The 133,646-nt window shown below is 45.5% G+C and overlaps 4 protein-coding genes and 2 long non-coding RNA genes across 8 annotated transcripts; 4 read left to right on the top strand and 2 right to left on the bottom strand.

The window, feature by feature from the left end:
• Positions 1–1,162: 1,162 nt before the first annotated feature.
• LOC131404252 (uncharacterized) lies at positions 1,163–7,869 on the top strand. The gene is made up of 2 exons (XR_009219760.1): positions 1,163–1,538; positions 7,246–7,869. It is a non-coding gene; the product is annotated as an uncharacterized LOC131404252 (long non-coding RNA).
• Positions 7,870–7,926: 57 nt separating this feature from the next.
• GPR61 (G protein-coupled receptor 61) lies at positions 7,927–18,399 on the top strand. Its single transcript, XM_058536001.1, is given in 4 exon segments — positions 7,927–7,998; positions 16,493–16,789; positions 16,791–16,883; positions 16,885–18,399. Coding segments are annotated over 4 exon segments (1,851 nt in total). The 3' UTR covers positions 18,274–18,399.
• A 4,274-nt stretch (positions 18,400–22,673) lies between these two features.
• Positions 22,674–61,802, top strand: GNAI3 (G protein subunit alpha i3). The gene is made up of 9 exons (XM_058538716.1): positions 22,674–22,893; positions 44,955–44,997; positions 45,113–45,254; positions 49,287–49,444; positions 51,596–51,724; positions 54,931–55,060; positions 55,477–55,630; positions 60,328–60,540; positions 60,631–61,802. Exons 1-8 carry the CDS (start codon positions 22,776–22,778, stop codon positions 60,516–60,518), a joined length of 1,065 nt encoding a protein of 354 aa, XP_058394699.1. The 5' UTR covers positions 22,674–22,775; the 3' UTR covers positions 60,519–60,540; positions 60,631–61,802.
• An 8,935-nt stretch (positions 61,803–70,737) lies between these two features.
• GNAT2 (G protein subunit alpha transducin 2) lies at positions 70,738–78,981 on the bottom strand. Its single transcript, XM_058538717.1, has 8 exons — positions 78,864–78,981; positions 77,051–77,093; positions 76,624–76,765; positions 75,746–75,903; positions 73,679–73,807; positions 73,331–73,460; positions 71,505–71,658; positions 70,738–70,960 (listed from the first exon to the last, which is right to left on the bottom strand). Exons 1-8 carry the CDS (start codon positions 78,979–78,981, stop codon positions 70,770–70,772), a joined length of 1,065 nt encoding a protein of 354 aa, XP_058394700.1. The 3' UTR covers positions 70,738–70,769.
• A 6,716-nt stretch (positions 78,982–85,697) lies between these two features.
• On the top strand, positions 85,698–98,489 carry AMPD2 (adenosine monophosphate deaminase 2). Of its 3 annotated transcripts, none has more exons than XM_058538712.1 (18): positions 85,698–86,099; positions 91,877–92,007; positions 92,244–92,374; positions 93,018–93,086; positions 93,176–93,287; positions 93,546–93,732; positions 93,998–94,139; positions 94,251–94,340; positions 94,427–94,556; positions 94,724–94,918; positions 95,004–95,135; positions 95,327–95,490; positions 95,779–95,905; positions 95,997–96,160; positions 96,432–96,552; positions 96,785–96,958; positions 97,151–97,261; positions 97,417–98,489. In XM_058538712.1, exons 1-18 carry the CDS (start codon positions 86,090–86,092, stop codon positions 97,624–97,626), a joined length of 2,400 nt encoding a protein of 799 aa, XP_058394695.1. In that variant the 5' UTR covers positions 85,698–86,089; the 3' UTR covers positions 97,627–98,489. The 3 variants fall into 3 exon arrangements, with proteins under 3 accessions (XP_058394695.1, XP_058394696.1, XP_058394697.1); XM_058538713.1 differs by lacking the exon at positions 85,698–86,099 and adding an exon at positions 86,719–87,082; XM_058538714.1 differs by lacking the exons at positions 85,698–86,099; positions 91,877–92,007 and adding an exon at positions 86,927–87,082.
• A 17,493-nt stretch (positions 98,490–115,982) lies between these two features.
• Positions 115,983–122,662, bottom strand: LOC131404256 (uncharacterized). Its single transcript, XR_009219761.1, has 2 exons — positions 121,798–122,662; positions 115,983–117,804 (listed from the first exon to the last, which is right to left on the bottom strand). It is a non-coding gene; the product is annotated as an uncharacterized LOC131404256 (long non-coding RNA).
• Between the last annotated feature and the right edge of the window lie 10,984 nt (positions 122,663–133,646).

Below are 133,646 nucleotides of genomic sequence, written 5' to 3' on the forward strand. Positions count from 1 at the left end.
AACCCGTTGAATAAAACAGGAATGGATGAGTTAATATACAAATAAATAAATAAATGGAGAGAAGGGAAGGCGCTACCCTACATTAGAATGGCAGTTGATAAACACAGAAAAAAAGATGAAATTCAAAAATTACCATTTGGCAACCATCATAGTAATAAATTATTTAGGCAAGAATCATCAATGGGTGCTAAAACTTGTGGGGGAAAGTTTGATGAGGAACATGATAGTTACACAATTTCAAAGGATCTCCCCACAAATACTTATTTATTGATGAGTACACAATATTTATTAATTGACTTTACAGTGGAGAAACTTGGCTGACATCATCTTAACCGAATGTTAAAGTTAACATCCCTGAAACAGGACAGATGAACCCGGTGTGCCTCTCATGGAGATGAACTGAGAACATGGCCCCACTTCTGTAGCATTCCAGACAAAAATGCATAACCTGAATCCACTCGTAAGGAAACATCAGCCAAACCCAAGTTGAGGGATATCCTACAAAGTACCTGGACTGTATTCTTCAAAAATATCAAAATCATGAAAGACAAGGAAAGACTGAGGGATTGTTCCAGATTGAAGGAGACTAAAAAGACCAAACAATTAAATGCAGCACATGATCCTGAATTGGATTCTGGGCCTATAAACAATGTTATTATGACAATTTTTAATTAGAATGGGGTCTCTGGATTAGATGGTAGTTTTGTATAACTATTAGTTTCCTGATTGTGATGTTATACTGTGGTTATGTAAGAGAATGTCCTTGTTTTTAGGAAATACACCCTGAAGTGTTCAGAGCCAATGGGGCATCATTTTCAAATGGACCAGAAATTACACATATATGACTATACGAGAATGAGGTGAAGGAGAGAGGGAGGGAGGAACTTGCGCAATGAGGCAAGTGTGGTAAAACTGAAACATAATACAAATTGAGGAACTTGGTGAAAGGTGTACAGAGTTCATTGTACCCTTATTGCAACTTTTCTGTAAATTTGAAATTATTTCAAAGTAAAAAGTTAAAAAAGATCATAGACTGTATAGCATACAGAACATCTGTGCCTTTGGACTCCGGCAGGATTGCTGCTTGCTGAGAGTTGGAAATTAACAAGAGGTGAGAAGCAGTAAAGAGTCATAGAAAGCGAACAGGATTTGGGATAAATTACCTCAATTGGGTTCTGATCTTGGCACCTACCAGTTGGGTGATCTGGAAAAAGGCACTTTACCTCTCCGAGTCTTAGATAATAGTATGTGTCTCAGAAGAGTGCCATGTGGCTTAAAAAATAATGTATGTGACAGTCCTTTGTAGTTATAAAACATGATACCAAATATAAATCATTAGTAGTATCTTCTTTCTGCCAGAAAACTACAACTAATGAATGCAACTCCTTCAGCCCTGACATCTCTTTCAGTTCTTCATCCAGTTACCATCACAACGTTGTTATTCTCAGAGAGATTACTCCCTTAAAGGACTGAGAACTGAAGAGGCCTGGCACCTTGGAAGGGGGACAGTTGACAGCAAAGCCACCAGGGACTGCTAGGTGCGTGTGTCTGTGCACATGTGTGTGCATGCATGCATGTCCTGGAAGCATCGATTGTAGGCACCTTATCTGTGAGCAGAGAGACCCTGTGGGGACTGCTGAATGCTGTTAAATAGATTCATAAACCTCTGCTAGTGGGGCCTGGGTAGTCCCTTCTAGAAGGAAAGCCCCTTTGCTTCTGTCACTCCTGACAAAAATACTTGTGTACATAATGTTGTGATACAAAACATTCTCTGACAACTTAGGAGTCAGGTTCTTAATACCACACGCCACAGATGAGCTGATACACAGCATTGCAGGGTAATAAAAATCATCATTCCTGTTTGTACACTTGCCAGAGCCTCTCACCCACATTCCCTCATGTGAGCCCTAGAGCTACAGCAACCTGTGAGGCAAATCTTGCTCTCTGCATCTTTTCATAGATCAGGAAAGTCTAATGGTCAGAGAGGCCAGGACTCGCCCCAGTTCTAGAGCTAATAAACAGCACCAATGGGACGTCAAGCCGGGACTTTAACTGTGACCCTCCACCCACCACAGACGCTCTGTCATAGGCACCTCCCTCACTCCCTTTCCTGCCTCGGGGGCACTGCTTCCTGTGCCCTTGGCTTCTCAGAGCTCTTCTGCCACAGCGATCCCCACCTGGAAGCACCCCATGCCAGCGTTCCTTCTCCATGCCACCCCCTTCCCCCACACGTGCTGGCTAGAACCACAGGGGTTCAGCATCTCAGCCCCTGCTGCTTAAGTCTGTCACTCCCTGTTCTGGAGCCAAGAGAGAAGAAAATGAGGAGGAAGCTATCCTGCTAATGGCCTTGGGAAGCTGGCCTCAGCAATTCATTTATGTGCCCTCTCTGATTCCCAGGCCAGTCGCTGTGTCATCTTCTAGTCCATGTAGACATTTCTTTCCTCACAACGCCAGGAGAAAATGCAATACTTAATTTCTTCTGATTCACTCTATCCTTGTGAATCAGGCTGGAGGAAGTTCCAGAGATGCCAGGTTATCAGTAGTCTCTCTCTGCCCTAAGCACCTCTTGGACCCAGACAGACAGATGGCTCAACATCAGACACAGTAGAACACAGCCGATCTCTGCTCGATCCCGTGGGTAGAAGCTGCCCTGGACCTGACGGAGGCTCGTGGGAGAAAGGGCTACTTCTGTTAACAGTGATGTGACCAGTGTGCATTCTGATTGGCCCCACGTCCCCTCTCCGTTCTGAGACCCCTGAGAAAGAGGATGCACTCTGGTTTGTTGGAGATCAGTTTTTCAGGCTTGCTGGGACATGCTGATGGGTCAGGGGTGATCCACTAGAGCTTGATTTTGGAATCACTAGAGCTGGCTTTTGGAACTTAGAGCCAAGGCCCTGTAGCAGAGTGAAACCAACGCTGACCACCTGGGAGCTGGCAAACCTGGTCTCCATGTACCTCTAACCAGCTGGGTATCCTTGAGCAAATCAATTCTCCTCACTGGGACAGTTTCCTCATCTGTAACGTGAGGAATCAATTTTAAGAGCCCTACTGCCTTGCGTGTCCCTCTAGTTATATCAGTTTGCCAGCTCTTCAGGCCTGGAGGTGGGTGGGGAAGGAACTCAGGTCTGGAATTCAGGCCTTCTGACTCTTGTGCTTTATTCACTGCTGATTCTGGAAACGGAGGCTACAGGGGGTCTTTTGGGGAGCAGAGGGCACTGTGCACAGCCTGGCCTCTGTTCAGTAGGGTAGGGAAAGGGGCCCAGGAACCCACCAGCTGGACCCAACAGGACTTCCAGCAACTGGTGCTGTTTCCCATGGTGGTGCTGGGGGGTGATGCGGCTGTGGGCAGGATGAAGGGAAGCCCAGCAGTCCCCACAGTTCTACCAGTGAGTGAAGCTTCCACCAGCAGCCTGAGGACGTGTGCCCGGGAGACCTCGGGGCTATACTAGAACTCGCTATAGACCAAACAGGAGAGGAACAAAGAAAACTAAAGGAAGCACCTGACAGCACTAACCAGGCAGGTTAGAGCTTAAGGCACACAGAGCTTGTTTTCTCCTGCTGTAAAACAAGAGCGTGGCTCCGCATGTTTTGAAGGTCTTCTCCAGCCTCGACACATCATAACTCCGTGGTAAAAAGCCAGTTCGTGAAATGACGCTGAGCTCCCAGCTGACTGGGCCACCTGGGGTCAGGCCGAGGGGACAGTTTTCCTCTTGCCTCCAGTGCCGCCCAGCTGACCTGCTTCCTGGGCCAGGGAGAGGGCGAAAGAGAGTGAGATCATCTCTTCTCTCCCTGCTTCCACCACCATTCCCCAAGGGTCAGAGCAACCCCTACCATCTCCCCACCCCACAGGAAACCAAACCCAGCTGGGCCCAGGGGCACAGAGAGGTGGGCCCAGGGCCAGCAGAAACAGCTGCCTTAGGTGTCATCTTGCTGTGGGCGTGGGGAGGAGCTGGACTTTTAAGGTCTCCTCTGAGACCAACGTGGGTAACCTGAACCTCTTCCCTGCCCTTCTAATCCCCTGAAAGAGAAGACTCAGAGGGTCCCGGCGGGCCAGGTCAGGGTCAGCCCAGAAGCCACGAGTCCGAGTCCACCTCTCCGGGCTCCAGGCTGAAAGGAGCCAAGCTTTTGTGTGTGAACTCCAAGGAGCTCAGCCTGCACGGCAGCCCTGGAGGGAAGCACGGCCCAGAGTGCCAAAGGAGGCCGCCACGAGGCTGGTTCCCTCACAGACAGACGGGGTATTGATCCTGCTCCCACCTCCCCTCCCTCTCTCCACTTCATGGCACAGCTAATGGCCTGGAAAAAACTGGCCAGCTGTTCCCCAGCTGTGACATAATGAGCTCAGGGACGATCAATGCCTGTTCTGGTCTCTAATTAGGCCGGGGAGCTGGCTGGGGTGAGAGTGCAGCCTGTTTCCTGAGGGCACCACTTCCACTCCAGTCCCCAGCTGCTGTCTGCTGGCAGCCACCTGGGCCCATGCATCTGCGCCCTGGGGGAGGGGGCAGGGCCGTCAAGTGGCCCTGGGGAATCTTGTGACCCAGAGCTCCTTCTCTAGCAGCAGGACTAGGGAATCCATAACCATGTTAGGTGGGGGTGGATGGGCTGGCTGGTGGGGAGAACCTGGTTTGCATGTGAAGCTCTGCACCCCCAGTTTGCAGTCACACTCTCTCTCTGTCTGGGTCTGTCACTCTGTACAGTGACCTTCAATCCCAATCCTCCAACTCCTTGCTCCTGAGACTCTGCCCAGGACCCTCCCCACCACTGTCCTGGATGACCAAGCCAGGGGCTGCAAGGAAGAGGCTGGTAGCAAGTTTGGCTCCTAGCCCAGCCTCCCTCTGCTATTTATACCCTCAGTCCAGGGAGGGATGGATCAGATTCTCACTGCAGAGGAGGAAGTGAGGGTGGAGAGAGAGATGGAAAGGGAAATGTGTACACTGAGGCAAAGAAACAGAGAGGCAGGGGAGCAGAGGCCTGTGGCAAAGAGGCTCTGAGACTTGGAGAGTTCTGAGAACAGGAAACCGAGAGCAGATGAGAGAGATCAAAGGAGGGGAACCAAATAAGAGACAAAACGTGAGAAATGGGGCTATGAAAGAAGAAAGAGGAGATGGGATACAAGAAGCAGGACACACCCTCTGCTGGGCAGGGTCAGGCCCCAGGTGCCGGATCAGATGCCCCATCAGGGAAGCTGAGGTGCTGAGCAGAGTGTGCCCAGGGGCCTGGTGTGAAATTACAGGAGTCGGGAGAGAATGCCTGGGGTCAAAGAGGCACAGGGAACAGAGCTGGTCTGGAGGGACGAGGAGTCCAGAGATGGGAAGGCCAGGCAGGGGCTGGAATCAAGGTTGTGGGCTCTGCTTTTGGGGGTGAAGGTGTGGGCAGGGAGCTGGAAGCGGGAGTCAGAGCAACGCGGGGAGAAGCGAAGGTGACTGTTAGGGGGCCTGGACTGGAAAGGACAGGGGGAGGGGGTCTAGGCTTTCTGCAGCCTCGACTTCAGGGCAGCCTGATCTGGCCCTGAGGCCTTTTGGGCAGCCTGGGCCTGGGAGGGCACAATCTTCAGCCAGCCTCCAGCCCTCCTACCATTCACACAGTCACACACAAACCAATCAGATGGAGCCTCTTAGAGGGGTCTTTCTGGGGCCCAGCTGACCCTGGTCATCCCTTCCCGGGCCCCTTCCCAGACCTAGAACTGACTTTCTTCCTGACTGTGATTCCCAGAGGAATGACCCGGTTCGTGGCCAGCAGAGTGCCCACCACTATTTCCTGCACCCACCCCCTGCCGCCAGCCCTGAATCTCTCAAGCTGTCAGGGCCCTGGAGAGGGAAGGCACTCAAGGACAGCAGCTGCTGACTCAGACTCAAAATCAAGAGCTGCAAAGGACCTTCGAGAGCGTCTACAAGCCTAACCCAACCCCTCCTTTGAAGCTGGGGCTGGAGAAGCTAGCGGAGTAGCCCCAAGTGCACTGCTCAGTTATGCGGTTGCAGCTCTGAACTCCGAGTTTTGTGCTCCTTCCAGGATGCCAACCGGCCCATCTCTGCCTAATCACCTCCTAGGAGTAGGAGGGATTTTCTCATGGGAGCCTTGGCCCTCTTGCCTGGCCCTCCTAACCAAGATTGTGGGAGGTCAAAAAGGGGAGAAGTCGGAGCCCACAGGACAGCAAATCCCCCGGGGAGGGACAAAGCCGGTGGGGGTTTGGAAGGGAGAAGCATCTCCGTGGGACTGCAGGTGACTCTTTGCAGCTCTGTGGCCGACACTGCCCCCTTGTGGCTGCTGGCTGTCAGGGCAGCCTAGGGGCCCTGAAATGGAGCAGTTGGTTCCTCTTTCCTGCTCCGGTCCTCACCATCCAGGGACCCCTGCCCCAGTGCAGGGCTGATTTAGACCCTCCAGGGCTACTCTTCCAAGCTAGGCCATCCGAGAGACCGAGGTTTCACACAGCATTCTCCAATAGGGTCCTCAGGTAGATGGGCGAGGGCTGACCATTGCCCCCTCTGAGGGGCCACTCACAAGCCATCTCTCCATCCCTAAGGAGCCCTGGGTCTGGGAGTCTGGCCCTTTCTTGGACACAGGGGCATGAGAGTTGAATGGGGGTGTGTGTGTCCTGTTTTTAGGTGGGTCAGGGATGCAAGGAGAGGACTTTGGAGGAAAGGAGGATGTCTGGAGAAGAGGCTACAGGGCCCGTATCCCTGTGCCCAGCGGTGCCCAGCTTGGAGAAGGAAGGGTCAGGCTGCCCTAGTGCTCAGTGGAGCTGGCGGGGCTGAGGACTGGTTGCTTAGGGAGGACTGCCCAGGGACATAGAGCAGGGCCGCCCCCCAGAGTCAGAGACCAGGCACTGCTGGGAGTGCTCTGTGGACCCTAAGCTGGGAAACCCAGTCGAGCTCTTTGTGCTTAGGCCAGAGCTCAGGACCAGGCCATGAGCTGGGCGGCCCAGGCTGCAATGAGCAGCTGTGTGGTCCAGGGTGCTGTGTCCCTGCAGATCAGGCTGGGCAGCCTCTTAGGACACCACGAATCTAGAGGGGAGAATTTCCAGGCACTCAACTTACCACTCCACACTTCGCCTCCTCCCCACAGAATGGAGATGCAGGTCACTCACGGGGACCTGGGCCGATGCTCTTAGAGCCCACCTGGGAAGCATGAGTATCATCTGCTTTCTCATCACTTCACCTCTGACCTCCCCTCTCCTCTGAGTTCCCTCTGCCATCTGTTCACAGGTACTATCTCTTGGATGACTGATATGTTTTCTTCTCCTCCCCCTAGGCCTGAACGACAAAGAAAATTCCCAGCCTCGAGTTCAACCCCTCGCTCTGGAACTTGTGGGTTCAGTAAATACTTATCGACTGACTCACTAAAGGACAGGAGATGGGCGCATCTGTGGCCCTACCTTTCCCTGCTCAAAACATTTTGCTGTGCTGACTTTTCAGTCTGGCTTACCAGGCCTTCCACAGTCCGGCCAATCTACCTCGCTTCTTCTCTATGCAGGGATTATTTTTCAGTCAAACTGGACAGCCTGCAGTGCCCAGATGTTCCATAAGCTCGCCTGTCTCCATGTTTTTGGCAGGCCTGCTCCTTCCACCCAGACTACTCTCCTCCTCTCCTCCTTCAATTACTCCCAGTTAAAATCCTACCCCTCCTTTAAGACCCATGCCACTTCCTTCATGAAGCCTTCCAAGATTTGCTGAGGGAGTGGGTTCACTTTTTCCTTTGAATCTCCACAGCACTTTGACTCCCCTTTGAAGCTTATAAACTGCTTCGTCTCCATCCTAGATTGTAAGCACCAAGAGTGCAAGGTTTGTGTTTGTTTCATCTTTGTATCCCTCTCTCTCACTCCCTAACAGAGCTTTGCATACATAGTAGGTGCTCAATAAACATTTCTTGAATTGAGTGAAACGGAGCCTGCAGTTTGGGCTGCTGGGAGCTGAAGGAGGTGGGAATGGGGTAATGGGATCTCCGAGGCTTCAGGACACTAAAGGAGTGTGCTCAGAACGGGGAGGCGAGGACCTCGACAGGGAGGTGAGTGGGGAGTCTGGGCCTCCTCAGGACCCCGCCTGGGGAGAGGAGCACTTTGCTGAGGAGAACAGGCAGCTGGGAAAGCCTTGGAGATGTGGTAGGTTGAGGAAGGGCACCGGGTGTTGAGAGAATTACAGGTTGGCCCCAGCGCCAGGTATGATGGACTGCAACTGTCTGCATCCTTAGTGGCAGGCAAAAAAAAAGGATAGGAATCTGGAGGCTTTGGTCACATCTGGTCACATCTCCTTCACCCTCCAGCTGTGTAGTCTTGGGCAAGTTACTTCCCCTCTCTGGGCCTATTCATCTGTAAAATAGTACCTGACCTCCCATGACCTGTTCAGCTCTGCTATTCTGACTTCATGTTGAGGTTCTGAAGCAGAGCGGTGATGATCAGTGGGGATTTGTACATGACCCCCATCAGACCTGGACACCAGGAATGACCCCACCTATGTCCTGGATCAGAGAAGGTGACAGAGTCCAAAGCCATGAAGAAGGAGGCGTGTGACGTGGGTAAGCTGTGGCTCGGCTTGGAGGATGTGGAGGTGGCTGGCAGCGGGAGACAACACCCCCAATTCGGAGCAAGGAGAGTGCCCAGTTATCAGGCCCCAGGGAAGGGTTTTCGGGGACCCCCCTTTCCTCACTGTGCTTCCCTGTCCTCATCCTTGCCCCATCCCCAGACTTAGTAAATATAGATCTGGAATTTGAATCCCAGCTGTTCAACTGTGTGGCTCTGAGAAAGTCACTGAACCTCTCTGAGCCTCAGTTTCCACATCTGTAAATGGAGTTATTGATATTAACTCAGAAGATTGTTGTGAAAGTACTCATGTGAAAGTGCCCAGTACTGTGCCCACTGCTCCACCTCCCTTCCTGAGTCTGGAAAAGGACAATTGGTACAGATTGCCCTTCAGGCCACAGGGCAAATTGTTAACAGTGCTTTGTAGGTGCACGGGGGTGGGGCGGGGCATTGGGAGGGGAAGGCTGATGGTGGGGAGGTTGGATGGGAAGAATAGGTAGCCCCTGACCACTAGTGAGGAAGGCCCACTCCGCCTGCAGACCTGTTTATTGTGTGGTTATCAAGGACCCAGGAGCTCCCTGGGAATTTTTCTTTGGGGTCAAGCATTGAGCCCCAGCTGAGGGACGGGGGTGGGCAGCAGAGGAAGGTTCCCTGGTCTTCTAGCAGGCCTGGCCTGCACATGCACTGTGGGTGTTCCTGCCACTCTTTTGAGCCTGGTTCATCCAAGGCCCCCACTTTCTAATCTGGTTGGGAAGGATTTATTTTTGGGTGCCTGTAACCTAGCAATGGGCTCACATGACCAGTGGCAGCTGCAGGCTGAATATACCGTTGGATCTTGGCTCCTGGCAGGGGGTGTAGGCCAGACTGTGGGGGAATAAAGGGAGCGGAAAGGCTCTCACCTCTGCTTTTCTCCATCTCCCTCCTCAGTCCTTCGGCCTGGCCCCCAGATGGTGGGCAGGGGGCGTGGGTGCCTGGGGAGCAGGCATGGCTGGTGCTGGCACAGGGTGCTCTGGATAGCTGGGAGCTGAGCTAAGGTGGGGAGGTCCTAGCCGTGAGCCTGCTCTGTGTGTCGGGAGGGTTGAGCGTTTATTTGGATGGAGGTGGGTGCAGGGAGGATGCAACATTGGCATCCTGGGAGACGAGGCCAGGCTGGGGAGTAGGCAGTTGAGCAGACAGTCTACGTTGTAGGATCTTGGGGACACCCCTGGTCGATGCTGGAATCCCAACATTCAGCTTCTTCCCTTTGTTCCCTGTTAAATTGTTAATATTCCTGGGAGAGAGAACGCATTAAGCTACTATCAGTGGGAATGGATTTATCAGCCTCTTTCCTGAGAGCAGGTTTTGACAGAGGCAGAGAGGGCAGAGGAGGGCAGTGGGTGCCACTAAGCAGTTGAGGGGCTACAGGGAGGGGACTGTGGGTACATAAAAAGCATTTGATAGATATTTACTGAAGAAATGGATGGATGGATGGATGAAAGATAAACTTGGTCTGCTTCAAGGTCTCATCTTGAGGGGGCAAGAAAGGGTGGGTGGGGGTGGACGTAACCCTGTTAAGACGTGCTGGTGGGTAAGGGCAGGGCTGCACTGAGGAGCAAGTCTGGGATGGAGAAATCAGCCCTCAGCACCAAGGGCCCCACCATGATACTGAGGAGAGGGGTGCCACTGCCCGACCTGTGACAGGAGCCCCCTCCTGGGTATGCGTGCAGCATGGTGGGCCATGAATCTCTGATGTGGTTTTTCGGACCACCTCCAGTCTCTCCACCTTGGTCTTCCCACTTCCTCCATTGTGTTAAGCTCTAAACGGAGGGATTGGCACGGTTGGGTGAGGGGATGTAATGTCAGTAGCTACTCCAAACCCTGATGGAGATCGTTTAATGAGATACAGCATACAAAGTGCCTCCCAGATTGGGCCCTCAAGAACTAGTATCATCAGCAGCATCAGCATCAGCAGCATCAGCAGCATTATTATCAGCTGCCTCCAGGCCAGGCTAGGCAGTTTTTCCTCTCCCCTCCTCCTCTCCTGAGCCAAGATGGCTTCCAGCAACTGAGAGGATGCTCTAGGGTCCGTGCCTCCTTGGAACTGCCTTTCCCAAGGGCTCTCTGAGAGGGGCCTCAGGACCTGGAGACTTTGCCGGCTGGCTACTACACCAGTTGTTTGGCCCGTCAGGGTAACTGCACTAGCTCCCCCAAGCCTGAGAAGCAGGCTATATTTGTACTGTAGGCTCCCTATCCCTATTAGATAAGCTGGGGAGTGAAGACTTTTGCCCATTTTATAGATAGAAAAACTGGGGCACAGATGGCTGACTCACAGGCCAAGGTCTTACCACTAACCAGTAGAGTAGAGCCCAACTAGAACCAAGGTTTTCTGACCAATCCAGTGCTCTTTCTATGATCCTGTTCTGATGAGCCTGGATCCACTCTGGTTCTTTCTGAACCCTTCGAAGGGGGCCACGTCAGCCTGGGTAGGCCCCTGCAGGAGGGACGTCGGTGTGACTAGGGACAGGCTTTACCAGATCCCAGAGGGTTTGATTGATGCCAGGATGATCTTGCCACCACGACAGCACAGGGTTTGCTAAAAATCTCTTCGCTGTCCACAGATTTTTAATTTGGTATTTTAATTTGATTTCCCTGTACTCAGGTATATCTAGTTTTGTTTTAGGCTGTTTCCTGGAAGGCAGTGGCCACTTCTATGGAATCGGCTTGAGGGCTTCAGCCCCGAGTCTTATGTCAAGCCTCCAGAGAGGCCATGGGGGTGTGGGGGAAGGAGTAAATGCTTTGGCTTCAAACAGACCTGGGTTCAAATATTGCCTCTGGCACTTACTAGCTATGTGATCTGGGGAAAGTCACTTAACCTCCGGCACCCGTTGCCTCCTCTGTAAAATAAGATGAGTAATGGCTGCCTCCTAGGACTGGCGTGAGGACTGAGGGTATTGTAAGTAAAGGGCCTGACCCTCCTAACAGCTCAAGGAAGGGTGGCCAGGGAGAGTGGAGATCACCACGTCGGGTCTGGGCTGGTCAGCGGCCTCTTTGTTGTTGACCTGGGGCAGGGCAGCCACCTTGCCCGCTCTGAGTTCCCTGGGTGCTTCACTGTTCTATGGCTCTTTGGGTTGGGTCTGGTAAACAATTCCAGAATTCCCTTTCTTCCCTTTTAGAGACAGAAGGAGTTTCTGCATAGGTAGGTCTAAGGGCAGAGGGCTCTGGAGTGGGTCTCATGCTCGAATTCCTTGTGTAGGCTCGTGGTTCTGCCATGTGTGGCTTTGGGCAATCTCATCACCTCTCTGGGCCTCAGAAACATGGATGCCTTGGCCTGTAGGATATCTTACAGCTCTACCATGGTAGGATCCTATCCTTGGGTGTAAGGTACACACACGTGGGGGAACTATTATCTCCATAGCTGGTGGGAAGCCATGCCCCTTCATGTCACCTCCAAGGCTCGTCACACGGCCTTGAACCCTCAGTGGATGATGTGTCCCAGCTCTGTTCACTCCCATGGATCCAGACCAATCGGAGCCTTCCCGAGTACCTGGCGCCCTCTCTGCTTCAGGGATCAGTGTTGTATGTACCATAGGGTGGCTCATGAGGGTGTCCCATTCTCCCATCTCCATCAGGTCTCACAGCCCCACACCAAATAAACATACAATCTAACAAGACAATAATAATATGCCTTTTGAGGGGCAGGGGTGGGGTTAAGACAAGGCCTTTAGCTCCCCCTCAAACCTGACTGCCACTCCTAAACCTGTCCTTTATACACAGTTGACAGCTTCCAAAAGAGCCAAACCTTGGGCCATGCCCCAGAGCCTTGGCCCCCTGCCAGGACTAACTCTGGGGCCCTGTGTCTGCGCTGGCCAACGTGCTACCAAAGCACCTTGTTTCTGAACGTCACACAGAACCATGCAGTGGCAGGGCTGTCAGGAACCTCAGGGATCATCCAGCCTATAGTCTCTTTGAGCAGAGAAGAAACCAAGGCCAGAAACGGGAAGTGACTTGCCCAAAGTCACACAGCTAGTAAGTGCCAGAGCCAGGCCTTAAACCTGGATTTCCTGACTCTGACTGCTCTTTTTACTTCATCAGGCTGGCCAGGAGGGTCTCTGCTGCCTACCATCTCCTGGCCCACGAGACTTTGAGATACCACTGCAGCAACCTGAGAGAAGTGGGAGGGGTTGGGCCCACTCCTGGGCACCTGGCCTGGGGGCAGTGGTGCCTGCCTCCTGGCTCCAGAAGTGGCTCCAAGGGGCTGGGTGGGAAGAAGGAGGCCATTAGGACCCAGAAGCTCTCAGAGCATCTTGCTCTGCCGGCTGCCTCTCACCATCACTGCAGTGGTTCAGGCTTCAGCAGCCTTGGAGGAGCATCAGCTGAGAGGAGCTATCACATGGGAGCCGGGAGCTGCTCAGCAAAGGTAGGAGTTGCCGACTAGGCCAGGAATGGGGCCGGACCCAGGGCCTGGTGGTGAGTGCTGAGGTACCCTACAGAAGGGTAGCCCTGCATCCCAAGGACTAGCCCACCCTACCTTATGGTGGGCAGTTTTGTCAGGGAAGGGGCTCCCAGGTATCCCGAAGGCAGTGCTGGGGTGCGGGCATCTCTGAAGCCTAGTGATGAGGTGTCGATCTCCTGCCAGCAGGAGTACCCACAACCCCGCAGGCAAGGTTCCCCATCTGTCTTGCTCCATGTCATAGAGATGGGTCCCTCACATCTTAGGAATGAGTCCTTTGGCATCCAGGCTTATGGGCAACTCTGTGTTCTGGGTGTGGGCAACTCTGCTGGGGAGAGGTGTTGTGGCCCCCTGGAAATCTCCCCTGGCTTAGGAGGGCCATGCTCTTGTCTGAGGGAAGGCCAGGCTCAGGTCCTTGGGATGGAAGCTTTGTATCTGGGAAACAGGTGCACGTGAATCCCAACGACACCTCTGCGGCCTTGGGCTGGGCACTTATGTCCATCTTGCATCCTGAAACAAGGATATCTATAACTTGACCATGCCCTTGCTAGAGGCCCAGACCTCGGCTCCTGTGGGGGTGAAGCCTTCAGGTACTGAGAGGTCCTGGAGGTGAGGGAGGGGGTGCTGGAAGAAAGCAGGGGGAGGATGAGAGCATCTGAGAAGGCATGATGATTTGAGCTAGGAGTGGAGTGAGGCTCCCTGGACTTCCTCTATGAAACTGTTACACCACAGCCCTCCCCACATTTACCCTAGTCCATCAGTGAGGGAGCGCTGGGGGGCAGGTATTCTGGTCCGTCTGTTAGGAGGTAAATTGGAATCCTGGAATTTAGGAGTCAGTGCGGCGATACTGGCAAGGCTGGGGGCACTGTGGAAAAGAGAAATGTCCAATGCCTTCTTGTTTAGGGCTCCATCTTGGCTGCACATCGCCCGCTCCATCTCCACGTGGGACCCTGGGCGGGCCCCGCTGGCAGACCCTTGATGTCCGTGCAGACATTGTATGCTTTTGCTCCTTTAGCTCCCAGGGCCTCAGAGCCACGTCTTGTGGGCCCACTCCCAGGTGGAAGGGATGGGGAAGCCATGGCATGGATTGGAGGGGCGAGGATGCCTCTCCCAGTATTTTTTTTCCAGTAGACGGTCTTATGAGAAGCTGATGTCTCCACTTTCAGGCCCTCTCCTCACTTTCTCTGCAGACCCTGGGTCCACGTGGCCATTTTAACTGTGAAATGAGCTTTCTGTTATCCCTGGGGAGAGGTGCATCTTTAGGAAGTTGTCCAAAGTTAGGGCTGCCTCGAGTCCAAGAGCCCAGGATACCCTTTCCAGATGAGAGGCCCCTGGCTGGCACACAGCTGACTGAGTGTTCTTGGAGTATGTACTATGGGCAGGGATTCAACTCATCAATTTGAATTTGATTCAATTCACAAAATTGTATTGAGCACCTATGGCATACATGGCATGCTAGAAGCTAAATTAGTGCAAAGTTGATGGTCATGCCAAAACCCAAGGGTGATTGTAATGTTGTAACTATGGAGCAGGAATGGGGTCCATCTGCCCCACGTGGTCCTCTTTACTGAAGTCAGAGAAATGATGGGTTTTTAAATTGAGCAACCCGCAGACCCTCCATAGCCCAGGAACTCACGGAGTCATCAAATGCTATCATATATGGGAACCTAGGAGGTCATTCACTCCAACCCACCCATTTTACAGATGAGGAAACTGTGACCCAGGCAACTTGTGACTTGTCTATACAAAGCCCACCAGACTTGGAAGGTCCACAGCTTGCCTCTAATGTGCACACCTTAGCACACTAAACTGAGGGAATCTGGACTGCAAGAATAGTATATGGAAAGTGAAAAAAATTTAAAATTACATTGGGCAATTTATTTCAATTATGTTCAAATTCAGCATGGATAATGAGACACATAAAACAGATCTGATCTGCCATTTGATCAGGAGAAGCGAGAGACACTGAAACCCCAGACTTTTTCCTCTCCCAATTTCTTCCAGTTTTCTTCTCTGCTTTATGCTCACCCACTCCCATGATCACAGTCATCTACCCACTCTCACACCTACCCCCCGTCTTACCCAGACGCCGCCTCCTCTCCTCGTTCTGTGACTGTGGTAATAGTCCAGGACCGAGAGTACTCTGGGCCAGGGATTCTCTGATGGTTAGATCCAGTGAGCAGAGATCTGGGGACCCGGGGAGTGAGAGGTTAGGAGCAGCTCCTCTCCCACCTGCAGGGGCACAGTGGCCTTGAGAAGCTAAGGAGTGGGTGAAGATGGGCAGCTTTCAAGTGACTTATGCCCTTCTGGCTTTGGGAGCAGCGGAGGCTGAATGAACTGACCTCCCAGTTTCCTTCCAGCTGGGATGTTTTGTTCTTCTTGTTCCCTCTCAACTCCCAAAGTGACAGCTCTTTGTCTTGGGGGTGGTGATGTCAGAGGAGACTAAAGCACAGGCCTTCCTCTTTTCAGGTGATCTCTTCCCAGTGGTAGCTGCACAGCACTGAGAGACATTTTTAGAGGGGTTCAAACTCAGCAACTATTTCCTGAATGCCTGTTATGTTTCAGCTGCTGTGGAAGGTGCTGTCAAGTGCAGCATGGCACGGTGGGCTAGAGTGCTGGCCCTGGAGCCAGACTGCCTGGGAGTGTACCTGGACCTTACCACTTGCTAGCTGTGTGAACTTCGGTAAGTTACGTAACCTTTCTAAGCCTCAGATATTTTTTTTTTTTGGTCTTACTGTAATTTAATTAATCAATATCAACAGCATTATTGAGATATAATTCACATTCTATACAACTCACTCGTTTAAAGTGCAATTCAATAGTTTTTACTATATTCAAAGAGTTGTGCATCCATCATCACCACCATTTTCATCACCCCAAATCGAAACTCTACACCCATGAACAGTCACTCCCCATTCCCTCCAACCCCCTCAGATATTTTTTTTTTTTGCTGAAGAAGACTCACCCCGAGCTCACATCCGCTGCCGATCTTCCTCTTTTCGTATGTGAGCCACCACCACAGCATGGCCACTGACAGACGAGTGGTGTAGGTCCGTGCCCAGGAACTAAAACTGGGCTGCAGAAGCAGAGTGTGCCAAACTTAACCATTGGGCTACGGGGGCTGGCCCTAGGCCTCAGTTTTATCAACTGCAAAATGGGGATAGAAATAATTTCTACCTCATAGAGTTGTGTGAGGATTAAAATGAGTTAATATACGTAGAGCGCTTAGAACAGTGCTTGGCATGTGGAAAGCACCATATAAATGTTACTGCTTATTAATATTTTTCTTAATAAATTGCACAAGATCCCCCAAATACAGTTGTGAAGTAAGTATTATTCTCTTCGTTTTACAGATGCCTTTGTGAGGAAACTGAAGTTCAGAAGAGTCACTGAGTTACTTAATTCCCAGACCTGGGACTGGAAACCTCTACTCCCCAACAGCTCCTGCCATTCTCAGGAGACAGGAAGTCAGGAAATTTACATAAGCAACCTTAAAACCGAGGCACTATCCTGGAGCTCAGCAGAACCCTGGGAAAGGGAGATAGAGGATTTAGAATCTCTGGATGACAGTCCTTGAAAGGGGAGAAGTGTATGGAGAACAGAGGAAACAAAGTGGAACAGAAGGAGCCGGAGACCACGCGGAGGGTGGAGTGTTGAGTGGATGAGGCTCCTGCATCTCTCACGTCTCCTGCTTCTTCGCAGTCACCAAGGCAGACCCAGAGCTACCTCCTGCCAGAAAGGAGACATGTGCTCCTGGGCCCTCAGTTGTTGGCCTGGCACTCTGTAAGCGCAGCCCAGCCTCGAAGGCTGGCAATAAGAGCCTGCCCAAGAGGCTCCAGCAGGAGGCGCCCTCTCCCCCCACCTAACTCCCCCAGAAAATTGGGAAGCCTGGGCCTGGGCTTGCCATCCCAGGGTCACTGGACTAGGATGGGGGATGGGCCTGTGACAAGAGGTGCCCTGGGTGTCCTCTTTCGGCCCCATGGAGTCCTCACCCATCCCGCAGTCATCAGGGAACTCTTCCACTCTGGGGAGGGTCCCTCAAACTCCAGGTCCCTCTACTGCCAGTGGGGTCCCGGAGGTGGGGCTGCGGGACGTGGCTTCGGAATCTGTGGCCCTCTTCTTCATGCTCCTTCTGGACTTGACCGCTGTGGCTGGCAATGCTGCTGTGATGGCTGTTATCGCCAAGACACCTGCCCTCCGAAAGTTTGTCTTTGTCTTCCACCTCTGCTTGGTGGACTTGCTGGCCGCCCTGACCCTCATGCCCCTGGCCATGCTCTCCAGCTCCGCCCTCTTTGACCATGACCTCTTTGGGGAGGTCGCCTGCCGCCTCTACTTGTTCCTGAGCATATGCTTTGTCAGCCTGGCCATTCTCTCAGTATCAGCCATCAATGTGGAGCGCTACTATTACGTGGTCCACCCCATGCGCTATGAGGTGCGCATGACGCTGGGGCTGGTGGCCTCTGTGCTGGTGGGTGTGTGGGTAAAGGCCTTGGCCATGGCTGCTGTGCCAGTGCTGGGAAGGGTCTCCAGGGAGGAGGGAGCTCCCAGCATTCCCCCAGGCTGCTCACTCCAGTGGAGCCACAGTGCCTACTGCCAGCTCTTTGTGGTAGTCTTTGCTGTCCTTTACTTCTTGCTGCCCCTGGTCCTCATCCTTGTGGTCTACTGCAGCATGTTCCGAGTAGCCCGCGTGGCTGCCATGCAGCACGGACCGCTGCCCACGTGGATGGAGACACCCCGGCAACGCTCGGAGTCTCTCAGCAGCCGCTCCACCATGGTCACCAGCTCAGGGGCCCCCCAGACCACGCCGCACCGGACGTTTGGGGGTGGGAAGGCGGCAGTGGTGCTTCTGGCCGTCGGAGGGCAGTTCCTGCTCTGTTGGTTGCCCTACTTTTCTTTTCACCTCTACGTTGCCCTGAGCGCTCAGCCTGTTTCAACTGGGCAGGTGGAGAACGTGGTGACCTGGATCGGCTACTTCTGCTTCACTTCCAACCCTTTCTTCTATGGATGTCTCAATCGCCAGATCCGGGGGGAGCTCAGCAAGCAGTTTGTCTGCTTCTTCAAGCCGGCCCCAGAGGAGGAGCTGAGGCTACCTAGCCGGGAGGGCTCCATTGAGGAGAACTTCCTGCAGTTCCTTCAGGGGACTGGCTGTCCCACAGAGTCCTGGGGTCCCCGAACCCTACCCAGCCCCAAGCAGGAGCCACCTGCTGTTGACTTTCGAATTCCAGGCCAGATAGCTGAGGAGACCTCTGAGTTCCTGGAGCAACAACTCACCAGCGACATCATCATGTCGGACAGCTACCTCCGTCCTGCTCCCTCACCTCGACCGGAATCATGATGGGCTGCTGGACACTTGGAGGGAGATGGGGCTGAGGGCCAGTTATGGAACACCATGTGGGATCACCTATTCCCAGCTAGCTGGGGCTGGGGCTGGGGTCTCTGCACACAGCTTTTGCTTAGTGTTTTTTGGGTCAGGAACAGAGCCAACAAGATGGACATGTGGCAAAAGCCTTGGACATGGCTGTGATGCTTGACTACTGGGGGAGGGAACCTGGTGAGATGGTGACGAGAGTAACGGGTCACGAAGGTGAGATGATGCCTTTCAACCAGTGAACTTTCCACGCCTCAGGAAGCAGGGAAACTCTCTAAGGGTAGGAGCTGGAGGATACAGGGCAGCAGGCCAGGTTTGGAGTTATTCCGGGGCCCTTTAGGATATTTCCTTTTTCAGTATAATTGTCCAGGGAAATCATTGCACCCAAGCAAGGTAAGAAAATGACCCATGTCTTCTCATTTCCTTGCTAGGTTTAACAAGAACTAAATTATAGCCAAGTGTTTCCATTTGAGTTAATAGATCTTTTTTTTAGTTTTAGACCTGAGGTTTCCTTAAAGTGAGAGGACTAGGTATATTCCTCTCCTGAGTTTGACCAGAAGCAGGAGGAAATAGCAATCAGTGTGCATCGAGTAGAAGACAGGAAAGTTGACTACAGCTCTCTGTCTTCCGCCCTCAAGCTTGATCTCAGCAGAAGCAAGACTAAGACTGGATGGCTCTTTCTCCTTGTCTTTTAGGATGAAGAAGTGGAAAGATTGGGGGCTGAAGATAACTTTTTTTATTATAAAAAGTTATACTGATATCATTTAAATTGCTAAGGTGGTTGGATACAGACAGGCCAGGCAATCACCCTGACCAGTAATACTATAAATCTTTTTTTTTTTCTCCCTAGGACTGGCCTTCCTGATCTCTCTCCTCATGGCAGTGACCCACCTCCAGCCCCCTGGACAATCGGGTACAAGAGACTAAGGTTGGGAATGGGAAAGGTGGGGTTTCCATGGTTCATTAAATGCCTCCCTACTCCCATTCATCGCTCTCAAAATTAGCTTCAGTGACAAAGACTTAATCTCTCTCCTATCTGCAGCCCTGGGTTGGAGACAGGGCACAGGAGTTGGGCTCAGCTGTTCACTGATTGAGACTGTAGGAACTGTGTTGGTTGGTATCGGTGGTGGTATTTTCAAGGGAAGGGGAATAATTGCAAACTAGACAGGACATCCATCTGGGACTACCTGTCCATCCCACTTCCCTCAATTGAATCAGGTGACATTAAAGGGTTAAGGTAGGACCAGAGGGTGGTGTGGTCTGTATTTAAACAAATTCCTGGCTCATCGAGCATCTAAGGGGAAGATGTGCTGGTGGGAGTGGGATAGATTCCCTTTGAACAGCCAATAAATAATTTTTATTATAAAAAGTTATACTGATATCAACATTGACTCCTTCAGTTCAATTCAGTGCATAATAGTTGAATACCCAATATTCTCTGGCACTCACACAGAGGATGTAGAGTCACTGCCTTCAAGGAGTTCATAGTCTAATTTGATCAGGTACCTTGTATTTTTACATCTGGTAAAGCAGTACAGAATGTATTTGAGAAATATATTGGAGAATATGCTCTTGGTTCTCACTTCTGAGAGTTCAGTCCATTGCAGCAAGATACGTACATGGAGGCTTCCTGCAGATTGTGAAAAGTATGAGGGTTGTAAATGAAACTCTAGTTGAAGAAAAACAATTTATTAAATGAAACTTGGGCAAATAGCTTTCCCCCTTCAGATCTAGGAAAATTTCCAGGTGTCTGTCTTCCTACTCCTAGACTTACTCTAGTCTAAGGCCTATTACATTGAGGAAATCCCTTGGATAGTATACACTGAGGAGAGTCTCTTGTGATTGAAAAACATACTCTCTCCTCCCTTTTAAGATACACTCATAAGAGAGGAATCTCATTCCTGAACAGGGGGAGAACTCTTCTTCCAAACATCATTGATCAGCTAGTACGGCCTAAGCATTGCCAGCAGGTGGCAGTGTGAGTCCAGCGGAAACAGAAAAGGTGCGGTTCGTGGGGTGGGGGCTCTAAACATTGCCTGGCAGCCATTTTGTTAATTTATTTTGCCTTTTCCTTTGACTTTGCCCTCCAACCCTTCCTTCACATACATCAAAGAAGAAAATTTTAAGTGCAAGGATATCTCTAATTCAGGCTGAAATTTCCTGACACTGTGATCTCACTGGAGTTTATTACAGAATTTGACATACGCTGGTTCATTTGCCCTTTCTTTTTCCCTGAGTGGATCATGAAGGAAATAAAAATTTCTTTTTTATTATGCTGAGAACTTTCCCAACAATTTCTGTCATGACCACCTTCCAGGAGTTTTCTAGTTACCAGGATTGCTTGGTAAAGTTCAAGATGTAATCCTTAGCTGTGAAAGCTGTTCCTGGACAAATTTTGACCTCTCTCATCCACTGAAGAATCAACAGGTTGAGACAACCGTTCCATCACTTTTTGCTGCACCCTAGTGGTGCTGGGGTAACTTTCAATCCTAGATGAAAACCTTCTGTTGTCAGGTCTCCCCAGGTAACATCTTAAAGTGGAATGGTAGAAAAGGGGTGAATTTGGAGTCAGATCCACTTACTCACTGTGTGAACTTGGGAAAGATGCTTAATTTCTCTGAGCCTATTTCCTCATCTGTAAAAATGGGGATAACATTACCTACCTCACAGGGTTGTTGTGAGGATTAAGAGATGACACGTGGAAGCATCTAGCCATACCTGGCAAATAGGAACTCAATAAATATTGGTTTTTCTTCCCTTTCCTCTTGCCCTTTTTCCCCCACAAGTATTGATTATGGGAAAGAAGTCCCTTCTATTCTAACAGGTTTGGGAATGAGTAGACTTTTCAAACTTTGAAGAAAGGGCATTGATAAATTATGGTGGATGAGGCTGTTTAAGGTGGCTCTCAAGAAATCTAATTAATGAATCATCACCTTACACACCTTTCTGTTGCGACTTTACATTCTAAGGTTTAGATTCTATTAGGGAAATAATTTTTTTGTGTGTGTGAGGAAGATCAGCCCTGAGCTAACACCCATGCCAATCCTCCTCTTTTTGCTGAGGAAGACTGGCCCTGGGCTAACATCTGTGCCTATCTTCCTCCACTTTATATGGGATGCTGCCACAACATGGCCTGACAAGCAGTGCATTGGTGCACACCAGGGATGCAAACCTGGGCGGCCAGCAGCTGAGCGTGCGCACTTAACCGCTACGCCATGGGGCCAGCCTGGGGAAACAACTTTTAATCACAGGGAAAGGTTTTGGGGGCTACAAGAGGTACCCTCCCTAGAACGTATAGTGAGAGTATTTGTGGGGCTATGTGGCAGTCAAGGTAATTTAGGGCCACCTTCATGGTAGTACCCAGGATTATAAGTGAAAAAGGTTATCAGTCTGGGGCTTTTATGGGGGATTTATTAATTTTCAGGTGATGCTACAGCTGAGAGGCAAATTCTACTAGAACTTCCCTTTTTGGCTATCACAAAAGGAAATTTTATTAGGAGATTCACAGGATGCACTGGTTTGTTTTGAGGTGTGGGTCAGGGGTTGACTAACCTTGGTACGAATCCTAAGACCCTAACGCAGTACAATCTGTAAGCGCCCAAACTGCCTTATATCGGAGAAAGGCAGCATGGAAACTTTATGGAGGAACTACACGCTTCCCTTTCAGATAATCGAGTACGCTAGCGATTTCAAGTGGCCCTTTGCCAACACAGTAGCTAGGCACCTCTAAAGCCCACAGAAATTCGTATGAAACGGCCCGAGGACCAGGGTCCATTTTGAGAGCAGGAGGCAGTGGGCTAGAGAAGGCAGAAAGGGATCTGAAGTCCTAGGCATGGTCTTACAGATCTCAGATGCGAAGCGTGGCCGGGGCCCAGGCTTTGGAGTTTGTTCCCATCCCAGAGATCTGCCTGAAATGGCCCCGGCAGAGGAACTGTCCTACACTTGGGCAGGGGCCACGGGTCTCTAACGTTAGAGATCAAAGGGGCTTTCTCGCCAGTGAGAAATTCCCAGCAGAAATTCCCGCGCGGGCTGTGGGCTATTATTTGGGAATTCCTCCCACTCACGACCTCGCCACTCACGACCTCGGGAGGGGGTCATGAACTGGAGAAGGCAGTCCCTGGTTTTTCTACAGTTATTCAAATACAGCAGCCGAAAAGGTGAAAGGGGACTAAGGTCGAGCTCGACATGACCTGGCTACCCACGGCACTGCGGCTGAACCTCACCGTCCCTCTCCCCGTACTTCCGCTTCCTCTCGCGCCTCCTCTACCCCACCTAGAGAGGTTCAAGCAGTAACGGCCGAGGGGCGTTTCCGGAAGTGTCGTAAACACCGGATATCCGGTTCCTCCGGGAGCTCCGAAAGCTGACGGAGAGGGCCGCCGCCCAGTAGTAGGCTCTGTGTTAGCCAGCCGAGCTGCGGTTTCTGCGGGGTGTGAGTGAGTCCGGGCCCGGTCCCCTCTCCCGCCGCCGCCATGGGCTGCACGTTGAGCGCCGAAGACAAGGCGGCGGTGGAGCGGAGCAAGATGATCGACCGCAACTTGCGGGAGGACGGGGAGAAAGCGGCCAAAGAAGTGAAGCTCCTGCTACTCGGTGAGGGGCTGGGGGCGGGGCTGGCGGGGTCATCGCGAGGGCCTAGGCACTTGGGAGCCCAGAGCGGGGTCAGGCCGGGCTGGCGGAAAGGACCCCGCAGGGATCTGGAGGGCGTGACGGGCATGGGGCGGGGTGTTGGGTAGGTGGCTGAGGCCCCGGAGGGCGTCATGAGGAGGTGGGGTTTTGGGGTTGTAGGAATTAGGCTGGAGAGAGGGTGTGACTCTGTGCTGAAATTGTGTTTACCGAAGAGAGCTTGGCAGCGTGGGGCAGTAGGACGTTGAGACTGTGTTAGGAATATGGGAAAAGCTCATAAAGGAAAAGCCGATATTAGGGACGGTTTTGCAAGGGGTTGGAGTGCGTTGGTAGCAAGCAGGACGGGGTAGTGTGTTGGGCTTGTATAATGGCTTTTGAGTTTGGAGCGTAGTGCTACTTTATGACAGGATAGAGCTGGGAGGCTTGGATGATTAATGTAAATAGAGAGAGGGGCTGAGACAGAGTGGTCACATAAGGACCCTGTCATTTATTAGAGAGTGGGCATTTTGAACTCTGGGTGAGCTGGAGGAACCCTGGATTTTCCAGGAACATGCAAGTGTGTGGTTGAGATAATGACACGTTCTCATGTATAAAGGAAAAGAGCTTGGGTGCAGAGGCTGTCTGTACTTTTCCAGCTGTTTCTGTAATTTTTGTTCTCTTAAAGTTTTGTAATGCCTTCCCTTGTTTTTATAAAGGAGGAGATGGTGTGAGTTGAGGAAATTTGAGAACTGGCTTGTTTGAGGTTTGTGGCAAAAGGCGTAGTGGACAATAGATTACATATTGGGAGTTGCTGAATAGTTGCTAGGGATGATGTGCTGTGGAAATGGAGTTATCTTAGGATAAATTATGGAATTGGACATATTTACTTTAAAAGCTGTGACAGACTTCTGGTGAACTGTTTTATCTTTTTTGGTCTCTTCAAACTAAAAACATTGGCTTTAGGAATTACTATTTTTTTTACCTGACATTTGTTTTAAGTAGCTTTTACGTACAGTCAGATGCATTTTACTCAGCATGATTAGTTTTAAAATTTTTGTGAGACTGGCTTCTGGAGGCTCAGTTAATCATGTAAAGTACCTAGGCATCCACTTACCAATAAATAAATCAAGCCACATTTCTTTACTATGAGTATTTTCTAGGGATCTTTAGAGGAGAATAAGTAGGAGTAAATGGTTTCTGCAAGCAATAGAACTTTACTTTTTAGAACAATTGACTTTTGAGAAAAAGAAGTCACTTTAGGAGAAGTGCTAGATTTTCATGGTGTAAAACTCCAGAGGACAGAATGTGCCACCATAACCCAAGACTTATCTTGTACTCCAGGATGTGTGGGGTGCCTGTGCTAGTCTCTTCATGATAACATGTTTGGTGGTTTGTAGATTGCAGAAACCCTGGTAACAGCTTTTTGGATATAGGGGGAAGGTTATGTATTGGAGCTTGGGCTCCAGTTTGAATACATGATCTTTCAGAATGCATGAATTTAAATTGTAGTTCTAGATTGCCACTCTCTATGTAGCAGGTATCATTTGTGGATGAGCATGGTCCCTGGCACGTAGTAGATGCTCCTTAAATATTGACTGTCAACCAGCATGAGCCGGCTAATGTTGGATGTTGCTCTTTGGGGGCTTTCAGATGTTTGATGTAAACCATAATATGTACTCAAGGCATTAGCATTGTCTATATTGAGATTGGTTATGAAATTGAAGGTATGTTTTCATCCTTTGTGAGTGTTTTGATTTACATTGACTGTCAGAGATCCCCTCAGGACATTAGCCTATTGTAATATAGTTGTAAACTGTGAGGCTTTCTTCCAAATGGCGGGATTTGGCTGGCAGAACCTATACAAGCAGAACTTGTCCAAATGTCTAGAAAAATCTTTGTTCAGGACTTTTTAAGTAGTGCATTTAATTAAAAACAAAATTAAACACATGATGACCTGGGGAACTTCAAAAGCAGTAAGTAAAAATCCAAGTACTAAAGCATTTGCTTTTAATTGTTATCAATTTCGTTGTTTTAAGAAAGATTTTTTTATGTTCTTGAGCAAGTTAAATCAACAGCTTCAAATAGGTTGCAGAGACAGATGCTCTTGCTTGAACCATATCATAATGCACATATGAAATTAAAATTATCTTCCTTTTTCTATAAGCAAAATGCATACATCACAGTATGTAAGTAATTTTTTTTTTGCTGTAGAATACCCCTTTTGATGTATATGTAAGTCATTTTTACTTCATCACTGAAACTATCAAACTTAGTCTAAGTTGAGAACTGTTTACTTACCCTTGTCTCTCCTGGCACGTAATAGGTGTTCATTAAATCTTACTGTATTTTCTTCCTTGCAGGGATGTAGTATGGCATAATGATTAACCATATGGGTTCTGAAGTCAGACTGTTTTACATTCTAATTCTCATTTATCAGCTATAACCTTGGGAAAGTTATTTACTCAGTTTTTCTCTGCCTCGGTTTCCTCATCTTCAAAATGGAGAAAATAAAGGTACTTTCATAGGATTGCTGTGAGGATTAAATATGATAATAAAGTAGAACACAGCCTGGCACGTAGTATTAGCTCAATGAATATTAACTATTATTGTTATTATTAAATCAAAATGAACGTTACAGATTCTGGGGCCAGCCCGGTGGCGTAGTGGTTAAGTGCGGGCACACAGCTTCTGGGGCCTGGGGTTCACAGGTTCGGATCCCAGGCGTGGACCAACCTACCACGTGTCAAGCCATGCTGTGGTGGCGTCCCATATAAAGTAGAGGAAGATGGGCACCGGTATTAGCCCAGGGCCAATCTTCCTCAGCAAAAGGAGGAAGATTGGCAACAGACATTAGCTCAGGGCCAATCTTCCTCACCAAAAAAAAAAAAAAAAAGAATGTTACAGATTCTGGATACTGTAGAAATTCAAATTAAGAAACTAGTGTTGGCTGAATTAGTTAAGGAAGACTTCAGTTTATAATTCTTTGATTATCTTTGATTTGAATTGCCTTTAGATGTGTTGTTGGGAAGATCTTGATATACCAAATTAGTGTTTAATCATAATATGCTATACAAAGACAAAACTATATTATGCAAAGCTTCCCAACCAGAGTGCAGTGCATAGATGGCATACAAGTGTGCTGTTTGTAAATTTTTTATAGTTTTGAAATTTTAAATCGTTTTTATAACTTTTCAAAATTTTACAACAGTTGAAATGATATTTGAACATATTTGAACGTTATGTGAATCCCTCTGTAAACTTTCTGAATCTGGCAATTGAAAACATTTCGTCTGGAAGGTTTACACCAATTAGTAGTTAATATCATTTGTAATACTTTGTATTTTATTTTTCATGTCATATATGTATATTTTTTTTGATGAGGAATCTTGGCCCTGAGCTAACATCATGCCCATCCTCCTCTATTTTGTATGTGGGACGCCGCCACAGTATGGCTTGATGAGTGGTGCGTAGGTCCACACCTGGGATCCAAACCTGCGAACCCCGGGCCGCCGAAGCAGAGCGTGCAAACTTAACCACTACGCCACTGGGCCAGCCCCTCATGTCATAATTCTGTAATATAAGGAAAATAAATATTATTTTAATCAAGCCCTACCAGCTTACCTCAATAAGCCTTACAAATATTATCATTTTCAGTGTGTGCCATGATGTGACAAAAGTTGGGAAGCACTGATACAATGGTAAGAGCACTGCTTTTGGAGTCACATGAAACTGAATTCAATTCCCACCTCCCACCCCACCTTCAATTTACTGTGGGACCCAGAGCATGCAGCTTAACCATATGAATCTTAATTTTCACATGTATAAAGTGGGGATGATGATGCTTATTTCATAATATGAAATGAGGTAATGTAGGTAAATGCTTAGCAAATAAGTATTCAGTACTGAGGACTTCTGTTATTATGATAATGTTTATGAGGCTTATCATTTCAGCTACTTTTTCAAGGGTATTTCAGAGAGATGTTTTGATTATTTTTCAAATATTAATGTACCCTTTTCAGAGATCTTCAAGGAATTTGAATAAATATTACTGTTTTGTGGTAAAAGGAATTAAATATTATCATTTAGTTTTGTCAGTTATTGAATGATCTACTCCTGTGCTATCAAGATTTCCATTTCTTCATAGTTCCCCTTAGCAGATCTTGAGAAAACATTATTATACAAAATGAGAGTAATGCTTTGTTCTTTAGGATTTTGCTGGTGGTATGGCAAAAAATTAAGTTGCATGATGAGAATTTGAATCATCTAATTCACTTAAACCCTATATTATATAATTGATTATTCACATTTAAATAGTTGCATATTACTGGCCAAATATGCTTACTATTAAAAATCAGACTGTCTTTTGATGAATATGCTATACATTATATCCTCATAGGATGATAGTTTTTATAATGTTTGCCATTTATTTGGCATAAGAGTCACAGAAAGTTGTTAAATTTCTTGTGAGGATGCATCTTGTGTCTGGGCAAAAAAAAAAAAAACTGACAAAAAATAGAACTTCACCTTGCAAAAATTGGTTTGTTTCTTATAAGCACTTATTATTCTTTGTCTTATTTAAATGTATTCATCACTTCTGCAGTCTGAAAATATGGTCCTTTTCAGGAGTTATGATATTGTAGTCTTCTCTGAGTATGCTAATTGTGTAGTGAGTACAGTGATGACCATCGAGTAGGGTGCTTAGTACGTATTAGATTTGACTGGGTATGCAACCTTTTAATCAGGGCTGCAACTATGTTTCCTTAAAAATAATTTTTAGCCTATTAAACGTACTTGCACCATTACAAAACAGTCTTAGTTTTGGGGCAGTTGTCTCTGAGAAAAGTGGTTCCTCTGTTAGAGAAGGTTGGTGAAACCTGAAGCACTGTACTCTTCTCTCTGTCCCTCCCTCATGGTGCTGGGCTCTTTTATCTTCTAGTTTCTTGGAAAGGAAGAGAGTAGATGGGTCTCTGCAGATATTTCCTTTTTTTCCCCAACCTTGTCTCTTCCTTAGCAAGAAGGTTTCTTCCACAGCATGCTTTTTTTTTTAAACCTGGGGTGTCTACCCCTTATGGCTTCAGAAGATCCATGAACTTTATAAAATTGTGAGCAAAATTTGTGGTTATATGCATTTTTCTGGGGAGAGGAATCATATTTTTCATCAGGTTCTTCTTCCACAATGCTACCTGACCTCCATTCCTTTAAAGTCATGGGGCTGGCCCTGTGGCATAGTGGTTAAGTGCCTGCGCTCCACTGCTGGCAGCCTGGGCTCGGATCCCGGTGCGCGGTGTCCCATATAACGTAGAGGAAGATGGGCACGGATGTTAGCCCAGGGCCAGTCTTCCTCAGCAAAAAGAGGAGGATTGGCATGGTTGTTAGCTCAGAGCTGATCTTCCTGAGGGGGACAAAAAAAAAAGTCCTCATCTTTGACCAGGAAAATCAGTAGTTGGGCAAAATTGGAATGTTCAAAATGCAAAAGAAGAATCCTAGACATTGTGAGAGTCTTTTTATTTCCTCTTTTAGAGGACAGTTGTTTACTTGGAGTTTGTGAGGAATCTGTTTTCTTGTACTTGAGATGGCTTCTCTTTATTCCATTCCTCCAGTGAATTAATGAACTACTCGCTGCCATTTACCTCAAGTCAGTATATCTGAAAAAACTTGCCTCACCTCTTCGCTTCTCTCCCCAAGATCCACCTGTTGGGAACTTTTCTTTTCCAGCATCATCATTCTCAAAATCATCTAGGCTGAAAACTGTACTCATTTTTTTAACTTCTCTCTTGCTCTCATTCTTCTAAGCAGTCAGTTGCCAAGTCCCATGACTCAGTTGTTACCAGATTTTTGGATTTGCTGGACCTGTAAAATTAGTTTTTTTTGTTATTGTTGACTGACTTAGGATTCCAACATTTTATTTTTCTTAGTAAATACAGTTTAAAAATATCCCAGACTACCATTTACTATTTAGTTCCCTTTCTTCCATGAAACCTTTTTGATGCTGTGAATTGGGTATGATTTGTTACTCTCTTTGAAACCTCATAGTACTTTTTATCCCTTTTAGAGTCTGCTTTATATTATGGTTATTTGTATACTTAGTTGCTCCTAACTATATGGCCCTTGAGGCCAGAGAGAACTAGGTATTTCTCAGCTTTATATCTGTGGCAGGACCTAATATAATCCTAAGGTGTTGGCTTGTAAGGAATAGAAACTCACTCATACTTGTTCCAGTCAAGGAGGGGTTTATTGAAAGGACACAGTAGGCAACTTCATAGGCATCAGACATCCAAGGAGAGAGAAGAAATGAAATACAGCCAGGTCGCCTGCTGTACATGGACTGTGATACGGGCGCCCTCTCCCCGTTTCTCCTGGAGCAGAATGGTCACTTGCTCTGCTTTGTTGGTAAGTCACCTCTTCAGATCAGCTTTCACCGCTCACTTGTGACTTCTTTGCCCCTGTCCCCCCTCCCCTCCAATCTTCAGCTTTGGCTCACCTCTGGCACATGCTGCCTGACCTAGTAATTCAAGTGCTTCATGTCATCTGACTCAGATTCCCAGGATCCCCATTCCAGGTTCCTGGGAAAGAATATCAGATTGGTCCAGCCTTGTCAGGTGCCCAGCACAATTTAGTCAGCTGTGGTGGGAATATGGCAGGGTTGATGGGGTATCATGAGTTTCATAAGGCTGACCCTTTCAAGGATTGGATGGGTCAAATTCTCTATTAAAAAGGCATGGCTAGAGGGGCCTGGCCCCCTGGTGTAGCGGTTGGGTGCGCACACTCCGCTGCTGGCAGCCTGGGTTCGGATCCCGGTGCGCACCAACGCACCACTTGTCAGGCCATGCTGTGGCGGCATCCCACATAAAGTGGAGGAAGATGGGCACGGATGTTAGCTCAGGGCCAGTCTTCCTCAGCAGAAAGAGGAGGATTGGCATGGATGTGATGTTAGCTCAGGGCTGATCTTCCTCACAAAAAAAAACAACAACAAAAAAACAAAAACAAAAAAATAAAAAATGTTTGAAAAAATAAAAGGCACAGCTAGAGAGTTAATGATTAATAGATGACAATGCGTACCACCTAGTAGACACTTATTAAATATAAGTTGAACTTAATGGAATGAGATGGAAATATTGAGGAACTAAACATATTACTGCTTTAGGTTTTCATTAATTCACAAGAACATACTTGCTGATTCTCAATATTAAGTTGTCATTTTGTGTGGTTATGTGATGTAATTAAATTCAACTTGTGGTAGGATGCAGGATTTTAAACTCGCATTAGCAACATATTCAACTCAGAATAGTTAGTGTCACCTGAATTTAATTACCTTCGATTTTAATTCATAAATTAATTTTTTAATGCATATAATCAGTTCAAGGTCTATGCTTCATCATACCTGCTTTTTCCTGCCTAGTTTTTTCCCCCGCTGTTTTTATGAGCACCAGAAAATTGTCCAAAGCTCAGGGAAGAGGTAAAACAAATTGGTTTGCTCATTGTTAATAACCTTGCTTAGAGGTTTTTATTAGGGAGCAGGTAAAAAACATTTGGCAAAGCAGATTGCTCATAGATTTTAGCTATCCATGCTCGGTCTTCTCCTTATGTTTAGTTAGTTTAGTTATGTTTTATTGAGGAGCGGGGCTTGTTGAGGGGAGTGGGGAGGAAGAGATGCTTTAAGTGCTCAGGAGCTAGAATATTAGGAATAAAGACGAAAAAATAAAAATATGGATCTCACAAGAAATGTCTAGTGCAGTGACACTAAATTTGTTCAGATTACTGAAGTTTGTTTTAAAATTTGTTTTCTAGTCAGCAGTTAGCACTAATAAAATACGTCTCTTTGGACTGGTAACTCAAGTCAGAAATAGGAGATACCATGTAATAATATAGGGCAAAGAGACTGAAAATTGGGTGATTAGTCCTAATCTCTGAGCTTTCTTTTCCTTTCTCTGTACAGTGAGGTCCAATCTCAGGGTCCTTTTTCTGTGAAGTTAATATTATCAACCGGATGGAATATTTTAGCAAGTTATAAAGAGGGCTTTTTTGGTGCTTCTATTTCTCCTATTCTTGAGTTTGATTGAAATTAGTTTGACATAGTAATGCTGTTTAGGAAGATAGTTAAAAAGTGAAGTTAAAAACTTGAAAGACATAAATTCGTAAAATACCCAGATTGTAAATGTTCAAGAGAATATAAAGAAAAGAAATTCTTCTAGTATTTGATTTCCCCTCCACTTTTAACTGTCTTCATCTTGGTATAATTCTTTTTCAGTGTTTAGCAAGTTAGAGTTATCTTTAAGCCTTTATCTATCCAGGCTATCCGGTTACCTGCTTAGCAATCATCTGTATCATTTCTGTAATTCAAGCTGCTTGAACTGAATAACATTGTATTAGGATCACTATTTAATTGTTCTGGTTTTGATACAGTGCTCTATGTAAATGAAGTATCTTATTTTCCGTGTCTTGCAATTAAGCTGTAACAGACATAAATATATCTGATATGACCCAAGCAAAGAAGGATACCAAAAAGACCAAATTTGTTTGACTTGTTCTGAATAATGGCTTAGTGATCTTAGAAAGAAGTTTCGGGAGGATATAGTCTTTAGACATGAATTTCCTCTGATTTCCAAGTTAAATTTGGAAGATACTTAGAAGTTTAAGAGAGATTGTTAAGGATTAGCTGAGATGTTGTTGTACTCATTGACCCATTACCATTTTGCTGCTGTGGGTCTCTTTTTGTAACCGACTCTAATTCTCAAATGGGTCGATGTTTTGAATATTCATACAAAAGTCTTTTAGTTTTTTGAAGGTTAGTATTTTACATCTCAAAAAATTCTTATTGCTTAACTTAAAACTAGACAGTATTCTAAGTTTTTTCTAGCTGTCCATGAAATTTTCTAGCTGTAGTGTCAGGCATGTCTCACCATGATCAAAACATACTCTAATTGTATATTTAAATTGTGCTTGTATCTCCTACTTTTATTTATGTGGCCTGCTGTTAATACTTATTACACTGGTGCTATAGGGACTATTTATATCAGACTTCTTTAAAATTACCTTCTTTTTAAATTAATTATTTAATTAATTAAATTACCTACTTCTTTAAAATAAAAAGGTAGCTTGATTCTTGTCATCTTGTAATTAACCTTCCTGTAATGGTTGAATTTTAAAATTAAAATAATATTCCATTGAATTCTAAGAACTTACTATGGAAATGTTACACTGTATTTGGATTTCTGTTTTAGTCATGTACTGATATCCCTAGTTTTTATTTTTTTTATTAAATGGATAGTGTTGTATGGAAATGGATTTTGCCCAGGTCCTTGGAAATTGCATTTTACAAATTACTGTAAATTACGGAAGTATTGTTTTAGAGTGACATACCTTTAATAGAACATTTCCCCCTCTATTTCTTAAAGTTAGAATGTGGGAATCATTAACGTCAAAACAGGGCTCTGTTTGATGTAGTGAGATAATTACTACCATGGTTTACATAGATAATGTAGTTCTGACGTATGTGATATGATAGTGCAGTCTTAAACTTTCTGTGGAAGTTATTTCAATGTTGAGTTATGTGTTTCTGAAAATAAAGATTGAACTACTTCAGTTTAATGATGTAAATCTGTTTCACCATTTTGCAGCATTAATAAATCCTCCCAGGTGTTGGTTCATTTCAGTTTGTTAAAAAATAACTTCCTTCCTTCTTTCTTCTACTTCCAAGAAGAGAGATATATTTCTTATTCTTTTATTTTTGTTACTATGGTTATAATTAAAATCCACATTCATGTTCTCATTAATATTTGTAGTTCTTTCAACTTTTTCTAGACTACTTAAAAGTTTTTTTCATAAACTTCTTATTTTGGAATAATTTTAGATTTATAGGAAAGTTGCAAAGATAGTGCACAGAGGTCCTGTATCCTCTTCACCTGGTTTCCCTTAGTGTTGATGTCTTACATAGCTGTGGTACATTTGTCAACACCAGGAGATTAATCTTGGTGCGTTAATGTTAACTAAACTTCACACTTTATTTGGATTTCAGCAGTTTTTCCACTGATGTTCTTTTTCTGTTCCAGAATCCTATCCAGGACACTGCATTGCAGTTTAGTCAAGGCTACTTTTTACTGAGCTTTTTGGTTTTCAGTGTTGCACTGTTCAGAAGGAGGCTCATTTATTAACTTATTTACGATTAGTTTTCTCTCTCTGCTAGTCTTATATGTGCACAGGTACTTTCCTAGCCTGGAGATATAAATGAGAAATAGACAAAACTCTTAAGCACTTCAAGTTTTGGAGATATGCAAGTAAACAATGGTAATATATGTAGAATGTGGTTACAGAAAGAGTAGCCAATTTTGGAAGGAAAAGGAGGGAGACATATCAGGGAAGTCTTCCCAGAGGAAGCGATGTTTGAGATGGACCTTGAAGATGTAAATAGAAACTCTTAAGGCGGAGACTGGAGAGAAGTGCATCCAGAGGGAATAGTATGTACAAAGGCTCAGAAACATAAGTGAGCAAATAGTTAAATTTGCCTGGAATGAAGGGTTGGTATAGGAGAACTGTAGAGATAAGGCTGGAAAGGTAAGCAGGGGATTTAGAGAGTGTTGATTTGAATTTTTTGTAGCTATATTTTAAGCTGTATTTTATTTTGTATATATAAATAGGTAAGTAGTGATAAATATAGATATAACTTGAGGGAAATCGGCTAGAGACTTTGCATTCTCCTCCCTCTTATTACTTGCCTTTTTTGCCATTCCAGTACTAATTCATGCTGTAACAAAAGGTTAGTAGAACTAAATACATATATGAAAGCCAAATTTTGGGGGGTTTTGACTTAGCAGCATTGGTGAGCATTCATATGGTAAAGAAAATTGAAATTGTAGGCATTTTTCTGGTCTGGCAACTCAATCTATAATATTTTGCTATTGCTGAATTTTTAAAGTGTGGTATTAGTTTACATTCGATTAAATAGGCAGGTAGAAAAGTGCTGTATGCTGCCATCATTGTTTGAGAGAGTTAGGTGGGGGTATGATTCTAACATTTTTAAATGTAGAATTTTGGGATATATGGGTTTTGGTGAATGGATTTAATGTTACAGGTAACTTTGGAGGACATCTCCATTACATATGAACACTTATTTGTATGGGTTAAAATGAATATTTTACATTTCTATGTCACAAGAAAATTTTGAGGCAGAGCTAGTAGGAAATGTACCTTTGCAAAAATAGTTTTCAGTCATGTTGTATGTACATACCATATAATTTAGCGTTAGCACCAAAATGGCTTTTTGTTGCCCTGCTTTCAAAGAAGTAAAAGGAAACTTACTCACCAGAGGCCATAATTAGAACATTTGAGGCGGCCAGAGGATAATCCCCCTCTTTGCTCACAAATGACTGCTGTCTAAAGCATTCTTTTTATATTCCACGAAAGTGAGGAAGAAATCCCACTTTTCCTTCTTTTTTTTTTTGTGAGGAGGACCAGCCCTGAGCTAACATCCAATGCCAATCCTCCTCTTTTTTGCCGAGAAAGACTGGCCATGGGCTAACGTCCATGCCCATCTTCCTCCACTTTATATGGGATGCCACCATAGCATGGCTTGCCAAGCAGTGTGTCAATGCGTGCCCGGGATCCAAACCGGCGAACCCCGGGCCGCCACAGTGGAGCACGCGCGCTTAACCGCTTCCGCCTTCGGGCCGGTCTCCCGACTTTTCCTTCTTAACTGGCCAGTTGCCCAAAGAGAACATATGATCTTTAGCAACGTTCAAGTTACCTTGTTCGTATTCTCAAGTGATAACATTTTGAGGAGAGCTACTTGGCTAAGTGAGCTGCCTCTTTTTTTTTTTAAACCTTAATGAAACCAGCATCTACCTTAGGTGATTTATGAATGTTAAAATGGCTATTAGCTTTTGGCTTTATGGTTTATACGGCTTGTAAAATGATAGGATCATGTCCATGTAATTGATGAAGATGTGAAACTGAACAAACCATACACTACTATGTAAGCAGAACATATTTTGGTTGTTAGTGGTTTTTTAAATATCTCCTCCTCCCTTGTTGCATATTTCCCTTCTAGAACTATTTAGTGAAAAAGTAACTGATATTGGAAAGGGACACATAGGTGGCTTCAAACATAACTGATAATATTTAATGTTTTATGCTGGGTGATAGGTACACAGATGTTTGTTACACATATGCCATAAATATTCTCTTTTATGTATTCAACATTTAATAAAAACAACTTAAGGGGCCAGCCCGGTGGCGTAGTGTTTAAGTTCACATGCTCTGCTTCAGTCGCCCGGGGTTTTCACGTTCACATCCTGGGTGCAGACTGACACACTGCTTGTCAAGCCATGCTATGGTGGCATCCCACATACAAAATAGAGGAAGAAGGGCACAGATATTAGCTCAGAGCCAATCTTCCTCAGCAAAAAAAAAAAAAAACCCACAAAATTTTTTAGAGGCCAAAAAAACGGTAATTGATTCTAGTTAACTTAAAGCCAGTTCCATTCAGGATTTTTTTTTTTTTTTTTGGTCACAAGGAATAGAAAACTCATTCAGAGAGTTGGGCGAGGGCTGATTGTTAGAATGTAGAGAGGTTTAGTGGGAACACAGGGAGAGTTGAAGAACCAGGCTGCAGGAACTGAGGCAGCTCTGGCGTTGGCCAGGCAGTTATCTCTGCCTTTCTTGTGTTTCTGTCTCTTTCTCCTTGTCTTCACCGTTTCTGCCTCTTTTTGTTTTCTTGTCTTCACTTGTTCTCCTTTGTCTCTTCCTCTCTTTTTTGTCTCCTGGGTCACGTTCATTCTCTTTCCTCACTCACTTTCTCTCTTTTCTTTTGTGTGTGCTCTTTCTCCTCTCAAATGGCACTCTGAGTCTCTTTGCACATTTGTCTATTCTCTTTTCTCTTCAGACCAACTTCCTGTGAATCCTTCCTTTATGACATTGGTGTGCATGAAGCCCTATAATTGTAGACTAGGTTTTCACACATTGTAACCTCGCAGCTAGGATGACTTTTTCTGTATCTCTGTGCAGATTCTTCAGATAATCTGATTGGTTCTACTCATCTTTTGGAGCTAGGTTGCACAGGGTGTAGACCCTTCATGCGCCTGTGACTGGGTGACTCCTGTGTCAGGTATTTACTCCTTATCCAATCACAGAGGGGCATGGCCCAGATCAGGTAGGCCATTGCCTACTGAGGAAGTGAAGTGTAGGAATTTCTCTAGAAGAGGTTGTTGGCAGGCCAGTGTTCTGAAATTCTAATATATCAATTAAGTTTTGTCAAAAATTTCTTATACCATCTGTGCTTTAAGCCTTTTTGGTGATTGGTATATGATTGCTTCTCAGGAAAATCTTTTTCAGAGAAGAGATCCATTATCTCTGTCCCAGTCACAACTCACTGCTATCTTTTATCGTTAAGATACTTGTTCATTCATTCATTCACTGAACAAATCTTTAATGAGTACTCACTGTGTTTCATGCACTCTTTTAGGTGTTGGGATACGGGGTGGAAAGGACAGATTTATAGCAGTTTATTTCACTGAAGTGGGTGGTGGGTATAAGGGAGCTGAAAGTAAGGTTTAGAGGGGAATAGGGAGAATAGGAGGCTTGTGAGTGAGTTCAAGTTTATTGTCAGGCATAGTTGTGGGTTGAGAGTTGAAGACATTGCCAGGAATGGATGTGAGGCTGAGTAAAGATAGCAGAGGAGTAGAAATCTTCTGTTTCTGTTAACTGCCCACATTGAAAATTCCATCCATTGCAACTGGCATTTGCAAAATGTGGTTAGGCAACTACTGAATCTCACTCAAGCTATTCATCTCACAGTTATTATGTGCCTACTCCATCCTAGGTTGTGCTCTAAATTGAGGGGTGGGGGTGTACAGACGCAAAAAGAAGGCACTATTTTGTGCTTTCGAGGAGTGTGCTTTTGAGTTTAGGACTAGTAGAGTCCTAAACAGGCACAAACCCAAATACTTACAATAGGGGCCAGCCCCTATTGGCGGTTGGGTGCGCATGCTCCGCTACTGGCGGCCCGGGTTCGGATTCCGGGCGCACACCAATGCACCGCTTGTCCGGCCGTGCTGAGGTGGCGTCCCACATACAGCAACTAGAAGAATGTGCAACTATGACGTACAACTGTCTACTGGGGCCTTGGGGAGAAAAAGGGAAAAAAAGGAGGAGGATTGGCAGTAGATGTTAGCTCAGGGCCAGTCTTCCTCAGCGAAAAGAGGAGGATTGGCATGGATGTTGGCTCAGGGCTAATTCTTCCTCAGGGGGAAAAAAAAAAAATTACAATAATCTGACCAAGTATTAGTGTTATGGTGTTTGACACTGACCTGTAGGGTCAGGTTGAGCCTGGTCAGGGTGCCCTTGAGGGAGAAGTACACAGGCCTGGAAGAGTTTTCAGGTCGTGTCAAAAGAGTTTCATTACCTTTTAATCAAAATCAAGAAAACCAATTAGCAGCTTATGAAAAGCAAGGAGATTAGGAGCTGGAAAGGTAGTCAAATAATTTTTAGAGTAGGTAGAGCTGGCTAGAAAAATGAGATGAGGTAGCTGGGAAGGACAATTTGGGACTTAATTTTGCAAATTAACCTCTGGGACTGATGCTGAAAGGAAGTAATCTATGCCAGCCATCAGCGTGGGAGTAACAACTCTGTTAAAAGGAAATGGGGAAGGCTTCAGCAACAGTTGAAGTTTAAGCTGAACAGGGTTTTCAAGGATGTTCATATGCAGAGGCTTGGCATGTTTACAGGGACAGGGGGCTGAATGAAGAAATTGTTCTGATATTTTAGGCTATGGAAACTTGCTATTTCACAAGAAAAGTAGATCTCACTTCTCCTATGAGACCATAAATTCCTAAATTTATTTGTATTTGAAGTCTCAGTGTCCAGCAGTTCCAGGCACATACGAGACATGTTTGTTAAAAAAAAGAATGAATAACAATTTTTATTTGCTCCATGACATTTTTCCCATCTGTAATTCTGCTAGCCTTTTCTTTTACTGAATTAGGAAGCAACTGGTTTTTGTATTAAATACGATACCTTGAAAAGCATTTTGAATGAAATGTCATTTTTAACCTTAATCTGAATTTTTATTCTGTAAACTGCTTATGCCTGTCAATAAAAAGGAATCAGTGGGAGCAATAGATAATCTTATTATTGGAAGTAGCATGGACTGTGCTCCTGTGATCTTTAGTTATAGGTATTCACATTTTTTTTTTAAAAGAATAGCAATCTTAACTCGAGTGTTCTGTCAGTTTGAGAGTATGTAATTATAGAATACCCTTGAGCATGAATATAGGAGGTTGGTTGCCAGACAACTCTTCCTTCCTTCCTGTTGCTGTGCTCTTTCATTCTTTCTACTCTTTGTCCCTTCTTGATCAGGAGTGCATGTTGGAGAACATGCTGCTGACTGTATTGTGGAAGCTATTTTGAATGGTTAGGTAATAGGAAGATATGGATCCATGGTTTGATTTGAAGCTTCGGTGTGTCAGAATTAGAGATTCAGTCTGCTTTTAGCATTATAATTATAATCATAGAATATTAGAGTGCAACAATCGAGGGCATGTAGGCCAAAGCCCTTCACATTTTATATATAAGGAGACAGGCATTGTGAAATTAGGTGACTTGCCCAGGATCATCACACAGTTGGTCATGGCAGAGCTTGGACTGAAATCTACTCTTCCATAGAGTTTATTACTACATGGTATCATTAACTAAAAAAGTCTTTGTAAATGAAGTTAGAAAGAAAAATCAAATTTATTTGCTGACCAGGCTTTTAACTTTCTTTGAGACAGAGGCTGTCTGTGCCTATTCTAGTCCTGTGTTCCCATATATCTGATAATGGGGGCCTGTAGAGAGACCAAGAGAGTGTCTTGGTCTAGCATTGGCTAGAGGGTTATCCAAAAATAGTGCCATATTGGGACTTAGCTGGGCAGACCTCCAGAAAAGGGGCTGTGCTCTAGTTATAATCCTGGGCTTTTAGAAGTTTCAAGATTTCTCCACAGAAGCAAACATTTGAAAGGAAAAAGAGATGTTACAGGTGTCACTGTAATAACCACTGGTACACGTGGTAGTGGTGCAAAGGCCTGTGAGGAAACTTCAAGGAAAGCTGTAGAGGTATGGATGGATGAGAGGTGTGGGAGAGGAGGTAGTAGACAGGAGTATCTAGGGCTGAAAATAGATTTAAGGAAGAGAGTGTTTTTGTTGCTCAGGGTCGGGTGGAGAAAACGACTGACGCTTTGATACAGTTTGCTGTAGCTTTTAGGTTACAAGTTGCTGTGTAAGTGTGTGACTCCAGACTCCATCTAGGGACTTTTTATTGTGAAACTGCTGCTAAGTTTCACAATAACTACTGGAATTTTGAACCAACATCAGTATCCAAGGTGTTTTTATTAAATTAGACTCTTTGGGCCTTAACATTACTTGGTGGTATTCCAAACAGTGAAAACAGCATTCACAACTAATAGCTGGTTAGCATTTATTGAATACCTACTCTGTGCCAGGCACTGTTCTAAGCGTCTTCTGTTGACCCCTGTTTTACAGATGAGGAAATTCATTGTGCCTGAAGGCACAGAATTCTAAAAGAGTGTAATATACTCATGTACCTTCTTTGGACTGGCTTTAAGTTTTCTTTTAGTCAAAATGAAAGAGAGAAAAGAGAGAAGGCATCAGGTGGCAGAGTGTTTTTGAGTATCAGCCATCTTTCAGGGTTAATTTTTAAAATCACTCTGTATGCAAGCTGAATGTGTTTACTCATATATGATAAGGATTTATTTATATTAGCAGTTCACTGACCTTTTAAAAAAATCTTGCAAAGAAATCATTGCCCTCTCTCATTTTTCATACCCATAATGTAGTATATGTTGTGGGAAGAAATAGGTGAGCATGTGATATGGTGCCTGCTCTCAAGGAGCACCTTAAAAATTTAATTTAGGTTGTGTTTAGGTAAATATAATGATTCTGCATTAGAATATGTACTGGGGGGCCGGCCCCGTGGCTTAGCGGTTGAGCGCGCGCGCTCCGCTGCTGGCGGCCCGGGTTCGGATCCCGGGCGAGCACCGACGCACCGCTTCTCCGGCCATGCTGGGGCCGCGTCCCACATACAGCAACCAGAATGGATGTGCAACTACGACATACGACTGTCTACCAGGGCTTTGGGGGAAAAATAAATAAATAAAATCTTTAAAAAAAAAAAAAAGAATATGTACTGGTGAATTATTTTTCATCTAACACTGTGGGTGATACATATGCTAACCTGTACACATACTTCTTACTTGTTATATTGATTGTTTATGACTTTCTAAATTAATTCTACCCCTCTATTCTCTGCTGACTGCCTTGGTGCTTTTATTGAGAACAAGACATCTAACTTAGCTACTTCTTTCCTTTTTCTCTCAAAAATCTTTATAACTGCACCCCTCATCCTTTCTTCCTATTTATATAGGATGTCCTTTAGGTATATATTTTTTTGAGGATAAATCTTCAAAGTCGAACTGATCCCATTCTCTCCTATCTCTGGGACCTTTTAGACTTTTCTCAGCTATATATCCTCTCCCCTGCCTAGTTCCAGCCCTTCTGCCTACAGAGTCATCTTCACTTCCTCTCTCTCCAAGCCATAGATTCTGTCTTTGTGATTCCTTTGCCTCTGTCACATTCTTCATATCCTTACTAGTGCTACCCTGGTAGATTGAAAATGGGCAAATGAATCTTCCCTCAAACTTGTGATAAATTGTGAAGGAAGATAGGTAAAAAGATGTGGATAAAATTAGGAAGTTCCAGACACCACATGTGTATTGGGGGAGGGAGGTGAGACATGGGAAGCAGTTTGGGGAAAACCTAAGAGTGGGATGTTTATTAGAGAGGGAACTTACTACTCAAGCAGTGGAGCACAGAAGATTGAGGTAAAAATGAAGAGTTCAGACCTAATAAGAAAGAGTTACAGAAAATGTTAGAAGAATTTGGAGAGTTATTAGATAAACTGATGCTTCCTTAGTATTGCAGTTTGGAAATGATGAGAAGGAAGAGGAGCTTTAAGCTGAAAGTTTGAGAAAATTACAGCAGTAACATACAGTCGGTGCAACGCCAGGCCCAGATATGTGAGGAGGAGAAAGGATTAATTTGAGACATAAGAAGAGAGAAGATTTTGTTACAGCTTGATGTAAGGAGAGAAGAGTGAGTGGGTTCCAAATGGCTCTTAGATTTCATACTTAGAAGGAAGGTAAGATGCTGGCACTTTTCATGGTGATCTAGAAGCTGAATGGGTCAAAGACTTGGTATAAAGTGATTCATTCTTTCTTTGTTTAAGATGCCCTGGAACACTCACTGAAACAAATCCTGTATTTAGGTCTGTGGTCAGTAAGAGGTGCCTTCTTTTAAGAGATGGAACTGGATGCCTAATAAAAGCTTGGGTGGATATATATAATGTGATAATAAAGAGAAGGACAAACTAACATTTTATCAAAGAGCCTTTGAAAAACATGAGAGGTAGGGCAGCATATTTTTTTTTAATCAGCACCTTCATAGGGTGGAACTTAATGAGATGGGTAGAAATTGATTCTAAGATTAATAGACATTGATTATTTCACTCAAAATAATCCAACATAAATAGTAGGACTGCTGTTTCCAATATATAAAAGAATGGTGCACATTACTTCATTAATCTCTACTTTTCCTAGATAATCTAGTAGCTGTTGCTGACATGGGGTAATCTGGGAATTCTGTGTTTTAAACAATTTAAATTATAACCAGTATGCTTTTGTATTCTCTTCCCCAACATTGAATCATTAGGTTTTTTTAGAGATGAGTGGGAGAAATCACTTCTTTGTAACAGTGTTATTAGAAAGTTTTTGTGTGTTACCTGAATATTAACTATTTTAGTGCTACCTGGATTATCATTTAGGTGATAAGAACAGAAATGAAGTCAAATATAAATGTCCCTTTTGATTCTGTAAAAATGTAGATGTCTGGAATTTTTTAATTATTTGAATTTTATTTTATTTATTTAATTTTTTTTGGTGAGGAAGATTGTCCCTGAGCTAACATCTGTGCCAATCTTCCTCTATTTTGTATGTGGGATGCTGCCACAGCATGGCTTGATGAGCGATATGTAGGTCTGTGCCTGGGATCCGAACCTGTGAACCCTGGGCCGCTGAAGCGGAGCATGCGAACTTAATCACTATGCCGCCGGGCCGGCCCCTGAATTTTATCTTAACATTTTTGGTTGATTTAGTAAAGGTTCATGCTTATTAAACATTATTCATTCTTCTGTGCAACAATATTTATTTGCATAACCAATTTATGTCAGGCCCAGTTTTAGGCCCTGGAACACAGGGATGAATAAACCTTCATGGAGCTTATATTTTAGTGAAGAAGACAGGAAATGAACAAATCTGTAATGTGAAGAAGTGTAAGTGCTTTGAAGAAATAGAACACAGAGTAAGGGGAGAGAGTGTGATCGGGAGGGGGCTATTTAGATAGATTAGTCATGGGAGGCTGTTCTGAGGGAAACAGAAACCTGAGTGAAGAAGAAAATCTTGCAAAAACCTTTTCCAGGCAGAGGAGATAGTAAATGCAAAGACCATACATAAGTCAGGATCTAGCTCATTGAGAACCAGTTTGGTATGTTGGAGGAAAAGGAAGGAAACTGGTCTGACAAGAGCAAAGAGAACAAAGTGGAGAATAATAGGAGTTGGGAGTGAAGAGGTAGGCCGGGGCCAGAGCATGTTGGGTCTATTGCCCGTAGATTTTATTTTGAGTATAATTGGAGGCCATAGGAGAGTTTTGGGGCAGAGTTGTGACATGATCTCATTTATATTTTACAAAGTACATTCCAGCTACCGAGTGGAAAACTGACCATAGGAAGGGTAAGATCTGAAGCACTGGACCATTTAGGAAGCTTTTGCAGTGATTGAGACCTGTGGTTTCCAATGTGCTTATGATGATTCATTGTGGTGCAAGAAGAAACTGTTAGAACTATATATTTATTTTAAAAAATTAAGCTTTACTAATACTTAATATGCATATTGGTACTAGCACCGTATTCCATCTATGTATGTTAGTTACATATCACTTACCATTTTTGGCCTGAGCAATTGGGTGAATGCTGGTACCATTTACTGAGATGAGTAAACAGGGTGGAGCAGGGTTGGTTTGGGGGTAAGGGTGGGGAAGCAGTAACTCAGTTTTGGTCATTTTAAGTTTGAGATGCCTACTAGAAATCTAATGAGATGTATCAGATAGGTGATTTAGGTATATGAGTCTGGATCCAAGGTTAGAAGCCAATATTAGAGATCTAAATTTGGAAATTGTTAGCATGGAGACAGTATATATACGACAACTTTGGAGCCAAACTGTGTGAATGCAGATTTCACCTCTGCCACTTACTGACTATGTAATTGTGGACAAGTTAACTTGACATCTCTCTGCTTCATTTACCTCATCTATAAAAGGGAGGTAATAATAATAGCTATCTCACCAGGTTATTGTGAGGATTAAATAAGGTAATACAAGCAAAGTGCTTAGAATAGTGTCTGGCACACAATACTCACTAGATGGTAACTGTTATTATCAGTTTATGAGTGATGTTTAAAACCATGAGATTAGATGAGATGACCTAGAGAATGAATGTAGATAGAGAAACGGGCCAAAGGAGGAGGCCTGAAGCAGTACAACCTTTCGAATTCAGAGGCAGGAGGGAGGAGACTGAGAAGGAGTGGGGTAGGAGTCAAACCAGGAGGATGTGGGATCTAGAAGCCTGCCCAGTGAAGAAAATATCTCAAGGGGAGAAGTCATTAACTTGGACAAATTCTGCTTGCGAGGTTGCGTAAGATGAGGACTGAGAATTGACCACTGATTTTGTTAAGATGGAAGTTGTTGGAGACCTTGAGAACTGGTTTCAGTAGAGTGGTGGGTATGAATGCCTGAGTGGAGTGGCTTAAGGAGAGAATTGGAGGTACAGAATTGGAGAACATTAGTATAGACAACTCAGAGGGGTTTTGCTATAAAGAGGAATAGAGAAAATGAAGTGGTAGCTAGAGGAAAATGTGTGGAGTCAAGAAGAGGTAGGAGTGGGTGTGTATGTTGGTTTTAAGATGGAAGATAGTACAGCAGGTTTGTATACTGATGAGAGTGACCCGGTGGGAAGAGAAAACTCGATAATATTTAAGTGACATGGGATAATTGCAGCAGCCAAGACCTTGAGTAGGTAAATTGAGGTGGATAAGTGCACAATTGGAGGGTTAGTCTCACACATTGGCAGAGACAGTTCATCCATTGATGAAGATAGAGAATATTAATGGAGGTGCAGAGAGATTGGTGGATTTGCTTATGGGAAAAGGAGATAATTTTTTCAGAGTGCTTTCATTTTTCCAATAAAAGGCAGCATTATCAGCCGAGTGTCAGAAGTAGGAAGGGGTTTGTAAGGTTTGAGAGAGAAGAAGTGGTGTAAAATAGGCATCTTGGAAGGTGGGAAAATGAATTGACTACGGAAATGCAGGTGGAATGTCAAGGAGTTCAGAGGCCCCACCTGATGTTTGTGGTTATTCAAGTGATCCTAGCTTGCCGAGAAGGGAAATGTGGTCTTGAGGGGATATGCAGTGAAAAAGTGGTGGGGGACAATGCCTCCTCTACTTCTGTTTTGAACTCTGTAGTCCCATGGCTGAGAGAATTGCTCTTGGAACATTCCTTAGGTCCGTGGGTGTTGACAGAGGAATTAATAAAAGTGAATAGACCAAAAAAATAATCATTTCATTTTTACCTATGTTCAGTGTTTATATCGTGATGTTTGATGTAGAGGATGAGTTCCTAGAGGTGTTTATGTTGCCATATCTCCTTGAGAATGCCTGCTTTACACAAATAATATCAAGTAGGCCCTGGGACACTTTCAGTGAATTACATTTGGTTGCTGAGTTATGTAAAGAAAGTAAAAAACTCTAATGGAGAAGTTTTTTCTGATAGGTAGAAAGCCTCATCAAAGTTTTCCCTTAGACCTGTGGTTTCCATTAATCTAGAATTATCACATGTTGATTTCATACTTTTGTGTTTGATTATAGATGAATTCAAAGTCTGGCTTTCTCTTCTTTCAGGTGCTGGAGAATCTGGTAAAAGCACCATCGTGAAACAGATGAAGTAAGTTGGAACATGGCCTTCAGGAAGGCTACATTTCCTCATAACGCATAGAAATTCATAGTATCTTTTCATTTTAGGTCCATGGTAATGATTTGTGGTTTTCTTCTTTTTAAAGAATCATTCATGAGGACGGCTATTCAGAGGAAGAATGTAAACAATATAAAGTAGTTGTCTACAGCAATACTATACAGTCCATCATTGCAATCATAAGAGCCATGGGACGGCTAAAGATTGACTTTGGAGAAGCTGCCAGAGCAGTAAGTACTTCTCATTTTCTCTTCATTTGGTCTTTTTCAGTATATGCAGTTAAGCAAAATTTGCGTCATGTTTTAGGGAAATGAATTTAAGGAACAAGATAAGATTTAGCAAAGTACTGTGTGCTCATTTGAGGAGTGTTAGCAGTGTGCTTTAGGAGATATTAGATTGCCACCACAAAGAAGAGTCTAAGAAATGGGATTCTGGGGATATACTGTAGGTTTCTGTAATAGCTGTTTATTTACTTGCTTCGTTTACAGCACTGTTGACTTATATATTATAGTAGTAAATGATAGTAAATTGAAATGATCTAAAAGAATTTGCCATGATACTTAGCTCTGCTTTCTGAGGTGTAGAGATTAAAGGCAGATATCAGTCTACCGGAGTAAACTTCGTAAGGACATGAACATTAAGTCTAAATTTTAGAGGCAATTTTCAAGTATTCAAGAATACTATATCCCTACATTGAACTATAGACTGTAGAATTCGATTATACCATATTCTAGTATAATTCTTGCGCATGTCAGATATTCAAAAGTTGTATTGATTAATTATAATACTTAGTGGGCCCTGAAGGTCTAGTTTGTAAATTAGGATGTTTGATGCAGTGGAGAGAGGGCCAAAAGGAAGGCAGGGGACCTTTTATATCATCAGCTAAATTCCAAGAAAAGGCTGGGAATGTATAGAATGATTTCCTAGAACTAAGGGAGTCATCAGCTGTGTTCAGTATCATACTTAGGTGCTATGGGCAATAAAAGGATGTGACTTGGGGAGGCTGCCTGGAAAGGCAAAGCCTATATGTCTGTGAAGTAGCTTGGGAACTCTTCTAAGCAACTCTCAACTTACCAAATCCGAATTAATATTCAATAAATAAGTGGAGAAATTATTGAAGGGAAAAATTATGAAAAGATGGTTATAATTGGATGGTATTAGACTAGGAAGTCTTAGAAGTGGTGTAAGGGAAGAGGAGCTCGAGTAAGTGTTGTAAAATGATTGGGGAGCAGAGCAGCACAAGAACAACAGAAGAGGAAGTGTGTGAGGCATGACTTGTATGTTTTTGTAAAAAGGTACCATATCACAAAAATTAGAGACTTTATTTTTCTAAGTCTCTGATCAGGGAAAACGTGATAGCTAAGGCAAGAATAAAGCAGTTTCTTTTGTCTTACTCTATCACCTCCTGCTTTTCTTTCCTTCTTTTTCTTCTTTTCCTCTTCCTACCAACCTCTCCTGTGTTCTTATTTTCTGCCTCTCTTTTCTCATTCCTTCCCATCACCTAACTGCTTCTCTGTTGATGTACTGTATCTGATAACTGGTCAGTAATACTGTATTTTATTCTCTTCCCTCTTTTTGTTGGCTTTTTCTCTATCTTAGTTATTTACTTCTTCCCTTAGTTTCTTCCTTTTTATTTTTCACCCTCTCTGTGTCCTCCTTTATGTCTCTTGAACATCCCTCCTCCTTTCCTTTCTTTCTATTATCAAATTAGTTGTTATTAATCTTTGGGTCCTAACACTCCTTTGTCACCAGATGCAATGGACATTTTCTGTCATAGTCCATTTGGGCTGCTATAACAAAACACTATGCACTTCGTAGCTTATAAACAACAGAAATTTATTTCTCATACTCCTGGAGGCTGGAAGTCCGAGAATGCTCCGGGGAGGGTCCTCATCCAGATTGCAGACTTCCCACTGTGTGCTCACTTGGCAGAAGGGGAGGGGATCTCTGTGGGGTCTCTTTTATAAAGGCACTCATCCCATTCATGAGGGCTCCACCTTCAGGACCTAAGTACCTTCCAAATGTCCTACCTCCTAATACCATCACATTGGGCATTAGGATTTCAATATATGAATTCTTGGGGGACACGAGAATTCAAACCATAGCGTCCCTCCTTTCATTTCTTTCCTTATCAAAGTAGTGTCATTAATCTTTGGGACCTAACACTCATATGTCACCAGATGCAGTTGACATCATTAATTCCTCTCAGGCCTCCTGAATCACCTACCTTTCCAGCATCTACCCATCCTAATCTACAATCCTATATATTTTTTGAAGTTTCTCTTTTTTTCTTTCATATGTAAGGATTTATATTTATAGCTCCTATCTTATCCTTCTGTAGTTTTTTATGGTTGGTTAGAGAGTGAATGGGAAAGAATAGAGCTGGGTGTGGGATATGTTGTTTTTTCATATCTGCTTAAGGGTAGAGGTACGAAGTTCATTGTAAAGAGGGGGCTCTTTATAGACCTATAAAGAGGATTTATTGTGGGGAAGCAAGAGTAAGTCAGTGAAAGAGATTAAGTGGTAAGGGAAAAGTATTTCCTCCTAAAACGGTGTTTACAAAGTCAGGACAGCAAAAATATGTAGCAATTACTCTTTCTCTATTTTAAAGTTCCTAAAATTAGAATCATGGTGTGTATATATATGTATAAAAAAAGTAGTGCTTATTGAGGTTTTTTAATATCTGCCTGAGTATAGGTTAAATCTCAGAACCAAGGAACTATAAAGTCCTCAAACGTTAAAGGACTAAACCATATATGCAGAAGGACATGCTCACTGTTGAGTATGTTTGCCAATTTGTGTCATTTTTCAGCTTTTCTCAATCATTCGTTTCTTTCTTTAAATTTTTTATCTCTGAAAAGAGGAAGGGAGTGTAGATGTTAGATGAAATGTCTTAGAGAGAGTTGAGCCTAAAGTATTACTAGAAAGAATACAGGAAGAGATCTTAGAGGAATATTAAACGGCAAAAGCCATGAGGGCTGAAGACCCTGCGTTGGCAACATGAATGGGAGTGCTCTATGGTTAGTTTTGCTTTGTCTTGCTTAGGTGGATGCGCAGTTTTGGGCATACACAAGTCCTTGAGTTTTTGGTTGTGATTTCACCTATGGTCTGAAATGCTTTTTGCCTGCTGGTTTACTGTCCTAATGACTTGTTGTGATACAATTGATTGCTCCCTCTCCCTCTCTACTTTTTCTTTACCCAGTATATGCTTTTGTTGATAGTTATTTGGAAATCTCCTGAGGCAGATAAATATTTGATTTGAGGTGGGGAAATCATCTCGTGAGACCAGTGTTTATTTTTAAACTAGCTGACAAGTAGGGCTGCGTAGAATAAAGCAAAACAATCACAATTCTCGTAGCCCTTTTCTGTCCTCTCTCCCTTGCACATATTTTAGGTTTAAAAACTGTAACCACTTACAAAGCTGTCTGTGACTCATGAAGTTTTGATCATATCTCTCTTTGTAACTTACTTTTCCTCCTGCTGCCTTTTTTCCCCCTCTCTTATTTAGAGGATTATTATTTCTTTAGGAAAATGCAGAGACTGTTTGAATCCCCTGGAGGGATTTATTTCCCACTAGGCTTCGAGACTTCTTAAAAACCTCAGTCTCTTCTTCTTCCTGTTTCTCTGTCTGAGCCGAAGGGGGAAGAAGAGAACACTTTTTCCCTAAACTTGAATAATGTTTTATTTCCTTTGACATGTTTCGACTTTACCTCTTATGTGCTAGTCCTTTCATTTCTATTTTTATCGTAGGGAATGGGAATGTATTACATGTGCCTGTCTCATAGGCCAGTTTTTTTTCTATCAAAAATCATGAGTAACCAGTATGGAGATATGTAGGCCAGTCAGAAGACATCTTTTCAGGGCATGGTGACGTGTGAAGTGGTGAGGGGAGTGAAATCATTCCTCAGCTCAGCTCTGCACTTCTACCTGTGGTGGTAGAAGGGAGAAAGACTTCATTGTAAATTCTCTCAGATTGTCCTGCCAGGAAAGATCTCTTTAAGACGTCTTCTAAAATAATATAACACATAGTGTGTGTGTGTGTGTGTGTGTGTGTGTGTGTGTGTGTGTGTGTGTGTGTGTGTGTGGTGTGTGTGGGGTGTGTGTGTGGTGTGTGTGTGTGTGGTGTGTGTGTGGGGGGGGTGTGTGTGTGTGTGTGTGGTGTGTGTGTGTGTGTGTGTGTGTGTGTTTTACAGAGACTCTTGTCAGGTCTTTGAGAAATGGAGAATCATCTGTCTGTCTCTTTTCTTAACTGCTTTCTTCAGGATGATGCCCGGCAGTTATTTGTTTTAGCTGGCAGTGCTGAAGAAGGAGTCATGACTCCAGAACTAGCAGGAGTGATTAAACGGTTATGGCGAGACGGTGGGGTGCAAGCTTGCTTCAGCAGATCTAGGGAATATCAGCTCAATGATTCTGCTTCATAGTAAGTAATTTTTCTCTGTGAAATTATAACAGGATATAACTTGGTGGCCCTAGAGAAAGTTCGGTGCCCCCTTTAAGGAAATGTTTAAGTAACAGACATTCTTAGAAGTCTATAGGATCCCTTATAGGGATTGTTTCAGGGGGCCGGCCCCGTGGCTTAGCAGTTAAGTGCATGCGCTCCGCTGCTGGTGGCCCGGGTTTGGAACCCCGGGCGCGCACCGACGTGCTGCTTGTCTGGCCATGCTGAGGCGGCGTCCCACATACAGCAACTAGAAGGATGTGCAACTGTGACATACAACTATCTACTGGGGTTTTGGGGAGAAAAAGGGAAAAAAAAAAGGAGGAGGATTGGCATAGATATAGCTCAGGGCCGGTCTTCCTCAGTAAAAAGTGGAGGATTGGCATGGATGTTAGCTCAGGGCTGATCTTCCTCACACACACACAAAAAATATTATTTCAGTTTGTGGTTATGGAGCCCTTGGTCATTTCGTATGACTTGGAAAACAATGCTTCCTCTTGGAATGTAAATGGGAGACTTGGCACCATGAAAGTAGCTCCATGGTAATTTGTAATAAGTAAGAGAAGGAGGAGAAAAATCTCTTGCAGCTGAGTCCTGGATCTCTTCCAACTCAGTAAGTTCCCTCTACATGAGGGCTTTGCATTGATTGCCAGCTAGCAAGGGAAATTAGAATCGTGATATCCCTTTTTATGCACCCAACTTTCTGGCTGGGCTCCACTATGGATTTCTCTGATACTAGTCACCACTTATAAATCTTTTGCCAGATCACAATAGTAGACTTTGTATAGAAAGAGAATGTTGAGTCTTGGAACAAAGTTGAAACATCTGTTTGTCAAGAAAATTCTCTTGAGTGTTACATAGTTTTAGAAACTTTGCGATTAATACTTCTGTTAAGCGATTACATGCTATCCTATTTTGCTTCTTTTACAACGTATTTATTTATAAGACCTATATTCAGAATGTATTTTTTTAAATGTGCTTTTTGGAGGCTTGGTGAGTTCTTGTCACCTTTATCTGTCTCTGTACTAAATGAAAGCACTTTTAAGCATTAAGGTATTTTTTGCAATATTATATTTTCCTACTTTTCCTATCCTCATTCTAGCTTAAATTGTTATAAGAAGAAATGAAATGACATTTGAAAAACTTATTTATTCTTTAACTGGAAACTTAACTTTAGAAACATTTCAAGAGTCTTGCCCATCTTTTAATATTTTTTAGTTGTAGATATTGATAGTTTAAATAATTCTCCCAGTATTCATCAAAGCTGGATCTTAATTGCTTTTTTCCATCATGTATTCAGTAAGCTCTGAATCCTCTAACCACACACACCTGAAGCCATATGATTTATAGGTTTTTTTTTCATAATTGTTGATCTAAGCTTGACTGATTCCTTAACATTAATAATACCACTTTACCACTTACTTTTATAGATCATTAATGATTCACTTATAATGGTGCCACCTGTTCTTCAGTTTTCTAGCCAAAAAACCTTCAGGAACCCTGAAATGGTGAAGAATTTACTTTAGCTTTGAAGCAGTCTTTTGATTATTTCACTGAACAAATTAAATTCTTTGGAGGTATTTGCAATTTGTTTTTGGCTTAAATTAAAAAAAAAAAAACCCACAACTTTCTGTGTCATGAATGAAAATAGAAAACACTCATTCTTATTGAGTATAGCTCTCTGTAATTTTAGTAATTCAAACACCATTCTCTAGCATCCTATCAGATGTTTAAACATACAAGCGATCCATTAACTGTAAACATCTGAGGGCTTTTGGTTTGGTTTTTGTACTGTGCAGTGTACAGTTGATTTAGTATTAAATTTCAGGGATCATTCTTTAATAAGAATAACACTTCCATGTTTGTTTTTGTTTAATTGGCCTTCATAGTTTAATTTTGGTAGAATTAAAACCACTGTTGTGTAGTGTATATAGAACCTACACTAATTGTCCTATGCTAGGTTCACATTTTTTCTCATTATCATTTCTGTGATAGTAAAGATCTGATTTTGTTCTGCCACTTTAGTGACAGGTTCAGTGATATCTACATTTGGCAGGCAACTAGTTTAGTCTATTGACTTGCTGTGCACATGGTTGGCTTCACCAGGTAAAAACAAATGTGTATTTTATTTAGTTACCTAAATGATTTGGATAGAATATCCCAAAGCAACTACATTCCAACCCAGCAAGATGTCCTGCGGACGAGAGTGAAGACCACAGGCATTGTGGAAACACATTTCACCTTCAAAGACCTATACTTCAAGTAAGTCATTAGCCTTTTTGCTAGATGTGCTGAACACAGATATCTTTCCTTTAATTGTTATCTCTTAATTTCTTAATTTTAAGGGTAAAATTTCTCTAAACAACATTCCTTGGTTTGGAAACTTAGCGTCATATTCATCAGCTAATATTTGAATGTTTTAACTGAATGGGGGCCCAAACATTTCTTTTTTCTCCAAATAGCATCAAATATTTTTGTCCATTTGGAGGAATTTAAATTAAAAATTAAAAAGTAACTTAGGTATCAATAAAAGTAATCATATGGTTACCAATTTATTTTATTTTTAATTTTATTCTTTTCAGCCGCTTTTTTGTTGGAATCGCGAAAACAGGTATTGAATGTTTGTTGTTTAGAAGGGTAACGACAATACTAACAGGACATAAAACCAGTTTTTTGGTTTAATTATGTGGCTTTGTTCTGCCATTTTGATATTAAAATAGCAATGCTTTTCTCACAGTGTCAGTCTTTCTTATTGGATTGCATTTCCCTTTACATTAGATGGAATGGAGCTAATACTGTCACGGCTCTTGGACTGATTTGTGCACAGTAGCATGCACAAACAACTAAGCTTTTAATTCAGTGCTGAATGGTAAATTGATCTGGGGATATAGGTATTTTGGGGAGGTATGATGATATATAAACAGTGATTGTTTCAGAGAGAAAATTCTAGTGTTCTATTACAAAGGGTTTTCTCATCAGCATTAGTAATTCTAAAATAGGCTTCAGCTTGTCTCTGTGATAGTGGTCTTTTGTAAATATTAGAACTGTCTTTTTGGTTCCTGTTTTCTGCTTTTGTGATGCTTGAAATTAGGAGCAAACTTTTCCCCTTCAGTATATGATGTCCTTTTTAGGTACCCCATTATGCTTGTGTGTAGAATGTGATAGCATTGTTGCACGCAAATGTAACCTCTAGCTCAGAGCTCTCAGTTTTCTTTTCTCTGAAACAGTTGCTCCACAGGATTTGTGAAATCCACACAAAATTTAGTTATTACTAGATACCAGTTCAGGTCTTGAAATCTTAATACACCAAAACGGATTTAAAACCTGGTGCAGGAAAATAGCAGTTCAGCTGAATGTTTTTAGAATAGAAGAGCTGCTTACCTTTAGTACTGATGAATTTATTTAACAAGAGTAGCAAAGGCCACGCGGATTATCACCTGTGAAACTGTAAGAATGAGATGTCTCTTTGTGTACTATAAGATTAGTAATTCATTTATAATTAAATGTTGTGACCTTTATTTATTTAGTGTGGGAAACTTTCTTGTTGATGTCGTCATAGATTGATGCTTAGTTAGGTAAATCCTACTGGTCTTCCTTCTTACGTCGGGATCAATAGCCAGATCTCATTAAGGTGCTGCACCCACTTTACTGCTAGCATGTAGATATCTTGCTATGAAGTATATCACTTCTTCCTTTTCCTCTTCTCTCTAGGCAAAACTACTATCCATTTATTCAAACATTTATTGAGCATCTACTATATGCAAGGCATTGTGTAATTGCTTACTTGCCTCTCAGTTGTGAGGTAATGTTTATAAAATGTTGATCTGTTAGTGAACGATATTGTAAATGTTACTATGTGCTAAAAGCCCACCTTGGGAACTGCACGGTGTTCTACAAGTTTTATGGACTATATAGAAGAAAATGGAGGAGTAAACTGAAATTATTGGTGTACCAGTGTGTATCTCCCCTTGAAAGACTTCCATGGTGAAATACATGATGTTAGCTTTCCTAAAACCTATAATATGACTGGGTATTAAAGCCAGCTGTGATTGCATCATTCCAGCTGTTGTGACCAAAGGTTGAAAAAGACTGTGTAAGATCAACCAAAAGAAAAAGTTGGGTCATGAAGAGATAAGATGACTATTCTCTTTCAAACATACATTGAGAAATTACTCAACTATGTCTTATTTCTCTCAGTCTCTGGGGAAAAAATTCTCTGGAAATAGACCCCTAGTCACTGTAGATATGAGACACTAAACCAGCTGGCAGTTTACCTTTAAAAATTTTATCATTGTCATCAAGCATATGTCTTAAGAGTATCTAAGCATTTGTGTGCTTAGACCTCCTTGGACCCTAGTACCAGCTAAAAGCGCAGTGCAGGTCTTCCTTTTACTATAGCAGGTAGATGAAGACACTGTTGACAGAAGTTCAGCAGTTGACTCAGGATATCAAGTAAGCCAGAAGGGAGAAGTACACTAAAACTAATCTGGAGTGGAACATAAAGTATGTGAATAATTGAGGCTTTGTTATTATTAATTAGGTTCAAATAACGCTTGAAGTTGGGAAATATTAGTTAAGTTTTGTTTTTAGAATTGGGTTCTTAGAGTCCTACCATAAAATATAATTTACTTTTTTCCATAATTAACCTCTAAAATATGTTTTCCTTAAAGTAAGTAAAACGTATCTCAATTATACCTCAATTAAAAAAAAAAGAAAGTAAGGAAAACAAACTTTTGAATCAGTAGGGAGAGGTTATGGAAGCAGAACGCAAGTTGAGGAATTATATTTTTTCATTGTTCTCTTTTAACTAAAGAGGTAAACCATTTTGAGAGGTAGAGTGGTGTTGTGGATAAGAGCTCTGGTGCTGGGTTAGAGTGCCTGGGTTCAGATCCTCAGTCCCCATTTGTTAGTAGTGTGTCCTTGGGCAAATTATGTAACATATTTGTGCCTCAATTTCTTCGTCTGTAAAATGGGGATAAAAATAGTACTTGTAGGAGTGTGATGAGGGTTAAATGAGTTAATATGCTTAAGGTGTTTAGGGTAGTGTCTGGTACTATAGTAAACACTCAGTAAATATTAGTTATTTTTACTGTTATTATCTTAAGTTGTATTATTCAGCTCTTCATTTTTCCTGTCTTTCCCCCGCCTCCTTCCTTTAATCCATTTCAATGCTTATTCTGCTGACTTTTGGCATATCTAATACAAGCTCTGATAGAGAGGAAGCTCAACTATTTATCTAAAATAGGAAATTTGATTGTTCCTAAATTTTATTTCTCATGTTGTTCTCTTTTACTTTTAACTGCAGATAATTATTTTGACTACATTTTGTCTGCTCCTTGTTTGTCTTTTCTATTATGAATGGCGTTTTATTTGAATATGCAATAGTGAGAAGTTTCCTAACCATTTCGGTTTAGGGAGAGGTGTGTGTGTGACCTTGCTGAATTTGTGCTTTCTTTCCCCTTACTCAGGATGTTTGATGTAGGTGGCCAAAGATCAGAACGAAAAAAGTGGATTCACTGTTTTGAGGGAGTGACAGCAATTATCTTCTGTGTGGCCCTCAGTGATTATGACCTTGTTCTGGCTGAGGATGAGGAGATGGTATGTTGGAGCTTCTGGAAAAAGCCTGTCTAATGCAGCCAGGAAATGGGAAATAACTGTTAGGAAGACTTTGTGCATCCATTCGCTCACTGAACCAAAACTTAATATCCTTAATTTTTTCCTTGTCAGTGAGATTGGATTTTCAAAATATTGATCCATGCCTTGTTAACTCTTAAGAGATATGACAGCACACTGAGTATGTGGGCAGGATTAAGTCCTTTTTGTTAGCCAGTCCTTTTCCCACCTGCCAACCTCCAAGAATTACAAAAATGACCACTGACTCAGCTTTTGTGTTATCAGTATCTCACTGATTTCCATGAATGCCGTTCAGTGCTTTTAAAACTTGTTGGTCTGTTTTTTCATTAATCCACTTTTACTTTTTGCTACTGACCTGTCATCCTTTGTTTCTTTTTCAGAACCGAATGCATGAAAGCATGAAACTGTTTGACAGCATTTGTAACAACAAATGGTTTACAGACACTTCAATCATTCTCTTCCTCAATAAGAAAGATCTTTTTGAGGAAAAAATAAAGAGGAGTCCATTAACTATCTGTTATCCAGAATACACAGGTAAGGGTCATGAAAGATTTTGTTAGAGGTACACATCTTAGATCAACACTTTAGTGACATTCCTACACTGGCTTTTGTTTTGAACAATGGATATATATCCTTATGGAGAGTGTTCACTGGTAGTGGTATCAACATTAAGCATGTGATTAAGACTCCTTAAGTCTGAAATGCTAGACATAATTGAGTTTACTGTGTTTATTTTATATTTCTGTCCTCCTCATTTTTTGAGAAAAATAGAGAAAAATAAAAATTTGGTATAAATTTGTTCAAGAAAATACAAAGATAAGGTGCAGCCATTGCACTCAAGAAACTGACATTAGTTGTAGAGAAAGAGACACACATAAAGAGTTTCACTGTAGTATAAAATGTTTATTAATAGAAGAAGAACAGAAGAAGCGGTTACCTCTATGGGATCAGTGTAGTCTTTTTTCTAGAGGAAATGACACTTGGAGTGAGATAGTATAAGGATGAATTAGAAATCACCAGGCAATTAGAATCATTGAATTAGAAATCATTCCAGAAGGAATAGCATTTTAGGAAGAGGGTATAGCATAAATGAAAATATGAAGGTAAAAAAATGACATGATGTGTTCTGGAATCAAGGAAGAATTTGGTATTGCTGGAGCTTAAAGTAGTGGGAAGGAATGGTTGGAGAGATGGGTAGGGATGCTCATAGAGGGTCTTGTATCTCATGCTGAGACAGTGGGGAGCTATTGAAGGATTTTAATTGGGGTACATGATATAGTAGAAACTGTGCTTTGGAAGATTATGCAATAAATGGCAATAAAGATAGATAGTAGGGGAGTTGAATTAACAAGGACTCTCATAGGATGCAAATAAAAACTTTTGGTAAAGATAGGGGGATATATCATAGAAGCCAAGGGTAAGAATTGCAGACATGTCTCAGAATGCAATTAGAACTAGAAAATAGAAAGCTGTCAGGAACCCTGGAGGCACTTTTCTCTCCATCTCTTTTCTCTCCTTCTCTGTGTGTCTTCTTTCTTCTTCTCTCTCTGCTTACCAGCTTTCTCTGCTACTCAGTTTATGTGATAAAAGAGGGCCCTGTGACAGTTTCTAAGTCTCCTCCATTTAAAAGACCAGGCTAGACTGGGATTGGTTGGCCCCAGGTTCAAATTCCTATAGGAGAGATTCTGACCAAGGTTAAATCAGGCACAAATCCTTAGCCCAGTCAATCAGGTAAGGTCAGGGACACAAACATGACTGCCAGGGCCGTACCACTGTGACCTTTAGATCAGAGATGGGTATTTCCAGGGAAGGGGAACTTGTTAGCTAAGCAGGCACTGTAAATGCTTTCTATAATAAAGTGAAAGCGGGGGGCCTGCCTGGTGGTGTAATGGTTAAGTTCGGGTGCTCCGCTTCGGCGACCCAGGTTCATGGATTTGGATCCCATGTGTGGACCTACACACTGCCCATCAAGCCGTGCTGTGGCAGCGTCCCATATACAAAATAGAGGAAGATTGGCACAGATGTTAGCTCAGGGACAATCTTCCTCACCAAAAATAAATAAATAAATAAAATAAAGTGAAAGAGTGTAGCTAGGGTAAGAAGTGGGAAAAGTCAAAGGTACTCCCAGAGTTCTGTCTTGATGGGGTGCTGGTACTGTGATCTAAATTCATGTTTAGGAATGTTGATTTTGAAGTATCTGTGGAACATCCAGATGGAGATGTCTAATAGGCTGTTATCTGCATGGCCTCGGAGCTTGGGGAGAGTTGGGGAATTAGATATATTGATTTGAGATCATGTGTAAATACAACATGGAGATGGATGAGATGACTTAGGGTGATGATATAGAATGAGAAGGGAAAAGGGTCATGGATAGAATGAGGGAGACTAGTAGCCTCTATTGGCAGGAGAGAAAGTTAGTTTTGTATAGGATACAAAGAGAAGAACCAGGAGAGCCAAAGTATCAAAAACCAAGAGGAGAGTTTAAAAAGTGAGGCGTGGTCAGCAATGTCGTGTGCAGATAAATAAAGACACACATTGAGGGCCGGCCCCATGGCTTAGCGGTTAAGTACGCGCGCTCCGCTACTGGCGGCCTGTGTTCGCATCCCGGGCGCGCACCGATGCACCGCTCCTCCGGCCGTGCTGCGGCCGCGTCCCACATACAGCAACTAGAAGGTTGTGCAACTATGACATACAACTATCTACTGGGGCTTTGGGGGAAAAAAAAAAAGGAGGAGGATTGGCAATAGATGTTAGCTCAGAGCCGGTCTTCCTCAGCAAAAAGAGGAGGATTAGCATGGATGTTAGCTTAGGGCTGATCTTCTTCACACACAAAAAAAAAGAAAAAAAAAGACACACATTGAAAAATGGCCTCTGGAGTTAGCAGTCAGGAGATTGTTGCCCATTATTGAGAGGAGTGTCAGAGGAATGATGAGAGTAGAGCCAGGTACTGTGAGTTACTGAGTGGGAAGTGAAGAAATGAAGACAAGTGTAGCCTACTCTTGAGCAGCTTGGATTACAGAGGAAGGAGAGATTTAAGAATGTTATCAGCTTAAAGGTAAGATCCTATAGAAAAAGAGAGGTTATAAAAAGTGGATGTAATTGATGGAGTGAGATTTGTAAGCAGGTGGGAAAAGAAGGAATGAAGAGTTTAAGTAGGATAAAGAAATTGTGGTATATCCATACAATGGAATATTATTTAGCCGTAAAAAGGAATGAAGTACTGATAGATGCTACAACTTGGATGAACCTCATAAACATTATGGTAAGTGAAAGAAGCCAAACACAAAAGGTCAAATTTGTGTGATTACTTTTATATAATATATCCGAAACAGGCAAATCCATAGAGACAGAAATCATATTGGTTGGTGGTTACCAGGATATTGGGGAGGAGTGCATGGGAATGTGGAGTGATTACTTAATGGGAAAGGGGTGTTTTCCTGGGGCGGTGAAAAAGTTTGGAAACTAGAGAGAGGTGGTGGTTGCATAACATTTGTGAATACACTAAATGCCACTGTATTGTGCACTTTAAAATGGTTTATTTTATGTTATGTGAATTTCACCTCAACTTAAAAAAAAGTCTAGATAGAGCAATTGAATTTTGAACTGGAAGGAACATATCTGTAAGACCAAAAGTATAGATAAGTGCAGGTTTAAATAACTTTTTAAGTGAGGTGCTAAAAAGTTGAGATATAGTTTGAGCCCCATGGCCTCTGTTTTCTCAGGGAAATTAGAAATGTGGTCATCTGTCCAGAGTGAGGAGAGAGGTGAGAGTTTAGATGAGTTTATAGAAAGCAGCCAGGTTTTAGGATGAGAGAGCAATCTGACTGAAGTAAAAGGATTGACATTAATGTTCCAGCTGAGAATCTTCACACATAGCAAAGAGTCCTCATTATCATATCCTTTTTTTTTTTTTTTGAGGAAGATTAGCTGTGAGCTAACATCCGCTGCCAATCCCCCTCTTTTTGCTGAGGAAGATTGGCCCTGGGCTAACATCCGTGCCCATCTTCCTCTACTTTATGTGGGACGCCTGCCACAGCATGGCTTGATAAGCGGTGTGTAAGTCCCAGCCCTGGATCCGAACCAGCGAACCCTGGGCCGCCAAAGCGGAGCGCGAACTTAACCACTATGCCACTGGGCCTGCCCCCTTTTTTCATTTGGGTGAATTTCCAAGGCTTTCTTCCATTGACTTCATTCTTAAGGATTCTCACAGTCCTGATTTCCCAAGTATCAATATCTGTTCCTACCAGACAAAATTCACTTTTCAATCATCTGTCTCCTTTAATTTACAGAAGTTCTGCAGATCTCAAGAAACCCATTTCAAGCACCTAGCAAGTTATCTTCCTTCAGTTCTTTAAATATTCTGTTTAAATAGTATTTCTTTCTTTCTTAAGCTTTTCTTTGTTATTTAGTCTTCTTTATATACTTAGTTGTTAGTATTTTTTGTCATGCTTAATGTCACTGAAAATAGCCTCTAGTTCACAGGAATAAGGGTGTGTGTTGTCTTTGTAGAGTTTCCCTTGCTCTGTAGCCAGTTTCTAGAGCTGTTCTGAAGGATCACAGGGAGACAAGATGGTGTAGGAAGCAGGTGATTAAGAGTGTTAATTACAAATGTTATTGAAAATAGGGTTTACTTTTGGTCCCCCCTCCTTTTAAAAAGTAAGAGCTTTATTGAGATATAATTCACATACCATAAAATTCACCATTTAAAAGTGTATAATTCAGGCCCCTTTCCCTTTTACATCTATTGGTTTACCTTTGGTTATTTAAATTATTGCCAGAAGGCTCTGAGGCTAAGCCCACTTAAAACTGGAATGATTTTGAAAAGAACCATGACTTACCCTTTTGAATTGTTTATTTCAAGGTCACTACAAGGAACACAGGCTCTCGGACCTTTTAAACAATTGTGTTCTTCTAGAAATGCATCCTCCCACTTCCCTAGTTTCCTTTCATACTTTCTAGATTTTTTAGCTGAAAAATCTAAATGAAAGGGCAAAGAGAAACTTAAAGTTTTGTGGATCTTTGTGTATGATGATTTTGTTTTAGTTACAGTGCGAGTGTGCTTTCAAGAAAAATCTAATGATATAGAGAAACCTAATGATTATAGAAATATAGAAATCTGTCTATATTCAATTGAGTCATATTCCCTCTCTTCATAAGTAAATGGTGATGGCATGACTTAGTTGAGTTCAGTTATTATAATTTGACCTGAGAATATTGGGTGTCTGCTTCAGGTTCCAATACATATGAAGAAGCAGCGGCTTACATTCAGTGCCAGTTTGAAGATCTGAACAGAAGAAAAGATACCAAGGAGATCTACACTCACTTCACCTGTGCCACAGACACCAAGAATGTGCAGTTTGTTTTTGATGCTGTTACAGATGTCATCATTAAAAACAACTTAAAGGAATGTGGACTTTATTGAAGAGTGTGGATGTTAATAAAAGGTAAAACTTCGAAGAATTCAGTTATAGTGCTATGGTGATGTCTCTTGACTTTGTAAACTTTTTCTAATTAATAATGTTCTTCTTTTCTAGTTATTACAGTGTGGAGTGTTGAGACCAGACTTCTTTTGCTGTCTCATTGGGCAGCTGCAAGCATGATCGGGACCAGGGAATGGCAGCAGCATGCAGAATCTTAGCACTCTTTAGCACAGTCTTCTGTATTAGGAAACTCTTAATTGACACGAGATGCTAAAGTCATACCTTGGAATTGGAACAACTGTAAAGTATGATTCAGTCATCAAGATGTCACTTGGATTTCATAATCTCAAATGTTTAGGGCAGATGTGAAGTTGAGGTGCTGCATTCCAGAACTTCAATATGTAGCTTACTCTTTTTATTTCCCTTCTTAAAAAACCACCAGTAATTTTTAAAGTTTTTTTTTCATCAAGAGAAGAATAACTTTACTAAATTTTATTTCTTTGTTTGCAAAAGAGTCTTGATTAAAACACAGTCTTAACTATGCACACGATGTGACCAGCTCATCTTGAAAATATTCCTCTTAGTAGGAACTCTTTGTTTTTAACTCTTGGTATGGTCCAAATATAATATTTCCATAATTACTTAATTCTTTACAGTTATTGGGGCTATAATTATAACTTTTTTGGGTGAAATTTATGTTACTGTCCTGTTCAAAGTACCATTATGGTTCTAAATGGTGATTACATTGGAGAGTTCTGTAATAAGATTCTAGCTCTCTCTTTTTGAAGTTTATGGCTGAAAGTTACCTGGTTTATGCTGATTACCAAATTACTAGATAAATGCTGATGTAGTATGATAAAATCAACTTCTTGGATATGGACACACTTGGGGGCAGCTGCCAATTAGAAATGCAAATTGCTAAATTTCAAACAGAACCAGTGACTTTGCTGCTACATATCTACTAAATTGGCCACTTTGATTCTTGCTTGTTTGTGTCAGTCAGAGGGAGTTCTGTAAAAGATGCCCCTTGTTTTCCATCTTCCATGGCTTTTTCTGTTGGGAAATTTCTAAAGTGTATTAACAGTGCATGCTTTTACTTTGTAAATGTGGTGCCAAATCCCTGTTTGCCATTGTTTTTATTGTAGCAATGTTAATTGTAGTAATCCTTAGTCAGTATCTTCTTTTGCTGAAACTGTTGCATTTTGGGACTTTTTTCCACTTTGTCGTGTGTACAGATTTTAATCTGTTATAGTTGGCAGCAGTATTAAAATGGTGAGTAAAGAGTCCAGGTTTGTTCCTGTTTGTAACTAGTCTTTTCTGGAATATTTTCTTCTGTTTCTTTTTGCCCCTGCTGAGTGTGCTTTGGCCTTTGTCTGAGAATGGGTTTAGGTAGAAGGGTTCCCTGAAGTCTGTTGGTGTGATAGTATTGTTGAGTCTTGGCCTGACTGAGGATCTTATGTCATATTTGTGTAAGTGATATGCCGTCATAATCCATTTTCCAGATTTACATTTTGGTTGTATGGAGAGCTGTATTCACCTCAGCCTGCAGGTCCTTTTGTACAATGTACAGCAGATGTCATTAAATGTTGAATGGTCCATTGGGGGAAGGCAAATGAAGAGAATGCATTTTGAGCATTCCAGTAGTTTGAGCAGTGCCTTTTGGGTCCAATCTTTTTGGATTGGATTCTATTTCATTTTTTGATGTGACCTTTCACTAGTTTAAAAAAAAATTTTTGGTGGTCATCAAAGCTGGTTCAGAAAGCAAGCCACAGCAGTTCAGTGCCTTTATTGGTAGTTTTTTTTTTTCTTATTCTATTTGGAACAGTATAACTATGCAGATGATATAACTGTATTATTTAACAATTTTTGGGGGGGTTGGGGAAACTGGATCTAAAAGAAAACTGTCAGCTTCAATTGGTGATTGACTTATGCCCACAATGTAAATAGGGTTGATAGTTTTTACTTGTTCATTTTGAATATATCTTTTCCTTATTGTATTCTGTAATAAGGATCATCTGAAAATGAGAACTGGTGGAATGTTGTTTTAACTGTAGTCTTTCTATAGTCCAGGCTAATGGGATGGTGTTATTGATAACCCAAAATAACAGATAATCCAAAAAAGTTAATTTTACTTTGAAATGCATTTTGTATTTTCATTTGAATATGTCTATCTGAGATGTTCATTTTTTAGCCCTTGTGTTAATGAAAAATAGTAGTTCTCCACTTTTCTGCCTCTACACCATTTACATTTGTTCTGTGTTCACATGAAGATCATCCCCCATCCCACCATCCCAAATAACTTATCTAAATGCACATTTCTCGAGGACACAGGGACGCAATTTAAGTCAGTGGTTTTCAAATATGCCTTAAGTGGAAATCACCTGGATCTATCTCAGAGATTGACTCTTGGCTGGTGGGCTGGCAATCTGTAATTTTAAAAAGGTGATTCTGATCATCAGCCTTGCAAATCACTATTGTATTTTGAAATAAAAGATCTTTTCTTATAGCAGAGCCAGAATGTGGGGATGAAACATCATAGCTGCTAGCCTGGAGAAAAAGGATTGATAGTTGTAATCAAAGAACCTAAAAGTTGCCTTGTGTCTTTTCTGTGGAGAATGCTGGAGATTTGTGATGGATCATGTTTCAGAATTCAGGTGGCCAGGGTTTGGACCATCTAAGAAATCTGCACATCTAAGAAAATTAAATTTTACTGAATAAAGAACAGTAAATAGATCCTAGCAGGAAGGACTGCAACAATAGCTTTATTTTGTTGACAGTCACATCTTCTCCACCTGATTAAAACCTTGGGCTATAGAATTGCCATCCATTAGGCTCTCTGCAAAGAGGAAGTATTCTGCTCCTTAATGGCCAGTCTTCCCTAACCTTATAAATTCAGCCCTGCAACAGATTTCACCTCCTGGCATGAAAATTCCAGGAACTTTTACAGTTATTCATAAGTGGATCTTGAGATGACATTTTCATCTTTGACAGTTTGAATTCTAAATCTCCAGTTCCATGTATCATTTTATTATTATTTTCACTAATGGATTGTTATTTTTTACAAGGTGCTACATGTAAGAATAGATGGACCAAATTTTAAAAAACTTTTTTTGCCTTGTTTATTTTTTATTCTCTTTTGTATTCTATTTGTGTTTTACTATATGCACATTTTGGAGTGTTTAAAAATAACTGCTGGTTCTTCTAATTCATTTGCCCACTTTATATTCTTATATCTTGACCACTCTTCTCTGGTTTGTAGCTGTGACTTTCTTTGGACATTGCTTGTCTGGCTTGATTAGTTACTTCAGATATTTATCCATTTGCTTAGCATAGTTCTGGAGTTTCCTGTTGCAGAGCTCCTTGCTGTATTGACAGTTACATATAAGGTAAAGTTAGTCTCTATTCCAATTAAAAACCTGCCTTTGATGGATTTTTTTCCTTCTAGATGTTCAAAAAAATCACAGTCCTCAACTCATTTGTACAGACCCACAACAGCACTAATTCCCTTCACTCTAATTGCTTGTGAGATCTTGCATATGTGATACTGACTTTAAGAACAACATTATCTCAATTTCCCAATGCTGCCAGGTAATTTTTGTGTTCTACTTCAGGCTTCACAGTACAAATCAGAGACCTGTCCTGGACCAGCTACATCTCCCCATGTAGTTTTATGGCCATCCAAGCACAAGAGAAAACCAGGTTGCTTAGAGGCCTAAAGTTGAAAGTTGATCTTGCCATCGACTATCAGGAAGTAAAAGAAAGATTTAAGTGAGGCAGTGGAGAACTAACTTTCAGGATGGTCAAGATCTTTGTTCCTTTACCTTTGTTTAGGTTTTAAACATCCCCACCCCTCCAGTTTTCTCATGACCTTTTATGACTTACTTCTGCTGAGGAGAGCATACTTCAGAACAAGTCAGGGCAGGACAGCTTTTTTCTGATACTGTGTCAGGCCTACACCTGGCCTGCCTCAAGCCTTCTGGGGACTAAGAGATAAGGAATGTTATACAGCAGTAGATACCTGAGGTGCAAGGGTAACATATACAGATTCCCTGGCTAAACTCTACTAAATTAAGATGTCTGTGACAGGTCCTGGGAACTTTTATTTTTATTTTTTTGTGAGGAAGATCGGCCCTTAGCTAACATCTGCCAATCCTCCTCTTTTTGCTGAGGAAGACTGGCCCTGGGCTAACATCCATGCCCATCTTCCTCCACTTTATATGGGATGCCTGCCACAGCATGGCCTGACAAGCGGTGCGTCCGTGCGTGCCCGGGGTTCCGAACCCATGAACCCCAGGCCGCTGCAGTAGAGTGCGCGCACTTAACCGCTTGCGCCACTGGGCCAGCCCTGAACTTGTATTTTTTTTTAATAATTTTATTTATTTATTTTTTCCCCCAAAGCCCCAGTAGATAGTTGTATGTTATAGCTGCACATCCTTCTAGTTGCTGTACGTGGGACCCGGCTTCAGCATGGCCAGAGCAGCGGTGCGTTGGTGCGTGCCCAGGATCCGAACCTGGGCCGCCAGTAGCGGAGTGCGCGCACTTAACCACTAAGCCACAGGGCCGGCCCCGAGCTTGCATTTTTAAATAATTTCTCTGGTGATTCTGATGCAGCTAACCTGGGCTAACATTTGGGGACAACTAAATAGGACCTAATGTTAAAGATCAACACAAATAGTTGACAGATAACCTCAAAATCACTAGTGAATGACGGAGTTATTTTTTATTTGCCAATAAGTAAGAAGCACCTTTTCTACATGACATAAAGTGCCTTTCACCAAAAAAAAAATTAGTATCAGAACTGTTTGGTCAGAGAAAATTCCTACATTTTAGATGCAGAGTATTTAGTGTTTATACAAAATTAAGACAAAACAACACACTTGGAGTATCCAAACATTTATTTCATTTGTTTCACTACATTTATTTATGCAGTGAAAATTGAAAGGTACACACACCAAAGTAAAGATAAAATCCTGTGACAGAGGTAACTATATGTAATGACATGAATGTTCATTTGCAGTTGGTGGATAAAGAACAAAGCTAGCTGGCTCTAAAATATAGAATGAAAGTCTTTTTGAGAGAGCATGGGAAGGAGTAGGTAAAGGGAATGATTGAAGAGTCAAATATAAAAGTCTTAGTATGCCTAGTGCTGATGTTTTCTCTTCCTGAAATCTAGTGGGAACCAACAAGGTAGCAGAAATAATCAACTATTTAGTAAATACACTGCTGGGATACACCATCTCAATGTATTAGCATTTACTAAAAGCTGTAAGGTCTTTGACAGCTGGAATATTAAATTCTATACAACCTGGTTTATCTATCTCCTGTCCTCTACTATCCCCCCTTTGGGTTATCTAAACATTTTTACCAATAGGCTTGTTTATATGCAAGAGAGAGAATCCCAGTAGACATAACAAATCACAAGAAATTACCTGTTCTTTCTAACTGTTCATCCTTGCTCATGTAGGATAAATGTCCTGAGACCTCTCAGAATCTTAGGAGGTTGGAGAGTTGTTTGGTGTGCTGGGTTCTGGTCTTTTCTCTGCTTCCCACTAGCTATGAAATCTTTCAGCCTTACAGCCTTCATCTGTTACCTAAAGAGGACTAAATTATTCCTTCCAGCGGAGATGTTCTATGGTTCTGACCAAATAGAAATAATATATTTAAAGGTGCTTTGTAAATATTCTTTATGATCCTCAAGGTTATACTGCACTGCAAAAAAAGTAATCTCCTAAGGCAATATCAACAAATGTATTCATTGTAGCTGGTTGTCTTTTCTCAGCATGACTTTTCCCATATTCATTTTGAAGCCCTGAAATGACATTCACCTATAAATTTGCTCTAAAATATGTGAAGCAGGATGAAAAGGTCTTTGCTTTGTTTTGCATTTAAATTCAGTTATTTTCTCTTTGTACTAGTGCTTGCTTTATTGCGGCCAAAAGACAGAAAAGTTCCCTTCTGCAATCTGCAGTATGTCTGTTTGACCTCACAGAAATGTCTTCACGCTTTTACTTAGCAGGATCACCAGAGGCTCTGGCACACTTGCAGTCCCTGGCCCAACACTGAAGTCCTGCTGGAATCTGTGCTCCGGGGGCTGTGCCGGGTAGAGAGGGCAGTGGGAGGTAAGCGCTCTTCACCCTTCACCACCTTCTCCACCCAGCATGGCCGGCACACTTTGGTCTACGGCACACCTCCAAGTATAGAGTGGGTTTTGAATGCTGTCATTTCTCACCTTGGGGATGGGGCTACCCTGATTTGGACTGTTTGGGGTACATGTAAGTGAATTTTTTATCAGAGTAGGAACTGTTACAAGTAAACATGTCTTATTTTATATTGCTTTTTAGACTGAATTTTTGTGCTTCTTTTATCCATACTTTTATCCACAGAAACAGAAAAGCACATTTCCAATTATACTGTATTTTTTCCATTATTTTTTTTATTGTGGTAAAATATGCATAACGTAAAATTTACCACTTTTAATATTTTTAAACATGTAGTTTGGTGGTATTAAGTACATTCACATTGTTGTACAACCATCACCACCATCTATCTCCAGAACGTTTTTCGTCTTCCCAAACTGAAACTCTGTACCCAATAAACAGTAACTCCCCATTCCCTTCTCCCAGCCCCTGGTAACCGTCATTCTACTTTTCTGTCTTTATAAATTTGACTACTTTAGATGCCTCATAAAAGTAGAATCATACAGTTTTTGTCATTTTGTGTCAATCATGTTGTATTTTTGTTAAAAAAAAAAAATAAGCAGCTGTCATCAGATTTACATGAAATGGAACCTAATTACGTTTGATTTTCTGTCATCAGTGTCTAATCATGCAATGTAAGGGAAGTGCATTTCGGTCTTTGCCCTCTAAGGATATGAACAGGAAATTATACCTTCAACAACAAACTTTTGTTATTTTATGCTGATTTCACATTCCTTTTGAAACTGATTTGTGTTTAGTGTGGAGATGATTTTGTTAAATATCTGTGATTTAGAGATGGTGTAATTAAAAAATAACCAAGAATTTGGTTGGGAATAAGAGGAGCTTAGAAGAATGAAAAAATTGACTTTGGCTTTATAGTGTATGGTGAGCTGTTGGTAGCATGGTGCATATAGAAAGACCACTGGCTTTGGATTCAGAAGACCTGTTTTGGAGTTCTGGTTCTCCTACTTCCTAGTAGTGTGATTTTGATGAAGACACTCCACCTCCCTTGGCCTCAGTTTCTAATCTGTAAATCACTAGTGATGAGCCTGGAATATTTTTAAGTTTCTTCTAGCTTTATCATTCTAAGAATTAAGACTGCAGTTCATGAAAATGGGGTTGAATGTTTGTTTCTGACCTACCTTGTTACAAAAAAGAATTTCTGATGACTTATAAAAGTACATAAAATTCAACTGTATAGTGTAAATTTAAAATGAAGCAAAAGAAGACAAAGACAGCAGAATGAGTGTATGGCTTAATTTTGGTTTTAAGCTTTCTAACAGCTGTTTTATGCAAAGAGAGCTTTTGGTGCACACAATCAAAATGTCCACGAGATAAAAATAAGCCAGTTGTGTAGGAGAAGTAGCAATACACTTTGTCTCTAGCCCTAACAGTGTAGGATTTGAGAACCATCTTGGGCCTGACAGACAATTAAGCTGGGGTAAGGATTAATGCCTTTTTTGGAAGCCTATTGAGAGCATTTGAGGTGAAGTCCTCTTACCTGTACTCAGAGGAGAACCGAGTGTTGCCCAAGAGTTTCAGAAAATTATTTCACTTTGTTCTAAGGTACAGGTGAATGGATGACCGAGGCCGCCAGGTTTTATTCCATGTAGACTCGCCAGAAGAGTTTTATTTTTTTTATTTTTTATTTTTTTGTGAGGAGATCAGCCCTGTGCTAACATCTGCCAATCCTCCTCTTTTTTTGCTGAGGAAGACTGGCCCTGGGCTAACGTCCGTGCCCATCTTCCTCCACTTTATATGGGACGCCGCCACAGCATGGCTTGCCAAGCAGTGCGTCCTTGCGCGCCCGGGATCCAACCCAGCGAACCCCGGGCCGCCGCAGCAGAGCGCGCGCACTTAACTGCTTGCGCCACTGGGCCGGCGCCACTGGGCCGGCCCCACCAGAAGAGTTTTAGCTTGAAAACATTTTAAGATGAATACACAGATCCTAACCTCAGTAAAGCAGCTGTAGATCACATTACTTTAGGCTCCAACCCATCTAGCCTTCAAAATAAACATTTTGCAGTGTTCATACAAGGTGGCTTGCATGAATTTATTTATAAACCAGTTAAAAGTTGGGCTGTGTACCAGAGAAAAAGAAGAAAACTAAAATACAACCCTGTTTCATTCAGCTAGAGATTGTTCTACCAGAAGACCCATCCCACTGGCTCTGTTTTCATGCTAGTACTATAGGGCAGGTTCTTTATGAACATCAATAACCAAGGAGCCTGGGCTAGGCTTTTATTGTTTGGCCCATTTACCAATTCCTGCCTAGAGTCAAAGATCAAGGAAAAGTTAATAAAATAAATAAGCAATCTGGTACGATTTGGGGGGAGCTGGGGCTTTCCTATTTGAATATGGAATAAATGGGGTAAATTTGAGGCCTGAATAGACAAGATCATAGCTGTAGCGAGGATTCTTAACGTGGGACTTCAGAGCTCCAAAGATAGAACTTTTTTTAGTATGTTGGTTTCCTTTGTAATTCTCTGATTTTTATTTTATGTATTTTTAAATATTCTGAGAAGAGGTCCATAGGTTTCATCAAACTGCCAGGGGGATCCATGATACAAAAACGACTCAGAACCCCTGTATGTTGAGTTAAAGCAAACAGGTTAGTGATAGTTGGAGCATGCCATTTAGAATAGTCCCTGAACAGCTCTTGGATGCAAGACGTCTTGCCCAGGTTTTTTCTTTGGCTTGTTTTTTTAATCAGCAGTAGGCAGACTCGTTTCCCTTATTTCTCTGGTAATTCTCCCAAGTTGGTTTCTTTTCAGGGAATCAGAAAGACTATTAAAATGAATCCAATTTTAACAGCTGCAAATTTATTCTTCAGTGTATTTCAAGCTCATATGGCTTTCTAGTATCAATATTGTTAGTAGCAGCCTAAGTGTGAATGTGTGTTTCTGGCAAGGAGCAGATTTTCATCTTAATTGACACTTTCTTTTATATACTAAATCTTGGATGCTAAGAGCTTTCCTCACTAGTAGTTGTAAATGCTAAATCTATACTTGACTTCACCACCTCCTGTCAAGATAAATGCAAGCTTCATTTCCCTTCAAAGGAGTTCAAAGGAATAATTTACTTGTTGGCCTGTTTGGGGAGATGTTGTTTTCAGCCAGGCATCACATGGACCCAACTGCAAAGATTTTCAGTGCCTAAAGCAAGATCAGCTGTCTTTTTTGTTCTCCTAAAACATGTAGCAGTTGAAATGAGAATTTTAGGGTTGCTCATTTATTCTAAATTTTGTCATAGAGAAGTGGCAGCAATAAAATCATTAATACTCTGAGTGGGAGTGTGTTGATGTCCTCAAGTTTATTCAGAAGGTGTCTTGTAGAGCTGAGAAACAGTTACATATAGAGGTAAAGGAAACTCTGTCTTTTGGGCAGCTTGGGGGACAAAGGGGTAGTCTGTGCTTAATAGAGATGATCATTTTTGGATGAGTGCCTTAGAAACTAACAAACTCACATCTTCTATCCAGTGATCCAGGTCTCTGAGCTAAGGCACATGGAAGTCTGTTAGTAAAAAGGGGTGGATTTATTGAGGTTTTGTTTTTAATTATTTTTTGCAGACTGTAGGGAAGACTAGCTGTTTTGCTTGGGATAGTTCATCTAAAAACATGGTGTGAATTTCAAAAAGGGCAGCTTTTATATAGGATTTCTTTCTGTGACTCTAACCACACAGCTTTTTTGTGCCTTCCCTTTAGTTATGTTTGTGATCATCAGAATAACCCTGTGAAGTAGTAGAGAAGTTATCTTCATTTTATAGATAAGGAACTCAAGTCTCAGAGAGATGAAATCTTTGCATTTTGATGGTAAGTGGCAGAACCATTACTGGAACCTGGGTCTTCTGACCCCTGGCCTTGTGCTCTTGAAAGTGCACCAGCTATCCCACTTTGAGAAGAATGTAGGAGCCACAGCTGCAGTCATGCACACTCCATCTCCAAGGGACGAGTGGGTTCATTCTTCATGTCATGGTATATTGACCTATAATTTTCTGCTTGAAATTACCCAGATTCCAAGCCTGTTTATAGAATGCTAACTTGAGGAATGATGAGGATTAGAAGAGTCCACAGTCCTTGAGGTTTTCTTTGATGATAATATCTGTAACTGCGTCAAATACAAATTTGACATTCTGCGTGTCTGTAGCACAGGTCATGTGGCTGTAGATTTCTTTGACATCTTTTCTCATGTTGAGGTCAAGGAACTGACTCTTGATATAATTCCCTGCATCCTCATAAGAGTTGTTCCCTGGTTTTCCAGAAAAATAGAGAAGTGGGATAAATTAACCCTTCTTAGTTGCTGACTTACTTTTTAGGTGACTGATTTGATCCTCAAAATATTGTGTTAGCTTCGATTGGGGGCCTACTTTTGGAGGGAGGCTCCTCTCCTCTATTGCACTCCAGTGCTTCTTACTTGAGGAGAGAAATTGAGTAGAGACGTGTGTCTATGTCTCCACCCTTGGTTTCTGGTAGGTATCATTTGAACATTCAGTGGCTCTCCTGCATCTAACGTCTGCCCTATTTCTGCTCTATTCCAGAGACATCTGCATTTAAACCTATAACTGAATGCCCATTTCTCAGATTAGACATCCAAGCATCACTTGGATATCACAAAGCTCGTAAGAGGAACTAAGTATTAAAGGGATAAGGGATCATCAACTAGGCAAAGCAAAGGAGTTATACTTAGTACTCCTTAAAGACAAGTTCCTGTATGTCTCCTTGTATAGGAAATGAGACAGTCACCAGTCCTTACTGAGAATGCATTACCGTTGTTTCCAGCCCTGGACACTTACCATCATACTCTGGAAAACAAATGCTGAGATGGACTTTCTTGATTTTTTCTTCAAAGAGGTCCTTCTTGTTAAGAAAGAGGACGATGGAAGTAGCTGCAAAGAACTTGTGGTTGCATATGCTGTTGAACAGGTGCAATGACTCATGCATACGATTCTAGTAAGAGGAAACACCATCAGAGATATCAGACTGGGCTTATGGGGTATCTGTCTACTTCCTGTTCTTATTCCCCTTGGAGAGGCTAGTGCTCGAAATGTAAAAGGAAAGACAGGGAACAGCTTATCTCTTTCGTGTGGTGGAGTAGAGCCAAAGAGATCTGGCTTCCTTCTAATCCTCTTTCTATAATAGCTGTGTGACTTGGGGGAAATTATTGAGCTTTTCTGAGTCTCAGTTTCCCTAATTTACAGGCCTATTATGAAAGTTAAATGAGATCATGTATGTATAGTGTTCTCGGTAGTGGCTAGCATATAGATGTACAATAAGTGTTATGCAGATCTTTGGCAGCCAGGGCACAGCTAAGGACTTTGACATCCATAAGTGCTGCTGATACAGGGTTGACACTGGACCTGAGTTAGCATGTGCCCATTTGCATCTCCAGGATGATTTTGATAGGCTTCTGTTATAGAGTTCTGGATCAAAGTTTTGGCAGGCACATAATAGGGATTCTTTGGCCCTGGTGCCAAGTGGTGAGGGCTAGAGAATTTCCCAGTGCCATACCTTAAGCAATTTCTGCCTTATTTCCTACTCTGATTGCCACTTTGAGTGAGTGAGAAGTGGTGCTATATATCTGCAGAATCCATAGGTTGCCCTGTACCCCAGACCAGCATGTTTTTAGGAAGCAGGCCTTCTAGGATCTTGAAGTATGCTATTAGCTGACTTGGGCTCATTTTTTTCATCTAATAAAGAAAGAAAACAAATCTAATTTGTAGCCTTTTCTCATTGCTAATACTCCTAGAAAACCCTTTAAGACCCTGTAGACTTTAGGGTTAAAGATGGAGGAGATCTTAGAAAATGAATGTGCCTGTAAGACATTTTGGCTGGAGGATATTCAGAGTTCTCTAATGTGAACTTGAACTACTAAGGAGAAGGGAGAAGAACTGGAGCAAGGAACGGGAGGATAGGAGCTTCGTCTTCTCTCAGCAAGCTGTGGGTGTCATTCATAGAGCACTTGCTTATGTGAAATTAGCGTTTTCCATCCCTTTGACATCCTCTTTCCCAAACTTGGAAGGTAACTGGCTGGGCTGACACTTGTCTCGCAGAGCTCCTCTCTTGTAAAACTCCAGGCTCAAGAGAATCACCCTCAGCTGCCAATTTAAATGGCATGTGAGAAACCTGGTTTGCCAGTCTCTCCGTAGTCCTGTTGACACTGAGTAAATATTTAGGCTTCCAAGTGAGGTTAGTAGTTCAACCCCTCTACTGTGTTGCATAAAGATACACATCATATGTTGTTTTTTCCGCTTTATCATTTTCATCTCCTCTCCTTTACTTCATAGGCAGCCTGGGAGAGTACTCAGTGTAACTCCTTTGCTGAGTTGATGATCCCTTATTCCTTTAATACTTAGTTCCTCTTATGAACTTTGTGGTATCCAAGTGATACCAAGCTCACTCTCAGTAAATCTGGATCTCTCAAGTGCTAAACCTAGAACCTGCAGAAGAAGAGGTTTTTCTAGAATTATTTGCCTGAGACATTGATTGATCTGCTAGAGGACTGCTAGACTGTCAGTGTTTGCTGAAATCACCCAAGTTGAGGCATTGGAGAGACACAAAGCCTAGAGGAAGGGTCATGGGGGACTGTCTATCAAAGCTGCTTGGTGCCAAGGCCACTCACCACTTCGTCATCTTCCACCAGCACCATATCATAGGCACTGAGGGCCGCACAGAAAATGATGCAGGTGACTCCCTCAAAGCAGTGGATCCACTTCTTTCTCTCTGATCTCTGCCCTCCCACATCGAACATCCTGAGGGAAGAAACAGCTGTTCTCATAGCTATGCCCAGCTTGTGACCCACATGTCCTAGGTGTTTACCCAGTTTGGGCCAGTTAGCAATAAGATGGGAAGTGGGGAGGAAAGGGGGACAAGTAGGACAGTAATTCAGGTTGGGCTTTAGTGGAGGCCAAGAAGCATCCCCACCCCCTCTTTTGGTATCTGAAGTGCCCCCAGGGAACCACGTACTCACCTGAAGTTCAGGTCTTTGACGGAAAACTTGGTCTCAATGATGCCTGTGGTTTTGACTCTGGATCGTAGCACATCTTGCTCATTAGGGAGGTAGTCAGGGGCTGTAATCCGGTCTAATTGGTTCAGGTAGCTAGAAAAAAGTGACCAGCATTGGTGACATTAAATTTTCCACAGCCAAGGCCAACAAAGGTAAAGGGTCTTACCCAAAGTCATACAGCTAAGTTGGTGGTACAACTAGGACTAGAATCCATATTGTTAAATCTGGGATTCTTTCCTTCAAACCTTGTGTCCTTATGAAAGGAACTGTGGGATGGGCTGAGGGACTAGCCCATTTGGGGCAGGAGTTCTGCCCCGTTTAAGTCAAGTCAGATAACTTTTCCTTGCGTTTCATATGACTACAGGGTTTTCTAGACCGTTAAGTATGATTTGATGGTTTAAATGGGTGCCAAAAGTTCCAACGAGAAGCAGGAGTAGATTAAAAGAGACTTCAGAGGCATATGAGACATGAATCAGTACAATGCATGGACCTTGTTTGTTTCCTGAGTCAAGTTGGGGGAAAAACATTTGAGATAATTGGGGAAACTTGAATGAACACTGACGTGGATATTTGAGGACATTAAGGAATTATTAAATATTTAGGTGTGATGATTATGTTGTGATTTCTTTTTCAAAAAGAGTCCTCATTTTTTAGAGAGACGTAATGAAATTTTTAGGACAAAATGATATGATATCTGGGATTTACTTCAAAATAATCCAGTGGGGGATAGAGGTAAAATGAAACAAGAGTGGCCACGAGTTGATAGTAGTTGAAGCTAGGTGAGTCATTTTCTTATTCTACTTTTGTATATGTTTGACAGTTACCATAAAAAAGTGGGGGAAAAAAAAAGGCAGGAGGAAGGCAGGTGTGAAGTGAGATGACTGAGAAAGAGGGAAGGAAAATCAACACAAGTGCCTCCTGGATGCCAGGTGTTTTCACATTTAAATTCTCATTTAACTTCATAAGCCTTCAGATTTCATATCTCATTTTACAGATGAAGGAAAAATTCAGAAGAGTTCAATAACTTGTCCAGGGTCAAGAGGCATTTGTGTTATATTGTAAAAAACATTCAACTTTGTGGTCTAATAGACCTAGATTCACATCTAGCCTCTGCCATTTATCTATATGACTTTGGGCAAGTTAATTAACTTCTCTGAACTTCAGTTTTTCATCTATAAATGGGACTAATAAAAAATACTATGTACCTTGAAAGCTTATTTTGCAGATTAAATGAGATGGTGTGCGTAATGTACCTCGCAGTGCCTGGGTCTTAGTGAGTGAGTGCCTGCTCCTGGCATAGGAAATGATAACCTTATTACAAAATTAGGTGACAGAGCAGGGGTTACACCCACATCTGTCTAACTCCACAGCTTATGTCCGTCTGTGATACCATGCTGTCTGAGGTAGGACTGATAAACTCTGTGTACTTTATCTTTTTGGAGTGAGCTTTGCAAAGTTGGTTCTCTCTAACCCCTGACCAACTTCCTTTGGTTTGCCCTGGTAGTTTCTGTGTCTCAAGCCCTGGCACCCTGATATAAGATGCTATGTGAAGGAGACTTTCATTTCTGGTTAGTGGCCTAAGTAGAGTCTGGGTTACCAGTAGAAAATTCAGCCCTGAAAGGGCCATTGTGAATCACATGCCTCCTGGGAGGGAGAGTGTGAGGCACAACTGCGGGGCTCTCTTGCTGTTCTGGTTCTGAAAGGAGAGGCTACGTGTATGACTTAATTAAGAGGACAAGGGCTGAGGGCTGCTAAGCAGAGCACCTCTCTTTTGACTTTTGTCAGCTTCGTGGGCTGCGGTGAGCCAGTGTAAAGCAATACAGAGTGGTGGGAACTGTGGCAAATGTCCCTATCTAAAGGCATTAAATTCAAAGCGTAGTAAAACACTGCTCAAGCCTAACAAAACAGATATACAGCCTGAATTCAGTCGTAGGGTCTCCAGCTTTCAGTGCCTGAAATTTTAGGCTGGATGTGTTTTCTCCTAGAAGGTTGCTTACGCCTTATCCCCCACTTCCCTGATCAGAGTCTTACTAAGACGCCGAGTCATTGAGCTGGTACTCTGCAGCTCTGTCGAAGCAGGCTTGCACCCCAGCATCCTTCCACAACTTCCTGATGACCTCCACGAGCTCAGGAGGCATGGTGCCCTCCTCAATGGAGTCAGCCAGGTTGTTGAGCTGTCGCCCATCATCCTGTAAGGAAGAAACCTGGCTGAGAACTACACAGGAGTAATGGCTTTCCAGGAGGCTTCTGGGAACACTGCTGAAAGGAAAGCATTTTGCATTGCTACCAAAGCCTAAGGTGGAAACTGTGTCCAGTGAAGAGTCTATCTAAGAAAACATTAATTTCTGAGTGTGCTTCTGTGACGTAGAGGGTGGCAGTATACACAGTCCTGGGATGCCTAGCAGATAGCAGAGGTCCCAGGGTCTTCCTCTGTGGTGTTTCCATCTTCCATCCTTAGTCCAAAAGTGTACTGTCACAAAACGTGGGTCCTCTGCTGCAGGCTGATTGGAAGTTTAAAGACCAGATTGACCATGAAATAGACAGGAACCCATCACCTTTGTTCTTTGAATGATTCAAATCTAGGAAAAGGCCAATGCTAGAACTAGGGATTTAGCTTGTAAAAGTTCCAGGGCCAGGGCAAGGAGCCCAAGGGGAGCAATTTAAATGGCAAAATAAGACAAAAAGGCAGAGGAAGCTGAGAGCAGATTTTTGCAAATATTTATTATAAAGGTAGGAATTGCATACTTCTTCAGGACTGAAGGAAAAAGATTTGAAGCTCACCAGGTGGGATTTTAGTTACATAAAACTGTTTTCCTAACCCATGTTTCCTCATAGCTTATTGGCCTCTAGTCTGTTTGTTCTCATTAGCCTTTCCTTCCACCCTTAACCACATACAGTTAACCACATACCGCACAGCTTGGTTCAGCATAGTCAATGCCCAGTGTGGACATGGCCCGAATGATAGCCAAGATGGACTGCAGCACATTGCCATAGATGATGGCCTTGTACTCCAGGCATTCTTCTGGCGAATAGCCATCTTGATGAATGATCCTGCAAGGAGTAGACATCCAGGCCTTAGCTGGATCTGAGTGACCAGACCTAAGGGATTGGGAATCTGGGAGGATTTAAAGTCATAAGAACCTGATCTCTCTATTCCTACTGTTGTCCCAAAGTGGAGAGTGAGGAGCAAGGGGCATGTAGATGAGGGCCATTGGGAATCAGGTCCTTTATATCTGGGTTCCTTAAGGCTAAAGAGCCCTTCATTCTCCGTGCCTCCACTTGCTCTACTGACTTCTTCACCCCACCTCAGTCCTTTGGGGTTTTGTTCCTACTCACTTCATCTGTTTGACGATAGTGCTCTTTCCTGACTCCCCAGCACCTGCAGGGAGAAATGCTTATGCTTCAGGTTTCCACCAGTTCTCCCCAACCCTCCAGTAGATCGCCTGTGAGAAGTCCGAGGCACTGCCTGCTTGGGAGCCTTGTTAGGGAAGAGCACACAGGATGATTGCTGCTCTCAATTTGTGCCAGCCTTGAGCTCAGGCCATTCAATCTGGATTTAGAGCAGAGTTTCTCAGCCTCTGCACTAGTGACTTTTGGACTGGATGATTCTTTTTTGTGGAGAGCTGTCCTGTGCATTATAGGGTGTTTAGCAGTGTCCCTGGCCTCTACCCACTAGATGCCAGTAGCACTCTACTCTTCCAGTTGTCACAACCAAAAATGTCTCCAGACATTTCCAAACGTCCCCTGGGTTGGGGGCAGGGGCCGGGGTGCGGCGGGCAAAATCTCTTTGAGAACCACTGATAGATTCAGGGGAATTCCTTTAACACATTTTTCTTCTCTGCCCATTTTTATTCAGGAGAGTGATCTTGGGGCAGGATGGGGGAGAGCTGGATCGCTTCACTGAACATACTATTTTTTCATCATCTTGCTGTTTCCTATATTGACTAGAATGTTCTAATATCCTCATTCACACTCTGCTCTCCCTCCATCTAAAACCCACATGCTCTTCAACCCTCTACCCCAGTCTATACTACCCCTGATGCCTTAACCCCCTCACTTAGCCTATGCTTGTTCCCTCTGAGCTGCTTATCCTGAATGTAGGAGAAAGCTGCTTAGGCTTAAAAGATCTCTCGGTGGCCTTGCCATCTCCCTTTCCCCTTCTGTAACAGCCTCCTGGGCTCCTTGGAGTCTGGGTCCCGCTTACAGAGGTATGCTCCTTTAGTGTGTCCTCTGGGCCATGCTAGAGATCAGCTGGGGAAAAAGGAGGTGCGTTAGCCTGGGGCTCCAGTTCCCAGGTTCCTCATGGGCTTGGAAACAGCCCAGCCAGCCAGTCTTCTGCTACACAGACCCCACCTGCTCCAGCTAGCCTACCTCTGTACTACTATTGGGGTTTTTTTCTAACCGTGTGTCCCAAACTCTTTATTGTCTTGGTCTCTTTACAGCCATAATCAATTTCTCTGCCTGACTGACTGAGGGGCTTTTCTTTTTGCGGCGCAGACCTGTGATCTGCTTAGGAGCTCATCAAGTTGATGAACCTCCCATCTGGCAGGGCTTTAGCGGCAGCTACTGAATAGAAAGCCAGGAAAGGACTGTTGTAGATCAAGACTCCATTCCTCCCACCTCAGGGCTCCCTACATCTAAAATTTTTACAGAATTTTTACTGAAAGCAAGGAGAAGGAACCAGCATACTTGGCAAGAACCAGTGGGCCTATTCCTGGGACTACATGACACTGATTATATGGTAGGACTTCTGAGTTCACTGTCCTCTTCTGAGTCCTTGACTCAGAGTTCTCTGACTGCAGATTAGGTAAGTGTCTGCAAGCTCAGCGTTCACGGTATTTGCCAAGCCATGAGGCGTTAGGTTTGGTTAGATTTGGAGATGAGTGGGTCCGTCCTGGCCTTTGCGCTATTCCTGGTTCAAGGAAGAGCAGAACAATTCCAGAGTAGCTTTGGCAGTCTGCATCTCATTGAGGTGGCTGTGCTCAGCCCTAGAGCTGCTGGTCCCCTAGCCTGAGACTAGATGGGGAGAGGAAAAATCACCTGCCATCCCCCTTCCCCATAGGGTAGGCTAAGACCCACCTACCATCCAGGATAAGCAGGAAGGAGCAATACCTTCTCCTTCTCTGGCTCATCTTCCCATCTCGCTCACCCAGCAATAGCAGCTTGACGGTCTTGGCTTCCTTGTCAGCGTCCTCCTGCAGCTTCTTTTCTAGCTCCTTGGACCTCTTGGCCAGTTCTTTGTCCTCAGCACTGGCTCCACTCCCCATCTTTCTGCCGTCACCTTCTCGGCTGCTTCCTCCGGCCCTTAAGCTTCTCTAGGTTTTCCTATCTGTGAGATGGAAGATAAGGAAAAGGTAAATTGGGATTGAGTATCAGTTCTTTAGTCCTCCAGAAAGCTAGTCTATAGGAGGCTGGGTGAGGGAGCATACTCTAGGTTCTTGAACCCTGCCTGTCTTGGCTGTGACTCCCTACCACCAGCTGGAGACCTACTTAGTCTAGGGATTGTAGCCTTTATATCTAGCAATGTGATGGGTCAAGCCAATTAAGAGCTCAATATGACAAAGGGCAAAGACTCAAGGATTTCTGTAACTAGGGAAATGATCTGTAACTAGGGATTCTGATACAGGACCTCTGCCTCATCCTTTTGAGGGGCTGATCCCCTAAAAGTCTCTTCCTTCCTTGAATTCACTTGCAATTTAGAGCTAGAGATTAGAGGCACAAACGCAGGAAGCTCTCCCCACGTTGAAACTCCAGATTATAGGGTCTTGGTTTCAAGGACTTCAAGGCATCCAACACACTCCTCCATCATAGCAGGCTGCTTCAGGCAAGCAATTTTTTGGGGAGTGGTGGTGCCCTTCCTTGGAAAGATTAGAACTGTTTCCTCCAGCTCCTCCAATGGCTGCTGTACCAGAAAGCTATTAGCTGGCTCCTTTATGCTGGCTCATCTCTGTACATATTTCTGTTATTAGCACTATCACTTCATATTGTACTTTGTCTGTTTTACCAATGGGTTTCCCCCAGACTGAATTCCTCCACCTGGAATCTGATTCTGATTTTGAATCCAATTCATCTTTGAATCCCTCAGACCTTGTGGTTGTTTAGTGGATCCTCAGTCAAGGTTTGGTGAATGAATGAAGGAAGGAGAAAAGGGTATATGATAGAATGGGGCTGCTTCCTCTTGACCCACTAAAGCCACCTGAGCCCCAACTTTGCTTGGTGAGTGAATTTTGCTGGTATTTAGTGTGGGGGGTTGTGCTGTCTCACATAACAAATTGCTTCCTTGAGAAATTGGACTCTAGGCTCTGGCTTCTCAAAGGTTTGGGCAGCCCTCCCTCTGGCCCTCATCGTGCCCTCCTGGGGAGAAATGAGAGTGCAGTCTAGCAACTGCCTCACAGACATAGGGAAGACTCTCTCCATTGGTCGTATTTCTCTATGCCAATTATTTGTTTACTTAAAGGAGTCGCTCAGAAGGAGATACTTTAGAACTTTGCTACCCAAAATGTGGTGCAAGGCCCAGCACAGATCACCTGGAAGCTTGTTAGAAATACAGAATCTCAAGCCTTAACCCAGACCTGAATCTGAACTTGCGTCTTAACAGGATCGCAGGTGACCCTAAGGACATTAAAGGTTGGGAAGCACTGCCCTGGGGAGAACTAGGGAACTGTTTTTCCCTAATCCCTTTCAAACTTGCCTAATCAGAAGAATCATCTGGGATGCTTGCTTCCGTATTTCATCAAATCTTAGATGCCACTGATTGGAAGGTCACTCTGATTTCAAAGATGTTAAAATATATATGTTTTTAAAAGGGTGTGTTTTAGAATCAATAAGTTCTGGTAATAGTGCTAATTCCAGAGCCTGAGAAACTGTATTTTAAACTGATATAGGTGATTATCATCATCTGGCAAGTTTGAAAAACCCTGATCTAGAACAGTGGTTCTCAACTTTTGGCATACATTGAAAGGTACCTAGAGAGCTTTTAAAAAAATTCTGATTTAATTGGTCTGGAGTGCAGTCCAGGCAGGAAGATTTTTAAATTTCCTCAGGTGATTATAATGTGCAGCCAAGGTAGAGAACCACTGAGCTCAAAGGATTTAACTTTCTCTTTCCTTTTAGAGTGAAAGTATGCAGTGGTGGCCAGTTGGGAGAAAGTGGGAGGTAGAACCTAGGTCTCCCACATACCAGGTACCCTGAGGCATTGCTGATCATCTTCCTCCTCCCCACCACCTTTCAGCTGCGTATCTGGGTATCTGGCTGATGAAGCCCTCGGCCTGGAGAAACTCTCCCTGGAGAACTCGCAGGGCTGATGGAGAAATGGGCAGCCAAGAAGGTGCCTTCCGTGGTGATCATGTTTTCCCAGTCAAAAATTGCCAAGTGCTTGTTGGCTTAAGGGAAAACAGGAGAGTGTCTTTGAAATTGTGACTGTCTTGAAATCTTAGCTATAAGGTTTCAGTAATTATACCTCACCAGCCCTGCCCTGTCCTCCCCACAATATTGGTAGCTTACACACAGGCCAAAGCTGTGCTGAAGCCTGCACCCTTCAGAGCAAGGGACTGCCAGGAACTGTGCTAGACAATTTGTGTGGCTCATATCAGTTAATTCTCACAGTAACTTCAAGGTAAGTACTCTTGTCCCCAATTTACAGACCAGATAACTGAGACTTGAGGGTTAAGCAACTTGTTCAAGATCATATAGCTTAGTGAAACAGACAAACCAGGTGATCTTTCTTTCCACTACGCCCACATAAGCAGCCAGTGAGAGGACACTTGGGCAAAAAAGACAGGCAAGTGCATGAGCTCCCTGACAGCAGCACTTGCATTGTCAGAGGAACCGCTCACTTGTTTCACACGTGGGGAAAGCGTTTGAGCATCTTCCTTTTTCAGCTACCACCTCCGCAAGCTCTGTGCTGCGTCTGCTTGTTTCCTGGCTTGCTGGGCTCCCCATTCCCACTACTAAGCTGAGTACGGGAACTCCTGGCCCTTGCCTGGCCTCTGATTGCTCAGACGCACCACTATGCATGGACTGTTGTGATGCCAGCGACCTCCTGCCTCCCATCCTCAACTCCTGTGCCTTTCCTGTGGCTGTTCTCCTTATTATCACATTTGGGTTCAGTGTCCTGGTGGAGTAGGTAAAGCATGTAGGCGCTATTCCCATTTTAGAGGTGAATGAACTGAAGCACAGAAAGGCAATCCTCATATTAATAAACAAGTTAGTATCAGAATCAGCTAGAACTCAGGTGTCCTAGTTCACAGCCCTTATAACCAAATCATATTGAGTGGAAAAAAAAAATCACCATTTCTCAATGAATTTGGTCCTGTTTCCTGAGTTAAGGGGAGATCTCAGGATCTGTCTTACACCTAGTGGTAGGGATTGTGGGTAAACCTTTGTTCTCAGCTGGAGTCGGGGGAACATGAAGAATGAGGAACTGTCTTCAGGACTTTCCATTCCAAAGGAAGAGGTGGCGTAAATTTCACAAAGAAATGGTTAATTAAAGTGCTGGAGAATTCAGAGCTGTTTAAAACCTAGCCTCCACCCGGATAACGAAAGATAATTCTGCACACATCTAACTGTCAGACTGATAAATTCTATAGTAGAAGAGAGGAGGGAGCGATTGTAAAATGAACAGACTTTCATCGGAGAAGCAGAACAACAGTAGAAATAGGGATAGGCATTTTGGGGAAAGGAAAGAGCATGAGAAAAGGCATGGAGGCATGAGTACAAAGTGTGCTCAGAGAAGACTGGAAAGTTTGATGTGACTGGACTGCAGTGAAAGAGTGAAAGGTGCATGGAGGCGAAGGCTGGGAGATGAGGACAGGAGAGGGAAATTGGGGCTAGCCAGTGAAGGGCCTTGAATGACGAAGGGTTTAGCTAAAACCCATTGAAGACTTATAAATAAGTACAGATGGATACAGCTGCATGGTGCTATAAACAATGCTGGGTGATTGGGATAGGGAGGCTGGCTGCTGGGACAAGCTGAGAAACGAGCTGAACAGCTTGGTTCTAGAAAGATCTAGGCAGGGGGTATGGTTCAGGAAATTGTCCTGGGCAAGGATCTTTTTGAGGCTGCAGTTGTTCTCTCTCAAATCCGCTATCTGCAGAGAGGGGTCTGGCGTAGGTGGGAGGCTGACGAGTGAGCTGCAGGCCAGAAGTGAAGAGAAGCAGTTATTCAGAGAATTAACGAGTGCATCGTCAGTGGCAGCCCGGGGTTCAGGAAGGGCCATTGAAGGAACTATCTGGTGAATAGGCTAGGAGAGGAGGAAGCTATGTTTAGAGCGAGGGAAGGTCCCAGGGGCTCAAAGACAATATTAAGGCCCCAACATGAAAAAAGCTGGAGGCCTTAGGGGATGACTCACTCCTTCATTTCCCAAACTCTGTTCTGCATAGACAAGGAAACCCCGCTGAGATTCTTGCTGGTGGTGTGTGGGTGGGGAGATGGATGCCTGGCTGTAATCAGGGCAGACTTCCCAGCAAGGACAGCAGTGTGCCAAATGGCCCGGAAATAGGGGAGAGTTACAGGGTGAAGCGTGTGTCACAGATGGAACGAGGAAGGAGCGTGAAAGGACTAGTGAACTGGTTTGCTTGGGTAGGGTCGAGGGCAGGATTGACACCTATGGGCTGGTTAAGTAGGTAGGTCTGGATTGAGGGGGAATCCTAAAGAGACCTGGCCCAATGCAAGATATCACCCCTTAAAACTATGTCAAAATTTGCATTTTATCAGAATATAGATGATGTTCTACATGGTTACCTGGTGCTTGGTTTTTAATTTTGAGATTTATTTTATTATTCATTGTTGAGAGCCCAATGGCCTCAAAATTACTAAGGGCCCCAAGACCAATTTAGTCTGAGGTTAAGACCCAGGACAGTCTGTTGAAGGTGGGGTGTGGGGGCACTTACAGATTTTTACAGACTTGTTGTTTTCTATTCCCTTGATTATAAAAGTAATGGATATGCATTGTAGATAATTTTTAAAATGAAGATAAGTATAAAAAAATAAATATAACCATAATTTCATCACTCACAGAAATCATTTGTAAACTTTTTGATGTGTTTTTTTCTATGCATGTGTGTCACATAATTAGGGCCATAATGTATGTACAGATTTTTGCATCCATTTTTTTCTCCTAACTTTACGCTGTAAACATTTCCACCTCATTAAGAAATTCTCCAAGAACAATTTTTTTTTTTCTTTTTTTTTTTTTGTGAGGAGATCAGCCCTGTGCTAACATCTGCCAATCCTCCTCCTTTTTTGCTGAGGAAGACTGGCGCTGGGCCAACATCCATGCCCATCTTCCTCCACTTTACACTGGACGCTGCCACAACATGGCCTGCCAAGCAGTGTGCCTGTGCGCCCCCGGGATCCCAACCGGCCAACCCCTGAGATCCGAACCTGCGAACCCCGGACCGCTTGCGCCACCAGGCCGGCCCCCTCCAAGAACAATTTTTAATGGCTATATTTCATTGTACGTATCTGACATAATTTAAACGTTCCCTTATTATTGGATCTTTACGTTTCCAGCCTTTCTATGTGATAAACATTGCAGTGATGGACAACTGTGCATATTTTTCTGGCAGCTCTTTTTAGAAGAACAATTTCCTGAAAGTGGAATTACTGGGTCAAATAATATGACCCTTTTTAAGACTCTTGATTATATATTATTAAACAGCTTTCAGAAAGATTATGTCAATGTTTATGCCCACCACTAGTATATGTGTGTGTCCCACCTCACTAACTACACCCTTGCCTGCATTAGGACTTTTTTCCCTTAATCTTTGCTATTTTAATGGGTAAACATGGTATCTCCACTTTTTAGTTTTTGATTCTTTGTGAGGTGAACTTTCCCCCCATGTTTATGGAGGCCATGTTTTTTTGAGTTTGTCCAGGGTGAGGAACAGCAGGCACGGATCAATGGAGGTGGCACCAGATGCAGGTAGAGAATAGGGTTCAGGGTCCAGAATCCAGCCTGGGGAGGAGTGGAGGAGGCAGAGTTTGGGAAGGAATTTGACTATGGGGGTGGTGAGAACAGGGAGGAGCTAGACAAACAGCATTAGTACAACTGGGTGTGTGGGGCAAAGGGCTCCCACAAGGTGGAGAGAAAAGAAAAAGACTAAATGTTGCTAATACACTTAATTATGTTTAGTGAAGTCTTAGGGACTTGCCCTCACAAGTTCTCTTTAGGTGGGATTCTCTGCCAGTTGGGAGTGGGGGTCTGGTTGGGTGAGTTGTCTGCAGTCCCCAAAGCAGCCAACTCCACTTCTTTACAGGCTGCAAGGTGAATCAACCTGTGAGCGTGTCAATAGGGGACCAAGGGCGAGGACATAGCAAGACCAGTACATGAGAACTGAGTAGTAAGTACAGGCCAGGCACTGTTCTAAGCCCTCAACTTATATTAGCGCATCTAAGTCTAACCACCACCACATAAAGCAGGGTCTCTTACACTCACGTTACAGACGAAATCGAAGCAGAGAAGTTAAGTAACTTTCCCAACGTTAGTCAGGAAGTGGGTGGAGGAGTCTGAATTGAACTGAATTCAGGAATAGAATACAGAGCCTAAGCTTTTAACCAACAAATACAGAAATAAATGTGGGAAGGGTTAGACAGAATTGCAGGACACACCCTGCCTATCTACGCCTGCCAGAAGAACACAGACGACGGAAAGTGAGAATGCTGGGGTGGACTTGGGCTAAAAGTGAATCCTGGGACAGTAATAATAGCTCTATCTTATTAGGCGCTGACTTGGTGCCAGGCACGGGGCAAAGGTGCTTAACGTTTAATCCTCACAATCGCGCCTCTGAGTGAGATACGCGATTACCCCATTCCATTTTACTGATGAAGAAGCTGACGTACAGAACTTGCCCAAGACTCGGCCCAGCGGACCGCGGAGGGGCGGCTGTCCCTGTGGCGCCGGGAAGAAGGGAAACGCGGGGGCGGGGCCGGCCGGCCAGGGCGGGGCCTCGGACTTGGAGGGGCCGGCGGCCGCAGAGACGCGCGGCGGCGGCGGCGAGGTCTGGATGGGCTCGCACCTGTTGCGTGACTGCCCCACAGTCCAGCTACGGGAGTCCGGCCCCGAATACCCGGAGAGCGTGGAGAGAAGCCCAGACGAGTTCCGGCTCCCGCTCTCTGCGGAGCACGTGGCCGGCCCGCCTCTCCAGTGCGGGGCTGGGGGTCGGGACTCCCGGATCTCCGAGACCAGGGCAACGGCCGAGGTCGGCGGGGGTCCGCCTCCCGCCAGCTGGCCCTTTTGAAAGACTGCCTTACTTTCCCCATCTCAGGGCCAGGGCAGGGGCCCCAGCCCTCCTCCCCTCCCTCGCGACCCCGGCTTCCCGGCTGTGCGGACCGTGGCGGACAGCCTCCCCGGTCCCCCTCGGGGCGCAGGCAGCATGGCCTCAGGTGAGTGTGTTCGCGTGCATTGCGGGAGTTGTCTCTGGAGCAGACAAGTACAGTGGCCAGGGTGACAAGAGGGAGGGGGTCTCGGCACAGCCAGCAGACCTAGGGAAGGCGGCCAGCTCTTCCTGGGGAGGCTCTGGGAGAGCACTGCCTGAGTGTGGAAAGACCGAGGGAAACGTCACAAGACGCTGAGGTCTCCTTCCCAAACCCCCGGAGAAGCCCTTGCCTCCTGGCCTCCCTGCCTTCCTAGAAGGTAGCTTCTGCCGGAGAGTGGAATTTTCCCAAGACAGGCTCCTCCCTACTGGGCTAGGATTCTCAGTTCTACCCCATCTTCCCAGATCTGGGCTACCCCAGGGACTGGGGATCAGATAGAGAAGGAAAAAAGAGGGCTCTGCCACAGAGGGGCTGGGTTTTTACGGAGTACGCCTGCCCTGAGAGGAGTGTGTTCTGTGCTTGGGGGAGCTCGTGCTGGATTTCTATTTTTTATTCTTTTTTTCTCCCGGCTGGCTGGACCAGCTAGCCTGGACTTTAACTCCTTTGCCCCGGAGCCCTGGTAAGGGGCGAGGGCACCCGAGGGGGTTAGTGGAGTGCCAGGGGCTAGCCCTTCCCCATCTTGTTTTCTCACGTCCACTCCCCTGGCCTAGCTTCCGTCAGTCACTCTCCAGGGACCGAGGAAGGGAGGGGAGCGATAAGGGGCGGATATGGAGGCCCCCCTCCTCCGAGTTGCCTAGACAACATCAGAAATCGTGGCCAGGGCCTCTTCCGCCTGCGGGGCCTCTGCTTCCTGCATCAGTCACTCCCGCTGGGGGCGGGGCGGAGGAAGGGGTTGGATGTGGCAGAGCCGGCCCCCGCTGGTGCGGCTCAGACTACCCCCGCCGTCTCCGCGGCCCGAGCCATGGCATCCTATCCATCTGGCCCCGGCAAATCCAAGGCCAAATATCCCTTTAAGAAGCGGGCCAGCCTGCAGGCCGCCGCTGCAGTACCAGGTGAGTGTGTGCGTCCTGGCCTCGGGCACTGGCTCTGTCCCACCACCTCTCGCCCAGGCCACTGGTCCCCCAGGGGCGCCCCTTCTCCTGCACGCTCTCTGCAGAGTTACCCCTCGTCCTCGGTCCCAGGGACAGCTGTCTTGGGAGGTGGTGCTGGGAGGGAGGTGGGGTGGAGGGTGACAGGTTTTTTTGTTGGGGATGCTGTCCTCTAACGAGTGGGTGTGGGTGCAGCAAGAGGTGTGTTTGCACACGTGTCAGCGTGTGGATGTGCTAAGACTGTTTGCATGTGGAGTGTGTGTGAATGGAGTGGGGGATGTGTGGGACTGACTGGTTTGCGGACTGGCCAAATTGCTGGCGGCTGTGCCTTTCCCAGGCAGACTCAGGCTGTCTTCCTGCAGCTAGTTCCTCTTTCTAGGACCCCAGATCTCGAAGCCACTCACTGGGGCTGCCAGTGGTGGGGGGTTGGGGGAGTCTGATGTTAGGGCACACTCATGGCTGCTGGCATCCCAGGGCTGGGGGCTCAACTGTATCTATCGTTTGCTGATTGCTCCTTCCTGATCTGTCTTGTGAGCTTCCTGGGAAGTGTGGGGTGTCCTTGGGCTGGGCTTGAGCTGGGGCTCAGGCTGGGGCCGCTGCCCGCCTGCGTGTGCTCCTGCACCCTTTGGTTCGGCTCCCACTCTGGTAGGCATCTCTGCACCATTTGGAGCAGGCGGCGTGGTGCGGCTGTGCCATCTCCCTGAGGTCTCGGCTGCCTGGGTCTGTGCTTGTCGAGGGATATCTGCCTGCCCTCTGCTGCCCCCAGGCCTTGTGGCTAAGGAAAGACCACCCATGCTTTGGTGACCAGGTCAAGCCAGTCTCCCCCTGCCAGCAGCTGTCTGTATCTATAGCCTGATCATCCACCTCCTGTATTTTCTTATGCCATTGAAGGTGCTGGCCTGAGGTCTGTGCTGTCCTGAGGGTCTGTGTTCCTGTGCCCAGGTCTGTGCCATCCAGGGGGTGTGTCCCCTGGGGCTAGATCTGTACACCTTTGGGTGGTCACATGGTGGGAGCATCTGATACATGTATGTCAAAGCGTTGGGCACCTCTCTGCCTACTGAGGCAGTCCTGGCAGTGAGTGAGGGGGCTCCTGGTCAAGAGGCTAGATGGGGTGGCAAGAATCTTGGAGTTGGTGGGAGTGGCTGGGGAGTAGCCCTCTCTGGCTTTTGGTCGACTCCTCCTGGGTGAATGTGTGTGTGTGGTGCTGTGGCACAGACCCTGGGAGAAGGGACCAGCAGGCAGCCTGGCCTCAGGGAGTGTGGAGGTTACTGCTTGTCTGTCACCTCCAGTGAACCCTGGCAGTCCAGTGCAGCAGGCTGGGGGCATGGCTCTGGCTGCTGGAACCTGTCCTGGTCACCCTAGCATTTCTGTGGAGGCTGTCGGGGAAGACGGAGAATCCCCCTCCGCCCTTTCCCTTAAGGTTCTTATAGCTGGCCAAATAATTAAAAGACAGATTAGCAGAAGAAAATAATACCAAGTTTAATAACATGTATACATGGGAGAAACCAGGGAAACTGAGTTTCTCAACAAAATGGCAGAGATTCTCATCTTAAATACTATCTTCAGCTAAAGACAAAGGAGGTTATTGGGGGTAGTGGTTTGGAATTTCAGAGGGGAAGAAGACAATTCACATGGAGAGGGAAATATAAATGTTTGTCAGACAGTTCTTTACAGGGCCACCTATAGAGAATGTGGCTGGAGAGACAGAAATCACAATAATCAAGAGTATGTAGATTTAAGTCCTCTCCTTCCGTACTGATAAGAGTGTCCACAGATAAGGCCATCCCCCCCTCTTCCTAATACAGAAAGGGAGATACCTTTACAAATGGAGAGTTCCCTTATAAATGTAAATGTTTGTCTGGCAACTCTTTGCAGGGCTACCTAGAGAATGTGGCCTGGGAGAGACAGAATTTTTGATAAGATGGGCTTGTTAGTGTCTTTCCTATTGTAACATCTATTTTACATTATATTACAGCCATCATATGATAGTAAGTCCTTCCTGAAACAGGCCTTCTATGTTAAATTATTTAGGCAATTTGAGGGAGGTCAAATGTCCGTCAGAGAAAATAATCAAGGTAAAGAGATATGTTTCAGGGTAGCCAATTTTTGATCTCCCTCAAGGCCCTGGGCCACCCTGCTAGGAGAGGGGGTTGAGATTAGGGCCTATGGCTTGCTTGCACTGACCCGATACAGACCAGCCCTGGGGGTCTGTGGTTGGCCTTCGCTGGAGGGGGTTAGAAGTGGGGAGGAGTTGTGTAGGATCAGGGTTCTTGGGTAAGCAAGGACCTTAGGCTCTGTCTTACCCCTTTGGGGTGGAGCAGGTGCCCATCCTTCCTTCTTCTTCCTGCTCTGCCCTCTTCCAAGTAAGAGATAGCATTCCCCCATCTCCATCCCTGCCAAGTTCTGTTCTCTGCCCTTCATTGTTCAGTTGCCTTGGCTGTGCTGGGCCTGAGAACCTCCCACCCTCCCTGATAGGTGGGACTACACGTGGGAAGTGTTTGGAGAGTCCTGAAAGTTTCATAATCGCAGATTGTGGTATTCTACAGGACACTTGTGGAGCCATATCTCTGTGGCAGCTGTGGCTACGCAGGGCACGACCTGCTTATCACCCCATTATAGACAGGACTTCAAACCTCTGGGAGGTAGAGACTTGCCAGTAAGTGGAATGGAGTCAGACTCAAGTCCTCCAAATTCTAGTCCCTCTTCTCTGAAACTTCTCCTCCTGGGCTGTTGGTCCTGTCCCCAACGTTAGGCTTGGAACAGGGGTTGGAGGTCTAGGGAGCCATGCACCAGCCCCCTGGGCATGAGGGAAGCCCCTGCCTGGACTGAGCCACTTCCCCGACTGCCAGCCAGCTCGTCTCCCCAGCAGAGGCCCTGTCTCTCCCAAGGGACCCCATAGTCAGGGCCCCAGAGGACAGTGGTGAGCAAACAAGGCCACTGGGCAGAGGAAGCTGGCCTGGGGCTGTTGGGTATGGAGATGAGGGCTGATTACCCGCTTCTTTCCCCCTCCTACCCTTTGGCCAGCCAGGCCCTACCCACTCACTGTCCCCCAGGGCAGTGCATTTTAAGGAGGCTGGGGCCCTCCCTGCCAGCCTGCCTTGCGCGTATCAGCCTACCCTGCTCCTCCCTCTTGGGGGCCTCACTTTGGGCTAGGCCCTAGCACTATAGAGGTCAAGGCCCTGTTCAGCTCTGGGGTTCCTCTTATCTCCCAACTCTCATGCTCCTTACCTAGATTTCTGGGCTCCCCTGAGCTCCCCCAGCCCCCTGTCTGCCGTCATCCCAGGGTCTCCCCTGCATGCAGCTGCACTTGGTACAGCCCGTGCCAGCCCCTGAGCTGTCCTGGGGGACTGGCTGCAGCTCCACTCAGCAAACAGGCGGCCAGGGGCACGGGGCTGCTGGCCGGCGCTGCCTAAACTCCGCAAGTAGGACCCAGGCAGGCACCAGGGTGAGTGGGGGCTGGGTCCTGGATCTGGAGCAGGCACTTCCTCTTCCCTTTGTTCAGCCTTGGGACTGGACTCTGGGGTATTGGGAAGTGGGGACAGAGACTTTAAGGTGCGCTACCTAGGCAGAGCCTACAATCTGTCCCTAAGCCACAGTGGAGAGGGGAAAGGAGGGTGCTGGAAGGGCACACCCCTCAGAGCTGGCTGGGAAGCCAGGTTGGGTATGGAGCTTCCTGCTGGGAGGGTGGGGCTGGTGAGCCCAGGAGGGTCCTTCGAGGTGGGCTGGGCACTGAGGCAGCCCATGTAGTCTAGCAGCTTCACAGCCTTTAATGCTGGCCTCCTGGTGGTGCAGCTGAGGAGTCTGCCCTCCATGGAGAGAGGGCCTGGTTCTGCAGCTCCCTTTCCTAGGCCCTCCCTGGGGCCTCCGGCCCAGATCCTGGGGCCTCTGAGTGGTGCTGACTGTTTGTGGCAGCTCCCTTTGGAGGGGTAGCCAGCAGTAGGAGGGACAGGCTGGGGCCAGACAGCATCTTGGCAGCCCTGGGGTCCTAGGGAGAGGGCAGGCCTCTGGGGAGGAGGTAGGGTTCCTGCTGCCAACCAGGTCCTCCACTTCCTCTCCTCCTCTTCTTGAGGGCTGGTCCCCAGGTCAGAGCGGAGTGGCAGCTGTGGCTTCCCTGTGCTCTGTAGGTCTAGGATATCAGGTGCAGGCCCTGGCCCTCTGAGAGGAGGATCTGCTAGTCAAGAGGCAGGTCGGATCCTGGACTGCCTGCCCTGGAAGTTGTGGGCTGGGGATCGCTGGTGTGGCCAGCAGGTCCTTAATGAGCGCCTGGATTGTGTGTGTGTGTGTGTGTGTACGGCCACCAGGTCCTTAATGAGTGCCTGGAGAGAGAGGGTGTGTGTGTGTGTGTGTGTGTGTGTGTGTGTACGGCCACCAGGTCCTTAATGAGTGCCTGGAGAGAGAGTGTGTATGTGTGTGTGTGTCTGTGTGTACGCCTGTGGGAGGTACTTATGTGGAGGTTCTCATGGCCTGAGGGAGTAGCCCTTAGTCCAGGATTCAGATTCTTATTCCTGGAGTGAATGAATCCACTTGTTCTAGGGGCAGACTCAGGACCCCCAGCCCTGAGCCTGGAATGGGTGAGGAGTCCCCTGCTAGACTGTGAGGGTGACGTCCTTTGGGAGCCACACGCAGGCTCACTCCTCAGCCTGTGAGGAGGAACTGCCCACTTTCCAGGCCCTGGCCTCTCTCCAGGGCTGGCCTGGGCTTCCAGTGCGCCGAGGCCCTGCCCTCCACCCTTTGACCCTGGCATCACTGTCTCCACAGAGGCTCGGGGTGGGCTGGGGGCCCCTCCGCTGCAGTCTGCCCGGTCCCTGCCAGGCCCTGCCCCCTGCCTCAAGCACTTCCCGCTTGACCTGCGCACGTCTATGGATGGCAAATGCAAGGAGATCGCCGAGGTATCACCTGGCACCTCACCCCATGTCCCCCCACTGCTGTCCCCATGCCCTGTCTTTGCTCCCCATACCCCTCCACCTCAGCTGGCCCCTTACTTCACACTTGGCTGTGCCCTGGTCCCCCAGGCTCTCCCAGGGACCCCCAGCTTCTGCTGCCCTCACCATATCCCCAGACTCGGCAAGGGAGGGCCCGGGGGCTGAGGGCTAGGCCACACTGACCCTTCCTCCCCTCCCACCAGGAGCTGTTCAGCCGCTCCCTAGCTGAGAGCGAGCTCCGTAGTGCCCCGTACGAGTTCCCTGAGGAGAGCCCCATTGAGCAGCTGGAGGAGCGGCGGCAGCGCCTGGAGCGGCAGATCAGCCAGGATGTCAAGTGAGCCCCTGGCCCAGCCTGGCAGGCAGCTGTGGGGTGGGGGGGCACAGCTGGACAGCGTGTCGGGGGACCCAGCGAGGCAGCCACGGGGGGCACAGCCACACTGTGGGGGACACAGTGTGTGTGGGGGACACAGCCAGGCAGCTGCGCAGGGCGCAGCCGGACAGCCGCGGGGTAGTGGGGGACAGAGCTGAGCAGCTTTGGGGTCGTGGGACACAGCCAGGCAGCTGCGGGGTTGGAGGGCACAGTCAGACAGTGTGGGGTTGAGGGGAGGGGGCACAGGGTAGCCTGCCCAGCTTCTCTCTGTCTCTACCTGGACACTTTCAGAGCCCCATTCCTGTCCTCCCTTTGGGGCCCACTGGGGAGGCAGCATAGAGCAGTGGTATGAAGCGCAGGCTTTGGAGTCAGACTGCTGGGTTCTGGTTCTGTCTTCTGCCCAGTAGTAGGGCCTGGAACGTGTTGCTTCACTTCTGGCTCTGCTCCCTCATCTCTAACGTGGGGCAAGAACAGCACCCACAGTGCAGGGTTCTACAGCCCCGTGCGGACCACGAGTGACAACACATGCACAGCATCTAGCACGGTGCAGGGGCTTGAGAGCAAGGCCCTTGTCCTCTGCCTGACCTCTTGCCCCTCTCGCCTCTAGGCTGGAGCCGGACATCCTGCTTCGGGCCAAGCAAGATTTCCTGAAGACAGATAGTGAATCGGACCTCCAGTGAGGAGGGCAGAGGGGCGTGGGGGATGCAGGGCTGGGGCCTGTCCCAACGCTGGCTCCAACCCCTCCCTTGTATGTCTCCCTTGTAGGCTCTACAAGGAGCAGGGTGAGGGACAGGGCGACCGGGGCCTGCGGGAGCGCGACGTGGCGCTGGAACGGGAATTTCAGCGGGTCACCATCTCCGGGGAGGAGAAGTGTGGGGTAAGTGTGGGCAGGGCCTTGGCTCTCCATCCCCGCTGTCCCATTGGGTTCCCCGAGCCTGGGAGCTGGGTGGGGGCTGGAGAGGGCGTTTTTCTCTTTCCAAAAGTTGGAAGGACAGAGGGTCTGGCTGGGAGCAAGTTGATGTGCTGGGAACAAAATGGTCTGAGTGTTTCTGGGGTCAAGTCCTCAGGAAGGAGATGAGAGTGAGTCTGATCTGGGTCAGAGACCGAGGAGAGTGATCACGTGTCCTTGTCTTAGGTGCCATTCACAGACCTGCTGGACGCAGCCAAGAGTGTGGTGCGGGCTCTCTTCATCCGGGAGAAGTACATGGCCCTGTCGCTTCAAAGCTTCTGCCCCACCACCCGCCGGTACCTGCAGCAGCTGGCCGAGAAGCCTCTGGAGACACGGACCTATGAGCAGGGCCCCGACACCCCTGTGTCCGCTGGTGGGACCCCCTGTCCCTGCCCTATTCCAAGTGCCCTGGGGTCCAAGGCTCCCTGAGCTTGGGGCGCAGCAACCTCCGCCCTGCCTGCTTCTTCCCACACCCAGGCTCATTCCAGCCTCTTGGTGCACGAGGGGTGGAGGCAGGGGCACGAGCTGTCGTGCTGGGGCCTTTCATGTCTCTCACGCTCTGCGGGGCCTGTGGGCTGAGCAGTGGGTGATGGCCCGGAAGAGCCTTGGCCCTGACTCCACCCTCCCCACTCCTGCAGACGCCCCGGTGCACCCCCCTGCACTGGAACAGCACCCGTATGAGCACTGTGAGCCCAGCACCATGCCTGGGGACCTTGGCTTGGGTCTGCGCATGGTGCGGGGCGTGATGCACGTCTACACCCGCAGGGAACCCGATGAGCAGTAAGAGGGGTGTGGGGTGTGCTGGGGAAGCTGTGTGGGGTGCTGCATTGGCTCGGAGGCCCCCACAGGGCTGGGCTTGCTCTGCTCACCCAAGCTCCCCCTCCATGCCAGTTGCTCAGAGGTGGAACTGCCGTACCCCGACCTGCAGGAATTTGTGGCAGATGTCAATGTGCTAATGGCCCTGATTATCAATGGCCCCATGTGAGTACCTGCCTATCCCAGACCCTTGGCTCCCCTTCCAGCCTCCCTGTGGGCCCTGAGCCCTGCGTTGTTCTCCTCCTGCCCAGAAAGTCGTTCTGCTACCGCCGGTTGCAGTACCTGAGCTCCAAGTTCCAGATGCACGTGCTGCTCAATGAGATGAAGGAGCTGGCTGCCCAGAAGAAGGTGCCACACCGAGATTTCTACAACATCCGCAAGGTGGGCCCTCACCCGTGGCCTGACCCTGCACCTCTGCCCAGCCTCCCCCTCAAGGGCCTGGGCCCCCCCAGCCAGCATCCAGTTTGGGGAGTCCTCTCCCATCCCACTGCCCAGGCCCTAGACCTTCCCGGCCTCCAGTGGACCCAACAGCCCCCTGTTCACCCCAGGTGGACACGCACATCCATGCCTCGTCCTGCATGAACCAGAAGCATCTGCTGCGCTTCATCAAGCGGGCAATGAAGCGACACCTGGAGGAGATCGTGCACGTGGAGCAGGGCCGCGAGCAGACGCTGCGGGAGGTCTTCGAGAGCATGAATCTCACCGCCTATGACCTGAGTGTGGACACGCTCGACGTGCACGCGGTCTGTCCCAGTGGCATAGGGGCTGAAGGGCTGGGTCAGTGTGGGCTGGGGTCAGAGGTGACCTGGGTCTGCCCATCTCCTGCAGGACAGGAACACCTTCCATCGCTTTGACAAGTTCAATGCCAAATACAACCCTATTGGGGAGTCTGTCCTCCGAGAGATCTTCATCAAGACGGACAACAGGGTTTCTGGGAAGTACTTTGCTCACATCATCAAGGTAGGGAGGAGTGGCTGCCAGGCCCATGTACAGGGGCAGCGTTGGCCTTGGGCAGTCTTCCCCCTGACTGAGAGCCTGGGTGTCTGGGGGTCTTGCAGGGGTGGGTGAGGCATGAAGAGGTCTGACTGGGTGCAAAGACAGGGACGGGTGGGCAGCCTGAGTGTGACATTTGCCCCATGTGTGTCTCTCAGGAGGTGATGTCGGACCTGGAGGAGAGCAAATACCAGAACGCAGAGCTGCGGCTCTCCATCTATGGGCGCTCGAGGGACGAGTGGGACAAGCTGGCACGCTGGGCTGTGATGCATCGCGTGCACTCTCCCAACGTGCGCTGGCTCGTGCAGGTGCCCCGCCTCTTGTGAGTGTCCCTGGGAGTGGGAGGGAACATGGGGGCTAGCGCTGAAGGGGCCAGGGCCTGCCTCCTGCCCTCCTGGGATGGCTGACCCTCCTCCATCCCAGCCGAGCCCTCCGAGTGGAAGGAGGGGCCTTCCTGGTTCCACCCAGGGTCTGCCCAGCCTGGCCCACCCAACATGCTGCAGAAGCGCTTCTGTGATCTCGGGCCGAGCCCTGACACTTACTGGCCTGCGAGGTGTCCTCACACAGGCCCTGATCTGCATGTACCTATGTGTGTATGTCTCGTCTGCAGTGATGTGTACCGTACCAAGGGCCAGCTGGCCAATTTCCAGGAGATGCTGGAGAACATCTTCCTGCCGCTGTTCGAGGCCACCGTGCATCCTGCCAGCCACCCAGAGCTGCACCTCTTCTTGGAGCACGTGAGGGGGCGGCATAGGGCTGGGTATGGGGAGGACGACCTGCCTCAGGCCCAGCTGCTGCTCTGGGCCTGACCCCAGGATCCCGTGCCAGGTGGATGGCTTTGACAGTGTGGATGATGAGTCCAAGCCTGAGAACCACGTCTTCAACCTGGAGAGCCCCCTCCCCAAGGCCTGGGTAGAGGAGGACAACCCACCCTATGCCTACTACCTGTACTACACCTTCGCCAACATGGCCATGCTGAACCACCTGCGCAGGTGTGTCTCTGCTCACCCTGCTGTCTGCCACCCTCCCCCCACACACCTTGCTCTGGGCCTGCCCTGGGCTGGACCACCAGATCTCTGACCTATCTCTTGCCCCCATGCATGGACCTGATGGGTTCTTTCTCTGCCCTTGGGGCTCCATGGCTCACTCCTCACAGCCAAGAATCTACCCCTGCCCCTTGCCTAGGCCCACACAGGCACTGGCTGGGGGTCAGGAGCCCAGACGAGCCCAGGCTCGAGCTGACACTGTCTTCATGCCCCCCAGGCAGAGGGGCTTCCACACGTTTGTGCTGAGGCCGCACTGCGGGGAGGCCGGGCCCATCCACCACCTGGTGTCGGCCTTCATGCTGGCTGAGAACATCTCCCACGGGCTGCTGCTGCGCAAGGTCGGGGCTGCGCCCAGCCTCCCCTCCCGGTCGCTCACCTTCCCCCCCAACCCTTCGGGCCCCTTCGGCAACTGATCCTCCTCCTCACCCAGCCCCTAGTTAGGACCCTGCTCACTTCGGGCCCAGCCTGGACTCCCCTCCACCCCCACTGTGGCCTGTACCCCTCAGAACCAGGTGTCCTCCCCAGCCTTGAGGCCACCTGACAGGCCCCCCATCACTCTTGCCTACCCAGGCCCCAGTCCTGCAGTACCTGTATTACCTGGCCCAGATTGGCATTGCTATGTCGCCGCTCAGCAACAACAGCCTCTTCCTCAGCTACCACCGGAACCCGCTCCCCGAGTACCTGTCACGTGGCCTCATGGTCTCGCTGTCCACTGACGATCCCCTGCAGTTCCACTTCACCAAGGTCAGAACTCTACGGGCAACCAGGGGGCCGGGTGTTCTGGGACACTAAGGATACCTGGACACAGGGGGTTGGGGGGGGTGGGGAGTGTCTCAGGGCTGGTGCTGTCCCCTGCTGGTGGAGTCAGCGTGCGGTGTGGCGAGGAACGGCGGCACCCAGGGGCGCCTGTCTGAGAGGATATGGCCTGTCTGGCAGGAGCCGCTGATGGAGGAGTACAGCATCGCCACCCAGGTGTGGAAGCTGAGCTCCTGTGACATGTGTGAGCTGGCGCGCAACAGCGTGCTCATGAGTGGCTTCTCCCACAAGGTAGCACACCCGCCTGCCTGGACCTTGGCATCCTCTCTCCTCCCCTCCTCTGCGTTTGGGGAGGTCCCAGGGGTCTTGGCCTTGAGATGGGTCACGGCTGGGGTATCACCCCTCAGGGATGGCTGCAGCCCTGCCCGTCACTCCCACCCCTGCAGGTGAAGAGCCACTGGCTGGGGCCCAACTATACCAAGGAGGGCCCCGAGGGCAACGACATCCGCCGCACCAACGTGCCAGACATCCGCGTGGGCTACCGCCACGAGACCCTGTGCCAGGAGCTGGCGCTCATCACGCAGGCCGTCCAGAGCGAGATGCTGGAGACCATCCCAGAGGAGACGGGCATCACCATAAGCCCAGGGCCTCAGTGAGCCCAGCCCACACGGTGCCCGCCGCCTCTCAGCATCTTGACCACGTTTCGTCCTTGGACCCCTCCCACCCTGTTCTGGTCTCTGCATGTGTCCGTTCTTCTCTGTTCTGTCCTGCATGTTTCTGACCTGTATCTGTCCCTGTGCCACCCCAATGAGAGTGGTGCCCAGGGTCTGCTCTGCCCTTGTCTTGGCTCCGGTGGCACCTGATGGCCCAGGTTTGAGGGCTGCCCTGCCAGTGGCCCTGTCCCAGGATCCTCTGAAGCCTGGCTGTCCACAGGGGCTAGGGATGGTTGTCGGGGGCTGGTCCCTCTAGTCCTTAGGGTCCTGCTTGGGAAAATCTGAGCTTTGGCCAGGGCTTGGGGTTAGGCCCCTGTCTTGTTGATGTGCCTGAGGGGCAGTCAGTGGGGGCCTGTGCATGTCCGCTGTGGACACAGGGCTGCTGGGGGTCTGTCGGGCTCCAGCAGCTCTGCGGTGCCTAGAGTTGGGCTGGGAGCTCAGTCGTGGGCCTGGGTGCCTGGACTCAGGCCTTGGAGGTGCTGGACCACCACCTTCGCCAAGTCACTGCCAGCAGCTTCTCCGTCCTTCCTCCGGTCCACGTGCTCCTCTGGTATCAGCTTCCTGTGCTTCTGTGGGAGGGGGCAGCCACCCTGTGCGATGTTTGGGGCCACTGCAGCTGGAGGGTCATGGATCTGCCAGCAGCCCTGGGGGTGGCATTCCCAGTATGGTCTCCAGAGTTGTGACCACACCTGGACCCCGGCTGCTCCCCTGTGTTGTGTTCTGAACTGAGGCCTTTGCTGTGAGATGCAGTGTTTCATACCATCCCATCTTTCATAGTGCATGAGAAATAAACATTATTTAAGTAATGCGGCAGGTGGGTCTCTGTTGGGAGAGGGAGAGCTGTGGTGGGGTGGCTGAGGTTGGGTGCAGAGGCATTGTGGACAGAGGTACCGCAAGTTTTGAGGGGAGCCCCTGGGCTTGGCTGTGCATGCTTGTGCACGTGGAAACTGACAAAGGAAGCTGTGGGAGAGAGGAGAGGCCCCCTGGGACCCATCTGCTGCCCCCAGGCCCTCACCCAGCCGCCCCCTCTGAAGGGGACACTTCCCACCTTCTTGGGACAGCGTGGTAGATGTGGGAGTATGCACTTACAAGCCGACCTGAGGCCAGTGGTTCTCACTCTGGGGACATCAGGGTCTTCTGGGGAGCTAATTTAAAATGCCCTTTCCAGGTCCTACCCTCAGACAGTCCGATTCTGTGGAAGGTGTGGCACGGAAATCTGCAAGCTCCCTGGCAGATTCTCTTGCAAGGGGTGGGAGCAAGCCTGTGCCTTCTGAGTCCAGGCTTAGCCAACTCGGCTTCTTTCCCATATTTAATACACGATTTCTGGAGCAGCTCCTTGGGCACAGGTTGCTGGAGTCTGTTGCCTGTGTAAAGGAGGAAAGTGGAATGTGCGCTGTGCTGTGCAGGGTCCTGCAGTGGCGACAGAGAAGCCTGTCGCTGCTGCTGCTGCTGAGTGTGGAGAATGACAGGCTGGCCACTTCAGAAACAATTAGCCCTAGGACAGCGTGAGCCTGGGTAATTGAGGGCCCTTGAGGGAGCAGGAGGCTGGATTCCTCCTCCCCTCCTGTCAGCTTGCTCGGCCCCCCCCCCCCCAATCTCCCTGCAGGAGACTCTTGGGGAAGGGGGCGGGGCATACAGCGCCTCTGCTGCGTCTGCACCAGCTGGCTCCTTCCTCTTTCTGGGGAAGGACAGGATGGTGTGCCTGTGCCTTGCCCAGTGCTTCTGGGCCGAAGCTCTCCTGATGCCCCTGCCTCTTGAGGGCCACTCGCCAGGCTTGTTCCTGGGCAACACCCAGGGCCCTTCAGTCTCCAGAAGGCATCTGGTGTCAATTTGTTCTAGCCATTTACATATCATAGAACTGGATGTTAGAGCTGGATGATGAGCTGGAGATTGTACAATTTTGGCTGATTTCTGATTGGGGAAATAGGCTCAGGAGGTGCAAGTGGCCCGTGGCAGAACCTGGAGGCCAGGGGAGCTCAGCGTTCAGGGCTCTCCCACCCCGAGCTGGGCCTCGTCTGCCAGAGGAATGATGCTTTTCCAGGGTGAAGAGAACTTACTTTTCAAGGAGGTGAATATCTTTAATAATAAAAATGTGCTGTGTCTTCTCTTCATTTGTAAAACAAGGAAGTGGGATTCGAAGATCTTTCTAGAAGGTTCCTTGAAAGCAAGAGCTGCCTGTCTTGTGTGCCAGCACTTAGGACGGCAAGGACTCCATACTTACTCATTGAATTTGTCATATACCAGAATCCTTCATTCCATTTTCTCCTCCCTTGTACATTGTTCTCAGTGTGTGCTGAGGCCTAGCCCTCAGAATACTACCAATTTAAAGAGCTTCTTAGCAACCTCCCCATTATTTTTTTAAACAGATTGCTTCTGGATTTTTAGTTTCTCAGAAATTTCTCTTTCAAACATTTATCAGGAGGAAACAATTATAAAACAGTGAGGCCTTAATATTTCTTCCTATGTGAAAAAATAATTTTCATTAAAGAAATTTGGAAAAAAAGAGAAAAATGGGAAGAAGAAAAAGAGCCCACTCATCATCTACCAATTTCAACAAATATTTGCTGATCTACTGCATGCCTGAGATATATTAATATATTTTAAATATATTTTCATATATTTATATATTCCTTTGAGTTCTTTTTTAAAAAGGCATTTTTGAGTTGAGATCATATATGTATAATTTTGTGGTTTTAAAATATTTTAACAAGTCTTCCCATATTTCATTAAAATGCTCTTTATAAATATAAATTTTAATTACTGTTCCTGGTCCCATGGTGAGCCTCACTGTACTTTACCCTCATGGCTCTTCTCTGCTAAGAATAACTACGGCCTAATGTCATGGCTAACAGTGTTCGCTCTGGAGCCAGACCACCAGGGTTTGAATTTTGGCTCCACTGCTTTCTGGCTGTGTGACCTTGGGCAAGTTACTTCCCCTCTCTGTGCCTCCAGGTCCTCACCCATTTCATGGGGATAATAATAGCACTTCCCTCATGAGCTGATTTTGCATTCATGCAGTCAATCCAGTCACTGGATATAAAGCACTAAGTAAGTGCCCAATAAATATTAGCTATTATTATCTTTGCATAAAGGCTTCACAGATTGTTCCCCTAGTCTATGCCCATGAGTGAAATGACCAGGTCCAAGATATAAAATTATTTACTGCTTCTTGATAGAAACGAATCAAAGTGCGTAACCGAGGTGGAAGTCCTCTCCTTACCGCCTACCTCACTGACTCCTCCCGTGCCATCCTTCCACCTCCCTTTTTTTGGGATCACGTCATACGCCTCCTAGTGACCTGCTCAGGGAGGTGTGTCTGGATGTCTTGGTGAAGAAGGCAGCGTCTTCCCTCTCTTGTAGTCGGGAGCCAGGGCTCTGCCTCTTGTGTGGAGAGGGCAATGACCGCGGGCGGCATAGGGAATTTTAAAAAGCTGATCTGCTTCGAAAGGCCCCAGAGTGCAATAAAACAGGCAAACAAACTCGCCTTGCCCAGTCCGCCCTGGGGGGCTGGTCCCCAGTGAATCTGCACTGGGACTGTCCCTTGTCAGTCACAAAGCATCGCGGGCTGGGCAGTACGCGGCTGTGCCAGGCCACCTTGAACCTGCCCTGCCCTGGTTCACCTCCCTGGCACCCCCTCCTGGAGGAGTTGAGGGGAGCGAGGGCAGCTAGCTGGCTGTGCCCACCAGGTGGCGGGGTGGGGGGGGTGGGGCTTAGTTAGGAGGACAGTGATCCTGATTTCCACACCCTACAGTGGAATGTTCGCCCCATCGAAGTGTTGCTTCATTTGTAAATTTATTTATATGAAACTCTAATAAAGCATTAAACCATATTTAATCCAACGTTTGGCAAATCACTCATCAAAATGAGAAAATTTCCCGAATCAGGATGCCCTGGACAGTCTGGGCTGGGTGTTCTTGCGGCTGGACCTGCAGGGGTGGCCTGCGTGTCTGGAGATGGGGAGGATCAAGTGCCCTGGCTTCCTGAGCAAACTCGTGCTGTCCAGGGGCCAGGGCCGACCTCCAAAGGCCTGGGAAATGTCGGAGACTGGAAAGAAAAACTTTGGGGGCTGCAAAGTATGAAAAAGACAATGTCAAAATTGATAAATGTTCAACTAAACACCATCAGAAAGTCACGTCAACTTTAATATTTGTTAAGTTTGGTATCCTACAGATGTCATTATATTGAAAACAATTTTTGAGTTGGATTTTTGGCAAGAGTTCCAGAATATGCAGGGTGATTGAAGAGAAATCATAGCCAATAGTAAATTAAATGAGTTACTCATCATCAAGTAATTTCAAAAGCAAATTTATAAAAATCCTTTTACATTTAAAGCAAAGAAGTGTTTTCTTTAATGAGGGATGTGGGTGCATGTGAATGTTTGTTACGATGAGGGTGGGGCCTCCAAGAATCAGGCGCAGGGTCTGTAAAGGGCTGCAGATGGCCCTGCCCTGCAGTTCTGCTCTGGAGTGGGGTGGGGATCAGCTCATTCAGGCCCCTTTCGCCCTCCTGCCTCCCTAACTAGGCTCGGCAGATTCAGAGCACCTGCTCCCGCCACAGGCGTCTTCTCTAGGTCTGTGCAATGACCACGTGTGGCTGGAGTCGCTGTCTCCATTTTGCAGATGAGAAACTGACCTGGATTTGAAACCTGAGTGTTCCATTTATTAGCTGGGCAAGTCCCCCCTTCTCCCTGACTTCCCAGGTTTGGGGGTGATATGTAAAGGGGAGAGAGTACCAACCCGTTCCCAGCCTGTGTATCCACCATGCGTTTTCCACGGTGGGGTAAATACCAACTGGGTGCCTGGCACTGGGCTGAGCACTTCACAAGTGTGAATGCATTTAGTGCGCCTGAGTGATAGCTGTCATCATGCTCCCCCTCTCAGAGAGAGAAAATTGAGGTTCAGGAGGTTAAGTAACTTATCCAAGGTGACCCAGCTAGCAAACGGCAGAGCTGGGATTTGAACCCAGAACTGTCTGGCTGCAAAGTCCCTGTTCCTCCCACTCTACGATGGTCCCCAGGGTGTGCCTGTGAGTGCTGCGTGTTTGGTGGGGGTAAGTCTCTGTAGGATTGGGTGCTCAGGGATGGGACAGTGTCTGGTTCTGGAAAGCAGAGGGACTGGCGTGGGTGAGGCTGGAGGCAGGAAGGCCGTGGAGGAGGCTGTGGAGTGAGTGATGAGGACCGGGGTAGTGGCAGTGGGGATGGACAGGAGCTTTTGGGGAGGCAGTTAAGACCAGTGGTTAAGACAGGGGTGGCAGAACTGTTGTGGCTGGAGTAGCCGGATAAACCACTGAGAATGTGAGTGCCCTGAGGTGGGTGTGCGCCCCAGCTGGCCAAAAGCCCCACCTTTCCCTGTTGCCTTACACCTGGCTCAATCCATACATTGCCAGGGAGGTCTCTGAGTTTGTGACCCCTGGGTTAAAATCACTATCTCATGGTACAGCTCTTTCACTTCTTACTGTGATATCTTGGGCAAAGTACAGGAACCCTGAGCTTCAGTTCTCTTATTTATAAAATGGGGATATCAGGATCCACGCACTGGTGGTTGTGGACATTAAATACTGTATATAAAGCTCTTAGCAGAGTGACCAGCACACAGAAAACCCTCAGTGCATACATGAAACTTATGAAATTTCAATAGAAGCTAATGCTCGACATTGGAAGAAGAGAAAATCATACATCATACCCAAGTTCAAGCCCAGAGGCCTTGGAAGATTATGGAGCTACTATCAGAAAATTCACTGGGGGGCCAGAGAAGGGTGGGCTAATTCTTTTCTGGAGAAAATAGCAATAATATCACATTTGTTTTGTGCTTCATAATTTTCCACTTTATTATTATTATTTTTTTTTGCGAAGATTAGCTCTGAGCTAACATCTGTTGCCAATCCTCCTCTTCTTGCTGAGGAAGATTGGCCCTGGGCTAACATCTGTGCCCATCTTCCTCTACTTTATATATGGGACGCCTGCCACAGCATGGCTTGATAAGCGGTGTGTAGGTCTGCACCTGGGATCTGAACCTGTGAATCCCGGGCCGTGAAACAGAGCATGCAAACCCAACCACTATGCCACTGGGCCAGCCCCCCATAATTTTCCACATTTAATTTTTACAACAGCCTACAAGTTGGACAGGACTGGGATTATTCTGACCAGCAGCCTAAAATTCTTTTGAAATAAAGTAGGATCCAAACAGAAATGCATGTACGTTTTATATAAATAGTGGATAATGAAAGAAAATTCTGTAGAAAATCAGAAAAGTCCCATCCTGGTCACAGGGCTGGGAGGCAGTGACCTGGCAAGGACCTGGCGTTGGACTCCTGGCCCAGTGCTCTTCTTACCTTTGATCTTCCTTTGAGACCTGCTGGAGAGTTGGGGCTGGGCCTGGTGAGAGGCCGGAATGGGGGTGAGTAGGTGGGCAGCTTCCAGGTGAGAGTGAAGCTGGGGGGGGCTGGAGGCAGAGCAGCAGGGGTGAGGTCTGGGCCTTACTGAGGCCACCAAGACTTCTGAGGGCAAGTACCCCTGCATCTCTAACTCCGCCGGGCCGCCTCTTTTTCTGCTCCCCACCTTGCGCCCCTGCCTTGGGCATGAGCACCTTCTGGGAGACATCCCTCCAGCTCCGGGTGCTAGATCCCTCCCTGGGTGGCTGGGGAGTCTGGGGCTCCCCATGCGAACCTGTCTCTGCCCCACCTACTGCCCTCATCTCAGCCCCTCTCCCACCGGCTCCTTCTTGTCTGCTCCGAGCCCTCATCAGCTAACTTCCTACTTATCTCATTCCTTTCTCTGAATAACCTAAAAAAGAATTCTCTCAACACTGAGAAGTATCTACTATTGTTATCCGTATTCCACAGATGATATCCTGATGTACAAGGAAATTAAGGAACTTGCCCTGGGTTATACAGCAGGCACCAGGTAAAGCCAGCGTTCAAATCTAAGTCCGTTTGACTCCCAAGTCCACGCTGAAGCACAGGTGCACATCCCTAGAGGACTGCAAACTCCAGAATCTTGAAAGACCACGTCGTCTCAGAGCATCTGAATAACAGTCATCACGACACAGTGACCTCCAACCAAGACACCGCTGAGATGACAGGCCTCCGGGTCTTGTCAAAGGGAAGCCGGGGCACCTCGGACAACACCAACAGCTTTGCCTGTGCCATCATCACCCCCTTGAGTAGCCTCGTCTTGACTCACAGCTGCATTTTCTTTCTCCGTTAGGAGAGCAGCGCCACCCTGTGTACAGTGTTACCCACCGCGTGAGAGGTAAGCCGGAGGAAGGACCTTCTTATCCGCCTCTTCCTCATCAAACTTCCTGCCTGCCTGCCCTTGGGCTGCTGCCACTTCTCCCAGCCCGTCCTCACTGGCCTCCGCTTCCAAGGTCAGCTCTCCGCATTGGTCCCCTTGATCTTTCCGAGACACTGAGGCCTGCTGACTGCTCCTTTTTGGGGAACATTTCTTGCCTCTTGGCATGGGTGACCCTGCTCTCACTCACCCTTATTGCTTCCTCACTGCCTCCATCTCTCCACCCACCCTCCCTTCTCCTCAGCAGACCATGGAGGCTGATTCCTGCTGCTGCTCTTTGCTCACATCTTGGAGTCAGGAAACACATTTGCTGGGAGAGAGGCCTGTGCTGGGGCAGAGGTGCAGGGACAGGAGGAGGAAGGAGGGGAGGCTCCCTTGCATTACTCACTGAGGGCCTCAAGTGGGTAGACACGTTAACAGAGGTCAAGATGGAGATGGAGATGGTGTTCAACAGGCCACCGGGGAGGAGGCCCTGCAGGCCAGATCCTCAATCTCTCACAACGTCCAGAGATGACCAGTCCATAGGAACTGACTCCCTCTAACCCAGCTCAGAGCGGACGTGCCGCAGACCAGGTAAACTACTTTCCAGCTTACAACAAGGAGTCAAAACACCAAGCACAGGATTTTTTCAAAACTCAACAAGCAATGGTTGGTGAGCAGTGAGTTGGAACCAGGGTTTTGCACAGCCTGTATTGGCCCTAGGCCTCTGCACCCATGTGCCCCCGGATGGAGCCATGCTGGCTCGTAGAGCGCTTCCACGGGTTTAGAAAAAGACGCCCCTTCCTTGGGCGGACACAGCCTCATGCTGGGGAGCGCAGCCTGGAGAGCAGAGCACACGCTGGCTTTCGGTCCCTGATCACCCTGGGGCTCGTCAGTGCTTATCCTGCCCCAGGTGGCAGCCTGGCCCTGGGGTTCCTGGGTGCCTGCAGCCTCAGGGTGCACACGTAGCCACATTATCGCTGATGCCACTGGCTCTTGCACCTGCTCTTGGAGGGTGTTAACCAGCCGGGTCTGGGAGTTCCCGGCAGCATCCCATGTGAGCTTATGAATCCGATGAAGCTACAGTCACCTCTGCTCCACCCCAATCCTGTCCTGCAGCTGAATGAGGCACGGCTCCCACAGAGCTGCCCGAGTGCCCCCGGGGCTGCCACGGGAGTGCACACACTCATCCCCGGGGCGGTCTGCCTTGGGCGCTGGAGCCCCCCTTGTGAGGAATCCTGGTGTGTGGCTCTCTCCCTCCCCCTCTGCTGCATCCTGTCCCTGTGCACCAGGTACCCTGTCGGGCTGCTTGGACACCTGGATCATGCACAAACCCAGGGCTGATGCTTACCCGCATGCCACCTTTGTGTGAGTCAGGAAAAGGCGGGCCCTGTAGGCAGACTTAGCCCTGATCACTCACAGAATCGATGGCATCTTTGGGTAGAGAAAAGAGTGTCCCTCCCTCTAGGTGGTTGCAGCCGTGCCAGGGCAAGTTCCTTGGTGGGCAGTGTAGGCTGGATTTCAGCTTCCACTTGCCCCCTGACTGGTACCCCTTTGCAGTTCCCAACTTGCCCACAGGGTGGCAGTACTGAGACCCTTGTGAGAACAGCTCTTGCTTCCTCCCGCAGCTCCTGGCTCTGGGGCTGGGCTGGGGCACCCTCTACTGGCACCGTGCCCACTATCGCATGTAGTGGGCACCTGCGGGATGCCACCCCACCATCCCACTAGGCTGGTTGGCTCACGGATGAATCCCCCCAGTGAGAGCTATGGCGTAGGCTCAAGCCAGGACGCCCCTAGGGGAGCTGGCCAGGGGCCAGCTGATTTGGACACCTTTTCTCCTGGGCAAGCCTGGAGGTGTACATTCTGGCCCTTTGGCTGTGCTGATCTAGACCCCAGCTCCACCTCTGTTCTCTCGTTACCACATTCTTCCTCCAGGCCTGTGGGCCACATGTGGTTAGGCCACATCATCTTTTACATTACATTACATTAGCAGATCTGACTGCTCTGCTTTTCATCTGGAACTCCTCTTAGTATTAAGATGATTTCTGCAGGAATTCATTTTGTCTCCTCTGAGTGGATTTTCCTGTAACCCTTAGAACTCTGAGAAATGCCTAATTGTCCCCCCTCCGCCGTGTACCCGCTGCACCCAGTTTTAAACAAGGAAATAAGGCCCTTTGCTAAGAGCCCTGGCAGAGGCCCATATGGGCTGTGGTAGTCAGGGTGGGGAGAAGCTCTGGGGTCTAGGGCACTTGGGCAAGGGCCCAAGGGGGAGGTGAGCTTTGATCAGGCTTCGCAAGGATGGGGAGGATCTGCATGGAGGGGGAGAGAGGAAGCCATCCTGGGGCTGGCCTGGGGGCGTCTCTCCCTCATCCTCTGGTGTGGAGTCAGTGTCTCAAAGGCCACAGGAGAAGGGGACAGCACTGCCGTTGGCCTGCAGGGCAGTGCCTCCCTGGGATGGGACCTGGAGGGGTCTCCTTGCCTCTCTCAGAGGCAGGGGCTGAGTCAGGTGGCATGGGAGGCTTGTCCCATGATGCTTAGTCCAGTATTTTGCTCCCTGTGGATGCTCAGCAAATAGCACTGGCAGGGAGTTTGGGGCCCTGAATTTAGCCATCAAGGATCATGATAACAATAGCTAACATTTACTGAGTGCTTCCCATATGCCAGGCACTGTTTTAGGAACTTTACATGTACAGTCTCATTTAATCCTCAAATCAGCCCTATGAAGTAGGTGCTACTATTATTGCCATTTACAGAGAAGGAAAAGGAGGCACAGAGAGGTTAAGTAAACTTTCCAGGGTCACGCAGCTAGTAAGAGGTGGACCCAGGATGCCAACCCAGGAGGTCTGGCTCCAGAGGCAATGCTCTAACTGTTGTGCCCCACTGCCTTCTTCCTTTGTGTTCTGTGAACAAGGTGACCAAGGGGCCCATCATGGCTAGGCAGGGTGGGGGCTGGTCCCTGAGACTGTAAGGGAAGGCTGGCCTCTAGCCTGGCCTCACCAGCTCCTCTTAGTGGATTTCCATGTAGAACATCCGGAACGTGGTTGCAGCCCTGGGACCTGGTCAACAATCCTTGCTCTCTGGGATGGCAGCCAGGTCCCCTGGGGCTGTCCTGTCTCTGTGGCCCAGTCAAAGTTAGAGTCAACTCTTCATCCCCATTTTCTGTTTCACACCTGCGAAGCCAAAACCCCATCCCCTGGACACTCTATGAATGTCCCAGCCATAGACATCTTCCCATCCCTGGGGTCTCTCCTTGATTTCCTTACTGACTGCTGGCTCCTGGGCAGAATTCTTTTTCTCCTAGGAACTATTTGCTACTTGTGTGGCTATGATGGAGACAGTCCTAAGTGCAACCTTTTTCCAACCTTTGGGGAAAGTAGAATACCTTCCACTCGCTCCTGCCCTGAGTCAAAGAGAAATTACTATCATCGCTCACCCCAAAACTGGGGGTTGGGAAAGGATGGCCTTTCCAATAACTGGTGCAGGGTCAGCTGGATATGCATCTGGGAAAAATGCCAACTCCAATTTCTCACCATGCACCAAAGTCAATTCTACATGTCCTGAGAATCTGCTCTTAGATGAAAATATAGACGAACATTTTGATGACCCTGGAGTGCAAAGGTTTCTCAAACAGGATACAAAAAGCACTAATCATGCAGGAAAAAAAATTGATAGATTATATCAAGACTAAGAAATTCTATTTATCAAAAGCCACAGAAAGGGAGCAGTCAATAAAGGGCTTGTATCTGGAATAGATAAAGAGCTACACATCAATTAGAAAAAGACAACTAATAGAGAACAAGTAGAGATCATGGAGCACATCTCAATAACTAGTAAACACATGAAGAGCGCTCATCTTCATTTGCCATCAGGGAAGCACAAATTAAGACCTCAAACTGTTACTAACACACACCCACCAGAATGGCCAAAAGGAAAAAGCTTGATAACACCAAGCGCTGGTGAGGATGTGGGGCAGCTGGAACTCTCATGCGTTACTGGCGGGAGCGTCAATTGGTGCAGCTACGGAAAACTGTTTGGTCGTATCTGGCAAAGGGAACACAGGTGTACCCAGTGACCCAGGAACTCCACTTCTGGGTAGAATGTCATAGCAGCACCATCCATCGAGTGCAACACATAGTCCACAATGGAATGCTAGACAGCAATGAAAATGAACAAACCACAGCCACACACAACAGCGTGAAGGAATGGTACACAAACAGTGCTGACGGAAGGAGCCAGACACAAAAGAGCATATGTGACGTGATTCCACTTACGTAAACCTCAAGCCAGGCAAAACTGATCTATGGAATTAAAAGTCAGACTAGTGGTTACCCTTGGGTTAGGACAGCCTTTGGGGGATGTTTGGGAGTGTTGATGATGTTCTGTTCTCTGGGTTATCCAGAGCATTGAATTTGTGAAAATACATCACACTGTACACTTATCACTTGTGTACTTTCTTTGGTAAGAATTTTATACTCCAATAAGAAGTTAAAAACCAAAATTATGAGGAGAAGTGGGGGTGGAGCTAACCCACAGAGCTGCCCCGGGAACTCTGGCGATGGAGTCGGGGCATCCTCGTGCACAGGACCGTGGCAGAGCCTGCGAAGGAGACTTGGGCTCTGTGTCAGGTCCCCAGTGTGAAGGAGGGAGACACAGTGACAGCCCCCCTGGAGGAGTTTTGCCTCAACCTGGAGCTCACCTGGACGCCCCCAGAAGTATGGAGGAGATTGCAGCCTCCAGCGGAGTCAGGGCTGGGTTTGGCACGGGTTGCTAGAGGGGAGGCGGAGTGGGCCGGTGGAGAGTGAGGAACCTGCTTAAATGTGTTTTTCTACTTCCAAGCTACAGACTTTGGGTTTGGCAGTCTTACCTACCCTATCCACATGCTGCCACGCTATTATTTTCTTAATAGTTTTCCTTAAATTGATTTTAAATTAAGTCACTTAAAAAAAATCAGCCTCAGTACAACTCACAACCACTAGGATGGCTATAATAAAAAGAAAGAAAGAAAGAAGAAAAAGAGTGTTGGCAAGGACACGGAGAAACCATTGCATATTGCTGGTGGGAACGTAAAGTGGTGTGGCAGCTGTGGGAGATGGTTTGGTGGTTCCTCAAAAAGTTAAACATAGAGGGGCTGGCCCGGTGGCTCAAGCGGTTAAGTGTGCACGCTCCGCTGCGGTGGCCCGGGGTTCGCAGGTTCGGATCCAGGGCGTGCACCAACGCACTGCTTGGCAAGCCATGCTGTGGTGGCGTCCCATATAAAGTAGAGGAAGATGGACATGGATGTTAGCCCAGTCTTCCTCAAGAAAAAAGGGGGAGGATCGGCATCAGATGTTAGCTCAGGGCTAGTCCTCCTCACACACACAAAGAAAGTTAAACATAGAATTACCATCTGACCCAGCAATTCCACTCCTAGGTATATATCCCAAAGAACTGAAAACTGGTATTCAAATAAATACATGAACATGCGCATTCATAGCAGCACTGTTCACCATAACCTAAAGGCGAAAATAGACCAAATGTCCATCAACAGATGAATGGACAAACAAAATGTGGTATAGCCATATGTGGAATATTGTTCAGCCACGAAAAGGAATGGAGTACTGATACATGCTACAACATGGATGAACCTCAAAAACATTACACTAAGTGAAAGAAGCCAGTCACAAAAGGTCATATACTGTATGACTCCATTTATATGAAATATCCAGAATAGGTGAATCCATAGAGACGGAATACAGATTGGTGGTTGCCAGGGCCTGAGGAAGGGGGATAAGGGGGAGCAACTGCTTATGGGGTTTCTTTTTGGGGTGATAAAAACATTTTGGAACTAGATAGAGGTGATGGTTACACATTGTGAATGTACTAATTGCCACTAAATTGCTCACTTTAAATGTTTAATTTTGTGTTACATGAATTTTGCCTCAATGTGGAAAAACTGTGAGAAGAAACAACGAGCTTCAGTTTTCTTACGGGTAAAAAAGGCTAATACTACTACTTACCTCATGGAGGTGGTAAGGAATAAAACAGTATGTGCAAGGTGGCCACCTTCAGCCATTCAGTAAAAGGTGGCCATCCTTCTCTGAAGGCCACTTCCTAGGATTGCGCCAGGATGCCCCGGTCTTCCTGCCGGCCCCTGGGGGATGTGACTTCTGTCCCTGGACAAAGAACCCTGAAAAACCCAAGAAGCTGTAGCTGCGAGGTGGTGCCTAATGGGCTGTCCGTCTTATGAGGACAGAGGCCTGCCCTTTGCAGGAGCAGTGGAGCAGGTGGGGAGCGCTGAGACCCCAGCGGGCTAGGGTTCTGTGGGACGCCTGGAGGGGTTCCCCTGGGGCTGAAGCGGCGCATTCCCCAGGCAGGAGGGACCCAGCGGGGCCTTTCCCCACCTGGGACCCGCACCTTTGGCCACCAGGGGGCGCTGTTGGAGCTGTCCTCCCCATGAATGGGGCGGGACTTAGGCCCTACGGAGTACCAATTGCTTCAACTTGCATGTTTATTTAGCTGTCATCACGCAGTCCAGGAACTGTGGGATAAGTCGGGGTTCACCATTCTTCTCACGGTGCTGACCCCTGGCCAGACGATCCTTCTAGGCTCCTCTTCCGTCCTTCTCTTGCCTTCACTCCCTCCAGAGTAGAGGGGGTTGCTGCACTTTCTGCAGTGAAGGGGGTGAGATCAGAGGGGAGGGGCAGGCCCTGGACAGGCCCAGGCAGCCCCAACTACTGCACCAAGGGCCTTGCCTCTGCCTACAGGGCCCGGCCAATGCCCAGAGGCAGGTGGAGGGTGGGAAGGCTCAGACACAGCACCTCTGCTTCCTGTTGAATTAGGCAGATCTCCGTCAAGCTGGAGTCGGCCTGGAATCCCAGATTGCCCACTGAGACCCCAGCCCCTGATGCTCCACCAGGGGCAGAGCCCCCTGAACCACACCACCACCACCACCATCATCGCTGCCTGGAGATTCCTACTTCTCTCCCACCCCGGATCAGACCTTCTGAATGCATAGAAGCCCCAGCTCCAGTCTCCTGGCCAAGCCTGTAACCTGCTTTGCGCTCCTGCCAGATCCAACCCATCCCCTCACCCTTTCTCTGTATGCTTTCTTCGTATGTAGAAGTTCGTTCCTCTTCCCATGTTGTCCAAAAGCCCAGAGGTTCAATAGCACGGGACTGTTGCAGCCTGATTGATACAGGCCTTGATATCAGTTCCCCTACCTTAAACCCAGCATATGTGGGGTTAAAACCAAAAGCACTCATCCCCATCCCCTTTCCCTGCTTGTCTAAGTTATATTCATAAGTAAATATTGGTTTTTTAAACCTTTGTGTCCCAGAACTTCACAAGACAAATAGAAGTTACAAATTGTTAAAAGACCAGGTGGTCTCATGCTGGGCCCACAATGAAGTTTTGGCTAATTACGAGTTCTTGAGATTTGTTACAGGGAAACTAACATCCAGAGAACATCAAGAAGCTGAAGCTCCCCAGACCCCAACTCCTCAGTTTCCTGGCACCAGAATCCACCCTCTACCACAGAAGCAGACAACCAAGGCCACCCAGCTGTGGATTCCCTTATCTCACCATGTCCTTCCCTGCCAGCAGCCTCACGAGGCCAAACAGAGGCTAAAGATGAAAACTACCCAGAAAAGTCCAGACAGTCAAGGGAAAAGAAATTCAGTCTTCAAGGCCAAATGTAGGCTGGCGGGAAGGTGCCAACAAGCACGGCCAGATGCTCCCCCTCCCATACCTAAAACCCCAGATAAAAACCCCTATCTTTTTCCCTTCTAGGAGGTGGATCTGAGTTCTAACTCGCATCTCCTCGTCTGGCTGCCTTTCGATAATAATAAACCCTTCCTTGCCATAAGCCTGGCGTTCCAGTTTTTACTTGGCCGCACTTGTGTGGCGGGTAAAGAGCCTGTGTATGTGGCTAGTAACATAATGACATTTTTTGCACCCCAGAGCACTGTCCTGAAACTTTCCAGCACATTCTTTCTGGCTTATGGTTTCTCTCTGGCGTATCTGTTGCCACTGCTTCCGGGTGTTTATAGGGTCTACATTACACTGAAATATGCTGGCCTTGTGAAGTTGTGTTCCTTGCCGATAATGAATACAAAGGAGACAAAGCATTCTAAGAAACATCCCCTGTGCTTGGCACATAAGGGCCTCTTGCTTACTGCCAAGTTTGCCTAGGATCGGCTCCCACGGTGTTTGGAAACAGTCTTGGATTGTTGTTGGATCTTTCTGTCCTGTGGTTTCACTCTGAGGCCTTTTGTAGGCAGTGTGGTGTCCTGGGGAGAGCCAGGCCTTGGGGTTGACTGGACTGAGTCAAATACACCTCAGTGACTTACTGTGTGTCCTTGGGCAATTTACTTAATTTCTCTGAGCCTCAGTTTCCTCATCCATAAAATGGGGGAGGAAATTCATTATCCAAAGAGATGTTTTGAGAATCCAGTGAGAAAGAATACGTAGTAGACACATAAATGGCACTCAGTAAATCTCTACTGGGATTATTAGTCACTGCAAACAGGCCCTATCTTTAAAGAGGAACATAGATCTTTCCTAAACACCTTTGTCCTACCAAGGTGTTTGGCTGCCAGGAAGTTTTTGTTCCTCAAGACATCCAGGAGCAGAGGCCAGGGGGAGGAAATATTTCAGGGAGCAGGGGAGAGGGGACCATCACTTGGTGCAAGAAACTGCACGCTCAGGCAAAAAGCAAGAGAAAAACTGTTTCCAACCTCTGTTAGTTGGAGGAGCTGAGCCCCTCTCTGGCAGGGTGAGGCAGAGGAGCCTTGTTCACAGAGGAATTAGGGAAGAGGCCTGCAGCCAAATGCAGGGATCAAATCTCAGAGAATATCAGAGCTGCAAGGGACCTGGGGCGAGAACTCAGGCCCAAATATGTGTAAGGTGCTGTTCCAAGTGCTTTTCACATGTTAACAGATTTAATCCCCAAAACAACCCCACTGAATGAAGGTTTTGTGAAGTCTGAACTTTGCCTGTTTTGTTCACTGCTGAATTTCACAGGAGTGCCTGGCACATACTGCATGCCTGATAAAAATTTGGTGAAGAAAGAAGCCCTATGAGGTATGCATGTACTACTGTAATTGGAGGAGGAAATTCAAGTACCGTCACGCACTGCATAACGACATTTTGGTCAACGACGGACCGCATGTACTATGGTTGTCCCATAAGATTAGTACCATATAGCCTGGGTGCATAATAGGTCATACTGTCTAGATTTATGTAAGTATTCTATGATGTTCACACAACAATGAAATTGCCCAACGATGCATTTCTCAGAATGTATCTCTGTCGTTAAGCGACACATGACTATATAGAGATTAAGAAACTTGCCCCAAGTCCCACAGCTAGTAAACGGCAAAGTCAGGATTCGACCCCAGGCCGCAGTGAGAAGCTGCCCGCCAGTCTCTGGATTCTGTCTTCCCCCTGCCTATTTTCACAGAATGTCTGACTGGTTTCTGTTCCTTCCTGTGATCTGCTTGCTCGGAGCTTTTTGCTACTGTCGAGGGAAGAGGGAGAATCTCCCTCTGCCCTTTTCCTTAAGGTTCTTATGCCTGGCCAAATAATCAACAAGACAGGTTAGCAGGAGAAAATAATACCAAGTTTAATAACATGTATACATGGGAGAAAGTCAGAAATGAGCAACTCGTCCCTCTGTCTAAGCTGCTTGCTTAAGTATTGCAGCTAAAGGCAAGGAGCGTGTTGGGGGTGGGTAGTGGCATGGGACTTCAGAGGGCAGGAGGACAATTCTTTTTGGGGTCATCTATAGATAATGTGGTCAGGGAGAGACAGAGTTTTTTGATAAAAGAGGCTTGGTGCCTTTGCTATTGTAACCTCTATCCTACATTATCTTTATAGCCATCATGATAGAAGATCTGTTCCAGGAAGGAGCCACCATGTCAAATTCTTTAGGCAGTTAGTGGGGGAGGTCAAATGTCCCTCAGAGAAAACAATCAAGGTAAAGAGATATATTTCAGGGTAGCCAAATCTTGATCTCCCACACTACCTTGGCTCTCTGTGGGTATTTGCATAACTCAGATAACATACCTTTGGGGCACTTAGCTCTGCCTGTTACTGAACCAAGTAGGCTCACCTCCTGGTGAGTTAAATAAGACTCTACACCAGTGAAAGTTATCTCACCAAGTAAAGCGTATTTGCAGCAAATAGGAGGCCATGAGGAATCGTTTCCAAAGTCATGGCGTCCCGGAATGAAAGGGAAGCAGGAACTTTTATTTCAGTTGGAGAATGAATATTCAGAAGGGAGAGGCTCGTATTCGCTTGCACAGGCTCAGTTGGAAAACATGCTCCTGCATACACTGCAGACTATGGTAATGAGGCTTAATCTCCTCCTGAAGAGATCTTCCTTTCAAAAATAAGGCAAGGTCATGGGTGTAGCTCTTGTAAGGAGGCTTGGTTAGCTTCAGGGTGGTTGCTGGTTGTGTCTCCTTAACATAACAAAAGGGGGAAAAAAACAACTTGGAAAAACAGTTAAATGCTTCCAAACCCACCCTTGAGTTCCTTAGGGCACTAGTCAGTGACAAATCCCCCCTCTAGTTTTATCCTGCCCCTCATTCTTAAGGGGCACAGGTCGAAGGTCCGTCTTCTGAAACTGCTTCCTGCTCAGCATTGGTGTTGTCATAGGGACCAATAGAGGAGCAGAATTTACAGCTAATCTTCAAATAGGTGTGTGGGTCACCAGAGGCATAGCCACAAATTGTTCGTAACAACCATTTGTACTTTTATAGCCTCAATGTGTTTAGGATCTGGGCATACTTGCCTCTCCATCCCACCTTCAGATTCCACTAGCTCTTTATAGTCTAGCTACTGGGTTGCCCATCTCTCTGACGGACCTAGTCTTGCTGCCCAGGAACATGCAACCTCCTTGGAAGCATACTGTGCTTAAATGGTAGGGGGTTGGTTAGGATCCAGGGCAGAGCCTGGGGTGGATAGCTGGTCATTACTTATCTGCATAGTGTCACTGAAACAAGAGTTTCAAATGAGAGAGTGGTTTGCAAGAAAACTCAGAGCCATCAACTGTCTGTGATGATCTCTCTTGATGTTCAGGGGTGGGAGCCTTTTTCACTTGTGTGTGGTGGATCCATGGGGTGACTCCTTAGAAAAGAATGCTTCGGCAATTTTGATCCTAACTCACAGTCCTTTTGCAATTTAAAGAACTTTCATAGTCCAGAAGCTGAGTGGTAGATTGTTCCAACTCACTGAACACATTTCTTAGTCCTGATAATAGATCAGTCCAGTTAAGTTCATTTTAGAAGGCAGTGATGCAGGTGAGCTCCCAAAGTTAGGCCTATATTGTGGAAGCAAGCAAGCAGGTATTTAATAAGAAGCATTTCTATGGAAACAAAAGAAAAACAAAGTTAATAGTTGGAGCAAATTATAAACCAGTTTCTGAATTCAGAGGACAGCCAGTTAAGAAGATTTTTTGATGTCAGCATCAAAGCATCTTTTTCAGCTTAAAATGTCTCTAATGATGTCATCCTGCATTCAGGTATCTTTCTGCGTGGCTTACACAGCAACAGACATGAATCTCTTAAGTTTATATCAAGTTCTCCAGCTTCAGTTTGCAAAGCTTCAGGAAAAAGTACAGGTTCAGTTCTCAATGATTCCAAATGAAAATGATGGGAAAATTGAAAATATTAGTTTGGAGATTTGTAGCCAGATATTTCAGGAAACCAGAAGAATTCAGGATCCAGTCCAGTTAACAGATATAAAACAAAAACCTCAAAGATAATTAACAGGACTAGAATCTAATATCCATGAATGTATACTATAGTTTCTACTGAAACATAATTTTTCTCTCTAAAATCACCCTGATTTTTACCAAAGATAGCTGAATTAAGACTAATTGGTTTGCAAAATAGGTCTAGTTTCAATAAAACTTGATTCAATTATTTACATAAGTGCAGCAAGAACAGGAACTGATCATAGAGGCTCTTTTAAATCTGCTTTGCTAGAACTCTTTATGAGGAATCTCAGATTGAACTTTAAAGGCCTCTCGAGGTGGGGAAAGCCAAGCCAAGGGCTTGTCATCAGATTTCACCTGCAATACCTACAGATTTTGGTGAATTCCTCTCTTTTCGAGGTCCCCCAAAATATTTTGAGGTTCCTTGCACATGCCAGAGAAGTGACCTTCCTTATTTTCCCAGGTAAGATTGCTTGGAACTTCCATAAACAAGGTATCAGGCCAATACTTCCAAGTGGCTTTATTCCATAAAGTCTGATCTTTGTCTCTCAAAAGTTATCCGGTCATATCTGAGTCTATGCATGTTTCTCTCAAATACGATATTCCAAAGCCTTGGTAGTATAACCAGTGTTTCCAATTGTCCCCTGTTATAAGGAGAACAGATTCTTATTGAATTTATGCAAATAACTATATTGCCATGAAAACAACACTTACTCACTAAGAGTTTCCAAATCCTGGAGGGATCAGGTAGAGAGAAAAAGATAAATGTTTCAATTATGCTTACAAAGGTATAATTTACCAAATTGCTATAAGTCAAAGTTAGCTTAAGAAAAAAGAGAAAAAGTTTTCCTTAAATTTGAAAAAAAAAAACATTTAAAAAATCAGCAATATTTCAAATGAAAAATCATAAAAATTATTATCTTCATCAGTTCATTCGGTCCTGTGTAATCAATTCTTGATCTTAATCTTCTGTTAGCAGTTTCATGAGGTCATCAGTTCTTCTATTAGAGGTCTGTAATTTCTTACCCAGTTCAGTTTTATAATCAGAAAGTTTACCAGAAGCCTGCCTTCTAGAGTAAGTATCAGAGTCCTTTTCATGAATTCCTCTGAAGATGAAACATGTCTTGTAAAAGCATCAGAGTAAAACAATAAATATCTGTAAACAAGACCCCAAAATGGCAATTAACAAAGAAATTTGGTTCATTTTTGTGACACACAACACTTTAAAATAATAACTAGAATTATGACAGATAACCAAGACAGATCAGAATTTTAGTAATGTTATACAGTTTTTATTTTTATTTTATCTTATTTTTTTAATTTTGTTTATTTTTTTCCCCCAAAGCCCCAGTAGATAGTTGTACGTCACAGCTGCACATCCTTCTAGTTGCTGTATGTGGGACGCAGCCTCAGCATGGCCGGAGAAGCGGTGCGTTGGTGCGCACCCGGGATCCGAACCTGGGCCGCCAGCAGCGGAGCGCGTGCACTTAACCGCTAAGCCACGGGGCCAGCCCTGTTATACAGTTTTTAAAACACTTATATCAGTAACACTTACACACATAATACCACCTAAGAAGGTTTATCATCACTTATTTGATAATGCTTCCCACGTAATATAACATACCAAATAAGCCTAATAAGTTTAGTATCTTCCTCCTTGTAGGAAGAGAGCAAATTTCTTTGAGGTGTCCCAGGGACCCTCTGAAAATTCTCAAAGAAAAAAATTTTTTTTTTCTTCTTCCAGGTCAAAAGAAAGACTTCATTCAGGATTTGAATATTTTTTTTGGGGGGGGGATAGGGGGAAGCTTGTCAAAAATATCAAAAAGTTTTAAAACACTTGATCAAGTAGGAAACAATGCTCACTGTGAAACAATGCTGAGTTATCCATTCAATCAAAATGACAACAGAAACTGTCAAGGGCAAACATAGAGTTAAAAAGTCAAAAAAATATTAATAGAGAGACCTCAGTCTTTTTGAACATAGGAAATTATTTTAATAAAACATAGTTTTTCTGTCTTTTAGGTAGACTTACTCAAAGATAAAGAAAAACCTGTTATAATCTCTTTATCAAGTTCAAGAAAATTATCCTTTTAAGAGAAATAAGACCAAATTTTAATTTTGCACCAGCTTACTTGTGACATTAAAACTCATTTACTTAATTGGATTTAGTTTAATCTTAGCCAACTTGACCATGCATAAAACTCCTCAGGGTTTTACTTTCAGAAACTTTCTGCCACTTACTTTTTACATTCAGAATTTGTCCCATGCCTTCCTTTCTTCCCTTCTAGTACTTTAGGACAAATTTATTTTTCTTAGCAAAGCAAACAAAAATATTTCCATTCTTTATACCTTGTTTACTGAAAAGATACATCTTTCCTTGAATACAAACATATTTTCCTTAATTTTTAGTAGCTTTAATCACATATTAGTATTTTTAACCCATAGAAACCTTAGTTTTTAAGTAAAAACTAAGAAGTAAGCAATTATAAACTTTCTTTTACATTAGGATTCTAAACACTTTTCATAATTTGTAGAAACATGCTACTTCATAGAAATAAAACAAGGCATATTTACTAATAGACCCAAATACTTTTTAGCTTCTCTGTAATAAGAAGCCAAAAGTAGATAAACTTAGATATGTTTAGCTATAATGTTTCGGTGTTTTATCTTATTTGAAAATGACCTAGATACTCAACAAATTTTTATCATTTAACATAATTTAGCAAAACTCTAAAGTTTTAAGTCACCAAAAAGGAATTTGGAAGCTGTTCTTTCAAGTATACAGACCATAAAACATAATTATTGTACCCAAGAAATCTTACTCATTTTCATCTAACTAAATCATTTGTTTTCAACAATTATGCTTATATTACCCACGAAAACTCCATGAGACATTAGACAAATTAACTATCATTTGAAGCTGTTATTTTGCTGACAAATTTGTAACAGATAACATGAGTTTATTTGACTAGCAAACCGAGGCTGCATATTGGTATCATACCCAAATACTGACTACTCTGAAGGCATGCCTATTTCAATCAAACCAACAAACTTAAACCAGCTTTAATTTACCAAAGATTAATTTATATCATGTTAACTTGAAAGCCAATTAAAGGCTTTAAGCCAATTAAACAGAGCTCTTAATTTTGACCATACCATCTGGAGGTAAAATGTTACACATATATAACATACATATAGACTCACATACACAGAGTTTCCACAGCTATTGTTTTAAAATTACTGCCATGAATCAGGTACGGTAACATAAAGTCAGGCAGTTAGTGGTGGGGGTGGTCAAGGCTTCCCTCAGAGTCCCCTGTTCCCAAAACACTCAAGGTAAAGAGACACATTTTGAGGTGGCCAACCTTGATCCCCCACACATACATATAGACACACATAAATACACAGGTAGACACAGACAGAGATGTTAAATTTTTGTTATGAATCAGGCACAATACAAAACTCACTAATTTCTTAGAAATATTTGCATTTCAAAGAATGGCTCTTAGGTTCTCGAGAAGATGGGAGCAGAAAATCTACATCATAAAGACAAGGAGACAGCAGTCGAGTTTTCTTTAAGATGGAGTTTCTGGGGCATAAGCCATCCAACTGAAAGTGTTTCCAATTAGTTAAAATGCATCTGAGGGGTGAGTCTCTGGGGATGCTTGGGGCATTCCCCATGGCGGTAAAACCAGTGCCTGACTGACAGTGGGCCCAGAGAAGGGAGCAGAGCCCGACTGCGGGCATCAATATAGCTAGAAGATTTAGTCAGGTCCCACTCAGCCCAGGCACTTAGTCCCTGAGCCAAAACAAAGCAAGCCAGGAGGCAAGAGTGAAAGGCCTGGAGTGGGCTGGGGCCTGGGTCTCCCAACGCCAATGTTGAGAGTTAAGTCACTGGCAAAACGTTTTCAAGTTTTCGATTTTACAGAAGGTCCAGGTTCTGCTCAGGTCCAGCCTGAACTTAACCTTGACTCAGTGACAACAGACAAAGAAGGAAAAGAGGTGATCAGGCCTTGCCCTCATGGCCTCTTCCCAAGGATTATCAAGATAAGGGTCACACAAACAACAGTTCCTGTGCCGGTGCATGCAACCCCAAAGGACAGTTTACAGAATAAATTATAGGTCTCCTGTCCCCATAAGTGACTCAGTAGGCACCTAAAATACTCAAGAGGTTCTTGACAGGAGACTAAACAGGGTTCCAGATTGTTAGTCAGATGACTGACCCAGGGGCCAACAGGGAATGGCTCCAGGTGCCCACAAACCAGATGAGAGCTCCCAGAGGTGGGGGTGAGTTTAAATTCTTTCATTAAGACCACGAGAGAGGAGGCTGAGACTCCAAATTTGATTACGACTAGTCATTGTAAGAGCTCTCTGACTGGATTCTAGCGTCTTTTCTTATGGTCTGTTCCCAACCTCCCAGGAGCAACCTGTAATGGTTAGTGGTGATGCAGATGCCACAAGGTTGTGCCCAGAGGAGTTTTAGCACCGTCACAGCCTGAAACTAGACCCAGGCTGTGTACTGAGTCCTTAAGGGAAAATAAAATGAGTGGACACTGGGTTTCAGCCATTGACCACTGATAAGGAGGTCAAGGAAAAAAAGAACACCTAGGAGTCCAGAAAAGCCAGACTGTGGAAAATGTGGAGTGTCTTTGATAAAAATGCTAATGTTGAGCATCCTCAACCAAAAACGCACACACAAACAAACAAATAATAGGCTCAGCAACTACAGAGGGGTTTAAATCCATCCAAGGAGACCTCTCCTCTGATCACAGGCACAACACAAAGACAGACTCAATGACCTCAGGGGGCCTCAAACCCCTACCTCATCACTCCAGGTGACATTCAATCTCCAGAGGGGATTTGAACCCTAGAGAGACTCAGTGCACTCCAGATGAGATTCAATCTCCAGATGGCGTTTGACCCCTGACTAGTCACCAGGGATTGCTCCTGTTTTTCCAGAGCCAAGCATTGGCCCTTCCAGAGTGGCCGGGTCATGCAATCCTTCCAAAGAGAGGGGACCCTCACTCCCCTGAGCTGGGCTACCTCAGGTGGGGCTCAAACCCTGAAGCCAGGCCCGAAAAGACAGGCTTTGTGAGACAGCTTAAGGAAATAACTCTTACAGCCGTGTTGTGGAGTTGGTGCCACTCACCTCCATGGAGAGGTCCTCTGAGCAAAGCTCTCAGTGCGGCTGCTGGGTCTCCCGAAGGGGCAGTGACGTCAAGACGGCAGCACAGGCATCACAAAGGGGTATGTCCCCTCTGGGTCACCAATTCTGTTACTGAACCAAGTGGGCTCACCTCCTGGTGAGTTAAATAAGACTCTATACCAGTGGAAGTTATCTCACAAAGTAAAGCGTATTTGCAGCAAATAGGAGGCCATGAGGAATCATTTTCAAAGTCATAGAGTCCTGGAACAAAGGGAAGCAGGAACTTTTATTTCAGTTGGAGAATCAATATTCAAAAGGGAGAGGCAGGTATTCGCTTGCATAGGCTCAGTTGGAAAACATGCTTCTGCATACACTGCAGACTATGGTAATGAGGCTTAATCTCCTGAAGAGATCTTCCTTTCAAAAATAAGGCAAGGTCATGGGAGTAGCTCTTGTAAGGAGGCTTGGTTAGCTTCAGGGTGGTTGCTGGTTGTGTCTCCTTAACATAACAAAAGGAGGAAAAAAACAACTTGGAAAAACAGTTAAATGCTTCCAAACCCACCCTTGAGTTCCTTGGGGCACTAGTCGGTGACACGCCCACTGTTGATTTCCCAATTTCAAAAACAGTACCACATTTATATGTTTTAATAAAGGGACTGATTTACAGTTTTGAAACTCTAGTGTTTCATGATTATGAGGGTGTTGAAGGGAATTAGATTTCCAGGATTGAAGGCTTGTGAATTTACACCTAGTTGGAAGTCCTTCTGGACTGTCCAGGCGTGTTCTGCATGTTTAATGAGGATGTGAGAAATGGGCGTAATGGTGTCTGGACGTGCCCTTCATTCTGGGCAGCCTGTGAAGGGTCACCCATTTGAGAAGAAACTTGGAGAGAAATCAAGGACAAGCCAGGAAACAAACAGTGACCAGTGTGGCTGGGTCTCTGCCTCAGTTCAGGAAAGCTTCTGCTCTCTGCCTCTCCCCTCTCTGCCCTTCCCCCGTCTACCCACTTCTCATGATTTCCCCTCCCAACTCACTGCCAGAGGCTTATTCTCTGGTTCTGGAGCTTGGAGGACTTTGACCATTGCCCTCCCCAGCCTGGGGATGCTCTCTCCAGTCTGGTGCTCTCAACCCTCGCTGCCCATCAGCAGCACTTGGGGGGCTGAAAAAGTATATATGTAAGTGCCCTGTACCACCACCTTCCCCAGACTAAAACTCAACAGGTCGGGGGCAGAGCCCAGGAACCTGCATTAACAGACTCTGTTCCACTAATGATTCTGATGCACAGCCTTGACTGATAAACTACTGAAGCCGGGTATTTGAGGGGTACTGTAGATATTAAACCAATTTGCTGTTTTTCCTGTTTAACTTGAGGGGTGACTCAGGGGTCTCGAGGATTTGTGAGCCTGTTTTGCGGGAGAAAGAGAATGCCTTCGGGGAGGTTGTGATCACCGGATGGCCAATCACTGGATGGCTGGGTCTCAGCAGCTGTGAAGCCCAGAAGTCAGGTTGCCCAGAGGCTTATCGGGAGTGACCCCTTTGTTTCCCTGAAGCCCCTCCTGCCAAGCCCCTTAGCTCTATAAAAACCCCTTGCTTTCTGTTCTAGGGGAGGTGGATTTGAGCAAACCCAGGCCCACCTACTCATTTTAGCCAACTGGAATAAAGCTTTCTCATCTCCAAGCACCAATGTCTCAGTGTTTGGCTTGCTGGGCATGGGGCACGTGAACTTGAGATTAAGAGGTTTGGTATCACTACTCTTCAATCTTGCCAGATTTCTTTAACTTGGGGTTACATGAAAAAGAAGTAAAAGGATGTATTTAGAATTCCCATGCTGATTCTGTGAAAAGAACTAATGCACTCAGGAGGCCTACTTGGAGTTTTCCCCCTCCAGTTTTATTGCGATATAATTAACATATAGCATTGTGTAAGTTTAAGGTATACAACATGATGATTTGATATATGTATATATTGTGAAATGCTTACTACAATAAGGTTAGTTAACACACCTCACATAGTTACCATTTTTTGTATGTGTGTGGTGTGTCGGGGGAAGAGGGAGAATCACCCTCTGCCCTTTCCCTTAAGGTTCTTCTGGCTGGCCAAATAATCAACAAGACAGGTTAGCAGGAGAAAATAATACCAAGTTTAATAACATGTATACATGGGAGAAAGCAGGAACACTGCGTTTCTCCACACAGTAGCAGAAATTCTCGTCTTAAATATCATTTTTAGCCAATGACAAAGGAGGATTTTGGGGGTGGGGGGAGTCAGTTACAGGAGATTACCACTAAAGCACAGTAAACAAGAGTAAGGTTATTATGCAGCTCAAGGCCTCACCTTCCACATTGATAAGTCACTAGAAATGAGCTCATCCCCCTCTCTTCTCCAGAGAGGGAAATACCTTTACAAATGGAGATTTCCCTTATAAATGTAAATGATTGTCTGGCAACTCTTCGCAGGGTCATCCAGAGAATGTGGCCAGAGAGACAGAACTTCTGATAAGAGGGGCTTGTTGGTGCCTTTCCTATTGTAACATTTACCCTACGTTATCTTTACAGCCATCATGATAGATCTGTTCCAGGAAGGAGCTACCATGTCAAATTCTTTAGGCAGTTAGTGGGGGAGGTCAAATGTCCCTAGAGAAAACAACCAAGGTAAAGAGATAGATTTCAGGGTGGCCAAATCTTGATCTCCCACAGGTGAAAACATTTAAGATTTACTCTCTCAGCAACTTTCAAGTGTACAATGCAGTATTGTTAACTAGGGTCACCATGCTGTACTGTAAGTTACGTCTCTAGAACTTGTTAATCTTTTAGCTGTAAATTTGTACCCTTTTACCAGCATCTCCTCACTTCCCCCACCTCCCAGCTCCTGGCAACCACCAATCTATTCTCTGTTTCCCGGAGTTTGGCATTTTTAGATTCTACATATAAGTGAGATCATATGGTATTTGTCTTTCTCTGTCTGAGTTATTTCATTTAGCATAATGGTCAAGGTTCATCCATGTTGTAGCAAATGGCAGGATTTCCTTCTTTTTTGTGGCTGAATAATATTCCATTATATCTATATATCAATATCTATATCTATATTACCTTTTCTTTATCCATTTATCCGTTGACAGACATGTAGGTTGTTTCTATGTCTTGGCTATTGTGAATAATGCTGCAATAAACATGGAGGTGAAGATACCTCTTTGAGATAGTGATTGCACTTCCTTCAGATAAATATCTAGCAGTGGGATTGCTGGATCATATGGTAGTTCTATTTTTAACTTTTTGAGGAACCTCCATACTGTTCTCCGTAGAAGATATACCAATCTACGTTCCCATCAGCAGGGCACAAGTGTTCCCTTTTCTCCACATCCTTGCCAACATTTATTTCTTGTCTTTTTGATAATAGCCATTCTAATAGATGTTAAGTGATATCTTATTGTGGTTTTGATTTGCATTTCCTTGATGATTAGCATATTCAGCACCCTTTTCATGTACCTGTTGGTCATTTGTATATCTTTTTTGGAAAAATGTCTAGTCAGGTCCTTTGCCCATTTTTGAATTGGCTTATTTGGGTTTTTTGCTTCTGAGTTTTATGAGTTCCCTGTATATTTTGGCTCTTACCCTCTTATCAGGTATATGGTTTGCTAATATCTTCTCCCATTCTGAGGGTTGCATTTTTATTTTGTTGATTGTTTACTTTGCTGTGCAGAACTATTTGGGATATTGTAACTTGTGTTTTCCCATTCTGACTACCCTGAGATAACACTTCATTTTTATGCCAATTTTGAATGGCGTCCTCTTTGGGCTGCGTGCCAGATCATATATACTCGATTTCTGCCAGTTGCCCAGAGCACTGCTCCACGTGTCCCTTGCTCCCCTGCTCTGACCCCAGTGATGGCCTCCAGCCAGGCACAGCCGTCTCCTGTGGTGACATCCTTGATACCTGTGTTTCCACCTCAGAGCCTGGCACTGAAAGCAGGTAGAAAGCAGTTAACAAGACTCCTCCAGGCGTGAGGATAATGGAAGGAGTTACCATCATCACCATCATAGTCATCATCATCGTCATCTTCATGGTCATCTTCACAGTGAACATGAAGTTCTAGGCAGTGCCAACTACTTCACCTCATCTAATCCTCACAGGACCCTCTGAGGTAGGTACTGTTACTATCCCCATTGTTCAGCTGAGGACACTAATCTCCCAATATCCGGCGGTTGAGCTAAAGAAGCTCGTGTGTCAATAGACGGGTTCACTGGTAGCGGCCACAGGCACAAACAGTACTGAAAGTCCGCATAACTCCCAGAAGCCCCCAAACGGGAGATGCGAATTCAGCCTCTATCAGCATGGACCTTGGGCCTCCCCACACCTCAGATTCCCGGTCAAATTGCCTCCCTCCCCACTTTGTCCCTCCCGCAGCCTTCTCTTCCAGTCTGAGGCAAGCCTCTCTGACCGTTAGTGAGAAGAAATATCCCCCTTGGGGAAATCCTCTCTGTCCTCCCCCTCAAGGTGTGGTCTGACCCCAAAGACTCGGATTTGACAGTAACAGTCCACCATTACATTTCTCAAGGTTTGGGTTGGGGGCTTACATAAGCACTAATGAGAGACATCCCAGCCCAGCTTCGAGGGCCTCACCCTGCATGGGACACAAAAACAAGCCCTAAGATTAAAGCGCCAGCACTTATTAATCCCCAAAGTATGCAGACGCAAGAGGGCACACGTCCCACATTAAACAACATGATCTCTAGACAAACAGGACAAACAACCCCTCATGACAGTTCTTTTGTTTTCTGTCTTTCAAGTCTCTTTAAAAGGCTTAACCAAATGCCGAAGTTCACGTAACTGAATGATTTGCCACTCAATTTTTGTTTATGTTTTGGCGTTAAACCATCAAGAAAAAAGTGGAAAGAGCATTGGAGTAACATCAGGAGCTAAATCTGACTAATGTCCAAAGGTGATGATTACAGAGGCAGTTTCTCACGTTTTGTAATTGCTTTAGCTAAAGAATATTTCAGGAAGGCAATTGTTGAGTCCGAATTGCTTTTAGGAGCTAGCTTCCTAATACCAATGAAAGAAAGCCGGCTTTTGGACAGTTGGGATTTTTTGTTTGTTTTGTTTTAAGGTGCCTTTCAAGTGAATAATTTGCCCTCAAAGTTCCCCCAAAGTGGCCAGTGTAATTTCAAATTGTCATTGGTGAAACTGTGCCACTTAGAAAGATATACACAGGAATTAGCATTATAGTAAGAAAGAATGAAGGAAGTAAGTGTTTGCCTTGGAGGGGGTGCAGTTTCCAATGGAAAAGCCCCCAGAACTGCAGTGTGACCATCCGTAAGATGTTCTGTGGGACCTGTGTGTCTGGGACTTGGTCAAAGACCAAGCATCACCCATCAGGGGCCTGAACAAGACCTCCTGATTCCGGGCAGATGGAACTAAAATGGTTTCTAAGGTGGGTTGGGGGGCAGATGCAAAATACTGGTTATTAAACACAATTTTAATTTGTCCTTATTTCTTAAAATGCCAGTAGAGTAACAAAATATGCAAATGCCTTTGGAGGATAATGCGTGTATATTTGTTTTTGCCTTCTTGAAATGTTTACATAAGGTGAGTTAAATGCTCATAAAATATCTGGAAATTTTTTTCCCCCCAAAGCCCCAGTGGATAGTTGTATGTCATAGCTGCACATCCTTTTAGTTGCTGTATGTGGGACACGGCCTCAGCATGGCCGGAGAAGCGGTGCATCGGTGCGCGCCTGGGATCCAAACCCAGGCCACCAGCAGCGGAGTGTGCGCACTTAACCGCTAAGCCACGGGGCTGGCCCATATCTGGACATTTAAAACAAATTTCTTTTCTTTGAGCTTCTCTCGTGTCTAAAGAAGAAAAGAAAAAGTTGTTTACTCTAATTAAAGACAATAATTAGTGTAGATGGTTAATTGTACTGGATACAGTAATTGCAGAGAGATACAAGTATATACAGAATAAGATGTGATTTTCTGTTTATTTAGAAAAATTATTACAGTTAATTCAATTGATAAATTTAATGTGATTCATATTGTTTTATTTAATATACTGATAAGTTAATTATATATATATATATATATTTTTTGTGTGTGTGAGGAAGATCGGCCCTGAGCTAACATCTGCCAATCCTCCTCTTTTTGCTGAGGAAGACTGGCCCTGGGCTAACATCTGTGCCCATCTTCCTCCACTTTATAGAGGATGCCGCCACAGCATGGCTTGACAAGCGGTGCGTCGGTGCGCACCCGGGATCTGGGCCGGCGAACCCTGGGCCACCGCAGCGGAGCAGGGCGCACTTAACTGCTTGCGCCACCAGGCCGGCCCAGTTAATTATATTTTAAAGCTATAGTAAAAGCTTTAAACTATTATCTACTTGTATGTTTCTCTATCTATGTACACCTAAATACATACTAATAAAGGAATATTAATAGATCCTGCACTACAATCTCTTACAAAAATAATGTACCAAAGGAGTAAAATTAGAATTGGGATTGTCCATGTAAAATGACTAAGTTCTTTTACGCAGAGATTAGTAGAGGTTCCTTTTCTTTACCAAGTGATGCTCATGACTTCCAGTGCTTTTCCCATACTGTTAAATCATTTTGTTAGAAATTCCCTTGGATAGCCCTGATCTAGTTTTATGTGTTCATATTTTATTTTATTTTATTATTTTTTTGGTGGGGAAGATCAGCCCTGAGCTAACATCCGATGCGAATCCTCCTCTTTTTGCCGAGGAAGACTGGCCCTGCGCTGACATCTGTGCCCATCTTCCTCTACTTTATATGGGATGCCGCCACAGCATGGCTTGACAAGCAGCGTCTCGGTGCGTGCCTGGGATTCGAACCTGTGAACCCTCAGGCCGCCACAGCGGAGCGCGCACACTTAACCGCTGCGCCACCGGCCGGCCCTATGTGTTCATATTTTAAAATGCTATCACAGACCTAAATTCACCCTTCAAATATAGACCACTCCAGAAATTAACTCAGCTCCAAAGACTAAAATAATTGCCCTGCCTTGGGCCTGCCAGCTGGTAAAAAGTAAAAGAACAAGCAAGTACACTAATGTAGATGTGCTTTTGGGGTAGTCTGCGAGTTTGGAATGCAACCACACCTATGAAAATTGGACAACAAGTTAAATAAAACCACAGCCTTTCAGCTGATTTGCTGTTACCTAAGGAAATAGCTATCACAAAAGTAGAATATCGTTCAAAGCACCGAGACCCAGAATCTCATGGTCATGCTTTCGCTGACCACTGGCTGCACAAGGAGCATTACCCAGGACAATTGCTCCTGTAATCACAGAGAAAAGAGAGGCCTCGGAGGAATTCGAAGAGGCTATTTTTAACTGTCAGAGACAAATCCCTGTTTTGGAAAAGTGGAAAGTGGAAAAATTCAGAAGTGGGAAAAGTTGCATAAGGATAATTTTTGGTGCTTTCTGAATGGCTGACTTGTAACACCAAATAATTTAAAACAGAGTTTGGCAAAAATACTTCATGATATTACTCATAATAGCAACAATATTAAACCAACATTGGTCGGGTAACTTGAGAAGTACTGTCAAGGATGTTTTTTAAAACATTTCCTACTGCCAACTATGTGATCCTGGTAAAATGTGAAGACGGGATACGGACAAGGATCAGTCCTGAGGGCCCTTCAATACTCCAAATGGACTTTAGACAAATGCCTCTTGGAATGGATTATAAATATGTTTTGATTATTTTCTGTTATCTTCTCAGAGTAGATTAAATCTTTTCCTTGCCAGAGAGCTGTGGCTCTAACTGTGGTAAAAAAAATTTGCTTAATTTTGTTTTCTGACCTGGGGAATTTCCACTTATTGCTCTAGTAACTACAGACACTCATTTTACTAGCGCTGTTACTAAGGAACTCTGTAAAGTTTGCCTGTTACCCAAAAACCTTACTGTTTTTGTCATCCACAGTCCTTAGGAAAAATAGAGAAACCTAATTGAATTCTAAAAACTTAAATTAACAACCTCCCTTAAACTTCCATGGCTAAAATGTTACTATTAGCTTTAATGCTTATAAGATCAACCCCCTCTGGGAGTTGCAGGTTATCTTCTTATGCATTAATAAGAGGCTGGTCTGGTCCATGCATTTGAAAATTTGACTCGCAATCTTAGATTCTACCTTATTACAGTGAAATATGATTAAGTACTAGCTTTATCACCAACAGGTAAGAGCTGCATTTCCAAACCACTCACGTATGATTTACAACAGATTTAGTGTTCTGGAAAAGGCATCTGAGACAAACTGTCCTTGAACTTCGATGAAAAGTCCCTTAGAAGGTACTGTTAACAACTGATCCAGCATTGCAACTCCAAAGTATTGAAGCTTAGGTTAATATTTCCCAGCTCAAAAGATAAACAACACTTCCTCCTGACTACTGGACATCCATTCCATCGGAAATCTTAAACTAAGATTCTTAGGAATCTTCCAGAAGATGCTGACTTCAGAGGTGGACAGCTTCTGCCCAAGACTTCGGATCAAGATTAACATTCTGACTCAATTTACATCAATTGAAAAACTAATAGCATCGATCCTATTTAAAAGAGGATAATTTATTACTTGGTTTTCCTGAAAAGGAAAGTAGCACTTTACCTTTTGGCTTGGAGACCTGTCACAAGGACTAAGAGTCATTTTGTTTCTGATAATTGCCCATTTTACAGCTGGCCAATGTATCACGTCCAGAGTCTTAAAAGTTACTGCACAGCCATTGTCACATCAGATAGTTCAATGATTCATCCTACAACAGAAGGAAAAGAAAAGAAGAACTCCAGTTTACAGACTACACTCAATGCACACTCTTTTGATTTTAGTTAGCCAAGTCTCAACATTGGAGGAAATCTGGATTTCCTGAATTAATGTCCTTAGCCCAAAAGGGAGGACTGAGAAAGAAATAAAGCAGTTCCAGATGTCTGGAACTGATCTGACATTCAGAGCGAGACCTCAGTGTTATTGCAAGCTGCTCTGATGCTCACAGCAGGACTCAGTTCTCCTTTTGGACAAGTAATCCCACAGAATAACAACCTCACAGTTACTCTGAGACCGTGATAAAATGAAACAAAACAAGACCACTTCATAGTTTTACTTAATCACAGACAAACAAGATCACTGTGCTCCCCACAAAATGCCCAATTACAGAATACCCCCCAACTTTCTGGCAGCATCCAATCTAGAGAGAGCCCCTGCTTCCCTGGGCCTCCCCCAAATCACCCAACCAGCACCCAGATCCTCTGATTGGGTCTTTCTAATACTCTTCCTGAGACACTGTCTGGTTCCCTGCGTGTTCTCCCTGGCTGCAAGGATCAATAAATCCGGCTTGCTGTATTCCTGGTGGTCTTCGGCCAGAGGGCAGTGACAGTATCCATCATGCTCATTTTAAATTCTTGGCCCATGTATTAAAACAATTCTGTGTCTGAAGGTGTATGTTGTTTAGGTTGCTGCTTTTTCTTTTATAATAGCTGCACTTCTCGGGTGCCCATGTCTCTCTCTCTCCCACTCTGATCTCTCTCTCTTTCCAAGAGGCATTTCAGGAGACTCATAAAAAGACATACAAAAATTTTAAAAGTGAGGTAATTGGGGGAAAAGTAAAATAAAAAGAAAAGAAATAGCATTGAGTCAGAGGCCAGATTTACACAGAATGAATGTCATGAGACCCTGTGTTCTTTCCAGATGACAATATTTGGCTGTGGCTTTCCTAGAAGTCAAGGCAAAGAGTGAAGTACAATTTGTTATGCAATTCTGTGTCTATAAAATAAATAAGTGAACAAACGGCTTGGGGAAAGCCCCCCCTTTTCAGTAATGACCCCTTAGAGGAACGTGTCCTGTAGGATCCCATTAAAGTGAATACTATCCACATTATTCACAAGGGAAAATCCAATAACAGGTTTCGAGGGGCTATTTCTTGCAACATCCTTGTAAGGAAGTGTTTCAGGATCCACCAAAATGAAGACTGTCTCCCCATCCTGGGTCAGGCTGTATCTGGATTCTTGTAATCACAATGTGAGGGACATCACAGGGCTCCATGCCACAAGGGCTCTGCGCCCCCGTTTATGCCTACACTGCCCACACCGACCCTGCCCTCTTCCTCTGTCTGCATGATCCAGGGCTGGCTCCATCCACTGGGCTGTGAAGAGTGCCATTACCTGTCTGCAGGCCTCAGAGGGACACCCCAGGCAGCTCACTGAGGTGGGGGTTGTATTGTTTTCCTCAGGACAGGCCCTGTGGGCTGCAGCCAATAGCCAATCACACTTCCCTCACTTCTTCCCGGCCTCTGAGCCACAGCTTTCTCCCTCTTCTCTGACGGAAACAAAAAAGCAAGGGGGACTTAAAAACACTTCTGTTTCTTTCTTTGTCGAAGATCTATAATAAACAATCTGGGAAGAGACACGTAGGTCTTTGAGTGCCTTTTGTAAGAAAAAGCAACAATAGCCATAGGCTGTCAATCCCTTCTGCTGGCCACAGCAGGAGCGCCTGTTCATGGTTATGTCAGAGGGTCTCAAGTCCCATAAAGGAGACTCTTCCCAGAGTCTCCCATAACAGCAGGCGGATGCCAAAATGCCAAAGCACTGCTCAGTTAAAGCCATTCTATGAGGGGCACCAAAAGGGTGGTCTAGGTTAAGACGGTGAATTTTATATGAATTTATGTGTATTTTACCACGATTTACAAAAAAAGTGTGGTCTAAAGACTCCCTCTTTGAAAGTCTGTTTTAACCCAAGGTTACAACTTAGAGTATCTAAAGGAATGAATGGACTGTAGAAATTATATCAGGAATGTTATTTCTTGCAGCTGAGCGTTTGATTAGTCTCAAGTGGTAGAGAGTTCAGACTTACATCATCCGACAAAATCCTGGAGGGTGGATACTGTGGTTCTGATCAAGGAGACAGCATGTGCTGTATGGCAGCTATTCAGCTCTGGCCCACAGGAGAATTGCCTAGGGAGCTCGCAAAAGTTCAGATGCCATCACCCTTGGGAATTCTGACTTCATTGGTCTGGGACGGGGTCCGGGCATCAGTAGTTTTTAAAAAGTTCTCCAGGTGACTCTAATGTGCAGACAGGTTGAAAATTACTTAGGCTTTTACAGCCACAGAGCTAGGGAAAAGGCTGATTTTTGTTTTTTAAATAAAAGTTAAGCAACTAAACCAAGGCGTGTGCCTGAATGAGCCAGCAAGAGATTGCCTGTGTTTTCTAATATAGTTTCCATCTTCTTGTTCTTAATCTAATCCATTTAAGCAACAACTTTGTTTGTTTATACTGTAATTGAGTATAACCCCGTGGAACTTGCAGATCACTGTCACTTGAGCCACACAGCCACCTGTGAGATAGCACAGGTGTTATAATTCTTATTTTCCAGGTGAAGGAAATTGCCTTTATCCGGCATAGGGCACTGACTAACCAACTAGTACCTAGTGTGGGTGAGGGGCGGGGTGGAGCCATCTCCCTGATGGTCCATGTGACGCAACCTGCTGTCACTACCTTGGATCAGTGTTCCTGATGCCACTGTGGCCTTGGCCACTTGGTCTGCTAAAGGAACCAGTGCCATTCTGTGGCTGTGCTGGAGTGTTCCTCTAGGCCTTCCACACACTTTGCATAATGAAATATTAACAGAATATGCAAGTCTGCTCTGAGAAGCAGGCTGTAACCAAAAAGCCAGAGTGGAGGAGAAAAGCACACAGACTCTATTCCATCAATTGTGAGATGCATGGTTATTTTATGGACAAATAAGAAACGGAAAAAACCCTACCATGTAAACTACAATGTGCAATTGATTGTAAGACATCCTGATTTCAGAGATGTTAGGATGTGAAAAAAAAAATGCAGGGTCCCTACCCGGT

The sequence above is a fragment of the Diceros bicornis genome, chromosome 4 (genome assembly GCF_020826845.1).
Source record: "Diceros bicornis minor isolate mBicDic1 chromosome 4, mDicBic1.mat.cur, whole genome shotgun sequence".
NCBI lineage: Eukaryota > Metazoa > Chordata > Mammalia > Perissodactyla > Rhinocerotidae > Diceros > Diceros bicornis.

Excerpts from the sequence above, each read along its gene's own strand:
- GNAT2 (XM_058538717.1), bottom strand. The coding sequence starts at position 78,981 with ATGGGGAGTGGAGCCAGTGCTGAGGACAAAGAACTGGCCAAGAGGTCC. Across the intron at positions 77,094-78,863 it reads CGTCAAGCTGCTATTGCTGG|GTGCTGGGGAGTCAGGAAAG; the intron begins GTGAGCGAGATG and ends TTCTCCCTGCAG. Across the intron at positions 70,961-71,504 it reads TTGTTTTCCAGAGTATGATG|GGAACAACTCTTATGAGGAT; the intron begins GTAAGTGTCCAG and ends CTGGAAAACCAG.
- GNAI3 (XM_058538716.1), top strand. The coding sequence starts at position 22,776 with ATGGGCTGCACGTTGAGCGCCGAAGACAAGGCGGCGGTGGAGCGGAGC. Across the intron at positions 45,255-49,286 it reads TTGGAGAAGCTGCCAGAGCA|GATGATGCCCGGCAGTTATT; the intron begins GTAAGTACTTCT and ends TGCTTTCTTCAG. Across the intron at positions 49,445-51,595 it reads CTCAATGATTCTGCTTCATA|TTACCTAAATGATTTGGATA; the intron begins GTAAGTAATTTT and ends TATTTTATTTAG.
- AMPD2 (XM_058538713.1), top strand. The coding sequence starts at position 86,992 with ATGGCATCCTATCCATCTGGCCCCGGCAAATCCAAGGCCAAATATCCC. Across the intron at positions 93,733-93,997 it reads CGACACCCCTGTGTCCGCTG|ACGCCCCGGTGCACCCCCCT; the intron begins GTGGGACCCCCT and ends CCACTCCTGCAG. Across the intron at positions 97,262-97,416 it reads TGAGTGGCTTCTCCCACAAG|GTGAAGAGCCACTGGCTGGG; the intron begins GTAGCACACCCG and ends CCACCCCTGCAG.